The following is a 144,179-nucleotide window of genomic DNA, read 5'->3' as shown; positions in this document are numbered from 1 at the left end:
GGGGCAACATTCCAGCCCTGTGTCATCTCTGAAGAGCACTGAGGTCCTCAGAGCTTCAAATAGAATGAAACCCCATCGATCTCTGTGGTGAAACCCCCTCAAGCACAACTCATCCAACTGATTACAGAAATACTTTTAACACTGACCGTCCGACCGCAAAGACTGTTAAAGAAATGTCGATAAACAACAGTGACAATGGAAAAGGGAAAGTAAAACTCTATAGATAATGCTTTTGACCTGTTTTTTTTTCTTGCTATCATCACACAATCATGCTTAAAAAAATAGAAAGTAAAACGTTTTAAGGCGTATTTAATGAAGCCTTAATCAGCAGTATTATTGTGTTGTGGTTTCTATGGAGACCTTTGTCTGTAAAGGCTTTTGGGGTTGGTGATGCTATTGAGTAGATCTTACCTGAGCTGTAAAATAGGATCATGAAGGGATGTAATCTGCTCTGAAGAGGCTGGGGACTTTAGTGTTACACTGCCTTCATCTCTCTTCTGCCTGAACTCACCTTGCAGGATTCAGTAGGCTGGAAGATCCTTGTGTAAACTGTCTAAAAAAAAGTGCTGTTCACCAACAAGGATGAATTATGACGTAACAAACTTTCTGATATGGAAGTTTGTCAACACGTCACCTTAAAACAAGCGATTAGTATATAAGTGAGCAAAATGTTCTGCAAAAACAATTATTCATATACAAAAAAAAATAACTTTAAACCAATTCTGTTCTTCTAAGCTTGGCTAAAGATATAACATTTTATCCAAAATAATTAATGTTACCCAATGGTAAAGAGAGACAGGATATTTACCCAACAGAGAGCATTCCATGTTAGAATATCGTGCTGGGAAACATTTCCTCTGCCATAAAGCTGCCATATAAGGATTATTAGACAGCAGAATACTCTGGATTCAATTCTGCATCCTCAGAATAATCTTTATCCGGTTATTCTTGTATTTATTAATAGCTAAAAACAAACTAGCCCTTTGAACTGTTTACAAGGCAAGGATATTCCCCCAATACAAACACAATATTGTGTTTCTACTCCAAAACCTATAAGAATACATTTCTAGGTTCAGACATATAATGTGCGTAGCGCAAGAGCACAAACAGTTAAAACATAAGATTCAGGTGTAGTTGTGTGTACATGTGTGTGTTGATGTGGGGACCGCTCCATGCTCCATGCCATGATGAGGGCATTAGAGACTGGCAACACCATACACTTCAGAAGAAAACTAGGTGGACCCAGAGGGCTGGGGCCTGACCTTTCCCTGTCTCTGTGGAGGTTTACAGCTGACCCTGGCCGGTCCTTGTTGTCAGCCGGCTCACAGAACAACATGTCTACGGTCTCACAACAGCAGGAGAGCGTGGTGCTCTGTTTCGCTAGCTCACTAGCTTCACTTGCAAGGTCTCTTTTAAAAAAAAAAGAATCTCTCAATCTCTCTCTCTCTCTCGCTCTCAATTCAATTCAAGGGGCTTTATTGGCATGGGAAACAAATGTTTACATTGCCAACGCAAGTGAAATTGATAAACAGAAGTGAAATAAACAATAAAAATTCAACAGTAAATATTGCACTCACAAGTTCCAAGATAGAGACATTTCAAATGTCATATTATTGAGGAGCACTGCCTAACACATTTCATTGAACCTTTATTTGAGACACGGAGTCATACTGAGACCAAGGTCTCTTTCACATATGAGCCCTGCATAAACATTAATACACAACACACATCAATATTCACATCAATACACAAAAAGCAAAACACAATCATAGAAAACAAAACTTTTTTTTCACTATAAAGGTCATCAATCAGCCTTTTGAATTGCCTGGAGGAACCAATTCATCCAATTTTAGAGAGCCTTGGAGATTATTCCACAAGTAAGGTGCAGAAAAACTAAAATCAGATTTACCTAACTCAGTGGAGATGGAAGGGATCTCCAGAGTTAGCCGTCCCTGAGACCGGGTCTGGTTTCTGCTAAGTCTGTAGGTTAACAATCAACATTCAACATTCAGGTTGAGTGGCAAAATAAAGAAGTCAACAACAGGTTGTAAGTTTACATGTTTTATTTTAGTCAAAACCTCAGACTTCTGTCATAAGCCTGGTCAAAGGACATGGAGCACACAGGAGAACACAATGAGATATACATACAAACAAACACAGGTTCTGGTGCACGGTCCAGGGAAGCACTATCTAAACATTAATTCAACTTCAAATCAAGGTAAATCAAATATATTCTCTCAACTTAGTAAGACAGTCACTGTCCTGCACCTTCCCCATGTCAACTTCCCTGCACCTTCCCCCATGTCAACTTCCCTGCACCTTCCCCATGTCAACTTCCCTGCACCTTCCCTATGACAACTTCCCTGCACCTTCCCCATAACAACTTCCCTGCACCTTCCCCCATGTCAACTTCCCTGTACCTTCCCCCATGTCAACTTCCCTGCACCTTCCCCATGACAACTTCCCTGCACCTTCCCCATGTCAACTTCCCTGCACCTTCCCCATGTCAACTTCCCTGCACCTTCCCCATGACAACTTCCCTGCACCTTCCCCATGTCAACTTCCCTGCACCTTCCCCATGTCAACTTCCCTGTACCTTCCCCCATGTCAACTTCCCTGCACCTTCCCCATGTCAACTTCCCTGCACCTTCCCCATGTCAACTTCCCTGCACCTTCCCCATGACAACTTCCCTGCACCTTCCCCATGACAACTTCCCTGCACCTTCCCCATAACAACTTCCCTGCACCTTCCCCATAACAACTTCCCTGCACCTTCCCCATGACAACTTCCCTGCACCTTCCCCATGACAACTTCCCTGCACCTTCCCCATAACAACTTCCCTGCACCTTCCCCATGACAACTTCCCTGCACCTTCCCCATAACAACTTCCCTGCACCTTCCCCCATGTCAACTTCCCTGCACCTTCCCCATAACAACTTCCCTGCACCTTCCCCCATGTCAACTTCCCTGTACCTTCCCCCATGTCAACTTCCCTGTACCTTCCCCCATGTCAACTTCCCTGCACCTTCCCCATGACAACTTCCCTGCACCTTCCCCATGTCAACTTCCCTGCACCTTCCCCCATGTCAACTTCCCTGCACCTTCCCCCATGTCAACTTCCCTGCACCTTCCCCATGACAACTTCCCTGCACCTTCCCCCATGTCAACTTCCCTGCACCTTCCCCATGACAACTTCCCTGCACCTTCCCCATAACAACTTCCCTGCACCTTCCCCATGACAACTTCCCTGCACCTTCCCCATAACAACTTCCCTGCACCTTCCCCCATGTCAACTTCCCTGTACCTTCCCCCATGTCAACTTCCCTGCACCTTCCCCCATGACAACTTCCCTGCACCTTCCCCATGACAACTTCCCTGCACCTTCCCCATGTCAACTTCCCTGCACCTTCCCCATGTCAACTTCCCTGCACCTTCCCCATGACAACTTCCCTGCACCTTCCCCATGACAACTTCCCTGCACCTTCCCCATGTCAACTTCCCTGTACCTTCCCCCATGTCAACTTCCCTGCACCTTCCCCATGACAACTTCCCTGCACCTTCCCCATGTCAACTTCCCTGCACCTTCCCCATGTCAACTTCCCTGCACCTTCCCCATGACAACTTCCCTGCACCTTCCCCATGTCAACTTCCCTGCACCTTCCCCATGTCAACTTCCCTGCACCTTCCCCATGACAACTTCCCTGCACCTTCCCCATGACAACTTCCCTGCACCTTCCCCATGTCAACTTCCCTGTACCTTCCCCCATGTCAACTTCCCTGCACCTTCCCCATGACAACTTCCCTGCACCTTCCCCATGTCAACTTCCCTGCACCTTCCCCATGGCAACTTCCATGCACCTTCCTCCATGGCAACTTCCCAGCCACACCTCAAACTAAAAACAGAGACAGGATTTAAAGCAAGTCAGCCAATGAAATTACAGAATCAAACATTCAATTAGCAAGGCAGAAACATGCATGATAAGCAACGGAGGCTCATTGTCACACCTTTTACATTTATTCAGAGCACTTGAATACCAATCTGAGATAAGAGGTTGTTTCGAAAGCATTGAACAACCCATTCATCAGCAGCCTGTGCTCAGGTCTGATGTCCCATAGTTAATAACCAGGCTCATTACTCATTTCAAGAACCAGTACTGGCCATCAGTACAAAGAGATAAAGGGAGTGACCTGGTGGATGAATTCATTGTTTGCTGTCAAAATGCCCTATATACGCTCATGGAAAATCTGCCACTTAAAAAATAAACATAATTTTTAAACCGTTCTGTCTGGTTGTGTGGGCAGGCATCGGATTCTACACCCACACGCAATTCATTTGATCTCATCTGCTGTCAGTTATACTGTATTTCATCCTGCATCTCTGTTTTAATGAAAGCACATGCAGCATCCAAGGCTTAGTTGAATGATGAACACGAAAAGATGATTGAGCATATCTAACAGGGTAAATCATTTTGATATCTGACGAAAATATATATTCATGCCAGAACAAACTCTGGAGATTGTGTTGATTTATGCACATCCTGTTCACTGCTCAGTTGTTTGGAACAAGCCTGGACCGTTTATGAAATATGTATAACTTGTGATGATTGATTGTTGATTGGAACTGTATCTTATTTCCTTATTCACAGCTTATGGATTTGTGTGCAGAACATGGACTCTGTGGAAATACCATACATTCTGTGTTGCCATGACACCTGGCTCTGTCTGTCTGTCTGTTGGTGAGAAACTTTCCCAGCCAGCTGATGCAAAACTTTCACTCCCAAAAAAGGCTTCCAGCCCTTGAAGAAATAAATCCTCAGTGAAATCTGTCTTTTTCCTCTCTGAGATGTGGTAATGTATGTTGAGAGGCAAAAGACTAGGACAAACTACATGACCAGAATTGAACAGAACAGTGTGATCTCTGAAATAACTACCCTCCCAGCCCTATACCCAGCCCCATACCCCTCCCAGCCCCAGTCTCTGTTCCCCAGCCCCATATCCAGCCCCATACCCCACCCCAGTCTCTGTGCCCCAGCCCTATACCCAGCCCCATACCCCTCCCAGCCCCAGTCTCTGGTCCCCAGCCCCATATCCAGCCCCATACCCCGCCCCAGTCTCTGTGCCCCAGCCCTACACCCAGCCCCATACCCCTCCCAGCCCCAGTCTCTGTTCCCCAGCCCCATATCCAGCCCCATACCCCGCCCCAGTCTCTGTGCCCCAGCCCTATACCCAGCCCCAGCCCAATACCCAGCCCCATACCCCACCTCAGTCACTGTGCCTCAGACTAAGCCCCAGTCACTGTGCCCCAGCCCCAGGCTATGTGCCCCAGCCCCATACCCAGCCCTAAGCCACAGTATCTGTAAGAGTAAGGGTTGATCTGTCCGAGTAAGTCCCTGAAGATGTTTCTTCCTTTGCTTTCAGGGTGGATCCCCCAGGCCCTGAGGGTCATCCATTGGCCAGTCTCCCCCCCAAGGGTATGATTTGAATGAGGTAAGTAGCCTATCCTGGTCATTTCTGCCTCCCAGGGTGGACCTGCTGCGTCAGACAGACACAGGGACAGATGAGATGTGCGTCAGAGTGAAATGTGTCTCTCTCTACTTCAGCCTAAGGCAGCCAGCCATCAGTCTAGCCATCAGTCCATGTTGGGGCTGTGTTAATTGAAGTGGACGTGGTGGTGACCATGCAGCAGCAGTCTACACTATGATATTAACTTATACTGACGTGGCTGATGGATGAAGAACTGTATGTGGCTGATGAACGAAGAACTGTCAGTTATTGATACTGCAAACTCCAGTGTAGATTTTAGCATGTAAATGTTGGTGGGTCAAAAAAATATATATATTTTTAGTTGCATGGCAGCAAAGCCACTACAAAACACAACACAACACTAAGCAATACCTTAATTGCACTATAACTGTGACAAACGATGCCCGCAAACTGTTAGGGCCTACATAAAGCTGTCCCAACAGCAGAGCTTTCATTTCAGCACCATGGAGGGAATCCTTACCACTGCTACACCTGGCTATCAGCAGAGCCTTGTCTGTCAACGAAACAGTTCATTCAGCCTCATTTACTGCCTTTAAAAAAACAGACAATGAAAGCGCCTACAATATTAAATGATGATGTTTCTCTAAAACATGCAATAGGCTACATGTACACCACGAACAGTAGGCTAAATTATTATGGGGAAAGGGACCAAATTATTAGGGTGAGGCACATGGTCTACCAACCGCTTAATACACAACATACACTTAGTATTACTTTCTTAGCTACAGTATACATATCTCCTTGGCATATTACATGACGTCAATGATCTTCAGGTTGGAGCTCTAGAAAGAGGCCTGAGTTCCTGACTTACGAGTTGGATGACCGTTCAAAAAGTATTTTCCCAGTCGGAGCTCATTTTCTTCAGAGTTCCCAGTTGTCTTGAACTCACTTCAGTCTGACATTTCCCAGTTCCGAGTTTCCAGTGGTTTGGACGCGGCAGAAGTCATGCTGGATTTACAGTATTGCCAATGTTGAATGTTAATCATTTTTAAGCCTGGAAAAGAGACCCTTAAACCAAGACTTGGACCACACACCTATTCCACTGAATAGCAGGCTACTGATTGCTTTGCAATGCTTGCAGTTAGCCACTGATTCCTTCCAAACCACTCATTGTTGAATATGCAATTTCCAACTTGTTGTGTAATATTTATGCCCATCGGCTGATGAGCACCGATACATTTTATCTATCATAATTTATCTTCATTTGACAAGGCTTGAAAAGGATTTGCCAGTAGATTGTCGACTTGATTCATGATGATGACTGCTAGTTTTCTAGCAAAGATTTTGAAAGTAACATGTTGACATGATCAGTCCATTCAAAGCTACGGTAGATATAACATTCACATTTACATTTACGTCATTTAGCAGACGCTCTTATCCAGAGCGACTTACAAATTGGTGCATTCACCTTAAGATATCCAATGGAACAACCACTTTACAATAGTACATCTATATCTTTTTTTTGGGGGGGGGGGGTTAGAAGGATTACTTTATCGTATCCCAGGTAATCCTTAAAGAGGTGGGGTTTCAGGTGTCTCCGAAAGGTGGTGATTGACTCCGCTGTCCTGGCGTCGTGAGGGAGCTAGTTCCACCATTGGGGTGCCAGAGCAGTGAACCATTTTGACTGGGCTGAGCGGGAACTGTGCTTCCGCAGAGGTAGGGGGGGCCAGCAGGCCAGAGGTGGATGAACGCAGTGCCCTTGTTTGGGTGTAGGGACTGATCAGAGCCCGAAGGTACGGAGGTGCCGTTCCCCTCACAGCTCCGTAGGCAAGCACCATGGTCTTGTAGCAGATGCGAGCTTAAACTGGAAGCCAGTGGAGTGTGCGGAGGAGCGGGGTGACGTGAGAGAACTTGGGAAGGTTGATCACCAGACGCTGCGGCGTTCTGGATGAGTTAATGGCACAGGCAGGGAGCCCCGCCAACAGCGAGTTGCAGTAATCCAGACGGGAGATGACAAGTGGCTGGATTAGGACCTGCGCCGCTTCCTGTGTAAGGCAGGGTCGTTCTCTGCGAATGTTGTAGAGCATGAACCTACAGGATCGGGTCACCACCTTCATGTTAGCGGAGAACGACAGGGTGTTGTCCAGGGTCACGCCAAGGCTCTTAGCACTCTGGGAGGAGGACACAATGGAGTTGTCAACCGTGATGGCGAGATCGTGGAACGGGCAGTCCTTCCCCGGGAGGAAGAGCAGCTTCGTCTTGCCGAGGTTCAGCTTGAGGTGGTGATCCGTCATCCACACTGATATGTCTGCCAGACATGCAGAGATGCGATTCGCCACCTGGTTATCAGAAATGAGAAAGGAGAAGATTGATTGTGTGTCGTCTGCGTAGCAATGATAGGAGAGACCACGTGAGGATATGACAGAGCCAAGTGACTTGGTGTATAGCGAGAATAGGAGAGGGCCTAGAACTGAGCCCTGGGGGACACCAGTGGTGAGAGCACGTGGTGCGGAGACGGATTCTCGCCACGCCACCTGGTAGGAGCGACCTGTCAGGTAGGACGCAATCCAAGAGTGAGCCGCGCCGGAGATGCCCAACTCGGAGAGGGTGGAGAGGAGGATCTGATGGTTCACAGTATCAAAGGCAGCAGATAGGTCTAGAAGGATGAGAGCAGAGGAGAGAGAGTTAGCTTTAGCAGTGCGGAGAGCCTCCATGACACAGAGAAGAGCAGTCTCAGTTGAATGACCAGTCTTGAAACCTGACTGATTTGGATCAAGAAGGTAATTCTGAGAGAGATAGCAAGAGAGCTGGCCAAGGACGGCACGCTCAAGAGTTTTGGAGAGAAAAGAAAGAAGGGATACTGGTCTGTAGTTGTTGACATCGGAGGGATCGAGTGTAGGTTTTTTGAGAAGGGGTGCAACTCTCGCTCTCTTGAAGACAGAAGGGACGTAGCCAGCAGTCAAGGATAAGTTGATGAGCGAGGTGAGGTAAGGGAGAAGGTCTCCGGAAATGGTCTGGAGAAGAGAGGAGCGGATGGGGTCAAGCGGGCAGGTTGTTGGGCAGCCGGCCGTCACAAGTCACAAGATTTCATCTGGAGAGAGAGGGGAAAAAGAGGTCAAAGCATAGGGTAGGGCAATGTGAGCAGGACCAGCGTTGTCGTTTGACTTAACAAACGAGGATCGGATGTCGTCGACCTTCTTTTCAAAATGGTTGACGAAGTCATCTGCAGAGAGGGGGGGGGGGAGGATTCAGGAGGGAGGAGAAGGTGGCAAAGAGCTTCCTAGGGTTAGAGGCAGATGCTTGGAATTTAGAGTTGTAGAAAGTGGCTTAAGCAGCAGAAACAGAGGAAGATGTGCCTTATAACGTGATTTGATGTCATTTTATCTGTGGCCATTGACCTTGAGCCTTCTTGGATGGGCACTTCTAATGTAAATGTATGGCAGCACCCAAAGGGCTTATTATGTGTGTAGACTGATAAGGACTTTGTTTTTATTTAATCCATTTTAGAATAAGGCTGTAACGTAACAAAATGTGGAAAGAGTCATGGGGTCTGAATACTTTCCAAAGTCACTGTGTATATGTTATTTTGCTAAACAGGTGGGGTTCTGCCCCACCTGCCCTGAATGATGAGTCGCCACTGGCCAACTTAAGTTCTCCTCCTCCTCCTGGCTTTGGCTGTGTAGTGGACAATGAGCTGGATGGTTCAATGCTGTAGGAGTACAAGCTAGAGCTCTGTGTGAGACCACTGTGTAATTCAGAAGTCCACACAGTATTTCCAGTATTTGAATGTGAAATGTAAGGCTGAACAGACATCACCATCCGCTTTTTTTATAAAAAAATTATTTTACCTTTATTTAATAACTAGGCAAGTCAGTTAAGAACAAATTCTTATTTACAATGACGGCCTAGAAACAGTGTGTTAACTGCCTTGTTCAGAGGCAGAACGACAGGTTTTTACCTTGTCAGCTCTTTCACTCAACGTGGACTCAAACTAGCTCACAACAGGAAATGATTTCATGATCTGTACTAAAGCAAAGCAAGGGGGAAAAATAGTTTTCAAGGACAAATGCATTTCTTGATGTGAAGATCAGCAACATGACATGGGAAAACATTGTACAGAGTTAATGACCTGTGAAAGTATGGCCGCAATAGGTCCCCCTGCAGTAATTCACCCAGTCCAACATAATGCCTCACAGGCTAGCATCAGTCCCCTGATGACATTAGCATCCAGCATTTCCCAATTCTTACGTCAGATAGCACGTCGATTCGGCCTGCACTGATCTGTCTTATATATTGCAAAGGGTAATGGGATAGCTTGAAAGTATACTGAACAAAAATATTAACGCAACACGCAACAATTTTAATGATTTTACTGAGTTACGGTTCATTTAAGGAAATCAGTCAGTTGAAATTAAATTCATTAGGCCCTAATCTATGGATTTCACATGACTTGGCAGGGGCACAGCCATTGTTCCAGCCAATCAGAATGAGTTTTTCCCCAAAAAAGGGCTTTATTACAGACAGAAATACTTTCATCATCTGTCTGGGTGGCCGGTCTCAGATGATCCCGCAGGTGAAGAAGCCGGATGTGGAGGTCATGGGCTGGCGTGTTTGCACGTGGTCTGCGGTTGTGACGCACATTTGTGCACAACATTTGAGCGAAATAAACTTTTTGAGCATATGGAACATTTCTGGGGTCTTTTATTTTAGCTCATGAAATGTGGGACCAACACTTTACATGTTGCGTTCATATTTTTGTTCAGTATAGTTCAGCTACAATGTAGTCTTTTGTCCAAGACACTTGGCTGTCCTCCATTGCCCTTTCCTTTGCTTTGCTCCACAGAAACACCACTTTGTATACAGTAGGTGCGCTCCTCCTGTGCTGAGAACAACAACTAAATGTGAGAGCTCCTGTATGGTCCATGGTTCAGCGATGAGCTGGGGCAAACGCTCTCTGAAGGTTTACATATATTACACCTGGCTTTACAGGAAAATAGGGATGTGATGCAAAAACTTATTCGCTTCCTGACCACCAGATTTGACTTATTAACTTCTAAACACTCATTAACTTCTTGGTCTCTCTTCCTAGTCTCTCCCAGTCCAATATGTCTAGTGTCTTAGCATGGCTCCTGACTCACTTGGAGAGACTTATTGGACAGAGGTGGTACCCCACTGGGCAAAAACTGGTTGAATCAATGTTGTCTCCAAATAATTTGAACCCCAAAATTCAATGCGATAACGTTGAGTCAATGTGGATAACTGATTGGATTTGAAAAAAATTATGAACGTAAGGGAAATTTGTATTTCTTTCACCAAACGTTCTACCTAAATCCAAAGAAATGTTTTGGTTTATTTCACATTGATTTCACGTTAGTTGACAACTCAACCAAATGTAAATCAAAACTAGATGTTGAACTGACGTCTGTGCCCACTGGGACCTCTTTTACGATTATATACTATGTTCCATGAATGCTGTGCTCATCAGTATACAGTAGTCTTAGGCTGGCATTCAAATAAACCCCAACGCACCCAGATCACACTGAACTTGACTTTCAAAGGCAATGTATATTTGAGCTGACATCCACAGCATTTATGCAGGTTGGCATTTATTGGAATGAGTCTTGAACTGGAGGCAGCTCAGCCACAAAGTCATAAAATCTGATTTTAAACCTTACCCTGACCGTAACTACACTGCTAACCCTAACCTTAAAATGAAGACAAAAAAATATAATTATTTTAATGAATTTTTACGATGTAGGCAATTTTGGCTTTGCAGCTGGCTCATCTAGATGAAACCGTTCAATTCTGCCTCCAGGGCCAGACTTAAGACAATCAACCTGCAGCCTTTACTGCGAACGCGATTTTCACGATCGTCAAAGTAACTTCCTTTAAAAGTAGCTGCCTTTAAAAGTAGTGCATAGCGGTTTGTTTGAATCATGGTCCTAGACAACTTAAGGTGTCATTTTATATTTTCATAAATAATGGCTAAAGTTGGATAACTTTATTCAGGTAGTAGTAGTTTTGCAAAGTCCACAAAATAACTTCTGCGGTTTTTGTTATGCACTCCGTATGCTGCACCTTCGGTTCCAGGAATACATAATTAAAGTTCCTCCCTAATTGCCTATTGCCATTGCTTTATGTCAGAGCTGCATGCATTTAGTGCTAACCAAATGATTAATGTGGCCAGTTTATTGCTAACACCAAACTGTGCAATGTTTTAAAATAAATCTAGAACACCCCACGATAGGAATTAATCTCAGGTTAAATTCCATCACACTCTGCCTGCTACCTGGAGATTGTTGTGACAACACAGAGATGTTGGTCATCATTGTGTTGTTATCGTTCTATTCTTTTTCTATTTTTCTCTCTGCATTGTTGGGAAGTAAGCATTTCACTGTTAGTATACACCTGTTGTTTATGAAGCATGCAACAAATACAATCTGATTTGATTAGCCCTGGGCTATAGAAAATCTACCCTTATTATCAAGGCCCTGGGCTATAGAAAATCTACCGTTATTATCAAGGCCCTGGGCTATAGAAAATATAGCCTCATTATCAAGGCCCTGGGCTATAGAAAATATAGCCTGAATATCTAGTGGAGAGGTGGCCAGTGGGGCGAAACATTCAAACACAGTGAATGGAATTCAAGTTATACATTGAAAACGTATTAGAAAATCATTAATCAATGTTGTTGAATAGCACATTTGGATTAATTTCAACCAAGCCCAGAGAGGACATGGAGGAGTGGAGTTAATGATTAGCATGCTAAACTGCAATGAAAAGCCAAAGAAATGCTTGTTTAGTGGCTGGCATTTAAACCGTCTCTTCCAATCCCATTAACACTGTTGCTATTTCAGTCTGTGTAAAGGTCTGAGACATGAGTGGGATGGAACAGCCCTGCCAAGTTCTCCCCAACCAACCGCCACTGCCATATTGTTCTCCGAGCAATCACATTATGTTTTTCTTTCTACCGCTCTGCAGGATGTCATGTACATTAATGAGAGCTGCTAGTCAGAATCACAGACAGTATTATGTCTGTCTTTTTCTGCTCTATTATAACACAATGTTTCGTATTTTAGATGTATGTGTGTGTTTCAACTTACAAGTTTCTTCTCAACAACAACAATAATAAATAATACAATATAGGAATAGGAACTTAAAGTAAATGGCTCAATAGTATAGAATAAACATTTTAGCATAAGTATAATACAGGAAGGCAGACTTTACACATGTTTAAGAGAAAGGGGGGATTGGGGGGCGAGTGTTTAAATTGAGCAGTTTTTGCAATAGTAAATACGTGTCTGGTAGCAGCAGTTGTGATGCACAGCATGTGTAGCATTAATGTGTGTGTGTGTGTGTGTGTGTGTGTGTGTGTGTGTGTGTGTGTGCGTGTGTGTGCGTGTATATCAGTGTGGGTGTGTGAGTGAGTGTATGTGTGTTAAGGTCAGGAGAGTCAGTGCAGGTGGTCAGTCCAGTTCAAGTATTCAGCAGTCTGATGGCTTGTAGATAGAAACTGCCTCTGAGCCTGTTGGTATCAGACCTCATGCTCCAATACCAGACCTGTGTGTGTGTGTGTGTGTGTGTGTGTGTGTGTGTGTGTGTGTGTGTGTGTGTGTGTGTGTGTGTGTGTGTGTGTGTGTGTGTGTGTGTGTGTGTGTCTGAGATTGCCTAAATTTGTCAGAATTTCAATCCTATTTGAAAAACAAATAGTTCAACAACAATCATTCCTAAGAAGTCAGATTGTAGTCTAGAGCAGGACTTTGATGTTAGAGCAGGACTCTGATGTCATGCTGTCTCTCTTCAGACTCCCCTACAATCTTCTCTAAGTGTGGTCCTCTGACGAAGAGGGGTCTGAGAATCTCTCTCTGGTAAATGTCACATCTGAGTACCGGGCTGCCTGACAGAGCTCATCTCCTCTAGATGAAGCAGATGGATCCACACTCTCAAGCAGAAAAGCTGAGGAGGAATTGAGTCGGGGCTGGAGAGAGAGAGAGAGAATACTGGGGGACTTTGAGCGGTTCTGGACCGGTTCCGACTGACATTTTGGTGTGCAAAGCGCTCCGTGAATGTTGTAGGGTCCAGTATCTTATAATACCAGAAAGCCCCATCTGCCTGCTCTCTGCTACTACTCTCTCAGTGGAGCTGACTTGAAGTGTCCGGTTTCACACCTTACATTTACATAGGGAGTGACGTGCCACATTTTCTGGCCTATCCAGACAAAGAATCGATTTTCTCTTCATTTGAGCGAGTGAGCGCAGCTTGGGATATGGCATCTAAAAGATGACAGTCAAGTCGGATCCAGCCATTGTGGTTTCTGTCTCTGTGATATTCTCAGCTGGATTTAGAGCTCTCAACATGAAAAAATACTAAATAATTTCATAGAATTGAAAGACCCCTTCGTGCTTAAATCTGAAGTTGCAACGAGTCTGCACACATTTGAATAGTGTCTCTGCGACGCTTAGTGAAATCTTATAGTAAGTAATTTATCATTTGATTGTTCCTATATTTAGAAAGCATTTCAGTCATTTCAAGCCATATTTCCCCACTTTTGTTGAATAGGAAAAAATCTTATACTGTATGATTTTTCATATTTTGTAAATATTTGTACAATGTACTTGAGTTTGTGTCCTCAAAAGTGAGTACACTTCAGCAATTTATAACAATTTTTTATCAGAAAGGTGATTTCCAGACCTTGCAACATTACAAGTTATTGTTTATGCCCATCTCATGAACAATATTTTGTTTGGGTATGTCTATTTAGGAGAAAATCTAAATGTTGCCCTATTATTCAAGAGGTTTTAATGTCTCTGGTTATGAGATTTCTACTATCATGTTCCTGTTATATAGCCTGACGACTCTAAATTCTGACGACACTAAATTCACACTAAATTCCTCCGCTGCACTGTCCTTTTCCTATCTACTTTAGTCGGAGACTGCAATCATTGAAGTTGTTTGTTGTGACGAAGGGGCAAAAGAGCGTTGTACAAAACAAAGTCATCATTGATTGGATCATCGCTAACCAATCAAAGTATCAAAGCCAATGACACATTTTCAAACCGCCGCTTTTCCCACCTGTGTTCTGGCTCTGACCCAACCCATTGGTTTCTGGAACAATCTGATGGCCCCGAATGTGTTTGCATTCGTTGAATGGTCAGGGAGGTACTCAGATCCATACTAACGTCCGTGGGCATTGCCGGATCAAGGAGTCTGGGTAGCCAGGCAACCTGTCATAATGAATTACCCAATAACCAATGGCTCTTCACAGTAGTGTAGATCTAGAATGTGGTTGACATTGACATTCACTAATGGACTGGCATCATACCAGGCTTTCTGGGGAGAGCAAGCATTTTCACCTTTCTCTTTTCACATTGACTAAACTACAACATGCAGACATTTGATGCTGACTGGCATGTACATATAGTAACCCTATATCAGTGACATTTGGCTGAATAAACTAGGTATGGAAATACCTTGTGGGCCCATATAATACTTTATGGTTTACATTTGGGCCAGGCAGTCAGCGGTAGAGGCTGTGGTATAATGGTAGTCCTGGTGGGGATGTGATCAGTACTCAGGGGCTGAGCTGGGCTCCCACCTATGTTGTGGTTGCTGTTTCCCCTGGAGAAAGGCGCTGTACCTAGTACGCTTCTGTGAAACTGGACATGCATTTGCAAGGGAGTTGAATATGGGAAAAGAAGTCACCCTGAAATAAATCAACACAGGCTGAATACATGACAGCACTGCATTCAAAATAAATCTTACCTAGATACTTGCTGACCTTAACCTAAAAAAGGCTTGAAACAATTCAGAATATCTTAAAACAATAAAAAGTTATCTGGATGCATTTTCTTGGTAAGCTAAATCAACTCACAACAAGTTCATGCATTTTCTTGGTGAGCGGGATTAACTCAAAACAAGTCATTTTAACTTCATTATGTCAATACAATACAACAAAATCTAGGTAACATTTACATTGTTTGCAGTGATAATTTGACTCATTTGTCTCTATGGTCCCTCATGGTGTCCAGAAAACTTGTGATTTCCCTTAAATGTAGCATTTACACTCTTTTGATAAATAAAGTATAATTCACTTGTTTTGATGTGTTTCAAAGTGCTGATGCCAGGCTCATAAAAATGGAAAGTGAGGGAGGAGGAATCAGGAAGGATTGATGAGGAAGCAACACTGCTCTGAGTCACCAATGTTCTCAATCATCTTTCTCGAAATGGAAAAGTTATAAATGTCACATTTCAAATTTATTATCCAACCACTTACACTGCACATATGGCATTTACAAAGAATTCAAGGGTAGAAAATAAGTTATCAAAATGTTTTATGAAAATGATAACTTCAGCAGTGTAACAAGAGAAACCAGATTTGAAAGACTACTATACTGTAACAATACATTAAATTGAATGGAACTCTATTCTGCCAATACTCAGTAAACTGTCTCAGGTGCATGTCAACTTCTGGTCCATGTCAAACTCCAATATTTTCCTCCTGCAGTTCATAGAAAATGATTGCCTCTAAGTACGAAAATATTTGTATAACTGGAAAACCTAAAGAAAAGCAAAAGTGAGGCGTGTAATGTTTGTAACCCAATCCACTTGAAATGGTGGTGGTCAAAATTGCATGGAGGAGTTTAAAGAAAGTAATGGCAGAGTAAGAAAAGGAGCCTTTGTACATTGAAGTTAATGGAAAGATTTGTTGGTCATTTAATGAGCAGCATCCACATTCCAAACAACGTTAAGGGCTGTTTCCTACATTAGGGCACGGAGCATTAGGATAAGTGTGGGTGGACAGAGTTGACAGGTAGATTATTGAATGAGTAACGGGGAAAATACACCTCTGGGCCTGATACAGTATGTCTGGGAGTCATGTATTCTGCTCTCTCTTCACGCCGAGGCACAGAGTGGTATCTATCATCAGAAGAAGACAAATTGGGTCGTTTTCAGACAACCTGATTCCTTATGCCTGAGCTGAAATCAATCGTCGGACACTGTTGACATAAGTAGCAGCCCGCAGTCCTTTAAAAACCCTTCTCCCACCGTCGTAGACACTTTGTCAAAACAACTAAATAGATCAATTCCTGTTTTAAGTAACTATTAGTCCTTTCTCATTTTCTGCAAGGTTGCAGTGGGTCAATAGGATCCTGGGCTCAGGCCTGTTGTCTGGGCTGCAGGAGCTTGGGAGCTTGGGCCCGGTGTCTGAGCTGCCCTCCCTCCCTCCCTGCCTGCATGATGCCTCTCCTCCCCTGCAGTTTAAAGGTGGTAAAGCCTGATCACTCCTGCATGTCAGCCTGTTTACAGCTGGTCTGGAGAACCCCGCTCCGCACTAGAGACTCAACACAGTATAACAACAAATATATTGATGCTGCTCCTTTACAAACATACAGTAGAATGCATACAGTGGAATAGAAAAACTCATTAAGAGGCTATGGCATAAAGGTCAATGCACTTCATTGATTGGACAATTGTTCACATTTGCCATTAGTTCTTTTATTCATTTTTGGACTCAAAATATAGTGAAGTTTAATCATCCCCTAAGGCAACTTTGTAACCTTTGACGAAACCAGTTTTGGGTTAGTTATGCCATTAACTGTGTGGCAGTGAGCCGTAGTACAATTCAATATCCAACCCGGGCATATCTCCCTACAGGGATGGGAGGAATATACTATGGAGCTGGACATAGTTCATACAATGGGAACATGTTAGACAAGAGTCATACATTAGCTTTACTGATAATTCTCCAATAAATAATGATGTGTAAATAGGAACCTGTTTAGCTCCAGGAACAGGAGTGGTAGAGGTCACATTAGTGATCTCATAGAGAATCTACTATGTAACACTACCACTTCCTGTTCAACAAGTGATATCATAGCGAATCCACTATGTAACACTACCACTTCCTGTTCAACAAGTGATCTCATAGCGAATCCACTATGTAACACTACCACGTCCTGTTCAACAAGTGATCTCATAGCGAATCCACTATGTAACACTACCACTTCCTGTTCAACAAGTGATCTCATAGCGAATACACTATGTAACTCTACCACTTCCTATCCAACAACAAAAGAAGCATCCTTTTCTTTTTCATATTTGTGAATGACTAGACTAGACATTATGCGTTTTGGTTAAAGGCACAATGCAGCCATTTTTATATCAATATCAAATCATTTCTGGGTAACAATTAAAACCTCTCTGGGACATCTGGGACGCTAGCGTCCCACCCGCGGTACACATTATCAACAGCCAGTGAAATAGCAGGGCGGCAAATTCAAAACAACAAAAATCTCATAATTCAAATTTCTCAAACATACGGGTATTATACACCATTTTAAAGATAAGATTATCCTTAACCTTTTGGGGATAGGGGGCAGTATTTGGCAGTATAAAAAACGTACCCAATTTAATCTGGTTACTACTCCTGCCCAGTAACTAGAATATGCATATAATTGTTTGATTTGGATAGAAAACACCCTAAAGTTTCTAAAACTGTTTGAATGGTGTCTGTGAGTATATAACAGAACTCATTTGGCAGGCCAAAACCTGAGAAGATTCCAAACAGGAAGCGCTCTCTCTGACCATTTCATGGCCTTCTTGATCATCTCTAACCAAAACAGGGGATCTCTGGCATAACGTGACATTTTCTAACGCTCCCATAGGCTCTCAGAAGGCGCCAGAACGATGAATGGTGGCTTTGCAGGCCATGGCTGAAAAACAGCGCATTTGGATAATGGTCGATCAGAGGACAATGAGACTGGAGGCGCGTGCCACACCATGTTTACTTTCTCTCTCTTTGAACGAAAACAACGACTCCCGGTCGGAATATTATCGCTTTTTTACGAGAAAAATAGCATAAAAATGGATTTTAAACAGCGTTTGACATGCTTCGAAGTACGGTAATGGAATATTTTGAATTTTTTTGTCACGAAACGCGTTGGGCGCGTCACCCTTCTTTACCCTTCAGATAGTGTCTTGAACGTACGAACAAAACGCCGCTATTTGGATATAACTATGGATTATTTGGAACCAAACCAACATTTGTTATTGAAATAGAAGTCCTGGGAGTGCATTCTGACGAAGAACAGCAAAGGTAATCAAACTTTTGTAAGGGTAAATCGGAGTTTGGTGAGTACCACACTTGGTTGGTGTCAAAATAGCTAGCCTGTGATGGCCGGGCTATCTACTCAGAATATTGCAAAATGTGCTTTCACCGAAAAGCTATTTTAAAATCGGACATAGCGAGTGCATAAAGGAGTTCTGTATCTATAATTCTTTAAATAATTGTTATGTTTTTTGTGAACGTTTATCGTGAGTAATTTAGTAAATTCACCGGAAGTGTTCGGTGGGAATGCTAGTCACATGCTAGTCACATGCTAATGTAAAAAGCTGGTTTTTGATATAAATATGAACTTGATTGAACAAAACATGCATGTATTGTATAACATAATGTCCTAGGATTGTCATCTGATGAAGATCATCAAAGGTTAGTGCTGCATTTAGCTGTGGTTTGGGTTTATGTGACATTATATGCTAGCTTGAAAAATGGGTGTCTGATTATTTCTGGCTGGGTACTCTGCTGACATAATCTAATGTTTTGCTTTCGTTGTAAAGCCTTTTTGAAATCGGACAGTGTGGTTAGATTAACGAGAGTCTTGTCTTTAAAATGGTGTAAAATAGTCATATGTTTGAGAAATTGAAGTAATAGCATTTCTAAGGTATTTGAATATCGCGCCACGGAATTACACTGGCTGTTGAGTAGGGTGCCACTGGCCCAGAGAGGTTAATCCAACCACAGTGTCCGATTTCAAAAAGGCTTTACGGCGAAAGCATAACATTAGATTATGTTAGGACACCGCCTAAACAAGAAAAACCACACAGACATTTTCCAAGCAAGGAGAGACGTCACAAAAACCAGAACTACAGCTAAAATGAATCACTAACCTTTGATGATCTTCATCAGATGACACTCCCAGGACTCAATATAACACAATACATGTATGTTTTGTTCGATAAAGTTCATATTTATATCCATAAACCCCATTTTACATTGGCGCATTATGTTCAGAAAATGTATTCCCTCCAAAACCTCTGGAGAATGAGCACATCAGTTTACAAGAATACTCATCATAAACGTTGCTAAAATTTACAACAGTTATTGAAAGAATTATAGTTACACTTCTCCTTAATGCAACAGCTGTGTCAGATTTTAAAATAGCTTTACAGTGAAAGCACATTTTTCAATATTCTGAGTACAGAGCTCAGCCATCAAAGCAAGCTATACAGTTACCCGCCAAGTTCTGGAGTCAACTAAACTCAGAATTAGTACTATAAATCTTCACTTACCTTTGCTGATCCTCGTCGGAAGGCACTCACAGGACTCCCACTTCCACAAGAAATGTTCGTTTTGTTCGATAAACTCCATATTTATGTCCAAATACCTCCGTTTTGTTTGCGCGTTCCGATCACTAATCCAAAGGCATAATGCGCGAGCGAAAAATCAGAGACGAAAAGTCAAATAGTTCCATTACCGTTAGTAGAAACATGTCAAACAATGTTTACAATCAATCCTTAGGGTATTTTTAACATAACTCTTCGATAATATTCCAACCGGACAATGGCGTATTCATTACAGAGGAAAAAGAAGGAAGGGCGCGCCTGCGTGAGTGCGCAGTAAAAAACTTGTTGGTCTCAGGCTTGAGTCAGCTCCTATTCTCTGCCCAGTAACAGTAGAAGCATAAAACAAAGTTCTAAAGACTGTTGACATCTAGTGGAAGCCTTAGGAAGTGTAAAATGACCCCACAGACACTGTAGTTTGAATAGGGATTAGATAGAAAAACTACAAGTCACTTCCTGGTTGGATTTTTTATCAGGTTTTTGCCTGCCATATGAGTTCTGTTATACTCACAGATATCATTCAAACAGTTTTAGAAACTTCAGAGTGTTTTCTATCCAAATCTACTAATAATATGCATATCCTTCCTTCTGGGCCCGAGTAGCAGTAAGTTTAATTTGGGCATGTTATTCATCTGAATTTCTGAATACTGCCCCCTGTCACCAATAAGTTTTAAGTACCCTACTGTAATAGGGAAACTACATTTTTTTCTGCACTGGGCCTTTAAATAAATGGAGAAAGAAAATCTCCATCCTCTCTTGCTCCTTTTTTTCTTGAACAATCTAAGACTGAGACTTCTTAGCACACTGCCAAAGTCCAGAAGTATCCAATCTCAAACATTCGAAGACTTTTCAATATTTACCAAGGTCATTAATAACAACTCCAGCAAGTATTTGTGCTGCATACATAGCCCCACTCTGCTTCATCGAAATGGAGTCAAATATAATTTATTGACACACAAAGGCACATAGCCCATTGGCCAGCTGGTATTGTCCTTCATTCAGGCATCCTCCAGGTTGTTCCAGGTGATGAATCAGTGTACTACAGTTATGTGACTTCACTAAATCAATTGTGTCTGACAGACAGAGGAGCAGTAAGAGAGCATTGATTTACTAGTGGTCTAACATTGTCCTATTATTATTATATAAAGTGTTCTCATGAACCCTCCTGTAACGCTGGTGTCTATTCACTACCTTTTCTTGTATGTTTTCTCTGTGGCAGCAATTTTATTTGATTTATTTAAAAGCACATGAAGTCCTCTGGTACTGTGAGTCTAGTGTATTGAAGTTGAGAGGGTGCAATTAGGATCCAGTGCATCGCCTGATTCTGTTGTGTCACATCGTTATTTATCACCACCCACGGCTGAACAATGACACTATGTTAACTGTTAGCCCTCCTGCAAGGTTAGTCATGCCATAAAGTTTCACTTCATTAATCTACAGCGCATTCAGAAAGTATTTTTCCACATTTTGTTAAGTTACAGCTGTATTTTTTTATTTTTTTCCTCATCAATCTACACACAATACCCCATAATGACAAAGTAAAAAACGTTAATAAAAAATGTTTTGCTAATGTATTACAAATAAATAACTAAAATATCACATTTGCATAAGTATTCAGACCTTTTGCTATGAGACTCGAAATTGAGCTAAGGTGCATCCTGTTTCCATTGCTCATCCTTAAGATGTTTCTACAACTTGATTGGAGTCCACCTGTGGTAAATTCAGTAACGCTACAATTGTCCTTACTGAGATGGGATTGCTTGTTCTCTTATTCATCATCCTAGATTTTATAATACAGTGCACTCCGCTTGAACGCAGTTATAATAAGTAACAAATTAGAGTGAGCCAATCTCCCTGTGATCAATATAGGAAGACTGATCTGTAGTTGGGGTTGGAGACATTCAGTAACTATGCTCATACAATGCAATGCATAGGTTTCATAATGAATGTTCTGCATGACAATTAGCAGAACTACCAGAGAATACAAGAGTTGTTTCTATTTTCGAATCAACAAACAAACGGAGCAAATGGAAAGGCCAGTCTTTCTCAAATCTCAGTCATTTCAGCAGTGGCGTGTATTGATGGTGCCAAGGGAAGCCATGAACAAAAAACACACAAAAACAAGATAAAATAATGTGTTTCAAAATTTTCCAAGAGGCTGAATGTGCACTACAAAAGTATGTGGACACCCCTTCAAATTAGTGGATTTGGCTATTTTAGCCACACCCATTGCTGACAGGTGTATAAAATTGAGCACACAGCCATGCAATCTTCATAGACAAACATTGGCAGTAGAATGGCCTTACTGAAGAACTCAGTGACTTTCAACGTTGCACCGTCATAGGATTCCACCTTTCCAACAAGTCAGTTAGTCAAATTTCTGCCCTGCTAAAGCTTCCCCGGTCAACTGTAGTGTTGCTATTGTAAAGTGAAAACGTCTAGGAGCAACAATGGCTCAGCCGCGAAGTGGTAAACCATATAAGCTCACAGAATGGGACCGCCGAGTGCTGCAGCCCACAAAAATCGCCTGTCCTCGGGTGCAACACTCACTACCGAGTTCCAAACTGCCTCTGGAAGCAACGTCAGCACAATAACTGTTCGTCGGGAGCTTCATGAAATGGGTTTGCAGGGCTGAGCAGCTGCGCACAAGCCTATGATGACCATGCGCAATGCCAAGATTCAGCTGGAAGGCTGTAAAGTTCAATGCCATTGGACTCTGGAGCAGTTCTCTGTAGTGATGAATCACGCTTCACCATCTGGCAGTCCAACGGACTAATCTGGGTTTAGCGGATGCTAGGAGAACGCTACCTGCCCCAATGCATAGTGCCAACTGTAAATTTTGGTGGAGGATGAATAATGGTATGGGGCTGTTTTTCATGGTTCGGGCTAGGCCCCTCAGTTTCATTGAAGGGAAATCTTAATGCTACTGCATACAATGACAATGATTCTGTGCTTCCAACTTTGTGTAAACAGTTTGGGGAAGGCCCTTTACTGTTTTAGCATGACAATGCCCCCGTGCACAAAGCGAGATCCATACAGAAATGGTTTGTCGAGATTGGTGTGGAAAAGCTTGACGACTGGCCTTCAAAGAGCCCTGACCTCAACCCCATCAAACACCTTTGGGATGAATTGGAACGCCGAATGCGAGCCAGGCCTAATTGCCCAACATCAATGCCTGACCTCACTAATGCTCTTGTGGCTGAATGGAAGCAAGTTCCCGCAGCAACGTCCCAACATCTAGTGGAAAACCTTCCCAGAAGAGTGGAGGCAGTTATAGCAGCAAAGGGGGGACCAACTCCATATTAATGCCAATGATATTGGAATGAGATGTTCGATGAGTAGGCGTCCACATACTTTTATTCATGTAGTGTATCTCACTGGAGAAAGTATCCGAGCGAGCAAAACTTCACCCCTCTGTCTCTGTATGTGTAGCCCATCTATCTGAGGCTGTCTGGTCAAAATGAGTGTGATATCGCCCGTAACATGAATGTTAGGGAAGCCAGCGAGCATTTGGCCTCCCTTGATAAAAGAAAAAAGTACAATAATATCCAATCAGCGTTGAGCTAAACTGAGCGAACTCAGCTTTGAATGGTCCTGGTGCACCAAAAAATATGTTAAGGGGAGCCAGTTTGGATTTAGCTTCACACCAATCACATCACATCGAGAGCAATACATCATTGACAGATACAACAAAAGTTGTATCTTGTTGTGTTGTTGTCCTGTGGTGGCTAGCTAGCGAGCTAAAATTAATACATTGTGCCCCTGGCCCGAGAGGATGGAAGTTCAGTATGTAGCTAGATGTAGAAGGCTAATGTTAACTAGCTAACTTTGCCCATGACATGAAGTTAGGCTAGCGAGCAAGCATTTTAGCCAAGTAGCCTTGGAAAACAAAAAATAAAAGCTTGTACTGTATGACAGAGTTATTTCGTCAACATGAGAGAGAGGAGGATGGCATTGGCGTTTCTCTACAAGTAGGGTGAGTCAACATGTATTTTCTACTTACGCATACACACACACACACACACACACACACACAAACACACATAAATCAGAACCATGGACAGCCACATGATATTCAGCTTACGTTGATTGGACTAAATTGTTTTTGGTATCTTTTAGTTGTCCCGTATTAGACTTAGCTTAGGTGATTTGACGATGTTGAAATGATGAAGTTTAAATGGTGCTGGAATAGTGGAAGCAGCTCCTGTTTTCATTGCGACTTGGGTAACAGTCCAGTGTTCTAAATCAATAGTTGTTTAGTAGTCCGAAGATGTAGGAAACATTAACTTGCTTGATCGTGCAGTAGGTCATGTAACTGTTTGTTACATGCAATATGCTTTGTGGACTTTACTGGACAGATGTTGCTCTCCGGTTTTGTGATGAAACAAAGGTTTGGTTGAATTTATTCTGCCACTGTGTCTTCTTACTGTCTCGGCCTGAGGCCTATATATCACAGTGTCAAGGCATATGATCTAACAGGTTATAGAGCAAACAACACAATTATCACAACATATAGGTTGCAATATGGCTTTTTTTTCTGGTTTGGCTTCCCCGGTGATTTTACTCACGCAAGGCTACTGCTTTTCAGTACAGAGAATCAGATTAAGGAGCTGTCCATCATTGCGTCGACTAGATGTGTCAGCAGAATGGGTTTTTAGAGAAGCTTACACGAGCACTGTGACTGTGGATATTGAGACAGGACATTGTGTTCCACACAGAGTCAGTATACAGCAACAAAGGTGAAGGTGCATAAAAATGGCGTCCCACATTTACTTACCACAAATTCCTTGTTTGTTTAGTTTGCCGTATTGTATGTTGCTCTCCGTTACTCTTTTTTGAGAGTATACTGACCCCAATTCCAGCTCCAAGACAGTGGGAATTTAAAAAAATGAAACCGTATATGGTGCTCATTTACTGGCACATTGGACCATGTTGCGTGGCGTAGTTAAAGAACTCTGTAGGTAGTGCTAAAAACAATGACCTCATATCTAAATTCATCCATCTGCCTGCACGTTCACCATGATCTACTCTGATAAGACAACACAGATTTTTTTGAGAATGATAAAAGGTTATTGTTATTTTTTTATAACTTACTGGAAGTATTTTTTCACAGGTATGACCTAGTGTATCTGATAGATGAAGGTACAGAAATCATAAGCTACAGTAATAATTACAGGTCTAGGCCTAATCAGCCATATTGTATTTGGTTAAGTAATTCATGGTAGGATTGTTAAGAATATTAACTGACATGCTGTAATTGTAAATATGACGACACAAGGTTTACTTCCCAGGGAGCCTCCACCAGCTGCAGATGTTGAACATTGAGCGCTTCCATTCAGTCTATTTCTATGTGCATAATCATATTTATCACCCTGCTATGTTAAAGTGGAACTGACAGCGTTTTGACTACTGCAGATATGAAACAGACAATCATAATATCAGTCAAAAATATCAAATTCCCAGTTTATGCTACAGAACCAACTTTACAAGAGGTTTTTAAAACTGTTTCTATTTGACTCAACATTCCCTGACGTTCACGAAGGCATTGTTGGCAGAATAGATGAATGCAGTTCAATGCATGACTAATATAACTCACCAATGCATTTCTTGGTAGTCCAAAAAATATTGCTATCAGGTTGCAAATCACAGCCGGCCTGGTACATGGTTTGCTGCCTCCATTTGGGATGCACTGTTTCAGTTTCAATGACTCAATATTTTGGACAAAAATGGATGAATGTAACTAAGGCTGGGAATGTCAATACAATCAAACTAGCAAGGGCAATGATCACAAGTCAGTCATAATGTGGCTAATAGGCTAGCATATTTATTTATGTAGCAAGCTAAAAGCACGGAGCCTAACAAGTAATAGTTTGTCACGGACGCTCTATATAACATGTAAACAGCCTAACCAGCTCTGCTACGGCAAGTAAAATGGTCAGAGTGAGGTGTTCTCTCATTTGTTTCTGGAAGTAGCTAGCTAGCAAGCTAGCCAACTTTAGGGTGCTTGGTTGGGACAAGCATGTATCGGCAGACAAGCTGCAGAAAGACGAGTAGGCTACAATTGGCCATCATTATCATTGTAATTTTGATGGCCAACTAGCTGAAACAGTTTGAGAGGTTTTATCCAATGTTCCTTCTTTAGATTTTAGCTCATCTTGCTCTGGCTAGCATTAGTTGTTGATCTTGTGTATCTAATGTTTCTTCTTTAGATTTTAGCTCATCTGGCTCTGGCTAGCATTAATTGTTGATCTTGTGTATCTAATGTTCCTTCGTTAGATTTTAGCTCATCTTGCTCTGGCTAGCATTAGTTGTTGATCTTGTGTATCTAATGTTCCTTTGTTAGATTTTAGCTCATCTTACTCTGGCTAGCATTAGTTGTTGATCTTGTTGTTGTTTATGTGCATAACTGAGGGAGAGAGCGCCTACCTTTTCATGGTTCAATCAAATCAATCACATTTATTTATAAAGCACTTTTTACATCAGCAGATTTCCCAAAGTGGTATACAGAAACCCAGCCTAAAACCCCAAAGAGCAAGCAATGCAGATGTACTGTAGAAGCACGGTTGTTTGATCAATAGGACTGTACAGTTCCCAAACGTAAGAGGACTCCCGTGGTATTTACATATTTTCAGAAATCCATTTAGGTGTATTTTGTGGCTTTTGGGGAATGCATTCAAATGATCTAAAGTTGTGCTGTTGCAACTGCCTGTAAACACACAGTCCAGTTCAAATTGAATGATGGCAGGCCCGTGTGGCAAATGGTTTGTTTGTATAAAGGCCTAATGTAGCTCTGATTGGCTATAGTGCACCGGTCTGCGTAGACTCCAGTCTTGGACAAGAAAATATGTTTTTATTAGGTTTTATTTACTGCAGTGTCTATTAATTGTCCAAATGCACGGCCAATTTCCCACTCTATATTGCTATAGAATTTTCACAAATGCCTTAGTATACGTAATTCCCAAACAATAATTTATGAAAATGTGAAAATGACCATATCTAAGTGCTCGCTTGTCAGAAAATGTTTAAATAAGTGTCATATTCTTCCTGGGAGTGTATATGAACAGATTTTGATAAGATTTCATGTTGCTAAAACGCTGTCAGTTCCACTTTAATGTCAGGTATTTTAGTCACTGCCCTGGTTGAATATAAATCAGCCCTCTTCATCAGCTGAAAAAGCTGTCTTCACTCTGTTCTTTTCTGTCTTTGTGTCTCTTGGTTTAAAATGTAAACTGAGTTTAGTCACACGAGACAAAGAACTGGTAAAATTAATTTTCCACTCTACCTTGACATTGATTCATTTAATATTGCTGTAGAAATAGTCAGGAAAATTATTATAATAGTCAGGGATATGCTGCTGGTTCAATCTTCACTCTGTGCCACAGCAGAGTGAGGAAGCAGAAACCAGGGACACATAGGTGGGAAGTTTTCTAAGTTTTTAGGGTTTTATTTAGCTGGGGGGCATAGTTGGGTGAAGAGTTTCTTACTAGGTCCTAAGATTGTTGAGCAAGGAGCATGCTTCCAAATTGTATATGGGCCACTCTAAAGTTAACCTTTTTTGCAATTCTATTTACTTTGATCTAAAGTAAACTATTGGTATTTGTCATTGTACTGATGTTTTTCAGTTAGTTTTAATGTGTTGAGATGAGTTGGCGTAGTATGAGGGGTACAGCACCATGGCCATCATGCCAGACAGAGAGAGGGAGAGAGAGAGAGAGCAGGTGGGCCTCAGAACAGACAATCTAACTGTCTCGTCTTCCAGCACACAAATCGAAAGTCATAATCACAGTTAATACGATACCACTTCCACAGTATGTTAGATAAGCCTAAACAGACAGCTAGAATTAGCAAGGTTGTTTTGTTGAGGAAGATATTTAGTAAAGAAAATACTATAATGATGTTTATAGATATGCTTTATGTGCCAATCAATGTTCAGAGAAGTATAGATGTCAGGTACCTTTCTAGTCTTCAGAATCTGATCTGTTGTTTTTTTGTTGGGTCTAATTGTTGCCGAAATGTGGAATCCATGCAGTCACATATCTGAAAAGTAATCACAATTTGACAGAAGCAAAAAGTGAGGCTTTCCATTTGGTACAGCTAAATGTTTGCTGCCCAGCTGCTAAAACTGCCTCTCTATGTAAATGCATTGTTGCATAATTCACGTGTTGCATTTGATTTGGCTGTGATAGAATAGGACCTGATTACTGTACTCCTCTGAATGTGGCGATGCACATTCTCATCCTCCTCTGTCGAATTCTATTACATTACAAAAAGGAAGGAGGAAGTCTCCTCACAAGTCTCCTCTCCTTAGGTTTACATACAGTAGAATCAACTGCTTCCTTGAACCATACCATTCAATCTTATGAGTTATGAGTTAAAAATGTAAGAGGATAACATTTTATGCTGTACTCTCTTAGCCTAACAATTGACAAAGTACTTGATGGAGTATAATATTTATCACTAAGTGTGGTACAATCAAAAAAGTGTAATGTTAATTCCTCAAATTTTCTCCACTAAGTGCATTCAGTAGGACTAACAATCAATTTGAAGGAAGAAAAGTGTCAGTTGGTATCAGTTACAAATGGTCCATTGAGTAACAGCACATTCATGTTGTGGCATGTTTGTGGTTGACTTTGTAATGTTTATGTAAAATATTTGTTACCTCCTTCGCTTAACTATTAATGAGGCTACAAATAGGAGTGTTGAGTTCTTGAACACACCTCTGAGGAAGACAGATACCAGTGCTACTGTCTCCTAGATGTTTATTGGACCCTTACTTAACCAACAACGGCCCTAAATTAAAAGAAGCACAAAACACTAAGTTCTCTGTTGGCGTTACAGCCTACAGTATATCAATATAGTACAGCTAGGTTATCCTTAGCCGAAACCTCTCCTACGGTTCAGCAAGAACCACATGGCACTCTCACTGCTGCCTACCTTATATTTTTCACATTGAGTGCACTTCTGCCAGGTGTGGATAATAAAGAGACTCTCGCTCCACTCGATGGCCTGGAAAGAGTGGAGGAAAGTGTGTGTTCCAGCCAGCCAGGCCTGACAGACCGGTTCTGTACTGCAGCCTGAAAATGTCCCTCTCCTCAGCCTTACTGCCAGGGCTCGGACTGCAGACAGGGGAACTTTCCTCATTTTCAGGCATGAGAGTATGTCCACTCAGAGAGCTTGGAGATAAGGCTCTCCATCCTCTAGCTACCATATACTGTAGGACTGTACGCAGGCCTCTGTCAGTCTACTGGGGGGAGGGGGGGGAGAATACAGGCCCCTGTCAGTCTACTATAGGGGGTATACAGGCCTCTGTCAGTCTACTGGGCAAAGGGGGGGGGGATACAGGCCTCTGTCAGTCTATTATGGGGAGTATACAGGCCTCTGTCAGTCTACTGGGGGATATACAGGCCTTTATCAGTCTACTGGGGGATATATAGGCCTCTGTCAGTCTACTGGGGGATATACAGGCCTCTGTCAGTCTACTGGGGGATATACAGGCCTCTGTCAGTCTACTGCGGGTTATACAGGCCTTTATCAGTCTATTGGGGGATATATAGGCCTCTGTCAGTCTACTATGGGGGATATATAGGCCTCTGTCAGTGTACTATGGGGGATATATAGGCCTCTGTCAGTCTACTGGGGGATATACAGGCCTTTATCAGTCTACTGGGGGTTATGCAGGCCTTTATCAGTCTACTGGGGGATATACAAGCCTTTATCAGTCTACTGGGGGATATATAGGACTCTGTCAGTCTACTATGGGGGATATATAGGCCTCTGTCAGTCTACTGGGGGATATACAGGCCTTTATCAGTCTACTGGGGGATATATAGTCCTCTGTCAGTCTACTGGGGAATATACAAGCCTCTGTCAGTCTACTGGGGAGTATACAGGCCTCTGTCAGTCTACAGGGGGGTATACAGGCCTCTGTTAGTCTACTGGGGGGTATACAGGCCTCTGTCAGTCTACAGGGGGGTATACAGGCCTCTGTTAGTCTACTGGGGGGGGTATACAGGCATCTATCAGTCTACTGGGGGGAGGGAAAGTACAGTACTGTTCCAATCCGCCTTTTTTGTTTACTTAGTAAGAAGCACTTTCCAATTTGCACAGAGGCTGGAGATGTTACGTTAGAAACAGAACAGTGGTCTTTTTACGTACTGCGCTGGAATCTGAACAGTGACTGACTTCTGAGACTGACTGGCAGTTATTTGTCACGCTGGTATAAAGGATTTTTGGAGACAGGCGCAGGAATACACAATAGGTGTTTTTAATACACCCAAAACAAACACGTTTACAAAAACAAAAGAGCGAGGGTAAACCTTGTTGAATGCCACAGGACGATACCCGTAATACACAATATATATAGCACGCAGCATAACAGCTGCACCAACGCATAGGTACTCACACCACCAACAGACATGGGAACAGTAACTGACAAAGACAGAGGGAACAGAGGGCACATATATACAGTGGGGGAAAAAAGTATTTGATCCCCGGCTGATTTTGTACGTTTGCCCACTGATAAATAAAGGATCAGTCTATAATTTTAATGGTAGGTTTATTTGAACAGTGAAAGACAGAATAACAACAAAAATATCCAGAAAAACGCATGTCAAAAATGTTATAAATTGATTTGCATTTTAATGAGGGAAATAAGTATTTGACCACCTCTCAATCAGAAAGATTTCTGGCTCCCAGGTGTCTTTTATACAGGTAACGAGCTGAGATTAGGAGCACACTCTTAAAGGGAGTGCTTCTAACTGCAGCTTGTTACCTGTAAAAAAGACACATGTCCACAGAAGCAATCAATCAATCAGATTCCAAACTCTCCACCATGGCCAAGACCAAAGAGCTCTCCAAGGATGTCAGGGACAAGATTGTAGACCTACACAAGGCTGGAATGGGCTACAAGACCATCGCCAAGCAGCTTGGTGAGAAGGTGACAACATTTGGTGCGATTATTTGCAAATGGAAGAAACACAAAAGAACTGTCAATATCCCTCGGCCTGGGGCTCCATGCAAGATCTCACCTCGTGGGGTTGCAATGATCATGAGAACGGTGAGGAATCAGCCCAGAACTACACGGGAGGATCTTGTCAATGATCTCAAGGCAGCTGGGACCATTGTCACCAAGAAAACAATTGGTAACACACTACGCCGTGAAGGACTGAAATCCTGCAGCGCCCGCAAGGTCCCCCTGCTCAAGAATACATATACATGCCCGTCTGAAGTTCGCCAATGAACATCTGAATGATTCAGAGGACAACTGGGTGAAAGTGTTGTGGTTAGATGAGACCAAAATGGAGCTCTTTGGCATCAACTCAACTCGCCGTGTTTGGAGGAGGAGGAATGCTGCCTATGACCCCAAGAAAAACCATCTCCACCGTCAAACATGGAGGTGGAAACATTATGCTTTGGGGGTGTTTTTCTGCTAAGGGGACAGGCCAACTTCACCGCATCATTTGACGGGGCCATGTACTGTCAAATCTTGGATGAGAACCTCCTTCCCTCAGCCAGGGCATTGAAAATGGGTCGTGGATGGGTATTCCAGCATGACAATGACCCAAAACACATGGCCAAAGCAACAAAGGATTAGCTCAAGAAGAAGCACATTAAGGTCCTGGAGTGGCCTAGCCAGTCTCCAGACCTTAATCCCATAGAAAATCTGTGGAGGGAGCTGAAGGTTCGAGTTGCCAAACGTCAGCCTCGAAACCTTAATGACTTGGAGAAGATCTGCAAAGAGGAGTGAGACAAAATCCCTCCTGAGATGTGTGCAAACCTGGTGGCCAACTACAAGAAACGTCTGACCTCTGTGATTGCCAACAAGGGTTTTGCCACCAAGTACTAAGTCATGTTTTGCAGAAGGGTCAAATACTTATTTCCCTCATTAAAATGGAAATAATTGTATAACATTTTTGACATGCGTTTTTCTGGATTTTTTTGTTGTTATTCTGTCTCTCACTGTTCATATAAACCTACCATTAAAATTATAGACTGATCATTTCTTTGTAAGTGGGCAAACGTACAAAATCAGCTTGGGATCAAATACTTTTTTCCCCCACTGTAACATACTAATCAGGGGAAATTGGAACCAGGTGTGTGTAATCAGTTAAGACAGTCTGGGGTTGATGATAATGAATCCCGTTCAGTGAAGCCTAGAAAGCCGGTGATGTAGACCTCCGGAACTGGTGAACAGAATGAGCAGCAGTACCGGAGGGATCCGTGACATTATGAGGCAAAAACAAGACCTCTCATCTCTGCAGGTGCGGAAATCCCGGGGGGGACGGGGGGGACACGACCCCCCCCATCCTGGGAAAAATATGATTTGTCCCCCCCAATATATCACTGAAACATAACTATGTAATTTAAATAATATTAATAATACGCAATGAAAGCAATTGTGCTGATTATAGACACTTAATAGCGCGTTTTTAAGTTTCAAAAGATTGCAACCCCCCCACCCTTTGTCTCACAATGGTTTGATCCACTGCCAGTTCCTTAGCTTGCTACGTAACTGACGTGAGGTTAATCCAGTCAATCGCGCACACACACTAGCTGAATATGCAGAGCTAGCGAACAAATATGAACTATTAAGCTAGCTAGTACCTATTCCATTTATGTGGCGTTGTCAAAGATGGAATCAGCATGCAGATGATGTAAATTAGTGCTTCAAAGTCCCTGTGATAAGGTTAGCGATAAACTGAAATCCAAACTGAACAGAACTACACTCTCTTCTACCATTGTCTTAAATATATTTAATGGTCTCGTTGCAAAAGCTAAATTGTCGCAAGTGAACTTTTATTTATTTATTTTATTTCACCTTTATTTAACCCGGGTAGCAAAGATTATAGCAAACACCACTGAAACTGAATTGGTGCTCGCTAGCTTTGCAAATTCAGCTATTGTTGGAAGCCAGCCAATATGAAACAAACTATTAAAATTACAAAAGGTTGCAGCATATGTTGTGTAAATGGTGAACTCATACAGCTGTCAACTCTTGTCATTTTAATCCGTTTCACATTTGCTAGCTACCTTTTAGATCGAAGCTCAAATAAAATGATTGAAGATGATAGAAGCCCATCTCCTACTGTAAATAACCTACACACTGTGTGTGTGTGTAGCCAGCCAGCCAGCCAGCCAGGTAGAAAAATGGCAGAAAAATAAAAGACGGACATCAGAGTATTTTTCAATACACCAAAATGCATAGTAAGAACCCTAGTAGCCTAATATCTCAAAGACTAGTTGATAAAATGTTCATAAGAAAGAAATGAAAGTCTAATGGAAATGTTTCACAATGATGTCATTAGGCAGAGCAGGCAACAGATGGCACACAGACAGCAGAGTTGGGGACAGATATGCAGGGACAGACTGGCAGAGACAGGGAGTCTCAGGTAAGTTTGTTGAGTCTTTGTTTGGCAACATTATGAAAGGTTCTCCATTTTTTTTACTTGTAAATAGGAACATAATTGGAAAATGCCATGGATACCCCCACTCTCAACTTAAACTGGTGACTGAACTAAGATTTGTTAAAGGCAATGGTATTGCTGTTGTGATTAGTTGTGTAGTTTTGGGTACCGGTAGTTAGGAGTACGGCAAACACATTATTTCTTTGGTTCCTCAATATACATTTACCATATTACAATGTAGGCTATGTGTTACAGCACTACTTTTGGTGTCCCCCTCAGGAATTGCTCTTGAGAAAATGTAATGTAATTGTCCCCTCCAAAGTTGATATCAGATTTTCGCCAATGCATCTCTGAGACTGCCAGCTGAGTTCACCTCCATGTCAATATATTGTTAGTGGAGAGGGAGGACAAATCAAGGGGATTATATAAAATGATTAGGCAGTGAACAAAAAACACTATGTGGCTGCTTGATGGCCTCCATAGTTACCTCTCTGTGGGTACGTCCGGAGTGGCACCCTATATAGTGGACCCTGGTCAAAAGTAACGCACACTATAGGGAATCAGGTGCTATTTAATTGGTACGCAGCATGTGTGTGTTATCCTGAAACAGAATATGCAGGGAGAACTTGGCTTCCTGTGATCTGGTTTCTCCTCAATGGCCACGTCAGCAGGAGGATAGCAGTTTACATGCTGACGGCCCTCTCCATCATTTACATCATTCTAAATAGTCTCTAACTGGGTAATCGGGAACTGTGTCTGTATGATAATTGTAAGAGTCATGATATATGTTTTTAACACATCAAGAAGATGTGTGTATGATTTCACAATTACTAAAGTAGTAATTATTTCACTTAGATGAGTATGGTTTTATTACTTGTGCAATTTGACCTAGAAAGATTGTGTGTATGTATTGATATGTAGGCTACATGTGACATTTTTTTATTGATGTAGTTCTGTCCTTGTTTATTAATGTTCTGTATTACGTCATGTTTCATGTTTTGTGTGGACCCCAGGAAGAGTAGCTGCTGCTTTCACAACAGCTAATGGGGATCCTAATAAAATACCTAAATACCTAAATGTATGTTAAGTTGTACATTATACAAGTTAATGACTAAGCTTCTGTAATTAGGCTACTGGTTGAAGACTCATTTTAGCTTCCACTGATCACAGCATGACATCTCACATTGTCTGAAGATTTTGTAATGTAGATCCATACATGTAACACTAATTAATAATGTTTACTTTGAATTATTGGTAGCCAGGTTTTTCAGTCATGATGAGTCGAAGTGTAAACAAGGAAACAAAATTACAGTACCAGTCAAAAGACTGGACACACCTACACATTCAAGTGTTTTTCTTTATTTTCACAACTTTCTACACTGTGGAATAATAGTGAAGACATCGAAAATATGAAATAACACATATGGAATCACGTCGCAACCAAAAACGTGTTAAACAATTCAAGATATATTTTAGATGCTTCAAAGTAGCCACTCTTTGCCTTGATGACAGCTTTGCACACTCTTGGCATTCTCTCAACCAGCTTCATAAGGAACGCTTTTCCAACAGTCTTGAAGGAGTTCCCACATATGCTGAGCACTTTTTGGCTGCTTTTCCTTCACTCTGCGGTCAGGTCGGGTGATTGTGGAGGCCATGTTATCGGATGTAGTACTCCATCACTCTCCTTCTTGGTCAAATAGCCCTTACACAGCCTGGAGGTGTGTTGGGTCATTGTCCTGTTGAAAACAAATGATAGTCCCATCAGCGCAAATCAGATGGGATGGCATATTACTGCAGAATGCTCTGGTAGCCATGCTGGTTAAGTGTGCCTTGAATTCTAAATAAATAACTGACAGTGTCACCAGCAAAACACCCCCACACCATCACACCTCCTCCTCCATGCTTCATGGTGGGAACCACAAATGCGGAGATCATCCGTTCACCAATTCTGTGTCTCACAAAGACACGGCGGTTGGAACCAAAAATCGCAAATTTCAACTCATCAGACCATAGGACAGATTTCCACCAGTCTAATGTCCATTGCTAGCGTTTCTTGGACCAAGCAAATCTCTTCTTCTTATTGGTGTCCTTTAGTAGTGGTTTCTTTGCAGCAATTTGACCATGAAGGCCTGATTCACGCAGTCTCCTCTGAACAGTTAATGTTGAGATGTGTCTGCTACTTAAACTCTGTAAAGCATTTATTTGGGCTGAAATTTCTGAGGCTGGTAACTCTAATGAACTTATCTGCAGCAGATGTAACTCTGGGTCTTCCTTTCCTGTGGCGGTCCTCATGAGAGCTAGTTCCATCATATCACTTTATGGTTTTTGCAACTGCACTAGAAAACTTTTTAAAAGTTATTGAAATGTTCCGGATTAACGGACCTTCATGTCTTAAAATAATGATTGACTGTCGTTTCTCTTTGCTTATATGAGCCATAATACGGACTTGGTCTTTTACCAAATATGGCTATCTTCTGTATACCACCCCTATCTTGTCACAACACAACTGATTGGCTCAAACGCATGAAGAAGGAAAGAAATTCTACAAATTCACTTTTAACAAGGCACACCTGTTAATTGAAATGTATTCCAGGTGACTACCTCATGAAGCTGGATGAGAGACTGCCAAGATTGTCAAAGTTGTCATCAAGGCAAATAGTGGCTACTTTGAAGAATCTCAAATATAACATATATTTTGATTTGTTTTAACACTTTTTTGGTTACTACATGATTCCATATGTGTTATTCCATAGTTTTGATGTCTTCACTGTTATTCTACAATGTAAGAATTAGGAAGAAATCTGGAATGAGTAGGTGTGTCCAAACTTTTGACTGGTACTGTTTATAAACAATATCTTGCCAAAGGCTGTTCTATTTTGAGAATACATCATATTCTTAGTTAAATCTTACACAAGGGTTGCTTTTCCAACAGTCCATATCACTGTGATTAATGGTAGGCCCAACCTATTTTAATTGAAAATTAAAAGATACAAAATCATTAGAAAAAAGTGATATGACAGAGCAATTTACTGGGGGAATCTGCCTTGCAAATCCACATGTTCAAGCAATTCACTTTTACAATGAATGTCATTCACCACCATTTATCGCCTGCCATACCTCAGCAAACAAATTTAAACCGAGCCGATTTTACCTCCTCAATAAAGACCAAGCGAAAGAGGAGGGACTTAAAGGTGCAATTTGCTGGGAATACGGAGGTCTCGCTTTCCAAGCATTACATCCACAGAACAGCGCGAGGTGCCCCACGCGTACGAAACCGTCCAGCCGTTCACATTTGCGCTCATACTTCCGACTGCGCTCAGGATACATGGACAACTTTTTCGCTTTGTGAATGTCAGCAGGGAACATCTCTGAAATTGTAGTCACAAAAAAACCGCTTCACTTCTTAACTGTGTTTTTATACAAGTCGAAAATGTGATTTCTCTCATGGGGATATAGCGTCGTACCATGGTTTTGGAACCCGGCGTCTCCACCAGGACATGGTAAGTGTACTGTACGCTTATAATTGTACGTTATTAGTTACCCCTTTATGTGGAAATGTCATATTTGTATTGTATAAAGTGTGTATCATTGACGCCTATATATACATTATTATGAAAGTTCATTCTAGGAAGGAGGACAGGACAGCCACTATTTGCTGTTGTCCCCAACTTTTACACTCTAATTATGAAATTGCCATTCTCCTAAAGTTGTAAATCAATTTATTGATTTGTTTAGGAATCATGCTGTGGTATTGCCCCAGCTTTTCATACATGTGTTGTGAGAGCTACTGTATATTGGAGATGGCCCCCAGCACTGTCATAAGGTGTTGTAGTGTAGATAGCACAAATATGGATGGATTTTGGACTGCTGTTACATATGACCATCACCGTATCATAGTTATTAAAACTCAGACCAAATGTATACAAGGAGTATTGGAAACTATCTATATTGAAAAAGTTGAAACAGCACTGCATGCCTATAGCTACTTAAAATCAACCATTAGAATAGTCACATTAGATGGTTTCAAAGTAGCAAAACCCTCTTAATTTAACTACACACATTTTGTCCACATGTTGCCTACAGTACTATGTAATAACTAATTGTTATTAGTGTGTTTTGTATGTATTTATATGAACACTGCAGCAACATTACATCTGACACTTACATTGACTCGTTTTTATTTATTTTTTATTTCACCTTTATTTAACTATGTACACTGACACATTATGCTAGAGCAATCAAGGTTAACCAATGTACCTTGATCAAAGGTTCTCCAGACATGCCTCTCTTCACCTGGCTCTGATAATATCTTGATTATCATTCAACTGTTTCCATACACCCTGTTACGTTTAGTTCCGCATTTATCTGTAATGCAGGCCTTTAACATCCTTCACTTTCAGTCAGTTTTTCCGTTGACTGACAGTCATATACTACACTGGGCAGTAATTCCACTCTCTGACGCATCAAATCAAATGTATTACGCCTAAAAGCTTCACAAGAGTACACCTCTGATAAACCACAATTAATCTTTGGGCACTGTTTATGAATTCTTACGGACACTGTTTATGAATTGGTATCAGAATCTACAGCAGCCATGCTTCTGTTGATGCTGGGGTTCTAGATCACATGTGGTAATGTGTGTTTGGCTGATTCTCCGAGACAGACATCGATCTGAGACTGAGACTGAGACTGAGAGCCAGGGGTCAAGGCAAGGCGAGTGTGTTCTGATGATTAGCTGGGACGACTAGAAGGGTGTTAATCTCTGCTCCATTGTGAGCTTTCCGTCTGTCCGCCCGCCCGCCCGCCCCCGCCCGTTTGTTTGTCTGTCTATCTGTCTGTCTGTTTGTCTGTCTATCTGCCCGCCTGTCTACCTTACTGCTTATCTTTCTGTCTGTCTAGCTGCCTGTCTGCCTGGTCAAAGTGAGCTTACGCAACAATCCAGGGGCCAGTCAATAAGGTGGTGGCGGTGCCATGCGATGGGCATGGTAGATACTAGTGAGAGGATGTGTCCTGATTAATGGCACGGAATGGAGAGGGCCTTGTTGGAGGGTCAATAGTCTCCACTTTCACATCACATTAGAACTCTGTGGAGCTGAAGGTTAGACATAAAAACAAACTCTCTTACAGCTTCCATTCGTATGTGCACTTTACTCCCAGTCCCAGAACTTCCTGAGAAGTTCTATATAATCTGAAGCTCTCTGTCTGGCTCATGGCCCGTACACAGCCAAGACTCACAACGTCCTGTCCTGTCCCATGAGTTGAGCTGAGGAGAAAGGGAGATTTCTCGCTGTTCGATTACAGGACTCAGTGTAGACATATCAAACTTTATCAAATGTATTTTTGATAGGTAGAGGACTACTCCACATGTTCACTTTGTAGAAATGAGTTCATGGATTTGGGCAGAGGAAGTACAGCATGGGATTCCTGTCCTTATACTCAGTTCGTAATAAGAATGACTTGTTTGATGACTTTCTGCATTGCCATTTCTTCCACAATTACTCTAGGGCTCCTGAATACCGTTATCAGTGTGAAGAGCCAATTACTCTAGGGCTCCTGAATACCGTTATCAGTGTGAAGAGCCAATTACTCTAGGGCTCCTGAATATTGTTATCAGTGTGAAGAGCCAATTACTCTAGGGCTCCTGAATACCGTTATCAATGTGAAGAGCCAATTACTCTAGGGATCCTGAATACCGTTATCAGTGTGAAGAGCCAATTACTCTAGGGATCCTGAATACCGTTATCAGTTTGAAGAGCCAATTACTCTAGGGCTCCTGAATACCGTTATCAGTGTGAAGAGCCAATTACTCTAGGGCTCCTGAATATCGTTATCAGTGTGAAGAGCCAATTACTCTAGGGCTCCTGAATACCGTTATCAGTGTGAAGAGCCAATTACTCTAGGGCTCCTGAATACCGTTATCAATGTGAAGAGCCAATTACTCTAGGGCTCCTGAATACCGTTATCAGTGTGAAGAGATAATTACTCTAGGGCTCCTGAATACCGTTATGAGTGTGAAGAGATAATTACTCTAGGGCTCCTGAATACCGTTAACAGTGTGAAGAGATAATTACTCTAAGGCTCCTGAATATCGTTATCAGTGTGAAGAGACAATTATTCTAGGGCTCCTGAATACCGTTATCAGTGTGAAGAGACAATTAATCTAGGGCTCCTGAATACCGTTATCAGTGTGAAGAGCGGAACATGAAAGCTGAATATGAGACTTTGTTTCACCCCAGTTGCTCATTCTAGACAATTTGCGCTGACCCCAGAAATGAACAGTGAGAGAACAGTTAGACATGTTCCTGTCTCTGCGGTTTCTCACCATTTCTCCTGTTGGTCCAACCTCAGTACTGTAGACAGATTTGCTGGGTAATTAAAAAAAATATATTGTTTAACCTTTATTTAACTAGGTAAGTCGGTTATTAAGAACAAATTCTTATTTACAAGGTGCTGCTATGAATTGTTTATTGCAAGTGTTCCTACTATTGGTTATAATTACTGAACTTAGACTCTGCTGACTGTGTGAATGAAACTATTATCATAAGATTACTGAGAGACTGGAAAACATTTCAAAAAGAAAACTAGTTTTCATAAAGCATTTCAAATAGTCCATAAAGCTTGTGAAAACAGCTTTAAAATAACTTGTTAGTTGTGGGTCATTTATGAGAAAGAGAATGTCCTGACTGAGACCCAATCACATTTTGTAGGAAAACCACAAGAGGGGAAAATAGCTATTCAGCTAGCATACTGTAACAGTCCCTTTTGTTAATCCTCAGTAAACATATTCAGTAATTGATTAAGTTATATCAGTTATATCATTTGCATCCCTGTGGAACAAATGTTTCAAAATCAGGCATAGAGGTAAAAACAGACAATGATCTTTTTTTCATTCCATTATGGCAGTGCTGTACTATCCCTGAGTGCTTCCCTTTTTTGATTCCATCTCTTGTATTTGCCCTGGGTGGAGAGAAAGATTTTTTTTGTGAGGATTTCTAAAACTCAGACAAGCAAGTAAGTAGTGGATCACCACAGGCACTGTCCTCATTATGAAAATCCTATTTTTAGAGATGTTTTCACAAAACCGATATGCTGGCACACACACACACACACACACACACACACACACACACACACACACACACACACACACACACACACACACACACACACACACACACTGAATTAACATAATATTTATATTTACATATAAATAAATGATATGCTATGATAGAGAGTTGAGTTCCACTCTAAATGTTATGAATGAAAATAATGAATTTGGGCCCTTGTTGACATGAAACAAGTCCTGTATGACACCTCTAAGTAATGCTTATCACACATAAATATAATGATGTCACTTAACCATCACAGTACACCTGAGTGAGCAGGAGGTGTAGACTGTAATGAGGGTAATACTTCCTTGTGTTTTTGTCATTAGAACCTTCTCAGAGTTCCAAAAGAATATGTTACTGTAAATAACATGTTACTGTAAATAATATGTTACTGTTAATAATATGTTACTGCAAGTAATATGTTACTGTAAATAATATGTTACTGTAAATAAAATGTTACTGTTAATAATATGTTACTGCAAATAATATGTTACTGTAAGTAATATGTTACTGCAAATAATGTATTTTTTCTAGACGTTTGGGGTTGGAATGGTGGACATATTTGTCAGCCTCAAACAAACTGTCAGCCTCAGACACACAGTAGATAGAAAACAAACGGTCAGCCTCAGATACCCAGTAGATAGAAAACAAACTGTCAGCCTCAGACACCCAGTAGATAGAAAACAAACTGTCAGCCTCAGACACCCAGTAGATAGAAAACAAACTGTCAGCCTCAGACACCCAGTAGATAGAAAACAAACTGTCAGCCTCAGATACCCAGTAGATAGAAAACAAACTGTCAGCCTCAGACACCCAGTAGATAGAAAACAAACTGTCAGCCTCAGACACCCAGTAGATAGAAAACAAACTGTCAGCCTCAGACACCCAGTAGATAGAAAACAAACTGTCAGCCTCAGACACTCAGGAACCAAGTACTTGTACTTCCGCATGTATTCCCCAGAGCCAGGCCTTGAATAGACTCACAGAACCCTGCGTAAACACCCAGAGCCTGGCCCAGTATAGACTCCCAGAGCCTGGCCCAGTATAGACTCCCAGAGCCTGGCCCAGCATAGACTCCCAGAGCCTGGCCCAGCATAGACTCCCAGAGCCTGGCACTGAATAGACTCACAAAGCCTGGCCCTGAATAGACTCCCAGAGCCAGGGCCTGAATAGACTCCCAGAGCCAGGCCCTGAATAGACTCCCAGAGCCTGGCCCAGCATAGAGTCCCAGAGCCTGGCCCTGAATAGACTCCCAGAGCCTGGCCCTGCATAGACTCCCAGAGCCTGGGCCTGCATAGACTCCCAGAGCCTGGGCCTGCATAGACTCACAGAGCCTGGCCCTGCATAGACTCCCAGAGCCTGGCCCATAGACTCTCAGTGCCTTGCCCATAGACTCCCAGAGCCTGGCCCTGCATAGACTCCCAGAGCCTGGCCCTGCATAGACTCCCAGAGCCTGGCCCATAGACTCTCAGTGCCTTGCCCATAGACTCTCAGTGCCTTGCCCATAGACTCACTGAGCCTGGCCCTGCATAGACTCCCCGAGCCTGGCCCATATACTCTCAGTGCCTTGCCCATAGACTCACAGAGCCTGGCCCTGCATAGACTCCCAGAGCCTGGCCCTGCATAGACTCCCAGAACCTGGCCCATAGACTCTCAGTGCCTTGCCCATAGACTCCCAGAGCCTGGCCCTGCATAGACTCCATAAGCCTGGCCCATAGACTCTCAGTGCCTTGCCCATAGACTCTTAGAGCCTGGCCCATAGACTCCCAGAGCCTGGCCCATAGACTCCCAGAGCCTGGCCCAAAGACTTCCAGAGCCTGGCCCTGCATAGACTCTTAGAGCCTGGCCCATAGACTCCCAGAGCCTGGCCCATAGACTCCCAGAGCCTGGCCCATAGACTTCCAGAGCCTGGCCCATAGACTCCCAGAGCCTGGCCCATAGACTCCCAGAGCCTGGCCCATAGACTTCCAGAGCCTGGCCCATAGACTCCCAGAGCCTGGCCCATAGACTCCCAGAGCCTGGCCAATAGACTCCCAGAGCCTGGCCCATAGACTCTCAGAGCCTGGCCCATAGTCTCTCAGAGCCTTGCCCATAGACTCCTAGAGCCTGGCCCATAGACACCCAGAGCCTGGCCCATAGACTCCCAGAGCCTGGCCCAAAGACTTCCAGAGCCTGGCCCTGCATAGACTCCACGATTCTGGCCCATAGACTCCCAGAGCCTGGCCCATAGACTCCCAGAGCCTGGCCCATAGACTTCCAGAGCCTGGCCAATAGACTCCCAGAGCCTGGCCAATAGACTCCCAGAGCCTGGCCCATAGACTCTCAGAGCCTGGCCCATAGACTCTCAGAGCCTGGCCAATAGACTCCCAGAGCCTGGCCAATAGACTCCCAGTGCCTGGCCCATAGACTCTCAGAGCCTGGCCCATAGACTCTCAGAGCCTGGTTCTGCATAAACTTGGGTGACTCGCTCTCTTCTCTTGAGATCTATTGTGCTCTGTTTGAGCGAGACTTGACTGAACAAATCTCCAGTTTATAGGTTTGTCTGAAATGTTAAAGCGTTCCTTATGTTATGTGCCAGATCAATTTGTCCACTGTTCCGAAATGAAAATGTACATTTGGTGAAATTCATAAGAGAGAGAGAGATATACGTGCCAATGGGAGCACTAGAGCTGGAGCTAAATACACGGGATAGAATTCCACTGGATATCATGCCACAGGGTTAGCATGCAACAGGGATAACATGCCACGGGAACAGCATGCCACGGAGATAGCATGCCACTGGATAGCATGCAACGGGGATAGCATTCCATGGGAACAGCATGCCACAGGAACAGCATGCCACGAAGATAGCATGCCACGGGATAACATGCCGCGGCGATAGCATGCCACAGGATAGCATGCCACAGGAACAGCATGCCACGGGATAGCATTTTTTTTGTTGTACAGCACCTGCTCTTATACTGACATCAAGCAATGGCAACATAAACTTAGCCAGTGATGTATTCACCCAAACAAATGGCTCTTATCTTTTCCCCTGTCTTCAGTTTATTTGAGTTGAAGAAAGTTGCTCTACATTAAGCAAACACATTATTTATTCACTGTAGAACATCAGCAATTGAACAGTATTGACAATCCTTCAATGAAAAGTTGTACCAGAGCATAAACAGATATTTTTATACTTCAGAAGCTTGTTGTTAGGAGACCAGTCATACATTAGTTTTAATACCCATTTTTTACACTCAGTGTAGTTAATGCTATGTGTAATAGCATTAACTACACTGAGTGTAAAAACATTTTGCATGGCGAAATATGAGCTGAAGTTTTCAAGGAAATGTCTGGCACAAAGCTGTAGCAACAGCAGCTGCTCTCACTCTCTCTCTCTCTCTCTCTCTCTCTCTCTCTCTCTCTCTCTCTCTCTCTCTCTCTCTCTCTCTCTCTCTCTCCCCACCACTGACACTTCCCATCTCTCTCTCTCTGTCTCTCTCAATCTGTCTCTCTCTCTCTCTCTCTCATCTCTCTCTCCCCTCTCTCTCTCGCTCTCAATCTTTCCGTCTCTCTCTCGCTCACTCTCTCTCTCTGTCTCTCTCACGCTCTCTCTCTGTCTCTCTCTTGCTCTCTCTCGCTCTTTCTCTTCCTCTCTCTCTCTATATATATATATTTCCCCCTCCCTCCCTCTCCGGACCAGACTCCAAACCATTCATTTACTCTACCCCCTGACTGGCCAGGACAAGTCTCCCAAGTTTTCTTAGAACCCGGATGGAAGAGACAGGGCTTCATACACAGCAGACAGAGGCAGAGTACCTCTTTCTATAATCCATCACAACCTTCTCCTCTCTACTCTGCTCAGTGGGATGGTTTGTATAAATTTGCACAGGAGGCGTGGAGCAGAGTAGAGCGGAGGCAGAATTCCTTGGCCTTGCAACATCAGATTTGACAGAAGTCCATGACACCCAGACAGCAAACTGTGAGCTGTGTTTACCCTTAATGCAAAGCAAGTGAGAAATCATTCTAGTTTATTACCCCAGGATGAGATGCCTGCCATTCTGTCCTCAACCCCATGACCTCTGAACTATGCTATAAACACACATAGCTCTGTCCTCCCTGGACTCTTCAACTGAATTTCACACCTCAGCATTCTCCCCTGTGAGTTGCATCAGTAATATCACAAATCAGTAATAGCACCCTAGCTTACTGTACAAAGGTTATGGGACTTTATTTTGAGATCAAATTTCCACTCTAGTCTGATTCAGGATGACATATGTCCAATTTCAGTTCCCATCAAGAGTTTAGTGGAGTCTAGTGTTATTTACAGTTACAGTGCATAAGGAAAGTATTCAGACCCTTTGACTTTTTCAACATTTTGTTACGTTACAACCTTGTTCAAAAATGTATTTTCCTCATCAATCTACACACAATACCCCATAATGACAAAGCAAAAACAGGACTTTAGATTTTTTGGCAAATTAATACAAATTTAAAACTGAAATATCATATTTACATAAGTATTCAGACCCTTTACTTAGTACTTTGTTGAAGAACCTTTGGCAGTGATTACAGCCTCGATTCTTCTTGGGTATGACGCTACAAGCTTGACACACCTGTATTTGGGGAGTTTCTCCCATTTTTCTCTGCAGTGCCTCTCAAGCTCTGTCAGGTTGAATGGGGAGCGTCGCTGCACAGCTATTTTCAGGTCTCTCCAGAGATGTTCAAGTCCGGGCTCTGACTGGGCCACTCAAGGACATTCAGAGACCTATCGCGTATCCACTCATGCGTTGTCTTGGCTGTGTGCTTACGGTCGTTGTTCTGTTGGAAGGTGAACCTTTGCCCCAGTCTGAGGTCCTGAGCACTCTGGAGCAGGTTTTTATCAAGGATCCCTCTGTAATTTGCTCCGTTCATCTTTGCCTCGATCCTGACTACTCTCTCAGTCCCTGACGCTGAAGAACATCCCCACAGCATGATGCTACCACCACCATGGTTGACTGTAGGGATGATGCCAGGTTTCCTCCAGACATGACGCTTGGCATTCAGGCCAAAGAGTTCAATCTTGGTTACATCAGACCAGAGAATCTTGTTTTTCATGGTCTGAGAGTCTTTAGGTACCTTTTGGCAAACTCCAGGCGGGCTGTCATGTGCCTTTTACTGAAGAGTGGATTCCGTCTGGCCACTCTACCATAAAAGCCTGATTGGTGGAGTGCTGCAGAGATGGTTGTCCTTCTGGAAGATTCTCCCATCTACACAGAGGAACTCTAGAGTTCTGTCAGAGTGACCATTGGGTTCTTGGTCACCTCCCTGACCAAGGCCCTTCTTTCCCAATTGCTCAGTTTGGCCAGGCGGTCAGCTCTAGGAAGTCTTAGTGATTCCAAACTTCTTCCATTTAAGAATGATGGAGGCCACTGTGTTCTTGGGGACCTTCAATGCTGCAAACATTTTGCCTCGACACAATCTTGCCTCGGAGCTCTACGGACATATCCTTCGATCTCATGGCTTGATTTTTGCTCTAACATGCACTGTCAACTGTTGGACCTTATATAGACGGGCGTGCCTTTCCATATCATGTCCAATCAATTGAATTTACCACAGGTGAACTCCAATCAAGTTGTAGTAACATCTCAAGTATGATCAATGGAAACAGGATGCACCTGAGCTCAATTTGGAGTCTCATAGCAAAGGGTCAGAATTTTTATGTAAATAAGGTATTTCAGTTCTTTACTGAAATACATTTGCAAAAATGTCTATAAACCTGTTTTTGCTTTGTCATTATGAGGTATTGTGTGTAGATTGATGAGGAAAATATATTTTTGAACAAGGCTGTAACGCAACAAAATGTTGAAAAAGTCAAGGGGCCTGAATACTTTCCTAATGCACTGTATTTAATAACTATCAACAGTTAAAGTTAAAGATGCACACAGCCACACAGTTTTGAAAGTGGGTCCCTGTTTTTTGAGTACTACGCCATCCATTTTGTGTGATATGTTACCTATTTTGCAATTTGTGTGATATGGTACAAATCCAATGTGTGCAATAAGTTCTGAATTTGTTTTGCTTAAGATCCCAGAGTGTTGTCTTTAAACGTAGGATATAATGTTGATACAGGCCAGCGCTTTATTTTGGTCAGTTCTGCGGGAATTCCTGTCATGTTACTGTGTTTCTTGGGGAAATCTTTCATTTATTCGTATTATTTTTAATATTGGGAAGAATGTTGCTTGTTTTCAAAGTGATCCATGCAACAGAGTTGTCTGGACAGCTCCTGACTGCACCTAGATGGTGGTGGATCCATCCTACATCCGGACACATAAAACATGTTAAATAGCGAAAGCTCCCAATATCTTTATCATGTGCTCATGTTCTTTTTAAGAATTATGGTTTGCCCATGAGAAAGGTTTGCAGTATGTATGATTCATTTTTCTGTTCTATTTTAGATGAGCATAAAAAAGGTTAAGGAGAAAGAGAAAACATTCTATTAGAGGAAGTGTCTAAAGTTCAAATCAATAGCAAACTTGTTTCATTTTATGAAGCTCAACGAGCCTCAGCATGCTACCAATGGGAATGACACTGATGCCAGCTGCTATTATTGATTTGTTTAAGCCACTGTTTTTAGAGGCTTTGGTGTGAATGGTGACGCTGCTTGACATTGGCTGAGTCATACAATTCACAATTCAGACCACCTGTGTCTGTGTTTGAAAGGCTCGGATCCTCCGGTTGAGCTTTCCCTGCCCTTTAGTCAGTTTTATGGTCAAATACTGCACATTTTTGACAGACATAGACCAGAAACCATATTTTCCATAAATGTTCTATTAATCAATTTTAAATGTTGTCCATAAAGGTTCACATTCACCCCCAGTATATAGCCAGGAAAATGTATACTAACATATTTGTTTATAGGTTAATATTTAATTTTAACCGAACAGGAACTGAATGGTAGTCGAGGTAATTGAGAAAGTCTGTACATGTAGGTAGAGTTAAAGTGACTATGCATAGATAATAAACTCTGAGTAGCAGCAGTGTAAAGGGGGGGGGGGGGGGGGGGGGGTGGCAATGCAAATAGTCTGGGTAGCCATTTGATTAGCTGTTCAGGAGTCTTACTGCTTGAGGGTAGAAGCTCTTAAGAAGCCTTTTGGACCTAGATTTGGATCTCCGGTATGCCGTGCAGTAGCAGAGAGAACAGTCTATGACTAGGGTGGCTGGAGTCTGACAATTTTTAGGGTCTTCCTCTGACACTGCCTGGTATAGAGGTCGGAGGCTGAGCAGTTGCCATACCAGGAAGTGATGCAACCAGTCAGGATGCTCTCGATGGTGCAGCTGTAGAACTTTTTGAGGATCTGAGGACCCATGCCAAATCGTTTCAGTCTCCTGAGGGGGAATAGGCTTTGTCGTGCCCTCTTCACGACTAGGGATGGGTATTGTTGAGATTTTAATGGCATTACTACTCTTACTGATACTGCTTATTGATCCAGTACTTTAACAGTATTCCTATCGGTTCTTTTTGATATTTATCACAAAAAAAAAAAAAAAAATTAAGAACAGAATTAACATTGCTTTATTTTCTGAAATGTAAAATAAATAAAATAAACAATTATTTACATCAAAAGAAACAGCAATGTTTTGAACAAATCACTATTATAGACTCTAATGTTGTGATGATGGAAATGTAAAACAAATGAAATAAGCAATATTTTCCTGCAAAAGAACGTAATGCACAGTCGAAAACTGTGCATTTCTCTGCCTGTACATGATGCACTTTCCATAGATGTTTGGACAGATTGCTCGTGTTTCCGCCCTTACAAGCAAAAGTCGTGTTGCACTTGTGGCAACGAGCGCTGTCAGCATCGACTCTGGTGAAGCGTAACCACACTTTTGAACGTTTAGCTCTCTCCGCCATCGTCACTAAACCTCGAGACTTCCTTACTATTATATTTTGTGCACAAGCTGTTGTTTACAAATACACATAGACCGTCACCCCTTGCCTTTCCAGAGGCTGCTGTTCTATCTTGCCGATACAGTGTAATGCCCACCAGCTGTATGTTATTCATGTCGTCGTTCAGCCACGACTCGGTTAAAAATAAGATATTACAGTTTTAATGTCCCGTTGGTAGGATGTACGTGATTGTAGTTCGTCTATTTTATTATCCAATGATTGTATGTTGGCTAATAGGACCGATGGTAAAGGAAGATTACCCACTCGCCAGCGGATCCTTACAAGGCACCCCGACCTACAGTACGTCCCCGATATCTCCGTCTCTTTCTCCTGCTAATGATGGGGATGAGGGCCTTGGTGGGTGTCTGAAGTAAATCCTTTGCGTCCGGCTCGTTAAAGAAAAAGTTATCTTCCAGTCCGAGGTGGGTAATCGCTGTCCTGATATCTAGAAACGTTTCCAGTTCCTGCTTCTCCATGTTAAACCGGCTGGCACAGACCAACGGGCCAGAGCCTCATTGGTTCATTGTTCCAAGTTTCCAACACTTTCCAAAGGAGGTATTTATAGTCTTGGGATTATTAGTGCATTCATAACTGCACACTACATGACATTTGGACAGACAGTGACATGAATCTCCCGTTTTAGTCATTTGTTTTTAATCAGGTTTATAAGCCAGCCACACAGTCATGCAACACTATTGCTTGCATAATGTCACCAGGATTATGGCACCAATAAACTGACTCGTTCATCTTTGCCCCCAATTTCTTTGTTATATGGCTTTGTACTATATACAGTTAGGTTAGAAATACACATTTATTTGACTGTTAGTGTAGCCTACATAACTGTTTGTGTCACAGGATCAAGGGATTTCACATACTTGTCAACATGTCTACGTCAAACTGGCAACCCAACGACTAGTGTATATGAACATGAATTGTATGACGTTGCTGTTACCCTCTTCCCTTCTATTTGGAGCCGTTTAAATCAAGGACCGTGTAATTGTCAAGTAATAGACCCTAAAACTCTTATTTGTTAGTTTTTTGTTACTCTAATCAGTGTAATGGTTGTCATTACACTTGTGAATATGGCCCAGTAATATCATATCAGGCACTGTAGGGGCTACCTTTATATTTGTCAATATTGAATGATTTTTACTGATGTAATGGGCCATAAAGTATAATGGGATAAACACAGTAGTATCGTTCCCATTTCAGGATGCCAGGTTAGGCTTTTAGTAATCCTATACTCGATAAAGCCTTTTTATACCTTTAATGTGCAGGCTCTTAAGATGCTCTGACAGCATACATCATTATTAAATATGCTTAACCCTTGAGGGAAGCTGATCGTTTTTTGTTGTTGACTATGCCTCGGATAGCTTTATTCTTAACAGTCAGGGACAACAATAATGATTTGCTCGCTTTGAAATAATTATAATATTGTCAATTTATGGCCTACAGGACTGAATAGGAAATGATGGACATTCTGGGAGACTTTGGACTTTGCTCAGAGGTCTTGAATACAGAGGAGGGAACCCAGACTGTTTCTTAGTGAATCGTAAAATTGTAGGGCGTGTTAGGTTGTAAAAATATGTAAACCATTCAAATCAGTGTGAGATAGGAGGTTGTATTGTTCTGAGGTGAACTAGTCAGCTTGTGGTTAAATATACGCTCCTTTACAAGGCATTCTCCCTCCCATGTATTGGTGAGCAGGTCTGTGAAGTTGCCACTGTACTCTTTTTAACGTGTTACTGTAAGACCACCTCGATCAGCAGCACATTATAATGATATCGTATGCCATATTAGTAAAAGTTCTTGGATATACACCCTTTTATGGTCTTTGTGAAAGTACAAGTCAACACCACTCAAACAGTTATACAGGAATCCCATCTACTCTACTGGGAACGTTACTGAGGTTATTACTGTTTATGTCTGTGGAGGTGTAAAAAACGTAGACATGAGAGGGACCTATAGGGATTTTAGAATTACCCATAAAGATACTGCATTCCAGATGGGAGGCCCAATGCAAACCCTAACGATATGTAACTTTAGCACTACCTCGTTGTTCTGAAAACCACTAGAGCCAATGTCTGTGACCCCGAGGAAATGGAATTAGCATAATACAGCAATACCCATCAAAATCCATCTGTTTAAGCTAGAGATCTGTTTTTTTTCTTCAGTCCACCGCATCCGCCCATGTCGGCCTTCTGTATCTGCGGTGGAAGGTGGTAGAGCTACCGTGCTGTTTATTAGACCTGGAGACATCCCCAAAAATTGATCTTCTCATGAAAACGTCTGTAGTGTCCAAATGGTATGGAAAGGCTATGGAAAGATGGTTCTCTCACGAACACCATGGTGTTCTCCGTTTCGCTCTACAACCCCCACAAGTGTCACAGGACTGGTCTGAGGCAGAAGAGGCTGCTGAGGGGAGAACGGCTCATAATAATGGCTGGAACGGAGCAAATGGAATTGTATCAAACACCTGGGATACCATTCCACCTATTCCGCTCCAGCCATTACCATGAGCCTGTTCTCCCCAATTAAGGTGTCACCAACCTCCTGTAGTCTGAAGGTAATCTGGTACCAGACTGAAAAATGAATGGAAGTGATAAGGGCATTTCCACGTAAAAGGTATATGGGTAATTCCACAATATTTTCTTTTTTTCTAGCTTTCTTATATCTCTCAGATATAATGCAGACACTTCAAAACGTACTTCCTTTTTGATTTATTTTTGGACTCTGTTTTTCATTATGTGAGTCTGTTATTCAATGTGTTTCTATGGGCTAATAGCAGCAAGGTTACATCAATCATTTTTTATATATATTTTTTTATATCTACAGGGGTCCTAAAATGTACCATCTTAAAACAATTCCATATGTTAGCTTAGTTGAAACCCATCCCGGGTCCTTAGGTCTTCATTTGTTTTTACTTCGTTTTTTTTATGTATTTGTGTTTTTTATGTAACTTTTCTTTGGATTTCGTCCACTTTGACATGCAGACAATAAATGGGCCTATATACAGTATACTGTGTTACTATAGTGGTGAGGGTGCTTCACTTTGAAGTGTGTGTGTGTATCAATTATACTTCTGTATTGAATGTGTGGCTTTTCAGTAGTCATGGCAATGAGCATACCTTAGGAGATGGAATGAGAGGGTACTAAGTACTGAATGGGACCGCTTTAGTTGTTACATCCCTCCAACAATAGCCACATTTCCAACACCACTCTAAGGTGTCTTCAGCCAGGTTATCACAATCTGCCCCTGCCTTCAAGCCAATAGGTGCAGTTTGACTTTTATATCTTTGGCCATAGAATTTTAAAAGGCTCTGAGTCAGAATATTGAGGCCTACAATGAATTTATTCCTCTCAAGGCACTTCTGGAAAGTCCAGTGTTTTTATTGGTCCTACTCCTGCAGCTGGTATTCTATCAACAGAAGAGTCATTCTCTAATATTAGCAGCTCTAAGTAATACTGTTGAAACACACTGCTACAGTTTATTGCTATTTTGAACATTTGGCGATCACTTCAATCTAAGTGTTTGCTTTAGTGAATGGTTTGACAATCACCTCAGGTGTTGTATTTATACCTGCTGAAGCATTTTCAAACACCAAGTTCAGCTTCTTTCTGTTTCATAAAATCTCCTGAACTCTTTTTGGTGCTCTGAACCGTTCTGTCATTTACATTCGGGGGGGGGGGGGGAGTCTATGAAATATCATCGAATGACTTCTATTATAATGAATCAATATCATGCTGATAAACAACCTGAGAGGGGTTTTAGATAGTCAGTCAAAGCAGAAACTTCTCTCTGTAATCTCTCCCAATGACATCAGTGGATTGTTAGTTAGGCTACTGACTCCATAATCAGTCATTAAACTCCTAATTCATTTGAAATAGTTGTTCTATACTTATAGGAAGTAATGTATCTTTTGGGAGATAAAGAGATACTCTGGAGGCATGGCTGCACACTGTATCCACATGATGTGCATTATTAATGGTTTGGCAAATTGCTATTTTAATACTCAGCTGCATCCACATGCCCAGAGCAGAGCTGAGAGCGTTGGTGCCGAGCAGGAGAACTCAGTAAATATGATGTCAGGAGGAGCACAAGTAAGAGCATTAGGAGCCCCAAAACCATCATTAAACCCAAATTAGCATTTAAATTAAATTGGAAATCCATCAGGGAGAGTGTGTGTAGTATTCAGTATAATGAGAAAGTTTCCTTGAGGCTGATGCTGCTTTTGTGGCATGCGGCATCCCCCACCCCCAACAGTAACAGGCTGGCTTCTACCTGACACATATGGTTCCCTCGGTGCATTAGTCCACAGTTAAATTAGGGAAAAGTTGAAAGGAAAATGTCTTCAATTTGTTGAACAGTAATATATCAAATATCATTATATCATGGTAAGTGAAAAGTATAAAACATATATCAGAAAATTGTTAATAGTGATTGAATGAATACACTGTCTGGGTCAAACCTTAGTTCAGGAACAGGAAGCAGCCAATGATTTGGAAATATGTGGCAAATGTGAGTCTGGTAAGACGTCAGAGGTCAGACGTCATGTTCCTTGATTAGGATGGGGGATTAATGAGCTTTGGACCAACAGGGGAAACCTGAGCCAGATGGCAGGGTGTCCCTCCACAACACAACGCTGGACCACCGTCAGTCAGACTCTTAGCTCTCACACATGACAAACATCGGCTGCAGTCTGGAAACTCAGTAATGATGATCTTGTTTCCAGCATCAACTCACAGAGGTCGGAGTTGCACTCAGATGAGACGACAGAGACACATCCTTACTTATTAGATTTCACTATTGGCAAGAAAACGTTAACAAATTACAAGCACAATATTTACAGTGCATTCGGACCCCTAGAATTTTTCTACATTTTGTTACGTTACAACCTTATTCTAAAATGAATTAAGTTATTATAAAAACCTTATTTACAAAACTATTCAGACCCTTTGCTATGCGACTTGAAATTGAGCTCAGGTGCATCCTGTTTCCATTGATCATCCTTGATGAGGTCCACCTGTGGTAAATTCAATTGATTGGACATGATTTGGAAAGGCACACACCTGTCTATATAAGGTCTCACAGTTGACAGTGCATGTCAGAGCAAAAACCAAGCCATGAGGTCGAAATAATTGTCTGTAGAGCTCTGGGACAGGATTGTGTCGAGACACAGATCTGGGGAAGGGTACCCAAAATTTGTGCAGCATTGAATGTCCCCAAGAACACAGTGGCCTACATCATTCTTAAATGGAAGAAGTTTGGGTCCACCAAGACTCTTCCTAGAGCTAACTGCCCGGCCAAACTAAGCAATCGGGGGAGAAGGGCCTTGGTCAGGGAGGTGACCAAGAACCCGATGGCCACTCTGACAGAACTCCAGAGTTCCACTCCTCAGTAAAAGGCACATGATAGCCTGATTGGAAGTTGCCAAAAGGCACCTAATTGACTCTCAGACCATGAGAAACAGGATTCTCTGGTCTGATGAAACCAAGATTGAACTCTTTGGCCTGAATGCCAAGTGTCACGTCTGGAGGAAACCTCGCCCCACCCCTACAGTGAAGCATTGTGGTGGCAGGGACTGGGAGACTAGTCAGGATTGGAGGTAAAGATTATCAAAGCAAAGTACAGAGGGATCCTTGATGGAAACCTGCTCCAGAGTGCTCAGGACCTCAGACTGGGGTAAAGGTTCACCTTCCAACAGGATAATGACCTAAGCACACAGCCAAGACAATGCAGGAGTGGCTTCGGGACAAGTCTCTGAATGTCCTTGAGTAGCCCAGCCAGAGCCCGGACTTGAACCTGATCAAACATCTCTGGAGAGACCTGAAAGTAGCAGTGCACCGATTCTCCCTATCCAACCTGACAGAGCTTGAGAGGATCTGCAGAGAAGAATGCGAGAAATTCCCCAAATAAAGGTGTGCCAAGCTTGTAGTGTCATACCCAAGAAGACTCAAGGCTGTAATCACTGCCAAAGGTGCTTCAACAAAGTACTGAGTAAAGGGTCTGAATACTTATGTAAATGTTATATTTCCATTTTCTAAAATTTCTAAAGACCTGTTTTTGCTTTGTCATTATGGGTTATTGTGTGTAGATTGATGAGGGAAAAAAACGATTTCATCCATTTTACAATAAGGCTGTAACATAAACAAAATGTGGAAAAGGTCTGAATACTTTCTGAATGCACTGTAAGTTAGTGTGGAACGTTTCAAAGACTGAAGATATGGTGAGATGGAAGAGCAGATGAGACAGACATTATCTACAAAACACATTAGAGTTTGAACTGTGTAATTGTTAAAGAGAATGGGTGATTTAGATAAAAGGGTGTTAGTATTTAATTGGTCTTCATCTTAAAATGAAAGACATTTCTCTCTGTTCCTCAAAAGGTTTTTGATATCTGGTTACGGCATATTATACGATAAGTAATTAAGCAGTTTGACATCTCACCACTCAGAAGATCCAATTATACCTATGGTATCATGTATAAAATTGGTATACATAATTTCAGTTCTTAAATGATTAATGTGAGCAGAGAAACAAAGCTTGGGCACACTGTGTTAGCAACCACATTTGACAGCTATTCAGACAGACTGGTAATGAAGTCAAGGAATGCTGCAAGGCTCCCTGTGTCAGATGTGTTTTAATGAAGAAAAGGGAAGAACACATTAAAACATCACAGGATCTCAAAGCACGTCAAATATACCAGGCTCATAGGGAATGTTTTTCACTTATTAAAATAGAAGAGAGATAAATACATTCCGTAAATGGTCTTGAAAGTGACAAAATATGTGTTTAATGAAAACAAGGGCAGAATGTTCTATGACGCAACTGTAGACAATATCCTGTCTGGTGTACCTTTTCTTTCCCAAATTGATACAGTCCATACTCCATGCAGCCAGTCCAGACTCCATGCAGCCAGTCCAGACTCCATGCAGCCAGTCCAGACTCCATGCAGCCAGTCCAGACTCCATGCAGCCAGCCCAAACTCCATGCAGCCAGTCCAGACTTCATGCAGACAGTCAAGACTCCATGCAGACAGTCCGGACTCCATGCAGCCAGCCCAAACTCCATGCAGCCAGTCAAGACTTCATGCAGACAGTTCAGACTCCATGCAGACAGTCAAGACGTCATGCAGACAGTCAAGACTTCATGCAGACAGTCCAGACTCCAGGCAGACAGTCTAGACTCCAGGCAGACAGTCCAGACTCTAGGCAGACAGTCCAGACTCCATGCAGCCAGTCCAGACTCCATGCAGCCAGTCCAGACTCCATGCAGCCAGTCCAGACTCCATGCAGCCAATCCAGACTCCATGCAGCCAGTTCAGACTCCATGCAGCCAGTCCAGACTCCATGCAGCCAGTCCAGACTCCATGCAGCCAGTTCAGACTCCATGCAGCCAGTTCAGACTCCATGCAGACAGTCCAGACTCCATGCAGCCAGTACAGAATCCATGCAGCCAATCCAGACTCCATGCAGCCAGTCCAGACTCCAGGCAGTAGTCCAGACTCCATGCAGACAGTCCAGACTCCATGCAGCCAGTCCAGACTCCAGGCAGACAGTCCAGACTCCATGCAGCCAGTCCAGACTCCATGCAGCCAGTCCAGACTCCATGCAGACAGTCAGGATTCCATGCAGCCAGTTCAGACCCCATGCAGACAGTTCAGACTCCATGCAGACTGTCCAGAATCCATGCAGACAGTCTAGACTTCATGCAGCCAGTCCAGACTCCAGGCAGACAGTCCAGACTCCAGGCAGACAGTCCAGACTCCATGCAGCCAGTCCCTACTCCATGCAGCCAGTCCAGACTCCATGCAGCCAATCCAGACTCCATGCAGCCAGTTCAGACTCCATGCAGCCAGTTCAGACTCCATGCAGCCAGTTCAGACTCCATGCAGACAGTCCAGACTCCATGCAGCCAGTTCAGACTCCATGCAGTCAGTCCAGACTCCATGCAGCCAGTTCAGACTCCATGCAGACAGTCCAGACTCCATGCAGCCAGTCCAGACTCCAGGCAGACAGTCCAGACTCCATGCAGCCTGTCCAGACTCCATGTAGCCAGTCCAGACTCCAGGCAGACAGTCCAGACTCCATGCAGACAGTCAGCCAAACTTGCAGCAGTTAGTGTTGGTATCTTTCTGCTGGTTTAACAGTGCTGCTGACACAGTTTCAGTGTGCTGACTGTTGTTTATCCATGTGTATTGAGCTAGTTCTGTGGCAGGTATTTTCTTGTGAATGGAGCACACGTGTGGTGTGTCTGTGTGTGTGTGTGTGTGATTGTGTGTACATGTGCAACATTTGTGTGCGCAGCGTGTGTGTGTTTGTAACATATATGTGTGTGTAGTGTGTCTGTCTGTGTCCTCCATATGTCTGGAGAGAGACCACCTGTGACCACTCTGTCTGGATGATATGGAGTCAGGGACCCCCGCTGCACAGTCTCTCCACCTAGAGGGTTGAATGACGCTATACCTGCCCATGCCGTCCCTTTGAGAAAGCCATTAGCCTCAGTATCTCTACTTACACATCATCATCTGCACATCTATCACTCCAGTGTTAATGCTAAATTGTAATTATTTCGCCTCTAGTGCCTATTTATTGCCTTACCTCCCTACTCTTCTACACTTGCACACACTGTACATAGATTTTTCTATTGTGTTATTGACTGTACGTTTGTTTATGTTTAACTGTGTTGTTGTTTTTGTCGCACTGCTTTGCTTGTCTTGGCCAGGTCGCAGTTGTAAATGAGAACTTGTTCTCAACTGGCCTACCTGGTTAAATAAAGGTGAAATAAAATAAAATCAATTAAAATGTATTTCCTTGTAAATATCGCCTTTCCCAGGTGTGTATATAAGCACATCAGAGATGTCAATTTTCATGCTGAAAGACAAAGGCCCAGTGATGCTAACTGATGTGTGTGGAGCCAGGTGTTTATTGCTGACTGCTACAAATCACTTAATTCTCAACCAAATAACACACATCAAAGACCTGCCTGCTGCCTCGGGGCTCAGAGGAGAATCAATGAGATCAGCTCTCAAGGGTGTAAAGGTGTCATTGGTTGTCAGTTGTAATCAAACCTTACGTCCGTGCTTCATTCATAAACAACTGTAACAATTGTTTCCGTATGAATGAGAAGGGGTCATCTTAACATCACAGGATCAGTTTTATTGTCAACAGTATAATGTAAACAGTATTACAAAGTTATTCACCTGTACTTTGTTTACAGTGAGCCAGCAACAAACAATTGACATTTTTTAGGCTTTATCATAGTAAGGCAAAAACAGTGACAGAATGAGAGACAAATGGACTATACCACAGATGAAGCAGATTACTATGGACCTTGGACATTTAATCTCATGTATTTGTGTAGATAATTAGAATGAGTTGCACAAACCATAGCATTATTATTATTATCCCACTGATTTCCTCAGTCCAATGTCCAGTTGGCTGGGGTGCATCATCATTCTGTTCAGAATCATTTCAAATGCCTGTGATGATGTTCATGAAAAGAGTTTATTATATTTCTTGTACAGTTGAAGTCGGAAGTTTACATACACTTAGGTTGAAGTCATTAAAACTAGTTTTTCAACCACTCCACACATTTCTTGGTAACAAACTATAGTTTTGGCAAGTCCGTTAGGACATCTACTTTGTGCATGACACAAGTCATTTTTCCGACAATTGTTTACAGACAGATTATTTCACTTAAAATTCACTGTATCACAATTCCAGTGGGTCAGAAGTTTACATACACTAAGTTGACTGTGCCTTTAAACAGCTTGGAAAATTCCAGAAAATGATGTCATGGCTTTAGAAGCATCTGATATGCTAATTGACATCATTTGAGTCAATTGGAGGTGTACCTGTGGATGTAGTTCAAGGCCTACCTTCAAACTCAGTGCCTCTTTGCTTGACATCATGGGAAAATCAAAAGAAATCAGCCAAGACTTCAGAAAAAAATGTGTAGACCTCCACAAGTCTGGTTCATCCTTGGGAGCAATTTCCAAATGCCTGAAGGTACCATGTTCATCTGTACAAACAATAGTACACAAGTATAAATATCATGGGGCCACGCAGCCGTCATACCGCTCAGGAAGGAGACACATTCTGTCTCCTAGAGATGAACGTACTTTGGTGCGGAAAGTGCAAATCAATCCCAGAACAACAGCGAAGGACCTTGTGAAGATGCTGGAGGAAACAGGTACAAAAGTATCTATATCCACAGTAAAATGAGTCCTATATCGACATAACCTGAAAGACCGCTCAGCAAGGAAGAAGCCACTGCTCCAAAACCGCCATAAAAAAGCCAGACTACGGTTTACAACTGCACATGGGGACAAAGAACGTACTTTCTGGAGAAATGTCCTCTGGTCTGATGAAACAAAAATATAACTGTTTGGCCATAATGACATACATTTACATTTTAGCAGATGCTCTTATCCAGAGTGACTTACAGTAGTGAAGGCATACATTTCATAAACATTTTTTTTCTGTACTGGTCCCCCGTGGGAATCGAACCCACAACCCTGGCGTTGCAAACACCATGCTCTACCAACTGAGCCACACCCTCCCCCCAGATGCAGTCACGGTCAATGCACATGTGCATGTCCTTGTCCATCGTTATGTTTGGAGGAAAAGGTGGACGCTTGCAAGCCAAAGAACACCATCCCAACCGTGAAGCACAGAGGTGGCAGCATCATGTTGTGGGGGTGCTTTGTTGCAGGAGGGACTGGTGCACTTCACAAAATAGATGGCATCATGAGGAGAGAAAATGATGTGGATATATTGAAGCAACATCTCAAGACATCAGGAAGTTAAAGGATGGTAGCAAATGGGTCTTCCAAATGGACAATGACCCCAAGCATATGTCCAAAGTTGTGGCAAAATGGCTTAAGGACAACAAAGTCAAGGTATTGGAGTGGCCATCATAAAGTTCTGACCTCAATTCTATAGAAAATGTGTGTGCAGAACTGAAAAAGCGTGTGCGAGCAAGGAGGCCTACAAACCTGATTCAGTTACACCAGCTCTGTCAGGAGGAATGGGCCTAAATTCACCTAACTTATTGTGGGAAGCTTGTGGAAGGCTACCCGAAACATATGACCCAAGTTAAACAATTTAAAAGCAATGCTACCAAATACTAATTGAGTGTATGTAAACTTCTGACCCACTGGGAATGTGATGAAAGAAATAAAAGCTGAAATAAATCATTCTCGCTACTATTATTCTGACATTTCACATTCTTAAATTTAAGTGGTGATCCTAACTGACCTAAGACATGGAATTTTTACTGGGATAAAATGTCAGGAATTGTGAAAAACGGAGTTTAAATGTATTTGGCTAAGGTGTATGTAAACTTCCGACTTCAACTGTATGTACAGTAGAACTGCAATAGCGCCAATCAACCACAATGTGAACTATGTCATTTTTACATTACTGTTTAGTCATTTAGCAGACAGTCAGTAGTGAGAACGTACATTTTCGTACTAGTCCCCCGTGGGAATCAAACCCACATCTCTGGCCTTGCAAATGAGCTACACGGGACCTTGTATAAATTATATTGGAATAATGTTTTTAGAAATCAAACTGACACGATCACATGACATTGAGAGAAATTACACACACATATATTATTACTCTAGAGGTAATCCTTCTGACGACATATTATGGAAATACTCTGTATAATAAAAATATTCATATTTTGTAAATGTATTCATTGGGATATATTTGCACACTTTACAGGGCAAGACCCAAATGACCAGATGCAGTCATGGTCAATGCACATGTGCATGTCCTTGTCCATTTTCCAAAAGGGAATTCCTGATATTTTAATACATGGAGAACATATCAGTGATGGTACAGATATACATTTGGGTGAAAAAACAGAAGTGAAGTGTCTTCTCTGCATTTTTAACAACTACCTCCTGCTGTTGCTTGTGTTGCAGGACTGCTGCATAGCCCCTGTGGCAGCCTATTGTATTCATGCATCCCAAAAGGAGACATGAATGCAATGAATTTCTTGAACAAAATGGCATTATGTGACCCAACCAGTAATACAACCAATAGCTCATATGACCATGGCAAGTGAAAACATAATTCAATATCTGCTACACTATTCTTGCATGCATTTAAACAATGAAGGGCAATCATTTATCATTGGCTCACATGAAGTGTCATATTCATTTTAATCCCAGTCAGTAAATTCAAGTCTGTTCTGCCTGTAATGTTGTTGCATGTATTAATTTAATCCGCACGCTGTTAGTGGATATGTTATTGTAGAGTAATTAGAGGCATATTTTCATTTAGATTTTTTGTTAAATAGTTAAAGAACACTATTTTATTTTCCTTTGTCTCCTAAATCATCTAAATCATAGGTTCAAAATCTGGGCAGTTGTCAAACAATAAATTGCTGTTGACAGCCTTACAAAATGTGGTATAGTGAGTAATTTCCGGGGCATATCTGTAAGGTCATAATGAATCCTAACTGCCTGAGTAACCTCTATTTCTCCTTGTTTCGTAGGGAGTTTCGGCATTGATGGGTACATGAATCTAAGTTCTGGGGGCCCGATGCCTGTGATGGAGGAAGTAAATATCAGCAACAGTGAGAGGTAAGGACAGTACACGCCATCCATGAATACATGACTCTTAAATGAATAGGTACATGAATCATTCTTTCATTCATTCAAGTGTTGGCACACATACAGGAGAGATTAGGTGTCATACACACGTAAGGTAGCGTGAGGGATGGTGGTGCTATGGGTAGTCTAAGCCTGCGTCCAAAATGACTTCCTATTCACTACATCAGTGGTTCTCCAACCCCTACCCAGACATTTCATCATGTTGTTCTACAGTAGCGCTGAACTAGCTCACCTGATTCGCCTAGTCAAGCACTTGATGATTAGTTGACAAGTTGAATCAGGTGTGCTAGCTCTGGAAAAATTCAAATACATGGAATGGATGGAGGTCCCAGAGGAGAGAACCACTGACCTACACAATGTGCTGCTTTTGACCAGGGCCTATAGGGCTCTGTGCACTATGTAGTGAAAAGAGTGCCATTTGGGACGCAGACTACAGTGCTTGGGGAAGGACATGCACTGTGGTCAGCTCTGCAGGAACCAGAGGTTTCCTCCTTGGGAATCATCTTTCCCTGCTTTTGCATCTGCTTGCCTTCTCAATGTACTCATGTGGTATCCTGTGACAGGCTTCCTATTAGGAGGAAAGGTTTCTATAAAAAAAATTGCATTATACAGAACATAAATCTTAAATGGCAAGAGCACTTGGGCACTTACAAATGGACCCATTGTCCTCTAGACCTGGTCATCTTTTTTGACTGCATGACATAAATAATTGTATTCATGGCTGGTATTAGAAATAGTTGGTATCATAAATATGCTCTTGCAATGGCTTTCCAGAATCATGTGTACAGTAGAAAACATGTGGCAGGGCTTGCAAATTATCACAGTGACACAAGCCTACCAGAAGAGCTAAATAACTTCAATGCCTGCTTATAGGCTAGCAACACTGAACTATGCATGAGAACACCAGCTGTTCTGGACGACTATGTAATCCTCCTCTCCGTAGCCGATGTGAGTAAAACCTTCAAACAGGTTAACATTAACAAGGCCGCAGGGCCAGACAGATTACCAGAACGCGTACTCAGAGCATGCACTGACCAGTTGGTAATTGTCTTCACTGACATTTTCAACCTCTCCCTGACCCAGTCTGTAATAGCTACATGTTTCAAGCAGACCATCATAGTCCCTGTGCCCAAGAACACCAACGTCACCTGCCTAAATTACTATTGCCTGTTAGCACACACATCTGTAGCCATGAAATGCTTTGATAGGCTGCTCATGGCTCAACACCACCAATCCAGACACCCTGGACTCACTCCAATTCGCATAACAGCCCAACAGATTGACAGATGATGCAATCTCTATTGCACTTCACACTGCGCTTTCCCACCTGGACAAAAGGAATACCTATGTGAGAATGCTGTTCATTGACTACAGTTAAGCGTTCAACACCATAGTGCCCTCCAAGCTCATCACTAAGTTAAGGACCCTGGGATGAAATATCTACCTCTGCAACTGGATCCTGGACCTCCTGACGGGCCACCCTCAGGTGGTGAGGTTAGGCAACAACACATCCGACATGCTGACCCTCAACAGGGGGGCCCCTCAGGAGTGCGTGCTTAGTCCCCTCTGGTACTCCCTGTTCACCCACATCTGAGTGGCCAAGCACGACTCCAACACCATCATTAAGTTTACTGACGACACGACGGCGATAGGCCTGATCACCGATGGCAATGAGACAGCCTACAAGGAGCAGGTCAGAGACCTGGCAGTGTGGTGCCAGAACAACAACCTCTCCCTCAATGTCAGCAAGACAAAGGAGCTGATCGTGGACCACAGGTCGAGATCTTCAAGTTCCTCGGTGTCCACATCACTAAGGAGCTATCATGGTCCACACACATCAACACAGTCTTGAAGAGGCCACGACAACACCTCTTCCCCATCATTATCAGCATGGGCCCTCAGATCCTGAAAAAGTTATACAGCTGCACCATTGAGAGCATCTTGATTGGCTGCATCACCGCTTGGTATGGCAACTGCTTGGCATCCAACCACAAGGCGCTGCAGAGGGTAGTGCGTACGGCCCAGTACATCACTGGGGCCAATCTTCCTGCCATCCAGGACCTATATAATAGGCAATGTCAGAGGAAGGCCGTAAAAAGACTTCAGCCACCCAAGTCATAGACTGTTCTCTCATTGTGTATTTATTCCTCGTGTTTTTATTTTTCTACTATTTCTCTTTATTTGTTTCTCTGCATTGTTGGGAAGGACCCGGAAGTAAGCATTTCACTGTTAGTCTACACCTTTTGTTTACGAAGCATGTAACATAAAACAATTTGATTTGATTTGAAACGTGTGTAGGAAACATTCTCTAGACAGTGTGTTCATTCAGCTCATGTTGATGTGGTCCTGATAAGCTGAAACCTATTGAAGAATGTACAAGAGACAACAACAACACCATGTGGTGCTGAATCGCTATAGTAATGTGCCTAACAAATCTGCCAAAATATCCATTGATAAACGCATGTCCCCTGGGGCTCGGCTAGCAAATTATTATCAGCTCAAGCAGTGGTGAGAAGACTGTTCCATTAGACATTGTTTAGGACACATTTGTATGAACGTCTCATGGCATCTCATGGCATCTGTCAGTGATATCAGAGTACACCACATGTACAGTATCTTCATTCCTTTTCTACTCACTTTTTCGGGAAATGGTTTAGCAATGAAAAATGCACCCATCTAAGACATTTGGCAGTACAAGAAGCTGGTGTTGTGAGAAAGTTTGAACATCATCTTTCCTGTTCAGATCAATTACATATATAGGATCTTCATTTGAGCCAGTTTGCTACAGCAGGAAAATAATCCTGCAGCAAAAGGAAATCTTAATAATGATGTTATAAGGGGTTTATGGGAAAAATTAAGTCTGACATTTTAAAGTGGAAATTATAAACTGTAGAAGCCTTTTTAAACCTTGCATACACTACAAGTATGCATTTCAATAAGAAAAGAGTGATCAGATTAAGATCCTACCTCTGTGACTAAGGTGTTGGTGACAAGTGAAGTTAAGCCACGGTCTGCTGCATGTTTTTTTCCCAGATGTATTTGATACAGTCTCTCAGGACTGCAACTGTATTATAAAGTCTTACTGTATTATTAAGTGAATGTTAATGATCTTGCAGATAGAAACACATGCTTGTGCCTGTCTAACCACTGTGATTAACTGGTTGGTTTGCCGCACCTGGAAGGGGGATTATTAGTGAGTTAATCAGAGTAAAAGACTAGAGGTAGATAATAGTACACTAATACAGTAACTCTATCTCCTGGCAGTAACTCTAGCTCCTGGCAATATGTGCGGCTCATACTATTACAGTAACTTTATTTCCTGGCAGTATGTGCTGCTCATACTATTACAGTGACTATCTCCTGACAGTATGTGGTGCTCATACTATTACAGTAACTATATATTCTGGCAGTATGTGCTGCTCATACTAACTGACTTGGTGATTTCTGGAGGCCACAATGTTTGCTTTGTCAGCTTTTTCATAATTGACACTAACATTATGGATAATGGAAAATGGCGCCGGAGGAGATGGGCCAGACGGATTAACAAGGCCACAGGGTCAGACGGATTACCAGGACGTGAACTCCAAGCATGCGCTGACCAACTGGAAAGTGTCTTCACTGATATTTTCAACCTCTCCCTGACTGAGTCTGTAATACCAACATGTTTCAAGCAGACCACCATAGTCCCTGTGCCCAAGAACACTAAGGTAACCTGCCTAAATGACTACCGACCCGTAGCACTCACAACTGTAGCCATGAAGTGCTTTAAAAGGCTGGTCATGACTCACATCAACACCATTATCCCAGAAACCCTAGACCCACTCCAATTTGTATACCACCCCAACAGATCCACAGATGATGCAATCTCTATTGCACTCCACACTTCCCTTTCCCACCTGGACAAAAGGAACACCTATGTGAGAATGCTATTCATTGACTACAGCTCAGCGTTCAACACCATAGTGCCCTCAAAGCTCATCACTAAGCTAAGGACCCTGCGACTAAACACATCCCTCTGAGACTGGATCCTGGACTTCCTGACAGGCCGCCCCCAGGTGGTATGGTTAGGTAACAACAGGTCTGCCATGCTGATCCTCAACACGGGGGCCCCTCAGGGGTGCATGCTCAGTCCCCTCCTGTACTCCCGGTTCACTAATGACTGCATGGCCAGGCACGACTCCCTGTCAATGATGAAACAGCCTGGCCGTGTTGTGTCGTCAGCAAACGTGATCAAGACAAAGGAGATGATTGTGGACTATAGGAAAAGGAGGACCGAGCACGCCCCCATTCTCACTGACGGGGCTGTAGTGGAGCAGGTTGAGAGCTTCAAGCACATCACTGGGGCCAAGCTTCCTTCCATCCAGGACCTCTATACCAAGCGGTGTCAGAGGAAGGCCCTAAAAATTGTCAAAGACTCCAGCCACCTTAGTCATAGACTGTTCTCTCTGCTACTGCACGGCAAGCGGTACCGGAGCGCCAAATCTAGGTCCAAAAGGCTTCTTAACAGCTTCTACCCCCAAGCCATAAGACTCCTGAACAGCGAATCAAATGGCTACACAGACTATTTGCATTGTCCCTCTCCCCCCTCTTTTACGCTGCTGCTTCTCTCTCTCTTTGTTATCAATACATAGTCACTTTAACTCTACCTACATGTACATATTACCTCAATTACCTTGACTAACCGGTGCCCCTGCACATTGACTCTGTACCAAGCCCCCTGTATATAGCCTCACTACTGTTATTTTACTGCAGCTCTTTAATTATTTGTTATTTATTTTTTACTTAACACTTATTTTTCTTAAAACTGCATTGTTGGTTACAGGCTTGTATGTCAGGGATTTCGTCGTCATCAGACGATATGGCGAAATCATCGTCGGAAAAGGAGGACCAATATGCAGCAGAATTATGAATGTTCATCTTGAAGTTTTATTAACTTAAAAATGAACACAAAATAATAAACAACATACTCACGATCTACTAGACAGTCCTCTTAGGCTCACACACGCTAAACAAGAAACAATCTCCCACAAATGACAAACACAAACACACCCTAATATATGGGACTCTCAATCAAAGGCAAAAAGAAAACACCTGCCTTCAATTGAGAGTCCCAACCCCAATTAATCAACCATAGAAACACACTCACTAGACTACACATAGAAATACATAAACATAGACCATAAACCAAAAACCCGGAAATACTAAATCAAACGCCCTTTTACCAAAACACCACCCCCCGAACCACATAAAACAAATACCCTCTGCCACGTCCTGACCAAACTACAATGACAATTAACCCTTATTCTGGCCAGGACGTGACAGTACCCCCCCCCTAAAGGTCCCCCCCTAAAGGTGCTAACCCCGGAAGCACCTCAAGAAAAACAAAAAACCCCAAACAACAACAAAAATCCTCCTAAACTAAAGGGAGGGAAGGGAGGGTGGCTGCCGTCACCGACGGCACTTGTGCTACACCCCCCCTCCCCAACCCACCTATGCAGGTGGTGGTTCAGGCTCCGGCCTATTGTCCTCCAGAGTGCCGACCCCGATCAGCCTCGGACCGTAGGCAGACTCCCCTTGCTCTGGATCCTGGGCAGACCTCCTCCTCTCCACCCTGTATACAGACTCATTAATTGAACAGTTAATAATTTTAAGTTCTGGATTGTCAGGCTTACTCAGTTCAGGGTTGCTGCTCGACTCCCTTGGTTCTTCGTAATCGGCAGACTCTGGGCCGATGGGCCACTCTGGCTGATCCTGGCCGATTGGCCACTCTGGCAGCTCCGGGCAGTCTGGCCACTCTGGCAGCTCCGGGCAGTCTGGCCACTCTGGCAGCTCCGGGCAGTCTGGCCACTCTGGCAGCTCCGGGCAGTCTGGCCACTCTGGCGGCTCCTGACTAGTGGGTGGCTCTGGCGGCTCCTGACTGACGGGCGGCTCTGGCGACTCTTGACTGACGGGCGGCTCTGGCGACTCTTGACTGACGGGCGGCTCTGGCGACTCTTGACTGACGGGTGGCTCTGGCGACTCTTGACTGACGGGCGGCTCTGGCGACTTGACTGACGGGCGGCTCTGGCGACTTGACTGACGGGCGGCTCTGGCGACTCTTGACTGACGGGCGGCTCTGGCGACTCTTGACTGACGGGCGGCTCTGGCGACTCTTGACTGACGGGCGGCTCTGGCGACTCTTGACTGACGGGCGGCTCTGGCGACTCTTGACTGATGGGCGGCTCTGGCGACTCTTGACTGACGGGCAGCTCTAGCGACGTCGGACTGGGATGACGCACTTGAAGCCTGGTGCGTGGTGCTGGTACTGGACGTACCAGACTGGGAACACGCACCTCCAGGCTAGTGCGGGGAGCGGGAACAGGACGAGTCGGACTGGGCTGACGCACTTCCGGGTCCGCACGAGAGACAGGAACTGGAAACACCGGGCTATGGAGGCGCACAGGCGGTCTTGATCTTACCTCCTGCACAACCCGTCCTGGCTGGATGGAACTAGTAGCCCTGTACGAGCGGGGTGCTCGTACAGGGTGGACTGGGCTGTGCAGGGGCCTGATGGTTGCCATGCGTAGAGCGGGAGTTGGGTAGCCTGGTCCTAGGAGGCGTACCGGCGACCAGATGCGCTGCGCAGGCATCCTCCTACCAGGCTGGATGCCCACTCTAGCACGGCACCTGCGAGGGGCTGGAATAACGCGCACCGGACTGTGCGTGCGTATGGGTGAGATAGTGCGCTCTTCAGCGAAACATGGCGCCCTCCACCTCATACGCTCCTCCATATAACCACGGGTAGCTAGCTTCTGGCTCTTCCTAGGCCTAGCCAAACTACCCGTGTGTCCCCCCAAAAAAAATTCTTGGGGGTGCCTCTCGTGCTTCAACGCCAGTCGTGTTCCTTGGAAACGTTCCCGGTCCTTACCAGCCATTCTCCATGGGCCCTCTCCGGCCATAACTTGCTCCCATGTCCATTTCTCCTTTTTGCTCAACTCATATTCCCTCTGTTCCTTACAGTCCACATGTCGCTCCCTCCTCTGCTGCTTGGTCCTTTGGTGGTGGGAGATTCTGTCAGGGATTTCGTCGTCATCAGACGATATGGCGAAATCATCGTCGGAAAAGGAGGACCAATATGCAGCAGAATTATGAATGTTCATCTTGAAGTTTTATTAACTCAAAAGTGAACACAAAATAATAAACAACGTACTCACGATCTACTAGACAGTCCTGTTAGGCTCACACACGCTAAACAAGAAACAATCTCCCACAAATGACAAACACACCCTAATATATGGGACTCTCAATCAAAGGCAAAGAGAAAACACCTGCCTTCAATTGAGAGTCCCAACCCCAATTAATCAACCATAGAAACACACTCACTAGACTACACATAGAAATACATAAACATAGACCATAAACCAAAAACCCGGAAATACTAAATCAAACGCCCTTTTACCAAAACACCACCCCGAACCACATAAAACAAATACCCTCTGCCACGTCCTGACCAAACTACAATGACAATTAACCCTTATTCTGGCCAGGACGTGACATTGTAAGTAAGTATTTCACTGTAAGGTCTACACCTGTTGTATTCGGCGCATGTGACAAATACATTGTATTGTATTTGATTTGTATTTGTATTTGATTTGATTACCGTAATTTCCGGACTATTGAGCGCACCTGAATATAAGCCGCACCCACTGAATTTTTTTACAATTATTATTTTGAACATAAATAAGCCGCACATGTCTATAAGCCGCAGGTGCCTACCGGTACATTGAAACAAATGAACTTTACACAGGCTTTAACGAAACACGGCTTGTAACAAAAATAAATAGGCTTTTAAAGAAACACAGCTTGTAACAAAAATAAATAGGCTTTAACGAAACACGGCTTATAACAAAAAATTTAAAATTAGCAGTAAGCTTTAGTTGTCTTTTTGCACAGTCAATTCCTCACGCTGCTGTTTCCAATGTCTTATCATCGACTCATTAAGACCAAGCTCCCGTGCAGCAGCTCTATTTCCTTTTCCAACAGCCAGATCAATCGCCTTCAACTTGAAAGCTGCATCATATGCATTTCTCTGTGTCTTTGCCATAATGAGGGTGACAAAATGACTACCGTAATCAGAATGATGGGAAGTTTGAGAGCGCTCGATTTAATCTAAACAGTAAACAAAAAAGTTGTTTGACCTTAACCCGTTCGGCAATTTCACTGGTCTAATGAAAGCTTCATGCCGCCAAAACACTGAGCACGTCACAGAATGTGTTTTTTTGGAGAAAAAAATTGAAAGCGGGAAAAATCCATATATTAGCCGCGTCATTGTTTAAGCCGCGAGGTTCAAAGCGTGGGGAAAAAGTTGCGGCTTATAGTCCGGAAATTACAAAACATGTACCTCAAAATCTGAATCAAAATACTATTGTCTTCATTTAAAATAAAGTTAAATCATTAGGTCAAACCTATGTTGATTTGTCCATATCCATAGTACAACTCATGCTGTTTCCCAGTAATTATATACTGTAGGTAGCCTATTTGTTCTGGTGTTACTTTTCTTGTTCATTCATTTCCTCAACAACGATGAAACAGTCTATATTCTATGCTTATTTAATCTCATCCTGAAATATCATATTTTATTACCAAGATCCAGTTAATGGATTGAATGAGCAGTTGAATACAGTGAGCTTGCTCTGTCTCCTTCCTCTACGGACATTGCAGTGGGAGTTCATGTGTGGGTCATTGGAATGACAGTGTGTAGAGGTCCAACACAACTCTATGTAAACAGAGCCCTATTTCGAAGTCAATAACTCCTGCAATGTGACAGGGAGAGAGAGTTTCTCATGTGTTAGAATGATAGGACAAAAGAAGAGTATCATCAAAGGCTTGCATTGAATTGAACCTTTAAGTTTATATTATGCAAAGGTCTGTTTGTTGAATAATGATACATGTTTTTCTTGGGGGGGGGGGAATTGCTGTTTAGTCATTTATTACATTATTATCCCTATAGACAACAGAGTCATTTCTTCAAAAGGGTTATACCTGGAACCATAAAGGATTTTACCTTGAACCAAAAAGGGTTCTCCTTTGGGGACAGCCGAAGAACCCTTTTGAAACCCTTTTTCTCTAAGAGTGTAGCACTTCCGGTGAAAAAGTCAGAGTTCCATAGCCGCAAGTAGAACAGGAGAAACTGCATCAGCAGCACTACCAGATGGACTGGGGATGGGGACAACCAGGAGTCAGGCTAGGTAGTCCTGAGGCATGGTCCTAGGGCTCAGGTCCTCTGGAAGGGGGGGGGGGGAGAGAAGATAGAGGGAGCACACAGTTGAAGTTGGAAGTTTACATACACCTTAGTCAAATACATTTAAACTCAGTTTTTCACAATTCCTGACATTTAATCCTAGTAAAAATTCCCTGTCTTAGGTCAGTTAGGATCACCACTTTATTTTAAGAATGTGAAATTTCAGAATAATAGTAGAGAGAATTATTTATTTCAGCTTTTATTTCTTTCATCATATTCCCAGTGGGTCAGAAGTTTACATACACTCAATTAGTATTTGTGTGCATTGCTTTTAAATTGTTTAACTTGGGTCAAATGTTTCGGGTAGCCTTCCACAAGCTTCCCACAATAAGTTGGGTGAATTTTGGCCCATTCCTCCTGACAGAGCTGGTGTAAGTGAGTCAGGTTTGTAGGCCTCCTTGCTTGCACACGCTTTTTCAGTTCTGCTCACAACTTTTCTATAGGATTGAGGTCAGGGCTTTGTGATGGCCACTCCAATACCTTGACTTTGTTGTCCTTAAGCCATTTTGCCACAACTTTGGACGTATGCTTGGGGTCATTGTCCATTTGGAAGACCCATTTGCGACCAAGCTTTAACTTCCTGGCTGATGTCTTGAGATGTTGCTTCAATATATCCACATCATTTTCGCTCCTCATGATGCCATCTATTTTGTGAAGTGCACCAGTCCCTCCTGCAGCAAAGCACCCCCACAACATGATGCTGCCACCCCCGTGCTTCACGGTTGGGATGGTGTTCTTTGGCTTGCAAGCATCCCCCTTTTTCCTCCAAACATAACGATGGTCATTATGGCCAAACAGTTATATTTTTGTTTCATCAGAGGACATTTCTCCAAAAAGTACGATCTTTGTCCCCATGTGCAGTTGCAAACTGTAGTCTGTCTTTTTTATGGCGGTTTTGGAGCAGTGGCTTCTTCCTTGCTGAGCGGCCTTTCAGGTTGTGTCGATATAGGACTCGTTTTACTGTGGATATAGATACTTTTGTACCTGTTCCCTCCAGCATCTTCACAAGGTCCTTCGCTGTTGTTCTGGGATTGATTTGCACTTTTCAGACCAAAGTACGTTCATCTCTAGGAGACAGAACGCATCTCTTTCCTGAGCGGTATAACGGCCTGCGTGGTCCCATGGTGTTTATACTTGCGTACTATTGTTTGTACAGATGAACGTGGTACCTTCAGGCATTTGGAAATTGCTCCCAAGGATGAACCAGACTTGTGGAGGTCTACAATTTTTTTCTGAGGTCTTGGATGATTTTTTTCCCCCCATGATGTCAAGCAGAGGCACTGAGTTTGAAGGTATGCCTTGAAATACATCCACAGGTACACCTCCAATTGACTCAAATGATGTCAATTAGCCTATCAGAAGCTTCTAAAGCCATGACACAATTTTCTTTTAAATATTCTAAGCTGTTTAAAGGCACAGTCAACTTAGTGTATGTAAACTTCTGACCCACTGGAATTGTCATACAGTGAATGATAAGTGAAATAATCTGTCCGTAAACAATTGTTGGAAAATTACTTGTGTCATGCACAAAGTAGATGTCCTAGCCGACCTGCCAAAACTATAGTTTGTTAACAAGAAATGTGTGGAGTGGTTGAAAAACGAGTTTTAATGACTCCAACATAAGTGTATGTAAACTTCCGACTTCAAGTGTACCTAAAATCACTCAGGACACCAGATAAGACAGGAGAACTACACCAGATAGGACAGACCTTAGCCCTCCGGCATATAGACTATTGCAGCATAGACCTGGAGGCTGAGACGGGGGACAACCAGGCAGGATATAACCCCACCCACTTTGCCTAAGCACAGCCCCCACACCGCCAAAGGGATATAAACAGACCACAAACTTTCTACCCTGAGACAAGGCCAAGTATAGCCCAGAAAGATCTCCCAAACTGCATGAGCCCGAGGGGACAGGAAGATCAGCCTGACTCAACCCACTCAAGTCGAGTATTGCGAAAAAAGCCTGGCATGATGTAATGCAAGCCAGCGACTCAGCCCCCGTAATAGGGTCAGAGGCAGAGAATCCTAGTGGTGGATCCCCTGCAACTGTTACCCTCTCCACTTGTTTTTACCCCCATTTGAGGTTTTCAGATGTCAACTACAGATTTCAATCTACGGTATAGTTCAGGCAGAGACAGCAAGGGTTGTTCGTCACTCTAGTGTCTTACCGTTCATCTTAACACCCCTGGGCCAGACTATACTTAATCATAGGACCTACTGAAGAGATGAGTCTTCAGTAAAAACAAAGGCTGAGACCGAGTCTGCGTCTCTCACATGGATAGGCAGACCATTATTTAAAAATTGAGCTCTATAATAAGAAAGTCCTTCCTCCAGCTGTTTGATTTGAAATTCTAGGGACAATAATGAAGCCTGAGTCTTTTGTCTATAGCGTTTGTGTAGGTATGTACGGCAGGACCAAATCTGAGAGATAAGTAGGAGCAAGTCCTTGTAATGCTTTATAGGTTAATAATTAGCAGGATGGTGAAAAACTAAGACACAGTGCTTCTATTGGCAGATAACTGCTCAGTCTCTTAGTAGAATATGGAAAGTTGTTAGAGGCCAGTACAGTCTAGGACAGGTCAGTGAGAACAACACACCCAGTTCAGTTTTAATTCGACTATATGCTTGAACTTTCCGATCGAGAAAAGCACTAAGAACATTATCCAATTTTAATAGGACAAATGGAAAGTGCTGGTTTAACTCTGCCTTTTACCAATGTGAAGACGTATCCAAGCAACAGAAAGGTAGCCCTTGTCTTATCTGGCCATTCTCTTGGAGAATATGACTCATTAGCTGTAATCCCTCACAGAAAAAACATGATTTCACATGTGTTCACTTCACATGTGAAATGCATGTGTTTTTTTCCCGTAAGGGATGTGACTGCTCGGTGCCTAACATTCAGCACACACAGATTTCTGAGTTTAGTGTCATTATTTTGATCATGATGTCCTTCCACACAGGGAGAGCAGAAGCGGTTTCCTTGATCTCTCCTCCTATCATTGGCTCGAGCTGTTCTTCCCACCCAGGAGTCTTGTATGATCTGGAGCCTGGCATGGGGCATTGTTTTTTGTAAAACCATCTACATGTAATGCATAACAATGATACCATGTTGTCCAGTATTCGTTGTGATGACTTTCTGGATGGGCTTTATGGCAGGAGATCTTCTTCATGTGTGTCTAGTTCATGATGTTGAGCTGCAGACTGGCTACCAGATAGCGATAGAATGGCAAGGAATAGAGGTAGAATGTGTATGGATAGTCCCTGTAGACAGACTGCGTACCATATAGGCCAGGAATAGAGGCAGAATGTGTATGGATAGTCCCTGTAGACAGACTGCGTACCATATAGGCCAGGAATAGAGGTAGAATGTGTATGGATAGTCCCTGTAGACAGACTGCGTACCATATAGGCCAGGAATAGAGGCAGAATGTGTATGGATAGTCCCTATAGACAGACTGCGTACCATATAGGCCAGGAATAGAGGCAGAATGTGTATGGATAGTCCCTGTAGACAGACTGTGTACCATATAGGCCAGGAATAGAGGCAGAATGTGTATGGATAGTCCCTGTAGACAGACTGCGTACCATATAGGCCAGGAATAGAGGCAGAATGTGTATGGATAGTCCCTGTACACAGACTGCGTACCATATAGGCCAGGAATAGAGGGAGAATGTGTATGGATAGTCCCTGTAGACAGACTGCGTACCATATAGGCCAGGAATAGAGGCAGAATGTGTATGGATAGTCCCTGTAGACAGACTGCGTACCATATAGGCCAGGAATAGAGGCAGAATGTGTATGGATAGTCCCTGTAGACAGACTGCGTACCATATAGGCCAGGAATAGAGGCAGAATGTGTATGGATAGTCCCTGTAGACAGACTGCGTACCATATAGGCCAGGAATAGAGGCAGAATGTGTATGGATAGTCCCTGTAGACAGACTGCGTACCATATAGGCCAGGAATACAGGCAGAATGTGTATGGATAGTCCCTATAGACAGACTGCGTACCATATAGGCCAGGAATAGAGGTAGAATGTGTATGGATAGTCCCTGTAGACATTCTGCGTACCATATAGGCCAGGAATAGAGGCAGAATGTGTATGGATAGTCCTTGTGGACAGACTGCGTACCATATAGGCCAGGAATAGAGGCAGAATGTGTATGGATAGTCCCTGTGGACAGACTGCGTACCATATAGGCCAGGAATAGAGGCAGAATGTGTATGGATAGTCCCTGTAGACAGACTTGTGGCACACTGTTGGAAGGGTGAGGTCTTTCTTGCATTGTATGGGTTGTAAAGTACAGAAGGTGGTACTTAGAACCACAAAGGGTTATTCAATTGTCCCCATAGCAGAACCATCTGAATATAAAAAAGGTTTGTTCCAAGTGAAACCCTTTCACCACTTAAAGGTTCTAAGTAGAAGCTTTTTCACCACCAAAGGGTTCTACCTGGAACCAGAAAGGGTTCTCCTATGGGTGACAAACGAAGAACCCTTATTTTCTAAGAGTGTAGCCTTGCGATTCACAATGTCGAACATGCAATGTTGCTAGGCAACTCATACTGGTTTATGATTATGGTCAACATAGATGTGATGTCACAAGAATGTCAAGCATTGAAGTGACAAAATAATGTATCACTGACACTGTATACAAACTGCCATATCCTGCTATCCAGTATGATCTTGTAAAGCCCTACTCCGCTGCATGCTGCTGCTTTCACTGCTGCTACTGACACTGGATGACATCGCTGAGGAATGGTGATCATCATCATTGTCAATCATAATCATCACCATCATCATTATTATCATTTATAATGATTACAGCGGAGGCGGTAATGTGGATTCTGACACATTGCTGAAATGTTTGGCAAAACCTCAATGTGAAGCATGCACATTTATTTCACACAGAAATGTGAACAAATTGACTGTGTGCAGTGACTATACTGTTGGTGTGTAATGGAATAACATGGTATCGTAGGCTTGGCTATGTCTGAATACAGGACAGAGAATGGAAGGCTTAAAATAAGAAATAATTCCATTTAAAAGTCTGTCAATCGTCTTTTCAGCATCAGCGCTAATTTAGTTCCACCCTAAAGGACCTTTTGTCCATTGGGACTGAAGGAAGTCACATTCATAGATAGTTGAAATGAGGAGCAATGAAATCCCATCCCAGGTGCAAGCCATTTACAGATGTATTTTCCATTACATGCTACGCTGCAAACAGGAGGCAAATAAATGGTTGATAATTGCAAAGAAATAAATGTATTCCTAAGAATCCGTCGTATATGATTGGTGGAGTTCAGCTCAATTGACCTAGTTCAATTGACCTATATTTAGTTTCACTAAATGCTGGAAGTTTTACTCATGAGAGTATTTTCTTATAAATCATGTGCCTGAAATTATTATGTTCCTTGAATTATGCCCAACATTTAAATGTCAGTCTTTCAAAAGCATTTGCAGTATTTGTTATTTGCATTATAAAGTGAAATACTGATTTGAACTTATTTAGACAGAATTGTCAAAGTGCTCTCATCACAACACGTATCTTACTGCAGTCAGTCAGTCACGTTCTCTTCACAGAAGTAGAGATCGGATGTAGCTTATCTACCAGTCTGTCTGTGAGATGGCTAGCCAGTTTTAGTGTCTGGCATGATGAAGTACAAGAGGTTGATTATCTCAGTCACAGTTCATTAGTTTTAACCAGCATGCCTGACACACTTTGCAGAGAGGAAGACAGCCTTGTCACATAGCCTCTGCTATGCCATTTCATGTGGCGGTTTGGGGGCCAGATCCCTGTGACTTGAATAGGCTCTTTGTCAACTGTCTTTACAGAAAAGAGGACTAGCACAAGTTAACAGAATGGAACATTATGGAATGCCTATGGTCTTGTCCTGTGTCCTTTTGGTGGGTCTGTACTGGGAAATATGAATAAAATTGGCATGCATCCCAAATGGCACCCTATTCCAGTGCACAATTTTTGACCAAAGCCCATGCCCTGGTCAAAGGTACTGTAGTGCACTACATAGGGAATAGGGTCCTATCCAGGACATCCATTTAAATATCCATTAAAACAAAGACTCGTCATTGATACATTTTGGACAAGGTGATGGATTACTTTTAGTAACTGATGCAAGATGTCAAAATCTAACTTTTAACTTTGAGGGCTAATTTCAGGTATGTCAAGTCATATTATATTTCAGAAGATTGCTTTTGGCTGCCAGGGCTTGAAAGCTGAATTCACCAATAAAACTGGTCCACATGGAAAACTTAAGGCATAGAAACCGCAAATAACTTGGTAACAGGAAATACATGTATTTCCATGACATAATTAAAAAGCAATTTTGGACTGACCAATGTAGATATTTTCCAACACATGAACTTAAAAGTTAGATGTCATGACATTTTGATTTGATATATTTTAGACATCAGAGCAACCTTAGGGGAATCTTATTTCAGTCAGGAAAAATATTTTCATATGATAGGGAAGATATACAAAACCTTGCCGAGAGCATATCCAACTGACAATCTTTTAGAAAAAAATATATAAACTATTGGAAACTGAAAGAACTCCATCTTGTCACAAGATGGAGGGAATGTTGGAACATAACTAACAAAGTTACAGTTAACAAAAACGTATGCTTAATCCAGTATAAACTAATGTATAGAATGTATTATACAAATTCTACAGCACAACAGCAGAGTCATGTCTTAAGTGTAAAACTAATAATGACTCAATAATTCATGCTTCTGGGAATGTTATGAAGTCCAAAAGTTATGGGTGGACCTAGAAAGTTGTCTTTCAGAAGTATTCCAATGTAAACTTACATTTAATCTGCATATTTCAAGACATGTCATATGGGGGTGTAGTGAGATACCAATGGGCTGGACGATTCTCTTCTCATCACTCATCTTAAAAAACATATAGTAAATACTAGGAAATGAATCTGCCATCATGTCACGTCCTGAACATAGAGTGGTCTTATTTTCTATGGTAGAGATGGACGTGACTAGGGGGTTTATCTAGTTTTTTTTCTATGTTATGTTCTAGTTCCTTTTTTCTATGTTGGGGTTTTGGTATGATTCCCAATTAGAGGCAGCTGGTCATCGTTGTCTCTAATTGGGGATCATATTTAAGGAGTTGTTTTTCCCACCTGTGTTTGTGGGAAATTATTTTTGAGTTAGTGCATTTAGCTCCTCTTTGTCATGGTTTGTTGTTTTGTTTATGGTTTATTGTATGTCTTGCATAGTTTCACATAAAAATACAAATATGTGGAATGATACCCACGCTGTGCTCTGGTCCGGTCCTACACACACTCGTGACACATCATTAACACAATGAAAAAAAAGAAGATTTATTTATTATTGAGATATTGAAATAGCATGAGTGACTGAGAAAAACTAATTTGTACAATTTAAGGCCATGTGGCAAACAATGATGCAGCACAAGGGATGGGCACAGGAGATGTAGTTGTTGTAGTTGTTGTTTGTGGATGTCTGTAAGTTTTTGTTCGTGTGTGTATGTTTATATCTGGTGTGGAAAAGAAATATTATATAATAATCAAAGTGTCTCTTTCAAACTTGACATTTGCAATCATAACACTAAGCAAATAGACACTAAGTTTGACTGAATCTCTCATTTAAGTTTGATGTTAAAATACCTATTTACTCTGTTCCATCGGACTACACAATCCACTGTCTTATCAGCCCAGGCAGGGAAGTTGTAAACTTGATCTCCACTATAAAAAGCATCTAGACATTATCTCACATTTCTTTTAGACTAACATTTTGTTTTCAATAGCAGAGATTTGTGCGGAGATAAAACAAAACACAGCTAATTTACAGTCTTTCCAGTTTCAGTTTGAAGTGATTGTGTAGCTGTGTTGTTGGCTAGCTTCTCTGAACAACAGTGTCCAGACGAGTGAGCACATTTTCTATGCCAGGGGATATTGTGCCTCATTAGCTCATTGTAAAGGATGTATCCAAATAAATGTCACTAGAAAACAGCTTAAACAAATGCAATAGCAGCTACTTTGCTGTTATTCTGGCTGCTTTTTTGACGTGACTGTAAATTAGCCGTAGTTGACTAGCTAGCAAGCAGGGATAAAAACGTAGCCAGCCAGCATGGCAATGGAACATTTATAACGAACGACTGGGTCGCGTCTATAGACAAGAACAAAAAGACTGAACAACGGGGTCGCGTCTCGAGCAACCCTAGATTTGTGTCGGCACTATATCTTGTGGAGGGATAAAATAGTAAGAATAAATGAATCAAAATAAAGTTATTAATGAAAATATGTCAATCATTATTTGAATATGTTGGTAACCCGTTGTATAAAAGTGATAATGCCTTCGAAGCCGGTGTCTGGAGGATATATTGGCACGGTTTTCCATCATGACAACATAACAATGCCAATAACGTGCCCATATATCCTCCAGACACGGGCTTCTCAGGCATTATCACTTAACTAGAAAACTGCTTAGCAATATACCTCTCCAAAGTCCGAACCATGCATTTTGATACATTTTCTCTGGTGTGCTTGACATTTAAAATGTTTCTACCAAATTGTATTTCATGCATTCATTTATTTCGCCCCTCCTAAAGAATTTTTGCTTGAAAACTTGGTTTTCACGAGAGGTAAAGTTAACAGTAGGAAATTAGAATAACACTTGTCTGAAGCATTCTCCATCACTTAAATGTGTGAACATAAATGTGCCACAAGAGGCAAATGTAAGCAGAAAGGGGTCTCACAGAAAGGCTATGTCTTTGAAAAGAAAACAATCATTGGGACTAAATTAACATAGGTTGCTGCCTGGGGCCACTTAACTTCAAATCACAGCCTGGGTGCACTTTCAACAAATTGTTTACAAAAAATTACGTGTTACAAAAATGAAGGATTAAGTCAAACTATGTCTGACTATAGCTATAAATAACACGACTCTATTGTAAATGCAAGATTACCCTTCTTGTGTTTTTGTCTGTCAATGTCTGTGACCACCCAGATTGATGTTTCTCATAAACATATTCATGAAAATATTGAGTTGTATATATTGAGTTGTGCAGATAGCAACACTCCTGAAAGTAGACAAAACATTATTTGGTCTGTTTTAGAGGAATATAGTTGGGTTTATATTATATTATATTATTTTATCACCCTAGCTAGCATTGACATAAATTGTTCCTGACAGGTTGTGAGAAATCTCTCTGTATGAGTAAACAGGGTAGTGATTCCGTCTGATAGTTTGTCTAACAGTTTCTATGGTTGGTTCATGTTGAAACAAGGACTTAGCCTTTGATTCAATGACTTCAGTTATATTTCAGTTATTTCTCTGTCAAACTACACAACTCTGCTTAAATTCACTTTTACTTCACAGCTTTTAAGCTTAAAGGTCCAGTGCTGTCAAAAACCATTTTTTTCCTGTGTTTTATATATATTTCCACACTATAAGGTTGGAATAATACCGTGAAATTGTGATATTGGTGATAATGCCCTTCTAGTGTAAGAGCTGTTTGAAAAGACCAGCCTGTTTTGGTGGGATAGAGTTTTGGCCTGCCTGGTGACATCACCAATTAAGAAAGAAAGCTCCAAACCTATCTGCTAGTTTTCAGTTTTTCCACTCAGACCACTCCCAGACAGTCCTAGCAACATTCTTGCTTTAGAGATTGCTCTTTGCTAAAAAGCTATCTTTGTTTCTTTTTGACCATTTTAATTAAAAACAATCACAGTAAGGTACGTAATTGTTACCCAGAAATGATTTGATATTGAGATAAAAACAGCTGCATTGGACTTTTAATTAAGGAGAACGTACTGCCCTCAATTTCTCCACGTCACACCAGTAGAACATTAGCATGGTCAGTTTGTGTGGCTCTGACCACATTTTGCCGCGGTTGATTGCAGTAGTGAGTGAGTGAATATTTGGAGCAGACAGACCGATAGACAGACACTTTGCCCTGCAGTAGAGGTCTACATAGTAGGTCGCTAGGACACTCCCGCTGAAAGGAAGCACTAATTCAATTTTCAAGCCCCGACAGCTTTTGTTTATAATGAACCATTTGCATCAACGACATCAGCAGGGCCAAGGGGCTATTTGTGGTTTGATAATATAAACCAAATAATTTCCCCATGAATTTTTATAACGCCTCTGGCTTAGGTGTGATAATAAGAAAGAAATATGCCAAGTACCATATTGCGGTTGATTGTGACAGGGTACCCACCTGCACTTGTCCGTAGTCTGAGAACAGTATGTGGGTTAACAAGTCATTCAGTTAGATTCTGGTTTTAAAACGAGAGCTTTTGAGATTCTTTTAGATTTCAAGACCACCATGCTGAACACCCAATCACCCGAGCATGTCTGCCTTTAAGCTTTTACATAAATCAAAGAACACTTAATATATATATATATATATCTGGAGAGTGCCGTCATGTGACATTTCTAGTCTTGTGGCAGTTTAAACTACTGTGCTGGTGTGTTCATTGAGCCTTAGGTCCTCTGCCCTGGAGTTGGAACTTTGATTGTGCCTGTTGCTGACTGATTGCCTGTTACGTATAGCTCAATTGTAGGGTTGAGGGTCAACTGTTTCAGGTGTCTTCATCACACACGTGTAGCTGCATCACGGTAAGAAGGCTTGATATTCACAGGCTTCAACCTCAGTTCATCTGAGGGGGTTTGGCTAGGACCTTTTTACTATAGGACTTCCTTCATGCACTCGTAAATAAAAAAGGTGCTATCTAGAACCTAAAAGGGTTATTCGGCTGACCCCATAGGAGAACCCTTTACAGAATCCTTTTTTGGTTCCACGTAGAACTCTTTTGGGTTCCATGTAGAACACTTTTCACAGAGGGTTCTACATGGAAGCCAAAATGGTTCTACCTGGAACCCATAACAGTTCTCCATTGGGGACAGCCGAAGAACCCTTTTGGAACCCTTTTTTTCTAAGAGTGTGGCGTCATATTAGTTGCGGTTCGAATATGACAACTACATTTAAAATGGAAATCAAACACTTACTAAACAATATTGGATTTGTTAGAGGATAGATGAAAAAGCTATCAAGAAAGGCAGTATAATTTGTCTGCTTTCATAGTCAACTAGACGTTAGAAAAATAATGCGATAATGTACGTGAAAGTAAATTGTCGTCAGGAAGAGGTGGAAGACATTTTGACAACAAATCCTAGATGAAGTTTGTTTCATGTTGAGTTGACATCTTTCGCCACCTCTAGGCCTGAATGTTGTTGTAATGCTAGAGGAACTGGATTCACAAGGTTTCTGATTAAAACATACTTGTATAAGCTGACGTCAAAGGGATGCTACATCTCAGAGAAATTATATTGAACAAAAAATACAAACGCAACATGTGACAATTTCAACGATTTCAAGGAGTTACAGTTCATATAAGGAAATCAGTCAATTGAAATAAATGAATTAGGCCCTAATCTAGGAGGACAGAAATACTCCTCAGTTTCATCAGCTGTCCGGGTGGCTGGTCTCAGATGGTCCCACAGGTGAAGAAGCTGGATGTGGAGGTCCTGGGCTGGCGTGGTTACATGTGGTCTGTGAGGCCGGTTGGACGTTCTGCCGAATTCTCTAAAACAACGTTGGAGGTGGCTTATGGTATAGAAATTAACAACCTCTCTGGCAACAGCTCTGGTAGACATTCCTGCAGCCAGCATGCCATTTGCATGCTCACTCAAAACTTGAGACATCGGTGGTATTGTGTTGTGTGACAAAACTGCACATTTTAGAGTGGCCTTTTATTGTGCCCAGCACAAGCTGCACCTGTGCAATGATCATACTTTTTAATCAGCTTCTCGATACGCCACACCTGTCAGGTGGATGGATTATCCTGGCAAAGGAGAAATACTTTTACTAACAGGAATATAAACAAACTTGTGCACAATTTTTTGGGAGAAATAAGCTTTTTTGTGCCTATGGAACATTTCTGGGATCTTATATTTCAGCTCATGAAACATTGAACCAACACTTTACATGTTGCCTTTATAGTTTTGTTCAGTAATACATTTCTTTCAAAACATTTTGTAATGCTGTGGGCATTCCTATTTGGCAAATAAGATTGATCTGAAACTGATACCTGAACCATTTTTAAATACTGTACTGCTGGGTTGATACATGTATTCTACTATTTTCTGTATAAACTACCAGGAGTGACTACTGTAAGGAGTGACGTCTTGTGTGAATACTGTAGATTGTAAAACCTCGAGTGTGAAAACCTCAAACGTCAAGGGATTACAGTAATGTATTACAATTGTCAAACATTCACAAGCATAAAAATCATTTTGAGGGCTTTAAATCATTATCGTGACAGCTACTTACCTTGTATTACATACATGACAAATTAGCCTGGATTCTGGCAGAGTTTTCTGGACAATGCCTGCCCACACTGTCATGTTACCATGGGGACAAAGGTGACATAACCAGTTGTATTTTTTTGCCCAAGCACTACACAGCTGATTCAAATAACCAACTCATCATCACGCTTGGATTATTTCAATTATCTGTGTAGTGCTAGGACAATACCCAAAACGTGCACCCAGGGGGGGGGGGGGGGGACTGAGTTTGGAAACCGCTGATTTACAGTACACTCTGCAATTCTGAACAAATACGTAACTTCAACTCACTATAAATTACAGTTTCAAAACAAACGTTTAATTGTAACAGGTATCATGATGTTCCAATTTGTCTGGTTGACATTTACGTATATATTCAGAAATGCAAGGTTATGTATTCCACATTTAAATAACTTTCCAATCACTTATTAATCTTGGCTTGTTTTTTATATATTCACTGACTGGTTGTCCCCTCTCCTGTCGTAACCACAGCAACAGCATGCCGAAGAGCATTGCTCTCATCTGCTTCCTGTCCCTGGTGATGCTCATGAGTGTCCTGGGGAACCTCCTGGTCATGACGGCTGTCTGCAAGGACCGCCAGCTCAGGTTAGTCTCTCCCTACGATCTGCTCCCTCCCTCCCTCCGTCCGTCCGTCCGTCCGTCTGTCCGTCCGTCCGTCTGTCTGCAGCTCAGGTTAGTACAGCTATTTCTTTTATATATTTTTATCTGTCTCTCTTTCTTCACTAAAGCTCTCTTTCCCTCTCTCCCTCTCTGTCTGTCTGCCTGTGAACAGAACAGTGTGGTCTCTGAATTTACTAACTTTCTCTCCTCTCCCGCTCTCCCTCTCTGTCTCTGTCTCTCTTTCTTCACTAGAACTGTCTTTCTCCCTCTCTGTCTCGCTCTCTGTCTCTCTCGGTGTGTGTTTGTGAACAGAAAAGGACAGTGTGGTTAACTATCTCTCTCTCCTCTCCCTCTCTCTCATGCTGCTCTAGCCAAAGCAAATAATGTTCTTTCTTCTGCTTAGCACCTTATCACCTAGTTGCACTAGACTAAATAAGTCAGCCCCAATTTGAATAATCCTGCTCTGAGAGTATTATAGAGTAATTGTTTTCTCATTAAAAGAGTGCCTCCTACTGAGTGGTCGATTGTGACCCCAGTCCCTTGGTGGTTGAGCAGCATGGCATGCAGTCACTATGGAATAACAACACACTCTGATGCTGAACTACTGTTCAGTCTGTCTGATAACCTGGGGAAAGTATCATCCCTCAGCACTCCTGTGCTTTGCAACTTTCACTTCAGACCAGAATATATCTACTGTATAATTGACTGTCAACCACCAAGCCAGAGTCAATACATAAAGAGCTGTGTGGGCTAAACTCTTAAACGTGAGACACTTTTGCTATTTCATTCTCCCTCTACTTTTTGAAGGATACTTACTGTAGGAATATGTGAGCTTTTTTTATGGTTGTGTTGACATGTAGAGTTAGAGAGAGTGACAGTATTCCATAGTGAGACATGTACAGTTAGAGAAAGTGACAGTATTCCATATTGAGACATGTAGAGTAAGAGAGAGTGACAGTTTTCCATAGGGAGACATGTATAGTGAGAGAGAGTGACAGTATTCTTTAGGGAGATATGTATAGTTAGAGAGAGTGACAGTATTCCATAGGGAGACATGTATAGTTAGAGAGAGTGACAGTATTCCATAGGGAGACATGTAGAGTTAGAGAGAGTGACTTTATTCCATATTGAGACATGTAGAGTTAGAGAGAGTGACAATATTCCATAGGGAGACATGTAGAGTTAGAGAGAGTGACAGTATTCCATAGGAGACATGTAGAGTTAGAGAGAGTGACAATATTCCATAGGGAGACATGTAGAGTTAGAGAGAGTGACAGTATTCCATAGGAGACATGTAGAGTTAGAGAGAGTGACAATATTCCATATTGAGACATGTATAGTCAGAGAGAGTGACAGTATTCCATATTGAGACATTTAGAGTTAGAGAGAGTGACAGTATTCCATATTGAGACATGTAGAGTTAGAGAAAGTGACAGTATTCCATAGGGGAGACATGTAGAGTTAGAGAGAGTGGCAGTATTCCATATTGAGACATGTAGAGTTAGAGAGAGTGACATTATTCCATATTGAGACATGTAGAGTTAGAGAGAGTGACAGTATTCCATAGGGAGACATGTAGAGTTAGAGAGAGTGACAGTATTCCATAGGGAGACATGTAGAGTTAGAGAGAGTGACAGTATTCCATATTGAGACATGTAGAGTTAGAGAGAGTGACAGTATTCCATATTGAGACATGTAGAGTTAGAGAAAGTGACAGTATTCCATAGGGAGACATGTAGAGTTAGAGAGAGTGACAGTATTCCATAGGGAGACATGTAGAGTTAGAGAAAGTGACAGTATTCCATAGGGAGACATGTAGAGTTAGAGAGAGTGACAGTATTCCATATTGAGACATGTAGAGTTAGAGAAAGTGACAGTATTCCATAGGGAGACATGTAGAGTTAGAGAGAGTGACAGTATTCCATATTGAGACATGTAGAGTTAGAGAGAGTGACAGTATTCCATATTGAGACATGTATAGTTAGAGAAAGTGACAGTATTCCATAGGGAGACATGTAGAGTTAGAGAGAGTGACAGTATTCCATATTGAGACATGTAGAGTTAGAGAGAGTGACAGTATTCCATAGGGAGACATGTAGAGTTAGAGAGAGTGGCAGTATTCCATAGGGAGACATGATGAGTAAGAGAGAGTGACAGTTTTCCATAGGGAGACATGTAGAGTTAGAGAGAGTGACAGTATTCCACAGGAAGAAATGTATTGTTAGAGGGAGTGACAGAATTCCATAGGGAGACATGTAGAGTTTTTGAGAGTGACAGTATTCTACATTTGAGACATGTAGAGTTAGCGAGAATGACAGTATTCCATAGGGAGACATGTAGAGTTAGAGAGAGTGACAGTTTTCCATAGTGAGACATGTAGAGTTAGAGAGAGTGACAGTATTCCATATTGAGACATGTAGAGTTAGAGAGAGTGACAGTATTCTACATTTGAGACATGTAGAGTTAGAGAAAGTGACAGTATTCCATAGGGAGACATGTAGAGTTTTAGAGAGTGACAGTTTTCCACATTTGAGACATGCAGAGTTAGAGAGAGTGACTGTATTCCATAGGGAGACATGTAGAGTTAGAGAGAGTGACTGTATTCCACAGGGAGACATGTATTGTTAGAGAGAGTGACAGTATTCCATATTGAGACATGTAGAGTTAGAGAGAGTGACTGTATTCCATAGGGAGACATGTAGTTAGAGAGAGTGACAGTATTCCATAGGGAGACATGTAGAGTTAGAGAGAGTGACAGTATTCCATAGGGAGACATGTAGAGTTAGAGAGAGTGACTGTATTCCACAGGGAGACATGTATTGTTAGAGAGAGTGACAGTATTCCATATTGAGACTTGTAGAGAGAGATTGACAGTATTCCATAGGGAGACATGTAGAGTTAGAGAGAGTGACAGTTTTCCATAGGGAGACATGTAGAGTTAGAGAGAGTGACAGTATTCCATAGGGAGACATGTAGAGTTAGAGAGAGTGACAGTATTCCACAGGAAGACATGTATTGTTAGAAGGAGTGACAGAATTCCATAGAGAGACATGTAGAGTTAGAGAGAGTGACATTATTCCATATTGAGACATGTATTGTTAGAGAGAGTGACAGTATTCCATATTGAGACATGTATTGTTAGAGAGAGTGACAATTTTCCATAGGGAGACATGTAGAGTTAGAGAGAGTGACTGTATTCAATAGTGTTACATTTATAGTTAGAGAGAGTGACAGTTCTCCATATTTAGACATGTAGAGTTAGAGAGAGTGACAGTATTCAATTGCGAGACATGTAGAGTTGGATAGAGTGACAGTTTTTCAGCCTCAGATTTTAAGTAATTTTGACATTTAGAGTTTAACCCAGACACGCATGCACACACACGACACACGCACACACACACACACACACACACACACACACACACACACACACACACACACACACACACACACACACACACACACACACACACACACACACACACACATGCACACGCTCAGGAAATGACAGCACCAGGTAATGTTAACCTCAAATCCCCATTCATTAAAATGTTCAGCTCCCAAAAGATCTCACGTCTGTTCTGTTGATATGATCTCTGATAATGAAATGCTACTGTACCACACAAATCACACACATCACACCCCCGTTTGCCAATACACTGCCCACCAAGACTTCCCAGCAGCTCAGAATAACAGTGACGTGAAGCAGTACCTCCACCACCCTGGGGAATTCATCAGCACTTTCAATAGCACCCCTGTTACAACCATCTGTAAAATCAGAGTTAAGACTGCTTAGCCATAATTGAAGACATTGCGCAGCTGGAGGCAGAGCCACAGAGCCAGGCCTATATTTGGACAACCTCTGTGACTTCCTTTGATTACCAAACTGGAAAAATGGAAATGGCCTTATTGACATTATATCATCATGCCACACTATCAATCTAGATCTGTTTTTGCCATGTTCTCTCTCTCTCTCTCTCTCTCTCTCTCTCTCTCTCTCTCTCTCTCTCTCTCTCTCTCTCTCCTCATCCTTATCATGTCACTGGTCCAACAGACATTTTGCCTAATTAATAAAAAAGCATCTAATCACCAATGTCATTATTTTAAATTAACTCTGCAACTTTTCCAAATATTTACTTTTTTTACAACTGCCATCAGTTTAAATCCAAAACACTGACAACAAAGACATATTGACATAGCTGTTCTAATCTGAAGTACTTACAAGCGCCACGAGATGTATTGTGATAGATTACATAAAGTCCTTGAAAGATACCAACATTCTGGTAGTTTACTGGTAAACCTTCAACGTTTCCAGTAATTTACCCTCCCTTTGACAAGATGATATAGCTTTTTATGTTTCAAATTTCAGATTTATTTCATTCCTTCGCGTCAATGCAAACATGATCTTCCATTCATTCGATAGTCCATCCAGTTTTGAGTCAAAGCCAGTGGAGTCATGTTTTATATGTTCTGATCAACATGAAAGCATGTTGTTAACAGACAGCTGTTAAACAACTTTTATTGCATGTTTTCATGAAATGACAACGTGATTTGATTCGACAGCCGTTAGCTGTTCTCAGTCAGTTATTTTTAGCTGAGTGGGCTCTGAGCGGTTGCCTCACCCAGAGTTGTATTAGTCATTAACGGCCCATGGCTCTGGTCTATATCAAATAGACTGAGAGGGGGGACGCCGCCACACCACCGGCTCACCCGGTGGCTCTACATCAATGATTCTCTCATTCTCGTTCTCTCGTTCTCTCGCTCGCTCTCTCTCTCTCTCTCTGATTCTCTCCCCCTCCCTCCCTCCCTCCCTCCCTCCCTCCCTCCCTCCCTCCCTCCCTCCCTCCCTCCCTCCCTCCCTCCCTCTTCGCTCTCTCTTTTCTCTCCTTCTCACCTATTCTTATTTCATATATTTCGCTCCCTGAGTCTCTCTCTATCTGTCCTTATGCCTTTTCCTCAGTCTCATACAGTTATCACAAATATTTACTGCAAGGTGGCGATTTAAAGTCTTTACAGTGAATGCTTATACAGTACTGTTCCATTAGCTAAATATGGTGAATATGTCGTCATGGGTAACAGGTCCTTCAGAAATGGTTGTTGTTTAGTACATACCACAGTACAGACTCTGACATGCCTATAAAATGGTATGTTTATGTGCATTTACCACTAGTCGACAGTATGCTCTCTTCAGTGTGTTCTGAATTATTTCTTTTTTTTTTCACAGTATGCCTCTAACATACTGTCACCATCTCATCTCCAAAACAGAAACTTTTCAGGAAATAGATAAAAAGGCCAAATTTTTCCATTAATGAACATACAATTACGAAACTTCAAAAGCTACAGTATTTTGAATAAACGTTTCTGGTCCTATAGTCATGAAATGTTCAGAGTACATTGAGGTGTTACTGCTTTCATATAGCCTACGTCTGTATTTTTGGCAAAAGTAGAGTTAGGAGGTTTACATTCAACAGCGACGATACATTCTACCACATGATACACCTATGATTCAAGTGAACAATCATATTTAGATATATAGTCAATAAGATACTTCTCATTATACACCTATGATTCAAGTGAACAATCATATTTAGATATATAGTCAATAAGATACTTCTCATTATACACCTATGATTCAAGTGAACAATCATATTTAGATATATAGTCAATAAGATACTTCTCATTATACACCTATGATTCAAGTGAACAATCATATTTAGATATATAGTCAATAAGATACTTCTCATGATACACCTATGATTGAAGTGAACAATCATATTTAGATATATAGTCAATAAGATACTTCTCATTATACACCTATGATTCAAGTGAACAATCATATTTAGATATATAGTCAATAAGATATTTCTCATTATACACCTATGATTCAAGTGAACAATCATATTTAGATATATAGTCAATAAGATACTTCTCATGATACACCTATGATTCAAGTGAACAATCATATTTAGATATATAGTCAATAAGATACTTCTCATTCCACTTTTCCCCCAGAAAAATCAAGACCAATTACTTCATAGTATCGCTGGCCTTTGCAGACCTGATGGTGTCGGTGCTGGTGATGCCGTTTGGTGCCATCGAGCTGATCCACCAGAACTGGATTTATGGAGAAACCTTCTGCCTGGTCCGGACATCTCTAGATGTACTGTTGACAACAGCCTCCATATTACACCTGTGTTGCATAGCCTTGGACAGGTAAGCACCACTGCTGAAAAACCTGGCTTGGAAAGATACTTCCAGTCAACATTTAGTCAGTAGATATAGTATTCAATATCATACTAACACTCTCAACCTATCAACACATTTTAACATGCTATTTAATTAACTGATTTATGATGGCACTTGTATGAGACCAGCTTTATGATAACATAATACGTCTGCTGGGCTCATATACGAACACCTCCCTACATGTTCCAGTTTCCCAATGCCTCAGCTCTCCCACCAGACCAGTGTGTTCTTGGTCTTGTCTTGCTGCAAAAGACAAAATTGTAGTTTTATTCAATGATGTGGATGGAGAGCAAAACTTGTGCAGAGTGTGTAAGTAGCACTAGTAACTGACTGGCTGTAGTGTGGAGAGACACAATGTGCCCGCCATAAATTATTTAGATGTCAAATCCTCTGTAGTGAAGACCCTCTTTAATTATCATCCTTATTGACCACATTAAAATGATGAATGAGTCTGATGAAGAAAACGAATGGGAAACGAAGAGAGAATGCTTTTAAAGAATTACAGGAATAATATGCATTATTATATTAATCAATGCATAAATATGTGTTGTAAAAAGCTGCTGGGAAAATCATGGCTTTACGTCGAATGGTGGATAACATGTCAGCGTAATAACTGCATGGTCAATCTGACGTCTGCGTTGGCCGTGCAGCATTTACAGTGATACGTCTTTGCAGAAGTCAGGGCATTCATACTTCTTGTGCTTCAAGGAGCAGTGCACAGCTGTTGAGCAGAGTTGTTGTGAAGTAAGTTGTCAAGGAATTTGTCAAGGAAGTGAGTTTGTGTTTATTCAGGACATCCCGCCCCCACCTACTTTCAACCAATCATGTCAATGCGAAGCCATACAGAGCCCTCCACATTGTTACAACATTTGTGTGGACGCTACAATGTAGTACAGAGCTCAATTTGGCCTCTGCATGCCTCCGGAGGCTCCACAATTGGTCACACCCTCCATATGGAGCCTCTGACTACACCCCCGGATCAAGTATAAATTGGCTTTTCAGGATTCTAACCATACACAACTATAGGATGCATGACTTCCACTGCATTGCAGAGTAGCTAGTTTGTTCAAAGTGCTTTCCATGCTGAGCTAAGTATTAGTGAATTCTATCAACAGAGGGGGCCGGATTACGACAGCTGAGCTCTGAGTGCAGCGATAGATAGGATTGCGTCATACTGTCCCCTGCAGTTATTATTATGAAAGCAATGTTACAATATGAATGGTTCTTACCGGGGTGATAGGGTCAGACAGTAGGATGGAGAGAGAAGAGAGAAAGAAAAGAGAGGATTTAGCCTTTTCCTCTGTCTCTCTCCCTCTCTTATTTTTGTCTCTCCACCTCTCCCCTTAGCCCAGAGAAGAGAAGTGTTTTAAGTTTAAACCACTGACAGCTCTTCAATTAATTGTTCGTTTAAACCACTGATAACTCTTCATTAATGTTAATGGAAGATGGAATTTTGCCGTCCCATTCTACATATTTTTGGGAGAGCCACACCAATCCCTAGAGACAACACCATTCCCTAGAGATAGGAGTGTATATGAAAAAGTATTGTGTTTAAGGTGAAAATTGGATTTTATTATTTACGAATGAATGCTGAGATGTTCCATTTATTCATTGTTTCGTTCCTCAATGCCCAGTGAAGGGAAGTACGTTTTTCTGTACGTTACACAACTCCAGTGTGTGGATTAATAGTTGCGTGCGTCAGGCACTAGAAATTCCAGTGAGCTACAACCGCTAGCAGACAGTTATTACAATCATGAATCTTGCAGGAGGCTCATTTTTGGCTATTTCACAACCCATTTACCATTGCAAGTGTTTACAATGAGGAAGAAACATGCAACAGAAATGGTCTCTCGCCTGCCAGTCCTTTGGGCAGTCACTTAGTAAGTGCATAAAACAATTTTAGCTATGTCAATGGTGTAAAACATGGACTGCCCTGAATCCAAATGGCTCTGTCATCTCATGTTTCCAATCTGCCCCTCAAACTTTAAATGTTCAAATTCTATTTATCGGTGTTTTAGAAAGTGTGGTGTGTTTACTGTAGGTTGGAGTCATTGTGTTGTTCTCCAAATGGTCTTCTTGTCCTTCTTGTTGTGTTTTTTTGTATAGGAATTTCAGTGAGCCACCAAATGATTTGGGGTCTTGCAGTTGAATAGTCGATGACTGTTATCAGTTCACACATCCCTGCTCTCTGTGCTTCACTGTATACTATTAGTCTCGCGTTTTTGCACAGGCAGCCATACTCTTTCTAGAACAATGGCGATCGTGCATAAAGATGGCAAAATTCAGATATGAGGTCATTGTTTTACCGCTACCCACTGACGGCGTGCAACATGCTTCAATGTGCCAGTAAATCAGCACAAGCTACTTTTACATTTTTTCAAATTGCCAGCTTCTTGGAGCTAGAATTGGATCATGTATACTGTGCTAATGCCAATAATGCCAAAAGAGTAACGGAGAGCAATGTATAATACAGCAAACTTAGCAAAACCAGGAATTTGTGGTAAGTACATGGGGGCTGCCATCGTAATGCATCTTTGACAAGATGAAGAATCAGTCATTTTTCAGAGATTGGCTGTGTAGCATTACTTTTTGAACAGGCAAATTGTATTGTTCCTCCTAAAAACAAATATACATTGTACTTTATTATCGATACCTAGTCTTTCTGGTACCACATAGTACTGTGACAGTAAGGCCTTGACATTGGCCAAGAGAAGAAAGAGAAAAGCTTCAAGACATACAGCCGTTCATTTGTCTGTGAGGGAATACCAACTAAAAGGATTCAAAATAGCTACAGTGAGTGCTACACTCCTAGAAAAAAGGGTACCAAAAGGGTTCTTCGGCTGTCCCCATAGGGGAACCCTTTTTGGTTCCAGGTAGAACCCTTTTTTTTCTAGATAGCACCTTTTTATCTAAGAGTGTAGAAAGACTAATGTGCGTTCTTAATGGAGCGGTCTTCCAGTAAATACTGTATCTCTGTACCAGATCAATAGAAAGGCAAGATGAGCAGTACTGTTTTTCTAAGAGTGGTGTATTTAAAAAGGGAAAGAATGCACAGTGACCCTGAATGGACAATCTGTTTCTCATAGAAGAGGGTTGAAAGAAAGTGTTCGTAGTTAACGTTTTGGTCTTTGCTCTTACAGCACAGATGTCTGCTTTTCATTTGCCTTCAGGTTAATTTCTCTATAATGTACATTTGTGCGGTGCCAGCAAAGCTTGGAATTGAGTTTTACACAAGTTCCTATAATGCCCCCCCACTGGGCACAGACGTCAGTTCAACTTCTAGTTTTGATTTACATTTGGTTGAGTTGTGAATTCAATGTAAAATGTGAATTCAATGTAAATTCAACAAATCATTTCACCGTCATTGGATTTAGGTTAAAAGTTGGGTGAAAAAAATACTAAATGCCTTACATTGATGACTTTTTGCAAATCCATTCAGTTAATTCAACATCATCACATAGATTTTGATGGGTTGAAATTACGTCTAAGTAACGTTGATTCAACCAGTTTCTGTCCAGTGGGCCTTTTCCAGCGTAAGACCAGAAGGAACATTTCAAATGAATGATGGATTGTTAAAACTCTTAAATCCGATTTACTAACAGCAGAATTCTGGATCACATGGAATTGAAGTTTAAGTGCCTGGTTTGTTGATCCATCTGTTTTCCATTGAGGCTCTGCTGTACGTTCTTTAAGTAGCTATTGGTGGCCAAAGTTAGCTTAATAAGCCAGGTGAACAGATGTAGAAGGTTGGCCTGGTGTCAACAAACCACACGGCTGCTGTGCTTCTGGCCTTCTGACAGACAGGCTCGGTTTTGGCTAGGTGAGACAAGAAGCGGCACAGTACACGTACACAACCATACTCCATCTAACCTAGACTCACAAACATGTTATTAATGAAGTCATGCTGTTTCAGAGCCATAATACACTCATTACTCAAGCGATACAGGGCAGGCTCACAAGACATCCTCGTCTTCTGAAGGAAGACTGATGGAAGATGCCTCTCTGAACTTGGTAAACTGGCCTGTGACTATTTTCTTTCTGATGTGTCAGCTTTGTGCAGCAGTCCGACCGATCAGGTAGTCTTCTTATTTATTGATGTTGTTAACAGTTGGTGGCTCCATTTCAGTTGACCTGCAATGAAATATGAAATGCCCTCACTAACATGTCTCTGAGTCATGAAGGGTGACAGAGAGAGTAAGCATAGTGCCTTGAAGACATGGTGGGCTGTGGTGCTGTGGCATAGTGATACAGGGTGCAATTGGCTGTGGTACAGTGATACAGATTGCAATGGGCTGTGGTACAGTGATACAGGGTGCAATGGGCTGTGGTACAGTGATACAGATTGCAATGGGCTGTGGTACAGTGATACAGGGTGCAATGGGCTGTGGTACAGTGATACAGGGTGCAATGGGCTGTGGTACAGTGATACAGGGTGCAATGGGCTGTGGTACAGTGATACAGACTGCAATGGGCTGTGGTACAGTGATACAGGGTGCAATGGGCTGTGGTACAGTGATACAGGGTGCAATGGGCTGTGGTACAGTGATACAGATTGCAATGGGCTGTGGTACAGTGATACAGACTGTAATGGGCTGTGGTACAGTGATACAGGGTGCAATGGGCTGTGGTACAGTGATACAGACTGTAATGGGCTGTGGTACAGTGATACAGGGTGCAATGGGCTGTGGTACAGTGATACAGACTGTAATGGGCTGTGGTACAGTGATACAGGGTGCAATGGGCTGTGGCATAGTGATACAGACTGCAATGGGCTTTGGTACAGTGATACAGATTGCAATGGGCTGTGGTACAGTGATACAGGGTGCAATGGGCTGTGGTACAGTGATACAGATTGCAATGGGCTGTGGTACAGTGATACAGACTGCAATGGGCTGTGGTACAGTGATACAGATTGCAATGGGCTGTGGTACAGTGATACAGGGTGCAATGGGCTGTGGTACAGTGATACAGGGTGCAATGGGCTGTGGTACAGTGATACAGGGTGCAATGGGCTGTGGTACAGTGATACAGGGTGCAATGGGCTGTGGTACAGTGATACAGGGTGCAATGGGCTGTGGTACAGTGATACAGGGTGCAATGGGCTGTGGTACAGTGATACAGGGTGCAATGGGCTGTGGTACAGTGATACAGGGTGCAATGGGCTGTGGTACAGTGATACAGACTGCAATGGGCTGTGGTACAGTGATACAGACTGTAATGGGCTGTGGTACAGTGATACAGGGTGCAATTGGCTGTGGTACAGTGATACAGATTGCAATGGGCTGTGGTACAGTGATACAGGGTGCAATGGGCTGTGGTACAGTGATACAGACTGCAATGGGCTGTGGTACAGTGATACAGGGTGCAATGGGCTGTGGTACAGTGATACAGGGTGCAATGGGCTGTGGTACAGTGATACAGGGTGCAATGGGCTGTGGTACAGTGATACAGGCTGCAATGTGCGGCAATGGGCTGTGGCACAATGATACAGGCTGAAATGGGCTGCAGTGGGCAGTGCTGAGGCACAGTGATACAGGCTGAAATGGACTGCAGTGATGTGGCACAGTGTTACAGGCTGAAATGGACTGCAGTGGGCAGTGGTGTGGCACAGTGATACAGGCTGAAATGGGCTACAGCAGGCAGCCCCAGTCTTGCTATGAGAAATCACGGTGTGATGAACCCATTCCAGGAATGTAACACCGAGGCCAGGGGCAAGCGACTACATTGGTGAGGTCCGTTCTGGAAGAGAGGGAAAGTAGTCTTCTCCCTTTGACAACGATCTTAGGAGTTGGCAAGACAGAACAGAGCTGAGACCAGGCTATGCAGAGAGGGAGAGGTTTACAACTTTATAACCATTGTGTATCAAAGCTGACATGACAAACCTGGGGCCCAATACCCACCACCGGGCAGCCACCGCTGTAATCCTGTTGACTATTCATGTGATGTTTCAGCTAATCCCCATCCATTGTGGAGGATTGCCTGTGTCATTTTACACAGTGAAATGGTGTCGACGTACGCAAGAAATGATCGATATCAAGGTTTTTTTGTTTAGTGGAATAGGAATTAATTGAACTGTCAAACGTCAACGATCAGTTAAATACCACTCAGAAAGCAATCCCGTCGACAATGAGAGCTTCGACCTGGTTGCTGTGTGTTCACGTTGCCATAGTAACCTGAAGTCCCTGAAAGAGGAAGAGCAAGTCAAGTGTGGCCTCTGGGACATTAACCTCTCAAGCTCCACAGACAGAGGGTTCAGCCAAGTCAAGTAGCAATTTGTGACTGACGCCATTTCAGGGATTCTTTTGCCCATTGTAAATAATTGAATGATCATGAAAAGTACACTCTAATATCACTTTCCCGGAAAAGAGGTAGAGATGTGTGATGTCGAAAATGTCCAAGATTAAGCAAATCTCTCAGCTACGCTCTGAACATGATAAACACAGCTTTAAAAAGATCTCAGATAGCAACATCAAACCCTTTGAGATCACAAATATACCTTTTATCTGTGTTTCTGACAAGGATCATGTGGTTTTAACAAGGTGTCAATTTCACGTGCAAGATACACTTGTTGACCCGGATTTTGTCCACTGAAAGAAAAGCTTGCATTAAATATAATCATATCTATTTCCTCTATGGAATCTTCCTTAGAAGTGTATCCTCTTCTTCTCTAGGTACTATGCCATCTGCTGCCAGCCGCTCGTCTACAGGAAGAAGATGACATCACTGAGAGTGGCTCTAATGTTAGGAGGATGCTGGGTAATCCCCACCTTTATATCCTTCCTACCCATTATGCAAGGCTGGAACAGTATTGGAATAGACCATTTGGTGAGTTAAAACTATTTTCTGTTTTTATGTCTGTATACACTGCGAATATTTGACAAACCATGCAGTAAAACAAGGTCAAATTAAACGTGTTGTTTTGACTGTGCTACCTATATTGTAACTAATTCCATATGATGTCAATGACACCTTCACACAACCAAAAGGGTTTAAGTGTAGATCTGTTCCATGTGCTATAGGGCACATGCTACCTGTTTCAGAGGATCACCTCCCAGCAGACTGAGATTGAATCTGTGTCTAGGATATGATACTGAAGCAGTAAGGCCCACCTCCGGCTGCTGCTCATATGAAAACTATGGTTGAAGCAGTAAAGCCCACCTCCCGCTGCTGCTCATATGAAAACAATGGTTGAAGCAGTAAAGCCCACCTCCCGCTGCTGCTCATATGAAAACAATGGTTGAAGCAGTAAAGCCCACCTCCAACTGCTGCTCATATGAAAACAATGGTTGAAGCAGTAAAGCCCACCTCCAACTGCTGCTCATATGAAAACAATGGTTGAAGCAGTAAAGCCCACCTCCAACTGCTGCTCATATGAAAACAATGGTTAAAGCAGTAAAGCCCACCTCCAACTGCTGCTCATATGAAAACAATGGTTGAAGCAGTAAAGCCCACCTCCAACTGCTGCTCATATGAAAACAATGGTTGAAGCAGTAAAGCCCACCCCCCAACGCTGCTCATATGAAAACAATGGCTAGAAGTGAAAGCTCAATGAAAGGCATTGGCTGACTGATACTGTGTGATGATGATGCTCAAATGAAACAACAGGGAGTCTGCATCGAAATGTCAGACCCAATTCTACTATGTACCAACCCAAAACCAATGGACTGGGGGAGAGGGTGATGTAATGAAAAGTATTGGTAGAGATGGGGTAACCCTGTCTATGTCTATCATAATCATGAACTAGGGAATGGGATGAATATATTTAAAAACAGAACAACACAGACCCTGAAAAACGGGTTTTGTTAGATTTGTTTAAATGGAGGACATAGTATCTCTCTTTCTAATAATACTTTTCAGGTATGAACTGTGATTTGACTCCAGAAGATAGGAGGTTATGTCATATTTTATTTATTTTATTTTATTTAATAATCATATTATTTTGTCCATTGTTGAGTGTTTATATCAGGGATTGGCATCCTACCCCCTTTTGAAGACCCTCGGATCACCCCCCCAAAAAATAATTACTCGCTGCACCTGCTGTAACATCTGCTAATGTTCGTGCGACCAATAAACTTTGATTCAAATTTTTGAATACAGCACATCTCTGATCTTGTCAATATCAAAGGATTTTATTTAATCATAATAGTACATTACAGTATATATCGTACTTTATATGTTTCTACTTTACAGACATACATTTTCATTATGTAGTTCTCAAAATCTGTAGTAGATATACCAATATGCATCTATAATTGGTCGGATTTAAATGACGAGCAGATTATAAAGGCTTTATAAAGCGTTCATAAAGCCTTCATAGACAATACATAAATGTGTTACAAATGATCTGTAACCATATGACATGCTTTATAAAGGGTTCATAAAGATTTTCCATGTTCACAACAATACTTAAACCACATCAGGGGACGACTTTTGATGTCTGTTCAGTGTAGTTGCTGTTTAATTCAGTGCACATGCCCTCAATGTTGTTTGGTTAGAGATTTTTCTGTAGCACAGTAAGAGGACATGTGGTGATTATTGTATTCCATATACCATGATTTGAATTTGAGTGTAAGTCCAGCAACACTCCATATTATTCAGAGCCCCATGAAATGACACCATATATACATTCTACAGACCCTACTGAGTATTCCCTATAATAGTTTTATTGCGGCACCCAGAATAGTTTTTGCTCTATAAGCCAATATGTATTCCAAATACAGTAATTCGCATTGGGGCATTTATATGACCTTGGAACATGCTTTAACCCCTAATTTTAAGGTCACTTAAATATGAACAAATATGAATTGTTAATATTTAGAGAATTATTTTTCATTTATCATACAGGTTGTTGACACTTTTCTACTATTGCGTGGGGGACTTTTATTTCGAAAGTTTCCGAAATTCCGCGACCCAGAAGTACTTTTTTTGTGTTGCTGATGAGACGCTGATCATGTGATGCGTTCGCAAATCAAATGGCCAATTGTGGTGCCAACCGGACAGCGAAAAACAAATAAGTTAACCTTTATTTGTGGTAATTGAAATCTGTTTGTTGTAAAGTGTTGACTTAGATTAAGCAACCTCAGTCGTTATTTCAAATAATTTCGGTGACTTCACAGCAATTGCTAGCTATCTGAAATGTAGCTAGCTAGCAGACTCAGCTAAATACAAATCAATTTAGATGCATCCACGTATCATAGTCATTTCATGAGATTTTTAAATGAAAGAGGAATATAATAATACAAATCAAATAGAGTTTCCCATCTCCCCATTTAGAGTTTCTGGCACAGCACAGAAATGCCCTTATCCAGATGGTGTGACAAAGGCATTTCCTAACAGACCTGCTAACTTTCTTTGTTGTTACTTTTAAGGTTAGAACCAACCAAAACAGACAAGAACCATTCGTCCGCCAGCTCAGGGACAAGCTACACGATTCACAGTCCTGTGTAATGTTCAATGTAATTGCATTGCTGGACTTTTTTAAAGTTAATGTATAGTAAAAATAAAATTAAAAAAAAAAAGGAAATGTATGGTTTAAACATGTCTTTAATGTTTATTTGTTTTAGCTGTTTTAGTGTTAATACATTTGTGTTTACATCATTAATCCTTTATGTATGTGTTATGAATGACCAAAGGTGTCTGACCTTATAGTAATTACACTGTCATATGTGACTCATTTCAGGAAACTAGGAGTATAATGCGGGTCACTACTTTACAGGAGATCCCTTTGAACTTAATTTTTTTTATTATTATTATTAAAATACGTTTTTGGGCAGAAATGCCTTCTGGAACATATGAACTTTCATGTGCCTTAATAACAAACTTGTATGCCATCTGTAAATACAAATAAAATGGTTAAATTACGAGCCTAGTTGGTTTAGCCACAGAAAAACCTTTCCGCTACCCATGATTGGCTAAGATAATGAATGTGCTGGACATGCCGAGAGATGAGTTCGGATTGGTCTGCGGTATAGCACGCTTCTGTCTATTTAAGCTGGTCAGTATGTATTGGTAATACTTTCTAACGCAGCTTTTTTTAAATATACATTGCGTTGTAGATCTAGATAACGTTAGCTGGCTGGCTCGCCAGCTAATGTTACATGTATGATCTTATTATTCGTATCTCAAAGCCATTTGCTTTGCTAGCTAACATTGAACATGGTTGGTTAGCTACCTGCAGATTCATGCAGGGTAGTAACGTCATGAGTTGGGATTATGGTTCATTGTTTAGCTAGCTAGCTACATGTCTTAACAAAAGACTCCACTATTCAAGTAACCATTTCAATAGAATGTCACTGCGACAACTGTTGGTAGACGTACTGTAGCTGGTAAATTTGCTCTAGCTATCTACTCCGATTTCAGAGCACTCTCATCTGAGTGTGCCAGAGTGCAGAATTACAGACAAATTTATGAACGCTCAACACGCGTTGGATATGCCCGGTGTCAGTAAATGTTGGCAAAAAATAGCAAATTGTTGCCAGCAGCACAGTTAGTCACCAACGCTCTAGATAACATAAAAACAGCCTAACCAGCTCTGCTAGGGCGAGGAAAATGGTCAGTGAGCTGTTTGTTCATTTGTGTCTGGAAGTAGCTAGCAAGCTAGCCAACTTTAGCCACTTAGCTTGGGTGATTGAGTACTGTTGTTAGGGCAGAATGCTAGGCTCAAACCTTAAAGACATGGGTGGGGCTAAATCTTAAGAGGGGGTTGAATGATGCTGAATGGGTGTAGACAAAGAAGAGCTCTCCAGTAGGCACCAAACAGGTGAAGGCCATTTTCTCAAAAGTGAGGTTACTAGTTCATCAACTTTCAAAGTGTAATTACTTTCCCATTGTTCCTCAAATGCAGTGTATGTTATACTATTTTGTAGCTCTGTGTCTCTGCTTTTATCCAATGTAAAAAACACAATTTCAAATTGTACTTTATCAAGGCAGTTGGTCACATCCATAAAGACATTTTTGGATGTGTTATAAATGACCGAAGGCGTCTCACTTTAAATTAAGTATTACAGGACACAATAGTAAAATGTATTTTTAAACCTCTAAAATGTAACTACATGTAATCTAAAATGTAATCTATGCAATCGTCAAAAGTAATTATTTATCATGAGCGGGCCATAAACAATAACTAGGAATGATACATACTCAAAGAAAGGTTAACATCTCACCTTTCTGGTAAAAATAGTTAAACATTGCTGAGGTGTAGTCACTTTTGAGGACACAAGCTCAAGTACACAGTACAATTATGATACAAATATTTTTTATTTTACAAAACCGTATGAATATGGCTTGAAATTTCTTAAATTCTTTCTAAATACACTACCAGTCAAAAGTTTTAGTACACCTACTCATTCAAGGGTTTTTATTTCTTTTTACAATTTTCTACATTGTAGATTAATAGTGAAGACATCTGTAACGGCTGTCGTATAGAGGGGACCAAGGCGCAGCATGTTGAGTGCTCATAATTACTGTTTATTAAACTCAGAACACTAAAGAAAATAACAAAGAGAAAACGATCAGCTAACAGTTCTGTCAGGTACTGAAGACTACACAGAACACAACTAAACAGAATACAACTGCCCACAAACTCACTAGAAATAAAAAAACTTAAATATGATCTCCAATTAGAGACAACGCGAACCAGCTGCCTCTAATTGGAGATCATTCCAAAAAACTCCAACATAGAAATAGAAAACTAGAACTAAACATAGAAATAGAAAACATAGAAAACCACCCAAAACACCCCCTGTCACGCCCTGACCTACTCTACTATAGAAAATGACATCTTACTAGGGTCAGGACGTGACAGTACCCCCCCCAAAGGTACAGACTCCGAATGCAACTAAAAACAACAAAAGAAACCACAAAACAAAATGGAGGGTAGGGAGGGTGACAATTGTCTATGGCGGCTCTAGTGCAGTACCCAGAACCTTACTATCCAGCAGATCCTCCAGCAGAGGAGGCGGCTCCGGTTCGGGGCGTAACCCCCGCTCCGCCCGCAGATCCCTCTGCTTCTGTACCACCGGACCGTGGATCGTCGTCGGAGGAACCGGACTGTAGATCCTCACCGGAGGCTCTGGGCTGCAGGCTGCCGCCGGAAGACTCTGAGCTGCAGGCCGCCGCCGGAAGACTCTGAGCTGCAGGCCGCCGCCGGAAGACTCTGGGCTGCAGGCCGTCGCCAAAGACTCTGGACTGGGGAACTTCTCAAGAGGTTCCGGACTGGGGAACTTCTCAGGAGGTTCCGGACTGTAGGCCATCTCAGAAGATTCCGGACTGTAGGCCATCTCAGAAGGTTTCGGACTGTAGGCCGTCTCAGGGGGTTCCGGACTGTAGGCCGTCTCAGGGGGTTCCGGACTGTGGACTGTCACTGCAGGCTCCGTGCCGTGGATCGTCACTGCAGGCTCTGTGCCGTGGACCGTCACTGCAGACTCTGTGCCGTGGACCGTCACTGCAGGCTCTGTGCCGTGGACCGTCACTGCAGGCTCTGTGCCGTGGACCGTCACTGCAGGCTCCGTGCCGTGGATCATCACTACAGGTTCCACGCCATGGATCATCACTGGAGGCTTCGTGCCATGGATCATCCCTACAGGCTCCGGACCATGGATCATCCCTACAGGCTTCTTGCCAGGGATTATCCCTACAGGCTTCTTGCCATGGATTATCCCTACAGGTTCCGCGCCATGGATCATCTCCACAGGCTTCGGACCATAGATCATCACTGGAGGCTTCTTTCGTGGAGCTGGAACAGGTCTCACCGGACTGGGGAGACGCACTGTAGACCGGGTGCGCAGAACTGGCACAGGGTATACTGGGCCGTGGAGGCGCACTGGAGGGAGAGTGCGAAGAGCAGGCACAGGGTATACTGGGCCGTGGAGGCGCACTGGAGGGAGAGTGCGAAGAGCAGGCACAGGACATACTGGGCTGTGGAGGCTCACTGGAGGGAGAGTGCGAAGAGCAGGCATAGGACGTGCTGGGCAATGGAGGCGCACTGGAGGGAGAGTGCGAGAGGCAGGCACATGCTCACCACGATAAGCACGGGGAGATGGCTCAGGTCTCACCCCTGACCCCGCCAAACTACCCGTGTGCCCCCCCCAAAATAATTTTGGTGCTGCCTCTCGTTCTTCCCCGGCAGGCTTTGATATCTGTCCAATACCTGGCCCCAAGTCCAGTTTATCCTTTCTCGCCACTCCTCTATAGACCAGGTATCCATCTCCTCTCGGGAACGCTGCTTGATCCAATTGTGGTGGGCAGTTCTGTAATGGCTGTCGTATAGAGGGGACCAAGGCGCAGCGTGTTGAGTGCTCATAATTACTGTTGATTAAACTCAGAACACTAAAGAAAATAACAAAGAGAAAACGATCAGCTAACAGTTCTGTCAGGTACTGAAGACTGCACAGAACACAACTAAACAGAATACAACTGCCCACAAACTCACTAGAAAAAAAAAAACTTAAATATGATCTCCAATTAGAGACAACGCGAACCAGCTGCCTCTAATTGGAGATCATTCCAAAAAACTCCAACATAGAAATAGAAAACTAGAACTAAACATAGAAATAGAAAACATAGAAAACCACCCAAAACACCCCCTGTCACACCCTGACCTACTCTACTATAGAAAATTACATCTTACTAGGGTCAAGACGTGACAACATCAAAACTACAGTAAGGGAAAAAAGTATTTGATCCCCTGCTGATTTTGTACGTTTGCCAACTGACAAAGAAATAATCAGTCTATCATTTTAATTGTAGGTTTATTTGAACAGTGAGAGACAGAATAACAACAAAAAAATCCATAAAAACGCATGTCAAAAATGTTATAAATTAATTTGCATTTTAATGAGGGATCCCCTAAACAAGGGACTTTACATCTAAGAGATTGAAAACAAAAGAGAAGAGAATCATATCTAAGTATTGTGAGCATTGCATTGTAAAAGGCAATTACTTTATATGAACATGTATTGCAATGTGAAATATGTATTTCCAGATGAAACACTGATTCATCTTGGTGAAGAAGTGATTTTGTATGATTTTGTGTTGTACCTTTACGCTGCTGCTACTCTGTTTATTATCTATGCATAGTCACTTTACCCCTGTCTACATGTACATATTACCTCAATTACTTTGACCAACTGTACCCCTGTACATTGACTCGGTACTGGAACCCCTTGTATATAGCCTTAGTTATTGTTATTTTATTGTGTAACTCATTTGACATTTTTTATTTAGTAAATCTTTTTTTAACTCTTATTTTTCTTAAAACTGCATTGTTGATTAACCTCTCTGGGGTATGTGGGAAAATGTGGGAACATTTCTCAAACACACAACTATTATATCCCATTTTAAAGATACACTTCTCGTTAATCCAACCACAGTCTCCGATTTCAAAAAGGCTGTACAGCCTAGACAAGAATAAACCTTCATCAGATGGCACTCATAGGACTTCATGTTACGCAATACATGTATGTTTTGCTCGATAAAGTTCATGTTTATATATCAAAAAAAACATTTTACATTGGCGTGTAATGTTCAGAAATGTTTTGCCTCCCAAAACTTCCGGTGAATGAGCACATCAATTTACAGAAATACTCATCATAAACATTGATAAAATATACAACTGTTATTCAAAGAATTATACATACACTTCTCCTTAATGCAACCGCTGTGTCAGATTTCAAAAAAGTTTTACGGCGAAAGCAAACTTTGCAATAATCTGAGTACAGCGCTCAGACACCAAAAGAAGCCATACAGATACCCGCCATTTTGGAGTCAACAGAAGTCACAAATAACGTTATAAATATTCACTTACCTTTGATGATCTTCATCGGAATGCACTCCCAGAAATCCCAGTTCCACAATAAATGTTTGCTTTGTTTCGATAAAGTCCATATTTATGTCGAAATACCTCCTTTTTGTTTGCGCGTTCAGTCCAGCATTCCAAATGCACTGTGCTCGCGCAGTCAGTTCAGACGGAAAGTCAAAAAAGTTATATTACAGTTCGTAGAAACATGTCAAACGATGTATAGCATCAATCTTTAGGATGTTTTTATCATAAATCTTCGATAATATTCCAACCGGACAATTGCATTGTCTTCAGAAATGAAAAGGAACACACCTAACGTGCGCCTATCTGAGCTCATGTCATTTTCTCAGTCATCTGATTCCAATGGCTCTTATTCTCTCTCCATTCACAGTAGAAGCATGAAACAACGTTCTAAAGACTGTGACATCTAGTGGAAGACTTAGGAAGTGCAAAATGACCCCACAGACACTGTGTATTAGATAGTCAATCACTTGAAAAACTACAAACCTCAGATTTCCCGACTTCCTGGTTGGATTTTTTCTCAGGTTTTTGCCTGCCATATGAGTTATGTTATACTCACAGACATCATTCAAACAGTTTTAGAAACTTCAGAGTGTTTTCTATCCAGATCTACTAATAATATGCATATCCTATCTTCTGGGCCTGAGTAGCAGGCAGTTTACTACGGGCACGCTTTGATGAAGTTAAAGGCTTGTAAGTAAGCACTTCACTGTAAGTTCTACACCTGTTGTATTTGGCGCATGTGCCAAATAAAATTGGATTTGATGTGCTTAGAGTTTTTACAACAGCCCCTTGGATGATCTGTTTTGAGTTGTGCACTAAGAGTTGTTCAAATGTACCACATAGTTGTGAACATGTACCACATAGTTGTGAACATGTACAACATGGTTGTGAACATGTACCACATGGTTGTGAACATGTACCACATAGTTGTGAACATGTACCACACAGTTGTGAACATGTACCACATAGTTGTGAAAATGTACCACATAGTTGTGAACATATATTTCTGAACATGTACCAAACAGTTGTGAACATGTACCACATAGTTGTGAACATGTACCCCACAGTTGTGAACATGTACCACGCAGTTGTGAACATGTACCACATAGTTGTGAACATGTACCACATAGTTGTGAACATGTACCACACAGTTGTGAACATGTACCACACAGTTGTGAACATCTACCACACAGTTGTGAACATGTACCACATAGTTGTGAACATGTACCACATAGTTGTGAACATGTACCACACAGTTGTGAACATGTACCACATAGTTGTGAACATGTACCACATGGTTGTGAACATGTACCACATGGTTGTGAACATGCACCACATAGTTGTGAACATGTACCACACAGTTGTGAACATGTACCACACAGTTGTGAACATGTACCACACAGTTGTGAACATGTACCACATAGTTGTGAACATGTACCACATAGTTGTGAACATATATTTGTGAACATGTACCACACAGTTGTGAACATGTACCACATAGTTGTGAACATGTACCCCACAGTTGTGAACATGTACCACACAGTTGTGAACATGTACCACGCAGTTGTGAACATGTACCACATAGTTGTGAACATGTACCACACAGTTGTGAACATGTACCACATAGTTGTGAACATGTACCACACATTTGTGAACATCTACCACATAGTTGTGAACATGTACCACATAGTTGTGAACATGTACCACATAGTTGTGAACATGTACCACACAGTTGTGAACATGTACCACATAGTTGTGAACAAGTACCACACAGTTGTGAACATCTACCACATAGTTGTGAACATGTACTACACAGTTGTGAACATTGCACCAAAGTGATAAAAAAACTGTAGCATGCAATAATGTAGCCTAAATCAAGTGTATTTATTTGCTCTTGACTCAAGTAGTAGTCTTAAATACTCTATTCACCATCGAGCTGAGGGCGTGTCCTGTTTTATCTGTCTTAACATAACTTAGCCTAATTCAATATAATCAATCAATCGTTCATTCATGTCATACGAGTCATTCATGCCTTTGAAAGAGGGACTCGGTGAAATTACGTTGCCACGAGCAGCACCGCAGATATTGAGATGCGTGAGATGCAAGACTTCGCTCTCACACAGTCACACACAGTATCAGCGCATGTGCACGAGCCAGGGAACCAAAACAGCAGAGGAGTTGAGCCTCATGCTTCAACGCTCTTAGTTGTTGTAGAATTTGACCCACTATGATGTTAACTTTCTGCATCTACATCATATTGCTGAGTATTCCTTTAAATACAAACAAGCATTTTATTTTGAATTGAAATAACAAAGGGAGCCTTAAAGAATTAGATAAAGAATTAAATAAAGAATTAGATTTTCTGCCAAACACCTATTTGAATAATCGTTCAAAAGCCCGGTGATTTGAATACATGTTTGATTAGAGAAACATTTGGATCAGTTATGGGTCTACTTTCGATAGTTTACAAGATCCAGCAAGGCACATTAGCACGGCAGTCATACGCAGTGCGTACTGTATATATGCAGTGCTCATACCTTATCAATAGTAGAGTAGAGTAATTTATTTTCTCCAGAGTAGAGACAGGTATGACCTGAGGTGGCCAGAGGTTCTGGCAGTGTGCCGGTGGAGGACAGTGATTAATGATCTGTTTCAAAGCCCTCATCTTCCCCACTCTGGACCTAGTCGCTACTTTCAGGAAATAGCATTGATGGAAGTTTGGTTTGTGCACCATTCATCATTGCTCTCCTAGATACGTTTAAGGGTTTAGAAAATCCACTTGATGAACAGAAGCCTACAGGACTCCATTGTAAATGGTAGAAAACCCTGACAAGCTCAGTCCTCTCACCATAGACATAATTCATTGACAACATTTTTCACTGAACTGTATTGACCTGATTCATATCAACTTGCCATGTCATATACTTATTCTCTGAATGATTACTGTTCTGTGTCCGTGAAACTAATGTTTCATGAACTGACACATTAACCATATGTTTTTTTTCTTCTGTGATGTGTTTCTGTGCGTGTGTGTGTGTCTGTGTGCCTCTGTGTGTGTCTGTGTGTCTCTGTGGTTGTGGTGGTGGTGTTACCACATCTCAACCCCTTGGTAGATAGAGGCACGGAAGTTCAGCGGTGACGTGGCCAACTCGACGGCGTGTGTCTTCATGGTCAACAAGCCGTACGCTCTGACGTGTTCCGTGGTGGCCTTCTACATTCCACTGGGGTTGATGGTGCTGGCCTACCAGCGCATCTATGTGACTGCACGGGAGCACGCACGCCAAATCAGTATGCTGCAACGGGCGGGGGCCGCCTCGGCAGACAGCGCCGACCACCAGCGCAACCACCGCATGCGTACCGAGACCAAGGCGGCCAAGACTCTGTGCATCATCATGGGCTGTTTCTGCCTGTGCTGGGCCCCTTTTTTCATCACCAACGTGGTGGACCCCTTTATAAACTACACAGTGCCGGACCAGCTGTGGGCAGCATGCCTGTGGCTGGGCTACATTAACTCCATGCTCAATCCCATTCTCTATGCCTTCCTGAACAAGTCCTTCCGCCGTGCCTTCCTCATCATCCTCTGCTGTGGGAGAAAGCGTTACAGCGCCAGGCGGCCATCCATACTGGGGCCGGGGCCCCCCTGCTCAGCCACACAGATCAACGGCTCCACCCATGTGCTCAAGTAAGTGTCTACTCCCTCCTCACCTACCTGAGAGCCCTTCACTAACTCTCTACAGCCCACAGATACTCTTCAGATGGTGTTGGCAGCAACTTGAGATTTTATTATTATTATATTGAATGGGTTCTTAGGCAGGGGAGACATGGATCAAGTCCATGTGGATGAACTGTAGCCTACATGACCAGCATGCAGCTGCCATAACATTTCCACCATGTTCCTGGATCTGAGGACTGATGAGACATATTAGATTACACATGTGACTATCGACACAGATGACCATCTACAAAAGGCTGTTTGCTTTGCTGTGAGACTTGGTGAGCTAGAGACTTGCAGTAGTACATCAAGCAGCCGGCTTATTACATTTCAGCCACCCACCCAACTGTCCAATTTTAGAATTCTCAGACTATAATGGAATAAAACTGTATTGCTCTGTCCACTCGATGCATAATTAATGTATCCCCTTGGCTGTTCTAGAGGAGAGATCTGATGTATGTTACATGGCTATTATAGGGTCACTAGAGGTTGGACCTGATGTATGTTACATGGCTATTATAGGGTCACTAGAGGTTGGACCTGATGTATGTTACATGGCTATTATAGGGTCACTAGAGGAGAGACCTGATGTATGTTACATGGCTATTATAGGGTCACTAGAGGAGAGACCTGATGTATGTTACATGGCTATTATAGGGTCACTAGAGGTTGGACCTGATGTATGTTACATGGCTATTATAGGGTCACTAGAGGAGAGACCTGATGTATGTTACATGGCTATTATAGGGTCACTAGAGGTTGGACCTGATGTATGTTACATGGCTATTATAGGGTCACTAGAGGTTGGACCTGATGTATGTTACATGGCTATTATAGGGTCACTAGAGGAGAGACCTGATGTATGTTACATGGCTATTATAGGGTCACTAGAGGAGAGACCTGATGTATGTTACATGGCTATTATAGGGTCACTAGAGGTTGGACCTGATGTATGTTACATGGCTATTATAGGGTCACTAGAGGAGAGACCTGATGTATGTTACATGGCTATTATAGGGTCACTAGAGGTTAGACCTGATGTATGTTACATGCCTATTATAGGGTCACTAGAGGAGAGACCTGATGTATGTTACATGGCTATTATAGGGTCACTAGAGGTTAGACCTGATGTATGTTACATGGCTATTATAGGGTCACTAGACATTGGACCTGATGTACAGTACCAGTCAAAAGTTTGGACACACCTACTCATTCAAAGGTTTCTCTTTATTTGTACTATTTTGTACATTGTAGAATAATAGTGAAGACATCACAACTATAAAATAACACATATGGAATCAAGTAGTAACAACAAAATATATATATATATTTATATTATATTTGAGATTCTTCAAAGTAGCCACCCTTTGCCTTGATGACAGTTTTAGCACACTCTTGGCATTCTCTCAACCAGCTTCAACTGGACTGCTTTTCCAACATTCTTGAAGGAGTTCCCACATATGCTGAGCACTTGTTGGCTGCTTTTCCTTCACTATGTGGTTCAACTCATCCCAAACCATCTCAATTGGGTTGAGGTCGGGTGATTGTTGAGGCCAGGTCATCTGATGCAGCACTCCATCACTCTCCTTCTTTGTCAAATAGCTCTTAAACAACCTGGGAGGTATTTTGTCTCATTGTCCTGTTGAAAAACAAATGATAGTCCCACTAAGTGCAAACCAGATGGGATGTCAGTGTCACCAGCACCAGCGGTTTCGTACTGACACCTGGAGGGGTCAGCATGGATGAGACCAAAGTCACCGCCGTCAGTAACGGGCACAAACCCACCACCGTTAAGGAACGTTTCATTGGGTTCTCCAACTACTATCGCCGGTACATTCGGAACTTCAATTCTACTATTCTAATTCCCTCACTGCCCTTACCAGCCAAAAGACCCGGACCCTTCAATGGACTGATACCACCCTGACTGCTTTCAACAACTTGAAAACGCCTCTTCACCTCAGCTCCTGTCCTTCGCCAACCTGATGCGACCCTTCCTTTCACCCTGGAGGTGGATGCCTCCGAAGTAGGAGTAGGAGCCATAGTCTCTCAGCGGGTGGGAACACCCCAAATCACATCCCTGTGCCTTCTTCTCCAGGAAGTTATCCTCCGCTGAGAGGAATTACGATGTGGGGAACAGAACTCCTGGTTATTAAGCTGGCCATTGAGGAGTGGCGCCACTTGTTGGAGGGCGCACAACATCCCTTTCTCGTCCTAACAGATCATCGTAATCTGGAATATATCAGAGGGGCCAAGAGGTTAAACTCGAGACAAGCCTGCTGGGCTGTCTTCTTCACACACTTCCATTTTCATGTTACTTACATCCTTGGAAAGAAAAACGTACAATCTGATGCTCTCTACCACCAGTTTGACCTTCCGACCAGTAACTCAGACCCTACACCCATTCTTCCTTCCTCTTGCATTATGGGACTGGTACAGTGGGAGGTTCACTCTGCCATACAAGAAGCCCTAACCTCAGACCCGGCTCCTCCTGAGACCCAAGCTGGGAGGAGTTACGTACCAGCAGCTGTTAGACCCCAACTGATGCAATGGTGTCACACGTCCTTGGGGTCAGGACATCCAGGCATTACACAAACCACCGAACTTCTAGCCTGTAAGTTCTGGTGGTCCTCACTGGCATCTGACGTTAGGGGATTATGTACTCTCCTGTCCAGTCTGCGCCCAAACCAAAAGCCCTTGTCATCTCCCTTCCGGTAAGCTTCAACCTTGGCCAATCCCTCACAGACCCTGGTCCCACATAGCTGTTGATTTCATCACAGACCTTCTTGAATCCTCTGGTAACACCACCATCCTTGTCATAGTAGACCATTTTCAACAATGTGTCTGGTTCTTCTTCCTCATTTACCTAACGCCATGGAATTGGCTGAGTGTACGTTCCAGCAGGTGTTCTGTCTTTCTGGGATTCCGGAGAACATAAACTGGGGCCCACGGTCAGAGACTATCTTCCTGGTGTGGCAAGCCTTCTGTGACCGACTGGGGGTCGCCCTCAGCCTCTCCACTGGGTGCCATCCCCAGACCAACAGGCAGACGGAATGCCTGAACCAAGAAATAGGGAAGTACCTTCGCCAACAATGTTCTGAGTCAGAACTCACTCATGCATTCATCCCTCCACCCTACTCCGTTTCAGTGTGTACTTGGTTACCAACCCCCCCCATGTTTCCCTGGGACACGGAGCCTAGTACTGTCCCAGCTGTTGACGACTGGTTTCGGCGTAGTGAGCGGGTATGGGAGACCACTCATCAGCATCTGCAGGAAGCCTCTAATACCCAGAAACGCTTTGCTGACAGACACCGCCAACCTACGCCACTCTTTCACCCTGTACAGCATGTGTGGCTCTCTACCAGAGACATCCGCCTCCCCTGCATGAGTTCTACCTGGAACCAAAAAGGGTTCTCCTATGGGGACAGCAAAATAATGCTTTTGGAACCCTTTTTTCTAAAAGTGTAGTCATTATTTAGTTCATAACTGTTTTTCCCTGACTGAAATATTACAACACAAGAGACTTCTTATTGCACAATGTACGAATGCAGATATTACTGCAGACAAACTGAAACTTGATTTGTTTGCTTTGTTGCTACGGCGACATGAATGTTATTACCATTAATCAACAGGAAAAAGACAGAGTTGATATGTTAACTGACATAATGACTTTAAACTTTCTTTAATATTTGTAATTATATTGTCATGGGACTAAATTAAATAATATAGCTCTTGCTCGTTGTACAAACTCCTCAAGCAAATCACAATTATGTTGAATATTTGGAGGATTTTCTTTATTTTATTATTCATAGTGGCAGCTAGCTAGTGGCAGGATTTGATAATGCTGGGATTTATGCATGGTTTGTTAGTGACATTAAGCTGTGTTTCCATTTGGAGAATGGAGAGATCAGGAGATACCGAGGCAGAGTTCAAATGATGTCGTCAACTTGCACCATCCTCTGTCTCTCAGGCAAGTGGACCTCTGATGTGGTCAGTTAACAATTCACTCTTTCTCTTCTGTTCCTGTTGTAAAATACAGTTTACACTGGAATCTAGACAAAACACACCAAGTCTTGTTCGACAGAAAAAGAAGGAAACTTCAAGTGTGCGTGTTTGAAAAACATTCACTACTGACAACCCTTTTGTTGCCATAGAAATAAGAAGTGTTCAGAAACAGACCATAGGACTGGGCCCTGTGACACCACTCTTTGAACTGGTAAAAGGGCTGAACATGAACGCATAAGAAAACATAAATATGTGACTTATATTTAGTCAAGTGTGTAAGATTGTGTTTTTGTATGAAGTTATTTCAGAAAACTCAGGTGTGGGTACATTCAAGTATATATTGCATTTCTAAGTTAAGTGGTTAATGTTTTATAATACTAAATATATTTTAAGAACTTCGGGGTCACAGCTAAGGGTTGAGAGACCGATTGTGCTAACAACCTTAATTGAAAGCATATACGTTTGTAGTTTAACAATGTTCTCCTCCGCCCTGGGAGTCTGCTCTATAAACAGAACATGTTGAGAATATATCCAGATTGAAAAGTATAAATGACCATGAAAGACTCTCCACAATGTCCCCGCAAAAAATCGTTGTTTTCTGCTGCGGCACTTGGAAACTCTGGGAGAACATAAATCCCCGGAACAGTTTCCAAATGGTGGAGCTGTCAGCATGTTACTCGGGCTGATAAACAGAGAAGTGAAGTATGCTGGGATGTCTGTCGGTCGGAGCAGCTGTGGAGAGGCGCAAGGCGGCGGGCCCCGGCCTCCGGCCCCCTGTTGAGAGGTAACCACACTATAGACCTGAGAGAATGAGTTGTGGAAGGAACCCATGTAAAATGTAATGATCAGTGATTACTGAGCACAGCAGAGTGTGATTAAGATACAGGCCCTACTAAGAATCTCCTTCTGACTTCATTCTTCACTCAGTGGGGCCCTGCTCCCAGTTAGACAGACTATATTCATCTGTGGCTAGAGTGAAGGATGCATTGATCCATCTCAGCAGCCAGGTGTGGATACATTGCACTGTAAAAGTATATTATTACCCCGGCTAGGAGCAGCTGATTCCTGATCACACCCCAAACCCCACCTTTACCGAGACAGTTTTTAACCCAGATGAGTAATAATGTCAACGTCGTGCTTGTGAGTGATCAAATGCTGTCTAGGTGCCAAGACCAGGCTATATAGGTGTACTGGGCAGGATGCCAGGTAGAGATACTGTAGGAAAACTGAACGTTGTGCACAAATTACTCAAATTGGTGTAATTTGCTGCTGGCCACCACAGCTTCTTTAATAACACTAATTACCACAGTGAATGGGGAGAAAGGTCATATTGTTGATCAAGTTTGATCTTTGGTTCTAGATGATTATCTCTGCTGTAAAATGGGAAAGAATAGCATGAGAGAGCACCACACAGTCTGAAGTTGGTCACATTTTTCACAACCTGTTCAAGAATCAGTAGTTTCTCTCCTCTGGGACACATGGAGTTAAATACTGGTTGGTGTGACGCTCACAGGGGCTGACATGTACCCAGATGCAAGGGTCAGATTCTTATCTACCACATGAATGAATGGGGCACATTTCACCTCCTAGTAGTTCTTTCTCTCTTGGCATGCTCCAACCTCATCTAACTCTAACCACACGATCCACATGATCACACAGCTTCCCTTCATTCTATTTCTATGGTTACGCCTGCTGCAGTTCCAGTCAGTTGTATGTCAACAAATAAGGATATGCAGGGATGTGAAGCCTTGACCTTCTGAGTAGTGGAGTCACGCGTATGCCTTTTTGACTCCTGAGTAAAAGCAGATGAAATTGCCACCCACCCACACGGCTATTCAGTTGACCCCTTAAGTTAATCTTAAATCTACAGCATCATTACAAACATATTGAATTTCAGGCCATTAAATCATATATCCATATTATAAAATGCGTTGTATGCATTGCAAGAAAACAACTGTCCAGAATAAATGCTGAAGTCTGCAATCTGATCATGTACAATGTATGTGAAAGCATTCATTTTTTACCCTTATTTAACTAGGCAAGTCAGTTAAGAACACATTTTTATTTTCAATGACAGCCTAGGAACAGTATTCTACCCCTTGTTCAGGGGTAGAATGACAGATTTTTACTTGGTCAGCTCTGGGATTTGATCTTGCAGCCTTTATGGTTCCAAGTCCAATGCTCTAACCACTAGGCTACCTGCCGCCCCAAAAGCTTGTTGGAGCATAATAGCCTGTTATGGTTTAAATGGCAAAATATAGAACCCTGAGGCCGTTGATACTATCAGACTGTTGAAGTTGATATATTGGCCATTTTATACTTGCCAAAAACAACTAATAACATTCATAACAATTTCTCCAGAGTTTACTAAGCCTTTAATGTACTACCTCATCACCTTGTGGGTCTAGTGGTTGTAGGTCTAGTGGTCTAGTGGTTAGTAGGTCTAGTGGTTAGTAGATCTAGTGGTTGTAGGTCTAGTGGTTAGTAGGTCTAGTGGTTGTAGGTCTAGTGGTGGTAGGTCTAGTGGTGGTAGGTCTAGTGGTGTTAGGTCTAGTGGTGGTAGGTCTAGTGGCTGTAGGTCTAGTGGTGGTATATATAGTGGTGGTATATATAGTGGTGGTATGTCTAGTGGTGGTAGGTCTAGCGGTGGTATGTCTAGTGGTGGTATGTCTAGTGGTGGTAGGTCTAGTGGTGGTATGTCTAGTGGTGGTAGGTCTAGTGGTTGTAGGTCTAGTGGTGGTATATTTAGTGGTGGTATGTCTAGTGGTGGTAGGTCTAGCGGTGGTATGTCTAGTGGTGGTAGGTCTAGTGGTCTAGTGGTTGTAGGTCTAGTGGTCTAGTGGTGGCAGGTCTAGTGGTGGTAGGTGTAGTGGTGGTAGGTGTAGTGGTGGTAGGTCTAGTGGTGGTAGGTCTAGTGTTTGTAGGTCTAGTGTTTGTAGGTCTAGTGGTGGTAGGTCTAGTAGTGGTAGGTCTAGTGGTGTTAGGTCTAGGGGTTGTAGGTCTAGTGGTGTTAAGTCTAGTGGTTGTAGGTCTAGTGGTGGTAGGTCTAGCCATTGTAGGTCTAGTGGTGGTTGGTCTAGTGGTGGTAGGTCTAGTGGTGGTAGGTCTGGTGCTGTTAGGTCTAGAGGTTGTTGGTCTAGTGGTGTTAGGTCCAGTGGTTGTAGGTCTAGTGGTTGTAGGTCTAGTGGTGTTAGGTCTATTTGTTGTTGGTCTAGTGGTGGTAGGTCTAGCCATTGTAGGTCTAGTGGTGGTTGGTCTAGTGGTGGTAGGTCTAGTGGTGGTAGGTCTAGTTGTTGTAGGTCTAGTGATGGTAGGTCTAACCGTTGTAGGTCTATTGGTTGTTGGTCTAGTTATGGTATTAGAGGTCTGCCGATTAATCGGAATGGCCTATTAATTAGGGCCGAGTTCACGTTTTCATAACAATCGGTAATCGGTATTTTTGGCCACCGATTTGCCGATTTTTTAAATATAAAAAAAATAAAAAATAAATGTAGATAATATTTTTTAACTATGCAAGTCAGTTAAGAACACATTCTTATTTTCAATGATGGCCTAGGAACGGTGGGTTAACTGCCTTGTTCAGGGGCAGAACGACAGATTTTTACCTTGTCAGCTTGGGGATTCAATCTTGCAACCTTACGGTTAACTAGTCCAACGCTCTAACCACCTGCTTTACATTGCACTCCACGAGGAGCCTGCCTGTTACGCGAATGCAGTAAGAAGCCAAGGTAAGTTGCTAGCTATCATTGAACTTATCTTATGAAAAACAATCAATCAATCAATCATAATCACTAGTTAACTACACATGGTTGATGATATTACTAGTTTATCTAGCCTGTCCTGCATTGCATATAATCGATGCTGTGCGCATTCGCGAAAAAGGACTGTCGTTGCTCCAACGTGTACCTAACCATTAACATCAATGTCTTTCTTAAAATCAATACACAAGTATACATTTTTAAACCTGTATATCTAGTTAATATTGCCTGCTAACATGAATTTATTTTAACTAGGGAAAATGTGTCACCTCTGCAACAGAGTCAGGGTATATGTAGCAGTTTGGTCCGCCTGGCTCGTTGCGAACTGTGTGAATACTATTTCTTCCTAACAAAGACAGCCAACTTCACCAAACGGGGGATGATTTAGCAAAAGCGCATTTGCGAAAAAAGCACAATCGTTGCACGACTGTACCTAACTGTCACGTCCTGACCAGTAGAGGGTGTAGTTGGGTCAGGACGTGGCAGAAGAGTCTGTGTGTTTGTGTTGTTTCATTAATTTTGGCCGTGTGACTTCCAATCAGGCACAGCTGTAGAGGGTTGTGGCTGATTGGGAGTCACACATAAGTGGCCTACTTTGCCTTTTGGGGTTGTGGGGAATTGTTGTGTGCACTGCGTTTGGACGAGCCTGCCACACTGTTGCTGTTGTGAGTATTGTTTTGTTTGTTTGTTTGTTTGTTTCAAGTGGATGCTCTACTCCTTTTTTTGAACATTAAAAATATGAGTATCCACACTTCCGCTGCGCTTTGGTCCTCTTTCACTGAAGACAATCGTGACAGAATTCCCCACCAACACACGACCAAGCAGCGGAAGAAGGCTGGCGAGGTAAGGGAGACCGAGAGGCACCCCCAAGAATTTTTTAGGGGGGGGCACAAGGGGAGTGTTGCGGGGCAAGAATGGAGCCCCAGGCCAGCTCCCCGCAGTAGCATGGAGGTGCGTGGTCACAATCGGGTACGCCCAGTACCAGCACCACGCACCAGGCTTCAAGTGCGTGAACCCAGCCTCGCCAGTCAACAGTCGTCAGTGCGGCCCGCCAGTCAACAGTCGTCAGAGCTGCCCGCCAGTCAACAGTCGTCAGAGCTGCCCGCCAGTCAACAGTCGTCAGAGCTGCCCGCCAGTCAACAGTCGTCAGAGCTGCCCGCCAGTCAACAGTCGTCAGAGCTGCCCGCCAGTCAACCATTACCAGAGCTGCCCGCCAGTCAACCGTCGTCAGAGCTGCCCGCCAGTCAACAGTCGTCAGAGCTGCCCGCCAGTCAACCATTACCAGAGCTGCCCGCCAGTCAACCGTCGTCAGAGCTGCCCGCCAGTCAACCGTCGTCAGAGCTGCCCGCCAGTCAACAGTCGTCAGAGCTGCCCGCCAGTCAACAGTCGTCAGAGCTGCCCGCCAGTCAACAGTCGTCAGAGCTGCCCGTCAGTCAACAGTCGCCAGAGAGGTCAGACTGCGCTGAACTGCCGGAGTGGCCAGACTGCGCTGAACTGCCGGAGTGGCCAGACTGCGCTGAACTGCCGGAGTGGCCAGACTGCCCTGAACTGCCGGAGTGGCCAGACTGCCCTGAACTGCCGGAGTGGCCAGACTGCCCTGAACTGCCGGAGTGGCCAGACTGCCCTGAACTGCCGGAGTGGCCAGACTGCCCTGAACTGCCCGAGCTGCCAGACTGCCCAGACTGTCCCGAGCTGCCAGACTGCCCAGACTGTCCCGAGCTGCCAGACTGCCCAGACTGTCCCGAGCTGCCAGACTGCCCAGACTTTCCCGAGCTGCCAGACTGCCCAGACTTTCCCGAGCTGCCAGACTGCCCAGACTGCCCCGAGTTGCCAGACTGCCCCGAACTGCCAGAGTGGCCCGACTGCCGGGAAAGGCCAGAACCGGAGCCACCTCCTGATATAGGTGGGTTGGGGAGGGGGGGTGTAGCACAGTGCCGTCGTTGACGGCAGCCACCCTCCCTTCCCTCCCTTTAGTAGAGGGGAATTTTTGTTTTGTTGTTTGGGGTTGTTTTTCTTTTGGGGTTTTTGTTTTACAGGTGCTTCCGGGGTTAGCACCTTTAAGGGGGGGGTACTGTCACGTCCTGACCAGTAGAGGGTGTAGTTGGGTCAGGACGTGGCAGAAGAGTCTGTGTGTTTGTGTTGTTTCATTAATTTTGGCCGTGTGACTTCCAATCAGGCACAGTTGTAGAGGGTTGTGGCTGATTGGGAGTCACACATAAGTGGCCTACTTTGCCTTTTGGGGTTGTGGGGAATTGTTGTGTGCACTGCGTTTGGACGAGCCTGCCACACTGTTGCTGTTGTGAGTATTGTTTTGTTTGTTTGTTTGTTTCAAGTGGATGCTCTACTCCTTTTTTTGAACATTAAAAATATGAGTATCCACACTTCCGCTGCGCTTTGGTCCTCTTTCACTGAAGACAATCGTGACACTAACCATAAACATCAATGCCTTTCTTAAAATCAATACACAGAAGTATATATTTTTAAACCTGCATATTTACCTAAAAGAAATCCAGGTTAGCAGGCAATATTAACCAGGTGAAATTGTGTCAATTATCTTGCGTTCATTGCACGCAGAGTCAGGGTATATGCAACAGTTTGGGCCGCCTGGCTCATTGCGAACTAATTTGCCAGAATTGTATGTAATTATGACATAACATTGAAGGTTGTGCAATGTAACAGGAATATTTAGCCTTAGGGATGCCACCCGTTAGATAAAATACGGAATGGTTCCATATTTCACTGAAAAAATAAACGTTTTGTTTTCGAGATGATAGTTTCCGGATTCGACCATATTAATGACCTAAGGCTCGTATTTCTGTGTGTTTATTATATTATAATTAAGTCTATGATTTGATATTTGATAGAGCAGTCTGACTGAGCGGTGGTAGGCACCAGCAGGCTCGTAAGCATTCATTCAAACTTCTCCTTCGTGCGTTTTGCCAGCAGCCCTTCACAATTCTTCAAGCATTGCGCTGTTTATGACTTCAAGCCTATCAACTCCCAAGATTAGGCTGGTGTAACCGATGTGAAATGGCTAGCTAATTAGCCGGGTGCGCGCTAATAGCATTTCAAACGTCACTCGCTCTGAGACTTGGAGTAGTTGTTCCCCTTGCTCTGCATGGGTAACGCTGCTTCGAGGGTGGCTGTTGTCGATGTGTTCCTGGTTTAAGCCCAGGTAGGAGCGAGGAGAGGGACGGAAGCTATACTGTTACAGTGGCAATACTAAAGTGCCTATAAGAACATCCAATAGTCAAAGGTATATGAAATACAAATCGTATAGAGAGAAATAGTCCTATAATTCCTATAATAACTACAACCTAAAACTTCTTACCTGGGAATATTGAAGACTCATGTTAAAAGGAACCACCAGCTTTCATATGTTCTCATGTTCTGAGCAAGGAACTTAAACGTTAGCTTTTTTACATGGCACATATTGCACTTTTACTTTCTTCTCCAACACTTTGTTTTTGCATTATTTAAACCAAATTGAACATGTTTCATTATTTATTTGAGGCTAAATTGATAGTATTTATGTATTATATTAAGTTAAAATAAGTGTTCATTCAGTATTGTTGTAATTGTCATTATTACAAATAAATAAAAAAATCGGCTGATTAATCGGTATCGGCTTTTTTTGGTCCTCCAATAATTGGTATCGGCGTTGAAAAATCATAATCGGTCGACCTCTAGATGGTATGTCTAGTGGTTGTAGTTCTGGTGGTTGTCGGTCTGGTGGTGGTAGATCTAGTGGGGTTAGGTCTATTTGTTGTAGGTCTAGTGGTGGAAGGTCTAGCCGTTGTAGGTCTAGTGGTTGTGTTATTCTCCCAGGAGCCATATTTCTAAGCCATGTTAAGTGAGCGTAGAGAGAAAGGCCAGGCCAGACGATTGTCATGTCTGAGGCGCTAGAAGCCACTGTTTGTGTTGGTTCGCACTCCCTGGCTCCCTTCTGTGTGCCATAAATTACATTTATTCTGATTTATATTTTAAATTCAAGCTGAATTATTTTATGACGTTTTGCTACTAACAATTTTCCCTGTTACTATATTACAAAATCCACTTCTAAAGAGAGTTGTAGGAGGGATTTTGTGGTTATGTAAACATATTAGACGTTCATCACAGGGACAGCTCTGAGAGATGAACGTTTGACCTTTTTCCACACTTTAATATAATGTATTTTTCAAAGACATGCTGCCATACTGTCAGTTGCTCTTGCCCCTCAGTGTTGACCCCTACATATGCTTCAAAGCTTCACTAGAAATATTGAATAGTATTTGAAGGACTAGGTGGAAAGAGCATTCAGCTATAGATCAACAGCTCTTAAGACATAGGTATATTATCTTTTTTTTCATCTGACCACATTTATTATGAATATATAAAACTGAAAGGGTTGCTGATTTTCAGACTTGGAACGGTTGTGTTGCATTATTCAGTCTACTCTTCCACAAGGTGTCTTACCTTGAACAAGAATGCCTCCTCTTTGACCTTCTCCTTTATTTATGCATGAGTAGAAGAGCTGTTATTGCGTGATTGTTGTATAAACTAATCCTTGGCCAATGTGTGTGTAGGGGAGATAAACCACATGGCACTATCATGAACCAACAGCAGTGTTCTGCATCAACTCCAGCGTTAATAGGGATTATACACTACATGACCAAAAGTTTGTGGATAGCTGCTCATCAAACATCTCATTCCAAAATCATAGGCGTTAATTTGGAGTTGGTCCCCCTTTTGCTGCTATAACAGCCTCCACTCTTCTGGGAAGGCTTTCCACTAGATGTTGGAACATTTTTGCACGGACTTGCTTCCATTCAACAACAAGAGCATTAGTGAGGTCAGGCACTGATGTTGGGCGATTGGGCCTGGCTCATAGTCGGCGTTCCAGTTCATCCCAAAGGTGTTTGATGGGGTTAAGGTCAGGGCTCTGTGCAGGCCAGTCAAGTTCGTTCACACCGATCTTGACAAATCATTTCTGTACGGAACTTGCTTTGTGCAAAGGAGCGTTGTCATGCTGAAACAGGAAATGGCCTTCCCCAAACTGTTGCCACAAAGTTGGAAGCACAGAATCCACGAGAATGTCATTATATATTGTAGCATTAAGGGCCATAGCCCAAACCATGAAAAACAGCCCCAGACCATTATTCCTCCTCCACCAAACTACAGTTGGCAGTATGCATTCAGGCAGGTAGCATTCTCCTGGCATCTGCCAAACCCAGATTTGTCCGTCGAACTGCCATATGGTGAAGTGTGATTCATTACTCCAGAGAGCGCGTTTCCTCTGCTCCAGAGTCCAATGGCGGCGAGCTTTACACCACTCCAGCCGACGCTTGGAATTGTGCACGGTGATCTTATGCTTGTGTGAGGCTGCTCAGCCATTGAATCCCATTTCATGAATCTCCTGACAAACAGTTATTGTGCTGACATCGCTTCCAGAGGCAGTTTGGAACTCAGTAGTGAGTGTTGCAACCGAGGACAGACGATTTTTACGCACTACACGCTTCAGCGGTCCTGTTCTGTGAGCTTGTGTGGCCTACCACTTTGTGGCTAAGCCATTGTTGCCCCTAGACGTGTCCACTTCACAATAACAGCACTTACAGTTGACCGGAGCAGCTCTAGCAGGGCAGAAATTTGACAAACTGACTTGTTGGAAAGGTGGCACCCTATGATGGTGCCACATTGAAAGTCGCTGGGTTCTTCAGTAAGGCCATTCTACTGCCAATGTTTGTCTATGGAGATCGCATGGCTGTGTGCTAAATTTTATACAACTGTCAGCAATGGGTGTGGCTGAAATTGCCAAATCCACTCATTTGAAGGGGTGTCCACATACTTTTATATTTATTTTTAACTAGCCAAGTCAGTAAAGAACACATTCTTATTTACAATGACGGCCTAGGAACAGTGGGTTAACTGCCTTGTTCAGGGGTAGAACAACAGATTTTTACCTTGGGGATTCAATCTAGCAACCTTTTGGTTACTGGCCCAACGCTCTAACCACTAGGCTACCTGCCGCCCCTGTATATATAGTGTATATAGAGAAATAACAGAGAGCAGAGCCAGCAAAACCCAGTCCTACATTTGGTTTTCTCCCAGTTGACACTGCCACAGCGATGACAGCTCACCCCTGAGCTTAACATTATTCTGGCAGGGGAGTGTGTAGCGATGCAAAGATAACATGTACAGACTCACAGACGCGGGGGCTGCTTGTGAGCACCGGCTGGCATGGCATTGCAGATGAGTTTCACTGTGGTGGGCACCGACTGGGCACGTTTGAAACCCTCTCAATTCAGGATGATCAAATGCCCTTGGACTCCATCCCTCATTATGAATACAGAGCTATCAAATAACATAGACATATTTTAAACAGATATTTGCTCTACTGTGGTCCCCGTCTTATAGGCTACGATGTACTGGATATGTAATGGAGTATCTCTGGGTTAGCAGTCAGAAGTCTTCACCAGATGCAGTGTGTCCCTCTGGGGTATTTGACCTCATTTTCACAGATTGCTTACCGGTTCCATCAGGCAGCATGTACAACACTGAGCAGCACACTGTATGCTATCTGTAATAGACTTCCTGTACTCACTCAGTCTGGACCTGGATGTTTGGTTCTGGTAGAATGGCTTTGAAACAATGCCACACATATGTGTGTATGTGTCAGATCTGGACCAGACAATGTCTGGACAGCGTGGGGAGTCTGGGTTGTTTTGTCTGCTGGCAGAAAATAAACACAAAGAAACAGGAAGTTGCCAAAGCAGTGGTAAATATATTGACAGGAGTATGACATTGTCACCTGGCACCAAAACCGCATTGTGCCTAAGAGCAGCCCTTAGCCGTGTATTATTCACGATAATCAGTGGGTTCTCATGGCCTATTGCTTAATTATTACAATGTGATCACAAACTGAACTACATGTTTTCAGATCTTGTAAATGTATTTATAGGCTAAATGCAATGTTTAGAGCATCTTGATTTCTCAGTGTGATTTGTGCTATATTTCTGTTTTAATAACCCTTTTTCCTCCTTACCATAACATCAATCAATAGCTATATAAATTTGCCCGAGGACCTTCATCAATTACCATATCATGATTGAGGAACATCAATCATTGTATGTACTGTAGGTTTATCTGGGGACTCAGTAACATGTTATTGACTGGGGAAGGCTGCTATAGAAAGTGGTCAGGCTCACTCTATTCATTAGACCTCTAGAGCAATTCAATACACCCTCCTCTGTCAACAACAACAACCCAACTCTCACTGTTGGGTAAAGACAAGAAATTATGTTGAACCAACGTAGAATAGATGTTGACTTTAGCCCAGAAATGAACACTGAGCCGGTCTGACTGATTTCATGGTCCCTGTTATCTCTTCTTCTATGTCATTAGCTACTGTACATATTTTTCTATACGTACTGTTTCAACCTCTTCTTTCATTCACTTTAATGATGGTGCGTTGCAATTTCTCTGTTTGTCCTTTAATTAATCTAACTGCTTGAATAAAGCACCGTAATGAAACCAACATGATTAATGCTCTGACGAAAGGTCTTCCTAATTAGAGGAGAGCTGCCTCATACAGTACCTGGCTGCACGTACGCTAGCTGTGGGTTAGTAACTGCTGAATGAGTCACTTGGGTGTTGATTAACCAGATTTTTCCCCGCTCTCTTTCTCTCTCCCTCTCACCTCTTCTCCTCTGCCTTTGCCAACTTCTTCCTTTTATGTTATTTTCCTTCACTCCCTCCCTCTGCTCTCTCTTCCTCTGTCTGGACCTCTGCTCTTGCTACCCTGTGCTGCCTCTTCCTTTCCCCTCCTTCTCCGCCTCCGCCTCCCCCACCAGTGGCTGCTCCTCTCTCTCCAAACTCCTGCTCTGGTTCTGCAACACTAGGCCTGTTCCTGTCTAGTGCTGCTTGACAACCTCTCAAGTGAGTCTATTTCACACAAACCTTACCCCCTCAACCTGTTCTGTGTCCACTGTCTGAAGTGAGTCTATTTCACACAAACCTTACGCTCCCAACCTGCTCTGTGTCCACTGTCTGAAGTGAGTCTATTTCACAGAACCCCCCCCCCCCCCCCAACCTGCTCTGTGTCCACTGTCTGAAGTGAGTCTATTTGGAAATCTCTCTTGCATGTTAGTTCAGATTACATGCATGACTTGCAGGGCCCTGTATTTTGGACAATCATGCTTGGATTTGAACATTTACTGAAAACTTTTTCATCAAACTGTCCTCTTTCTTTTTATGTCAGATGGTCCAGCACCATCCTCAGACAATGCCTTTTATTTTTTGTGTATTTCTCATTTCTGGATAAGTCTTAAAATACAGGATAAAATTGTTCTCTGTCACATGATTGTGCAAAACATAGGGCCCTTATGATGTGTGATTTAGGGGGCCGTTAGCATAGCGGTTAAGAGTGTTGGGCCAGTAACCAAAACGTTTTTGGTTTGAATCCCCAAGCCAACCAGTTGAAAAATCTGAATGTAAGTCTTTCTGGAAAAGAGTGTCAGCTAAATGATTAAAAGAGGATGTGCATCGATTTAATGGTCAATTGCCTGTTTTTATGTCCAATTGCACAATTACATTATCATTATCTGTATTTCAAGAAGGATGTTGATCATGTGTATGGCATCCGTTCTGTGTGTGCTTGCGTGCCCACCTCTCCATATCTTGATAGAGTTTTTAATTACCGGCCAGTCAGCCAGATTGCCCGTTGAGCCTGTTGAGCAGCTGAATAGGCCTGACTGATCACTTGTTGTTAATCTGATTCTGGCCCCTGATACAGTATAATCCAATGGGAGCTATCTGCTCCTTAATACACAGGTGTTTGATTAGATTGTAATATAAACTCTATATCAATGGAGTCCCTCAGTGCAAGATACAGTATTATGCATTCATTTTTACTGTTCATGTTTACAAGTGATGTTTATTGTGAATTAGGCTCAGGGTGGCAGGTAGTCTTGTGGTTAGAGCGGTGGACCAGTATCCCCAAGCCAACAATGTGAAAATCTGTTGATGTACCCTTGAGCAAGGCACTTAACCATACTGTAATTTACTCCAGGGATGCCATACTACTATGGCTGACCCTGTAAAACACATTTCACTGCACCTACCTGGTGTTTGTTATAATAAAACATGTTTATTTTTGCATGCAGTACTTCTTGTGCAGGTTGCTGGAAGAGAAGAGCCCTGCTGTACTGTAGTGTTGAAGCTTGGTGAGATACTGTATGTGGTTGTCCCACCTAGCTTTCTTAAGATGAATGCACTAACTGCAAGTTGCTCTGGATAAAGATGACTAAAATCTAAATGTATTATTGTGTCGAAGCTTAAAACTGTTTTTGCTTCTGGAATGATACAAAGAAACTCAATTCAAAATAATGTTATGAATAGCCAGGACAAGAATTATATCACTGCCTAACTCAACAGCAGTCCTTACAGTCTCAGAATAAGAGATGATTGCGATAATTAAAGTCTGCTCACAGAACGGTGGTGCACAATACTGTGTTTCTCACTATCATTTAAGAAACAGATCTCCAGAAGACAGAACACCAGCCTTGAATAGGACACGCTGGAACAGACATACGTCAACATAGAGCAGATCAGTTATTCCATTGTACGGGCAATTGTTCTTGTATTGTTTAGATAACCAGGTTTGGGTAGGTTACTTTTTAAATGTAAGCCATTACAGCTACCTGTCTAAAATTGTAATTTATTTATCTAGGCAAGTCAGTTAAGAACAAATTCTTATTTACTATGACGGCCTACTGGGGACTGTCACCTCCTGACCAGTAAAAGGGGTTATTTGTCATTATAGTTGGTCAGGGCGTGGCAGGGGGGTGTTTGTTTTGTGTGTTTGGGTATTTTGGGTTTAGGTTCTAGTTTTCCTATTTCTATGTTTAAATCTAGCTTTTCTATTTCTGTGAGTTTTGGCAATGACCTCCAATTAGAGGCAGCTGGTGTTTTTTTCTCTCTAATTGGATGCCATATTTAGTTGTGTTTGTTTTCACTTGTGTTTGTGGGTGGTTGTTTCTAGTATAGTCTGTGCACCTTACTGGACTGTTTTTGTCGTTTGTTTTGTTTAAGTGTTTTTTCCTTTAATAAAATAAGAAGATGAGCACTTTACCCGCTGCGTTTTGTTCCCCCTTCAACGACGTTTATGACAGGAACAGTGGGTTAACTGCCTTGTTCAGGGGCAGAACGACAAATTTTTACCTTGTCAGCTCGGGGATTCGATCCAGCAACCTTTTGGTTACTGACCGAACACTCTAACCACCTGCCGCCCACAGTAATTTACATTTTGTATTTTTTTACATTTTTATTTCACCTTTGTTTAACCAGGTAGGCCAGTTGAGAACAAGTTCTCATTTACAACTGCGACCTGGCCAAGATAAAGCTAAGCAGTGCGACACAAACAACACAGTTACACATGGGATAAACAAACGTACAGTCAATAACACAATAGAACAATCTATATACAGTGTGTGCACATGTAGTAATATTAGGGAGGTAAGGCAAAAAATAGGCCATAGTGGCAAAATAATTGCAATTCAGCAATTAATCACTGGAGTGACAGATGTGCAGAATATGAATGTGCAAGTAGAGATACTGGGGTGCAAAGGAGCAAAAAAATAAATAACAATATGGGGATGATGTAGTGGGCTATTTACAGATGGGCTATGTACATGTGCAATGATCGGTAAGCTGCTTTGACAGCTGATACTTAAAGTTATTAAGGGAGATATAAGACTCCAGCTTCAGTGATTTTTGCAATTCGTTCCAGTCATTGGCAGCAGAGAACTGGAAGGAAAGGCGGCCAAAGGGAGAGTTGGCTTTGGGGATGACCAGTGAAATATTCCTCCGCTGGAGCGTGTGCTACGGCTGGGTGCTGCTATTTTAACCAGTGAGCTGAGATAAGGTGGGGCTTTACCTAGCAAAGACTTATAGATGACCTGGAGCCAGTGGGTTTGGCGACTAATTACATTTTGGATTACCTTAACTAGTGATGTAATCTGATTACTTTCAGTTACTTCACCCGTAAAACAGGAGAAAAAAATTATTATTACCAATTTAACAACATTTATTGCAGAATGTTTGAGCCACTAAGCAGAGCCACACAAGAACACATCACAAAACATTGTGACAAAAAATGTATTTAAGCCCTGTATACCTGCCTCTAACATGCGTCCTTCATCCTTTGTCCATTTACACCTATAATATCTGATCACAGTCAGACCACAATGTGTCTTTTAATCATGTACACCTGTCTAAAAATGTGGACACAAACACAATGTGCAGAACAAAGGATAGATGTTAAAACCAGGTATAAGTAAGGGCTTAAGTAACACAGCAACATGGATGGCGCTAAACACTTATCCCACGGGACACCGGTACAAAAAAGTATGAAAATGTATGCACTCTGGATAAGAGCGTCTGCTAAATGACAAAAATTACAAAAATGAGAAATATGAAGACAACGTTTTTATTTACAACATGCACAGTGTAATCACACATTTAGTCCACCAGGTAGTTTTTCATTTTAAGCAAAAGAAGTACAGCTATGACATTGCAGTAGGCCTGTTCTGAAGCTAGCCTACTCGGATGATTGAAGGCAGAAATTGCTGTTGTATCGCAGCAAGAGGAAATGCTCTAGATGAGCATCAGACATCCTTTTTTGCTGAAGGTGCTCAACTGGGGCACTGGAGGGCAGTGTAGTCTTGAACTTCAGAAACAAGTTCCGGACTATGGGGAACAATTTTTCAAGGAGTCCAAAGACTTGTCTTTGTCTTCAAAGTACTTTCTCACCTCATCCTCTGCAGTGCCACAGGCCCTTTTTGCACCGCCGAACGCAAAAATATTGTCTTGACTCATCAGACTCGTTCTGTGCTCCCTCACCACCTCTTCAGAGTGTGTGTTCTCCATAGAAGCTGTTTCTTGAACTAATGTGCTCCGCATCTCCTCTCTTTCCATGGTTGAGCCAACACAGTCAAAACTTTGGCACAGTAGCAGTTGCCATTTTTGCTTCATGGATGCTTTGCATGGGTCCAAACCAGTGGTCTATAGCCTCAATGACTGCAGTGAGGATGTGTGCAGAGAATGTCGCAAAAGGTACAGTATTTTCTCTGAGAGCTTAGACTTCATGCTTAGGATTGTTGGGGAAAGCCAAGAAAACATTTCTTCTATCACTGAAGAAGATCAATAGAGAATGTGAGTGGCTGTAGGACTGCACTGTACTCCTTGAGAAAAGCAATCTCACAAGGATGTAGTTTGCTGCTCACACCCAGGTCTTCACAGATTTGCCCCAGCTGGTCATCTGTGAGGGCTATGAGTTTGGAGATGGCACGGTACTCTGAGCTCCATCTTGTCACACATGGCACAGTTACTTTCATGCTTGCAATGTCCTCTATTGCCTCTGAAGCTAATGTGGACCTGTGTGCTTTGTTCCAAATGCTGGAACATTTTGACATTGCACTTCTGTACAATTTTCATGATGGACCTTGGGATGCATATTTGTCCACCTCATTGGTGGAGATGAGGTTGAGGGTGTGTGCATCACAATGTTGAAGTGGAAGGAGAAAAAAGTTCCGTTTTTTCCTCTCAGTCTCGCACAAGCCAAAGCAGCTGACTTCCTCTCCAAGGTGTCCTTGGCTAGCTAGCTAGAAATCTGACTAACTAGCTAGCTAGTACTCTCTGAAATCTCCGACCTATGCTGGAACATTGGTGACATTGTGAAGACAACCTGTCTGTCTCCAGAGACTAGCTAACTAAGCAAGCTAACGCGCCACACCTGCCAATAGTCATCCTTGTTTCTTCAGGTTGGAAGTGGAGTCTCTGGATGTTAACAGCAGCTCGAAGTAGCACGTTTTCAGTTAATAACTGACGTTAATTTGAAAGTTAATTAAGAAAACATGCAATCGTTTCATAGACATTTTTTCTGCAAACATCCCTTCTAAATTTGAAAGTAATCCTAGAAGTAATTTACTACTTTTTCAAAAGTATCGGTGATCTGATTACAATATTTTTGCTGGTAACATAACAGATTATAGTTACAGTTTTTTTGTAATCCATTACATGTAACGGATTACATGTCATCCGTTACTCCCCAACACTGTGGATAACAAGCCGTGGGAGATGGAACACTAACGTCTTTTAAACCATAGAGATAGAATCCCCTTCTATGTTCTAAAACATCTGCTGGTAGCAGGTCAGATTGACAGAATAATGCACAATGTATAGGCTATCTGAAAACAATAGACATGTTCCATAAGACACTGGGACCCTCAAGGATAGACTCTACGTGTTGTCCCATATGGAGCAGAGAAACCTAGACATGTGACTGTGCATGGTGATTTTCCAGAACTATCTAACACAAAGGAGCTTTCCAGTAGAAAATTGGTCAAGTGACTTACACAACTTTCTTGAGAGCTTTCTTAACAATTGAGCCAAAGACATCACACACCAAAAGGTGAAAGTGAATACACAGCTAGGGTATTTAATGAATAGATTTGACTGAAGTGGGGACCGTTTACTCTGACAACACAGGGGTTCATCTGACACAATGGTCAATATAGCTCCCTGTAAGGACAGCTTAAGGGGATTAAAGTGTTAGCTCAGCCCGTTTCAGACTTTTTAAAAAAGTACAACCGGGAGGGACAGACCACAGAGTATCTAGAGACTTTTTCTACCAACCACTCAGCTGTTCTCTCATTCACTGGTTTCTTCTTCCTCTTCTTCCAAAGACAGATTGGCAGTGCAGAGTGAGTTAATCACAGAGATCCTCTACACAGTGAGCTCACCAGTTGTGTCGTCAAGTTGTCTGTTCCCATGGGAGAGATAGACATTTGTTTCAGAAATGAAGGAAACGTGTAATGTGTGAGCGGAAAGGGGGGTGCACAGATGGTTGAATTCATTAAGAGATGAAGACTGTATTCCTGTTTCAAAAGCACAACTGTTGAACATCCCAACTCTAATTAAATGCAAACAGACGCTGGCTACTGGCTTATAATACCTTTCACATTATGTCGTATTCTTCGTGTTAATTTGCTGCATCCAGACTTGACAAGAGTACTTTCAGACAACAGCGGTGTGATACTTGACAGATCATGATAATTGGATTGCTTAACCTTTTTTTGTGTTGCTTGACTGACTTTTGCCTGCCAGAAGACGCCCAGACACAGTGTGGTACAGATTGCAGCGCCATTTACAGAGCTATAAGCATGATGGTTGTCATAGCTCTTTGAATGGTACTGCCATATGTACTGAAATACCAGCTCTATCATCCACCAACGCAGGCAGGCGGACATCTGCAACTACAACTCTCAGTACTTGATGCGTATGTATAGAGTATGTGGAAATTTGTTTGTTTTTAGGTCATGGTGAATGGATGAATGATTAATTATGTTAATCTGTGAATCTGCTGTGCCCTTTTATGCCAAGTGTATCAATGTTCAGGAAAGTGATACACTTGCTTTTCACAAGAGGATTGTATCAGTAGTAGCATTGATAGGATCACATGTTACAAGTAGTCTGAAGTGTAAAGTCACACAGATACAAGGTCACTAACTACCGTTAACACACTGTTTACTCGCTATTATGCAGGATTACAGGATAGTTTACAAGATGTTGGTAATGTTGAAATCTGATATACAAAACAAACGTGTTTTACTAGTGGATTTATTAAGACGTGCATGTGCAACTTTACATATTCACCAGGTTTTAAAGTATGAAAACCGAAAGTGAAATCTATTATTAGCTTTAAGAGGAGTAAAGTTATCTGTGCTGCTGATCTTCAGCATCAAGTACCTTTAACATCATTTTTGCTCTGTCTGCCATTGTATGGGTTCTGGAGGACATGCCTGTCTTTGTGCTGGACTCTGAGTAGCACTTCTCAACTGTTAGTTGATCGTTGAATGAAATGACTGCATTCACTTGAACGTTCTCAACATGTGACGGCTCTTATGTTAACAGCAGTACTTTAGCCTACTTGTCATATTTGATAGACATTTCCACTTACACACTTACAAATTGTGAATTATGACAGCACATTTATTTGACAAAATGTAGAGAATATCACCCATCCTCCCACCTGTGGCAACTCTACCCACACGGACTATGACAAAAAAAACATGTAGGCAACATGAATGCACCTGTGAAATGTTTGAATTAAAAGTTGACATATAAGTTCACCTATGAATTGAAGAACACAAGTGCAAGGTTGACATTCAACACATGCTCCCCTAGTTCCAGAAAAGAGCACCAACCAATCAGTTCATAGCCTATCTGATGGAAACATTGTTGAGCCGTAGAGGACAAGCTCTACCACGTAATTCACAGGAAAGGAACCTCTCTCTCTGTGTGTGTTTCAACCTTAACAATGAGTTTCATTTTTTTTATTAACTCCGAACATATGATTCAAAGATGTTTGTTTTACACTGTCAGGGCATCACATAAATATGAGGATTTTTCCTCTTTAAATGGACTGTAGGAAGTGAATTTTTTTCTACATAGAAAATAAAGCACCCTGGGCTACATTGGACGCAGTCCAGCTGCAGGTTTCTTGCAGAGCCCTTAGATTTTTACAGTTACTGGGTTCTGCTCATTGTCATAGTAATGCATAATGTATAAATTATCACAAAAGGAAGTGTTTTATAGCTTGAAAAGTAACTTGTGTATGAAACACCCCACTTTGTTCTAACCATCTGAATCATAAACGCTAAGGCTCTTCTGTTAGCTATGAGCAGGTAAACAGCAGCTGGTTATTTACTATCTTGTGTTTGCTAACTTTTCCTATATGCAAATGCCTAAGTGGACAAAACATTAAGAACACCTTCCTAATATTGAGTTGCACCCCCTTTTGTCCTCAGAACAGCCTCAATTCATCTGGGCATGGACTCTATAAGGTGTTGAAAGCGTTCCACAGGGATGCCGGCCCCTGATGACTCCAATGCTTCCCACAATTGTGTCAAGGTTGCTGGATGTCCTTTGGGTGGTGGACCATTCTTGATACAAACGGGAAACTGTTGTGCATGAATAACCCAACAGCATGGCAGTTCTTGACACAAACCGGTGCACCTGGAACCTACTACCATACCCCGTTCAAAGGCACTTAAATATTTTGTCTTGCCCATTCACACTCTGAATGGCACACATACACAATCCATGTCTCAAGGCTTAAAAATCTCCTACCCTTCATCTACACTGATTGAAGTGGATTTAACAAGTGAGTCAACACTCTTCACCCTTCCCCTGGCTTTTCTGGCTCTGTGGCTCACAGTGATGAGGTAGATGTTCTTTTTCCCCTAGGGGATGAAAGGGAAGGGACTTCCTTTAGTGCTGTCCTCATGTAAACTTCAGGCGATGGGGCCGGCCTGTGAAAATTTATAGCAAGATTTGTATCTGGTTTATGTGAAAGCAAAAAGGAATCAGACTTGCACATTTACAGCACACTTCACTCCACAACATACTCTTATAATCATGTTCACACACAAAGGTGTACTCTAATGTCTTATTCTCATGCCTCAACACGCTCTCTCTCTCTCTCTCTCGGTCACACACACACACACACACACACACACACACACACACACACACACACACACACACACACACACACACACACAAACAGTCCATCTGAACTGAAGAGGTAAACACAGACTTCTCTCCCAAGGGACTTGTAGGTACTTTTCTTCTCTCTATGTTTGCTCTCTCCATGTCTGCTCCTCATTCCAGTCAAAGAAACAATCAGGTCAGGAATGCTGCACCACTGCAACTCAACCGTCACTCAGCTAAAAGTAATCAACCTTCTACCTTTGTTCCATTGAGAGATTCAGCATGTTCACCAACTTTCCTCCAACCACCACAGCTGTCTGCCCTGTGTGTTAGCTAGTCTGAACACCCACAGCTGTCTGCCCTGTGTGTTAGCTAGCCCGGACACTCACAACTGTCTGCCCTGTGTGTTAGCTAGCCTGGACACTCACAGCTGTCTCCCCTGTGTGTTAGCTAGCCTGGACACTCACAGCTGTCTCCCCTGTGTGTTAGCTAGCCTGTCTGGCCTGGCCCTGATTGTGTGCGTGCAAGTCCAGCCAGCGAGCTGTCCGTACCTTGGACCCTTCACTTAGAGATCAATCACACTGCTTAACTTATCCCCATAGCACTGCCAGGCTGGCACTGGGCCCTTTTTGGAGCTCCATGTCTATATCCAGACTAGCATATGGGCATTCTGTATGATGAAGCTCCATGTCTATATCCAGACTAGTATATGGGCATTCTGTATGATGAAGCTCCATGTCTATATCCAGACTAGTATATGGGCATTCTGTATGATGAAGCTCCATGTCTATATCCAGACTAGTATATGGGCATTCTGTATGATGGAACGTCTCATTTAAGTCTTTCTTCAAAAAGATTCCTATGTTAATTACCGCAGTCGGCTAAATCATACCCAATTTTGAGTTTCCATCCCAATATTATACTTTATATACACCACAGAAGACTGAAATATAACAAAACTGATTGATATTTCAGCAACAACAAAAACGGTGTATTAATTATGAAATTATTAAAAATATTAAGAGCATTTCACCCATGAAGCCACTAAGTAATTTGACTGCAGGAAAGGGCTACTGCGACTGCATACATAAATACTAGAAACAACAGTGGGTAGTGGCTGAGGCGGAGTATTAATAATTCAGCCTGCATCCCTAGAGAGACAATAGCTCACTTAATCAGGCTGGTATCATTCAAGTCAAATCTGGAGCCCCCTGCCCGTGACCCCCTGCCGCCCTGCCTGTCCCTCTTCTGGAGAATGACAAGTGGAATGTGAGCCCCAGTGAAATGAAGGGATGCTGTTCCTGCTGTGCCCTGATGCCCTCCCTGTGCCCTGGTGTGAACTAGAACATGTTGGAGTAGATTAGTATATAATAGATTTCCTCTCCCCCTGCAAAGGAAGCTTGGAATTGCAGGATTGCAGATCACCAAGAGGAGCAAGTTATCTGGGTTTTACTTTGCTAACTAATCCCATACAGCTCAGTGAAAAGGCTCCTGGTCCTGAACAGCAGGACAATCTGTAGCAGTGTTTTTATTCTTCACTCTGATGTTCCCCAGGTAACCAGAAAAACAAAATGGAAAACATGTATTGATCTAATCCTTTTTCTTTTTATTGTTGTTTAGTTAGTTTCCCAGTCCCCACTCTCTGAGTCATTTCATTTCACAGTTTATATTTTCAAACTGATGTCCAACTCTTTAGTCATTCTCCGAACAAAGGTGTTCAGCCAAAATTTGTCAGGATGGGCAGATTTATTCTATTGGGCCAAAGTTGAGAAGTTAAATCCCTCTTACAGTAAATAGAGTAGCTGCAATTGTATACAATAATTCCTAATAGAGTTGCCAGCCTTCTACTCTCAGTGTATGTGATTGGCAGTATTCTACAGTTCACAGTATGGAGTAGGTTGTGGTCCGTGTAGTGTGTGGGTCCCTGGGCAATAAGTGTCTATCCCACAGTGCAGCATCTGGCACAGATCAAACACTTGACTGCTGTGGTCAAATCTAAGTGGCTGCTATGCTGTAGTCAGTGGCAAAGAGCCATTATTACCAATAAGATGAGAGCTGAGTTGGATGTCTTTAACACATCTTTGATCATCCAGTGCTAGTTTGAATACAGAGCAGGTAAAATAAGGCAGGTATTTGTAAGCTTGGCCAAGTAACGTTATTGGATTCAGGAAGCCTGAGTATGTTTTAGATTGATCGCATTAAAATGTCAGTCTTTTCAAATGTATTTACAATACACACACTACTAGTGAAAGTACAGTAGGCTAAATATCTGATCTGAGCTCATTGATGTCATAGATTTTTTTGTTTGTGTAATTGTAATTGTGGAGATTGAGGCTACCATTTCAACATGATAGATCATGTGAGCATGCATACATGAGGACAAACTGAAGAGCATGAATAGATGAGATGTACTGTAGTCAGCCTTGGCTTGAAAGGCCAACATCCAGCCATATCGCAATGACTTGAAAAGAATGGTTGGTGAAAAGAGCGGTTAGGTGTTAGGTGTTAATGAAGTCAGGATGAGAGTCAGAGAGAGAGCAGTGGAGAGTGGGCAGCACAGACATCCCAGTCAAGCGGAAGGAAGGTCAGACAGTCAGTCAGTCAGTCAGACAGACAGACAGTCAGTCAGTCAGACAGACAGACAGACAGACAGACAGACAGACAGACAGACAGACAGACAGACAGACAGACACGGTGGGGGCTCTGGCCTATGGAAGTTTTTGTGTTGCTGTAGCCCCATCCTTGGTATATAGAGCTTAGGGCCTGGCCCGTATCCACAAAGCATCTCAGAGTAGGAGGGCTGATCTAGGATTTGTCCATACAATCATATTAATTTTGATCTAAAAGACAAAACTGATCCTAGATCAGCACTCCTACTCTGAGACACTTTGTGGAAACAGGCCCAGGAACTGAGGGGCTGATATAGGGACACAGAGAAAAAGAGGATCTGCCCCTCTAACACAGTCATATGTTTCCAGAGCATTTGATCCATTAGGAGCAGTGTCATCGTCTTCCGTTCAGTCTGTGGTCCTTTCTGTGGGTAGGTGGTAGCACTTGTTGGGTTAAACACTGCAATGTGGCAGCAATTTTGGTTTCTGCTGAATTCCGGAACATTAGAGAGGTCTGAGTTTTTTTGAAGGTACATTTCACGGCCAATTTCTAAGCAGGAATCACCTTTGGTTTGGTTGTTTATGAAAACATCTCCTAATGAGACAGTGATTCTACATTACAGTGAAATATTTAATTCACTCCTATGTAAGCAATTTACTCCAGAGAAATCACTCATTATATGGTTTCCAAATGGTCTTTCTTTATCATCCGTTTGATGAATTGCTGTTTTGCACGTTTAAAATGTAATTTAGTGAGCATGATTTTTAATGGAATGGTATCACCCACAATTCTGCCAATCCAGGATTTTGCTATATTCATTTATTGGAGTCAATTACCTTACCTTATTGAATATTACCTTACCAGTATATGAATATCATTCTGAAACCCTTGGTTGAAAATACAATCCAAGATGCCATTGGTTTAAACAAATGTGGTGTCTGTCTTGACCGATGCATCCGGCCTCATTAAAATTTTGCCCATGTTTAACAGGGAGCCCAAACCGGCTGCGAGCGTGTGCCATCGTGCATACATTTATTTTGTCCCCACACCAAACACGATCATGACACGCAGGTTAAAATATCAAAACAAACTGAACCAATTACATTAATTTGGAGACAGGTCGAAAAGCATGAAACATGTATGGCAATTTAGCTAGCTAGCTTGCACATGCTAGCTAATTTGTCCTATTTAGCTAGCCTGCTGTTGCTAGCTAATTTGTCCTGGGATATAAACATTGAGTTGTTATTTTACCTGAAATGCACAAGGTCCTCTACTCCGACAATTAATCCACACATAAAACAGTAACCAAATCATTTCTAGTCATCTCTCCTCCTTCCAGGCTTTTTCATCTTTGAACTTATATGGTGATTGGCATCTAAACTTTCATAGTATTACCATGACGACCGGCAAAACAGTTCGTCTTTCAATCACCCACGTGGGTATAACCAATGAGGAGATGGCACGTGAGTACCTGCTTCTATAAACCAATGAGGAGATGGGAGAGGCAGGACTTGCAGCGCAATCTGCGTCAGAAATAGGAATGACTTCTATTTTAGCCCTTGGCAACGCAGACGCACATTGGCGCGTGCGAGCAGTGTGGGTGCAATAATTGAATAACATGGATTTCTACATTTATTTTGCAACGCTCGCGCACGCGACGTGTCCGGTCTGGTCAGCATGTTAGACTTTAAAACCACAGGCTTTAATTGGTCTTTGGGTTAATAGGATTCAAATTCTACCTCTACAACCACCCCCATGACAACCCCAGTCATATGATTTCTCAAATATGAAGTGAAAGAGAGGTTGTTTTTGGACATGCCTTTCAATCATGCAGACATAGTCCTATAGCATGGTCATTTGACTACTTTTCCAAAGCCTTGGACGATGTCAAGAAATGTCTCAATTTTCCTCAATAGAATGTTATATGTGTCGAGTGAATGAATGATCACATTACAGTGAATGGGAGTTCATGCTAATTTCTGATTATATCTCCTTTGCGAGGAGATGATCCGTGCAAAACATCCCTGAAATTGAACTCCATATGAAACGGTTGATCATATTGCTTACTCATTTGAGAGTCACCGTGTCCGGAAAAATAGGATTAAGAAAACATCTGTGGCCCTAAACTTGTCAAAGTAAATTGATGGCATGACTAAAATGTGCAGCTCGATGGTTTTAAATCATCATTCTTTATCGTCTCGATTCATCAACATGACACTATTTCAGTCATCCATTAAAGTCAAAATGTCTGCCTATATGCCAATTTGGTGTATCTTCAAGTTCTCATGATGCCAGATGGTGAAAGGGAGTGTTGTCATCTCAAGTAGGAGTCTCGCTGTCTTGACTCAGCCTTACATCCCACTTGTTCATGTCACATCGTATAATTGGAGGGGTATAGTTGTATATTTGAACAGTGTATCTGAATATGGTCGTTATAAAGCACTCTGACTACTTTATAGCTTCCTCACTAATCCTGGTTGACCATGGCCTTTAGGGAACCAGTTAAGGTTTCACTGTAGTTCCACTCCTGTATTGCTGCCAACAACAACCTCAGAGAAGAGAAAGTATGGCTCACCTCCTCAGAGCCAAACCCAATGTATTGTCATCCCAGAGCTTCATGTTAACCAGACTGCTTGAACCTGGCAGAAGAGACGTGCTGCTCTCTTTATGTGGGATTTAAGTTACTCAACAATACCTCTCTCCGTTCCAGGGTTGGCTATAATTTCAACAAAACAGTGAATCCTAAATTAAATATATTGTTATGCACTTTCTGTAATCTGTGTGCTGTGTGTGTCTTTAGGAATGTTGATATATCTCAGAATATTGAAGCACATTGAATGATAACCCCATGTCACTTTGAAACTAATGTTACATTTCGTATCATTTCAGGTATGCTGCCCTGCACAATGGAAACCACATTGAACAGGAAAAGCAGTCGTTGCAAAGAGAGGACACAGAGTCGCAGGAGTCCTGCTTCTGACAACCACAGACAGACAGACAGACAGTCACTTCCCCATGTAGGCTGAGACAGGGACTGGGTCAGAACCAGCCCTAGAGGGGGTCATTTTAAAACAGCCTCTCCAACTGAGAGACAGCCAACTCAACAACATCTCCGGACTTCATTCTTAGTAGCAGGATTTGATTATGGACTGTGGAACACTAAAAGGTGAATAATGTTGCCAAAGCTATTTGATATGAACTTGGTTTTAAGATATGTCCTTCCATATTTCCTTATCTTAGAAAAGGAAGGAAAACACTCCAAATCTCTCTGATCCACTATAGCTCCGTTAGAAGGCGAATGTTCCAGTAAGGCTTAGTGTCACTTAGAATGAAGCATTAACTTGAAATGTTGTAATTTAAAAAATGTAAAGGTCTCTTATCTCTCCCTGTCATTGGTGCCCTGTACTCAATCACTAGCAGCCTACATCATCTGATTTATCTTGATGTTCTGCACAATCTTCAAAAGCCGAAAGGGATATAAAGTAATTGAACACACCTACGGTAAAGTATGAAGTAGTTCAGCTCTTGACCGACTCTTGATGAGTATTATTAGCTGCTAAAATATATAAAGGATCCATCCCTTCCCTGTCATGACTCATCTCTCAGATGTCTACAAGGAAGGACCATGCAATAAGATGGACATGTTTCGATGAAAGCTTTTAAAAGGTTATGGTTGCTGGAGTCATTTAATCTTGGTCACAGTATTTTGCCTCCTACTGCTGCTGTGTGGTAGTCTACTACCGTACTCTGTACAGTACGTGTGTGCATACTTGAGATCATGTCCTATGCTTTTTGAAGTGCCGCTCTCAACATCACGTGTGTTTAGTCCAGTACACAGTAACATCCAATGTCTTATACATGACTAACAGTAGCCTGAAAACATGTGCCAGAATGTACTCACATTTTCATTCATTTTATATTCATCAGCAATCAAAGGTATCCTTGAAATGTATACGCAGCACTTCAGCCAATTTTTACTTGCACCTGAAATGTAAACATTGGCTTTTTCACTTAGGTTATTTTCCTGTGCAATTTCAGAGCAAACCAATCCACTTGCTGAGTCCTTCAGTAGGCTACCAATGAGGTCTAGCTCATGTAAGGTATTCGCCACCAAAGCCAGCATTTAATTTTCTATGAGTCACCAAATAGAGGACCAGTGGTTCAGTTAATTATATGTTCTGTCCAAAGCACTGGGAATATTTACTTTCAGTAAGCAATGTAAAGAGATCAACCAACAGGATGAAGAGATTACCAACTGTATTTCCCCCCACACATCCATTCTGTTAAACACACATTCAATTTAAACTAAATGACCCTGTTGGTTGAACTTCCTGATGAAATGTCCAACCTTTGTAGATATCTGCTTTTGATGGGCTAACAGTACGGTCCTCATGTTTCTGTAATGCAGAGAATGTAGATGACCATTCAGATGTCTCAGAGTGGGGTGTTGACGGCAGGGTCAAGTGTGTTACACAGTGTCCAGAAGCATTAAGCCATTAATCATGACATTCATACCGTCTTCCTCAGAAAACTGAAACTTCAGTAACACACTCCTTCATCCTGTCCTTGGATTCAAACTTTCCCCTGGAGATTCATGAGAAGTAATAATAACGTTGAGTTTTATTTTAGGAATATTTATACTTTTCAGGGGAAGGTTTTTAGTGGCATTGACAGTTCTGCTATTCCAGAGGGTCTTGGTCGATACAAATGTTCTTGTTTTTTCCTGCAGTAACTGACAGCTAAATGTATTTAGAATATATAGGCAGAGCATTTACAGTGCTATACCCTCCCACTACAGACATCAAACCAATGTGTTTTTTGTTCGTTTTTTTTATTCTCCTTTTAAAAAACGATATCTTTCACTGTGACCTCTTCCTTAATTGAAGCACTAGCACTTTTGTAAAATATAGATGATAATGTAAAAAGATTATTCCATAGTCTTCTCATCAGTTGATTGTCCGAGACCAACATGATGTAAACCATGAATAGGTATTTTGATCACTTAAGTTATTAACTTTCCTTTTCATTCATCCTGAGGATTTAATTTAATTTTTTATTTTATTTTTGGTAATACATTCAGAAAATTCTGTTATGTCATTTTTAAAAAAGATGAATATAAAAGTAACTACAATGTGTATAATCCATTCTAATTATATAAACATCTTCTCAAATGATTCATTTTGTGAGTAAGACCGTGCACTTTGTACTAACAATGCAACATAATGTTTGTCCATGAACTATCTTAACCATTTGTATATTTTATTTTGTGTTTGTGTTTTTTAGGAAGTGAATTCAGCCAATGAAGCAGATTATGCATTGTTCTGTCAGCATAATGAAGGCTTCTGTTTCTGAGATTTTAAAGTTTAAATAGTGATGTATTTTTCTGCAAAGAGTGTAAAATGAGTCTGTCTGTTCAGTGGGCAATTATAATGACTTTATATTCTCCATTCCAGTAGCTCTGCTGGCCTATCCTTCCAGCACAGTATAATGGTAAAGGCTGAACATGTATGCTACCATATACTACGACTGATGCAGTCTCATACAGCTGTTGATTGAGCTTTCTTATGTTCAGGATGTTTATAAACCTTGTACATCACAACATTCTATTGCCAGTTTTCAGTGGACGTGGCCACCATAATAATTTCAGCCAAACTAAAAAGTGTGTCCGATCATGTTTTGTTTGTGATAATAGGTACAGGATTCTGCATACGCACTCCCCCGGGCCTGGCGGTTACCATGACACCTGGAATATAAAGCTCTGTGATCGACATGGTACATTATGTGTTGGTGGTTGAAAGTCCAGAATTAGAATACTGCCTGTAGAGATTTAAAAAGGACAACCTCCTGTGGTAATAACACACCTTTCATGTTTACTATAGTACTTTACATGCAAGAGGTAGATTTGAAAGGAGAACCATAAAATAGCGCATATTTGACAGCTGATAATGGGAAGTATGGTAATTCATTGTATCTTCTGCTTTGTCCAGTAGGAGCTCCTTTTTATCCTTTGTGGATAACATACACATACGTAAAAGGTCAAAGTGGTGATATATTCAATGATTCATCTGTTCATTAGTGATCAGAACCACAGGCATCTTCTTGTCCCTGTGGTGTATTCTAACACCCCCAGACTCTGCATACTCAGGACATCTGAAGCCCCATTTATACCTGCAGCTAACATGCATCCTTCATCCTGATCTTGTCCTGATCTTGTCCATTTACACTTATAAGATCTGATCAAAGTCTTTGAATCGTACACACATGTCTGGAAATGTGGGTACAATCAGAATGTGGACATGATCCGGACACAGGACGCATGTTCACACCTATAAATAGGTCTTGAGAGGCTGAGCTTTGAGGTCAGTTGTCAAGAGGCGAAAGGCAAGGGACTGCACCTCACATAGAGAGCTACAATGTAATAGGCAAATTAAGTCAATCGTACATAACTCATCTGGGGAGATATTGGACAATGAGGAAGAAAAAATGAAATATGCAGTTTCAACAAACCATTTTTGTTAAGCCAATTTAAAACATACACAAATGTTGGTACTTTTAAATCTCAACAAACCATTGCCTTTTAAAAGTTGATCTAGATGCAACCACGTCATAGAAAGAGTTGTATCTCAAAGCCATACATTCCCTTATGGTTTGGACATTTTGGTTCAATCCTTTTTCTGTTTTTGTCATGTTGTCCCCATGTCTTCACCCCAGGAACCCCCAACCTTCCACTCTCACTCTTAGGGTGCCGCCTCTGAAAGCTGCCCTGAAGGCAGAGCAAGCTCACAGCATGAATGTGCTCAACAGTAAATCTCCCAACAAGGTTGTTGAAGAATAAACTTTTGTAATAACACTCAGTATTTATTTTGATGGAAGAAAGATGGGTCACTATTTTCATGTCAGGGAGCTATAACGTGTATGACTTTTTCTGTTGCTATGTGACAGCTTTAATAAATGATAATGAATGATAATTGAAGACGGAGAGATGTTACTAATCCCTGGCTTCAGGTTTCCTTTTGGTGTCACCTGGCTCTGATAGAGAGCATGCTAGTAATTTACATTGCAGATAATAATGTCCTTCAAGCACTCCATAAACAATTACTGTTAGCTCCAAATGCTAAGCATTCAAAGTCTCTCCCTCTCTTTCCACAGAATCAATGAGGGAGGGATTGGAGTGTTCATTGGCTGCCTGGCTTGTTATATAATAGTGAATAGAGCAGGTAACATAGGTTGGGACCTTTTGCCCTTTTACCATAAGCAATGGCACTCAGTTCCAGTCCCTGGGGCACAGTTAGAATACAGTCTGTTGATTCAGAAAGCCAGAGCTCATTTCTCCTTCAGCCAATACAAGATAAATAGAATGCGTCACTTCCAACCTCTCAGTACACTGGGAATGCATCTGACTGAGAGTCCTTAGAAAAAGCATACCTCATGTACCAGGTAAAATCAAACTTACGTGTGTTCCTCTTATCATGTTCTACATTGGAGTCCCATGGGTCAATAATTATGCTAGTCATGTTAGCATAACGTCACATTAATGTCACCTTAGGTGTACAGTAATGTTAATGCTAACCCTATCACACACATAGGTCCTCAAACATGTAGGTTCTTGTACAAGCTGGGTTGCTGCTGTCATTCTGGTCCCAAAGCTGGTCACCATATGGCTCAGCTTGGTTACCAGCAGACCTTTGACAGACAAGTACCACACATCCTGGTTCCCAGACAGACCTACTGTACGTATGACAGACAGACGTGAGCCTCATCACACGACGGCCTGTTTAAATCAGATGGAAACCCTTACAGAATCACAATGCCTTGCAGCTGTCAAAGCAACAACGTTTTCCATAACTGGTTTAACAGATGGACTTGCCACCTTGGGGTTTTGTCTCCCCATTCTGGACTACAGTAGGCTATGTGCCTGACACACAAAGTAGTCTCCTTCTTTCTCGTCTGCTTCTTTGCTTTAAAATTAATTTACTGTGTATCCTGACACTCTATGCACAAGCTCACACACACACTCACACACTCACACTAAACTACAGTATGAGGCATCCCGCTGTAGATTAATTTTACAGTGCAATGACAGGTTGGACTATTGCACCACCATAGAAGAAACTGGTTGGCAGCTAGCACAGATATAACTGGTTCCGGGATATACAAAACGTTTCTCAATAAGCAATCACATTGGCAAAGTCATGAAGGTTTTTCCTTTCTGAAGCTCATTGGCCTTAGCATGCAGGGACTCATTTCCTGCTTATTGATTTGATCTACTTCCTCTTTATTTCTCATACCTGACATTCCGTCATTTATTTCTCAGTCTATTCAGTGTGAATATAATTTGGAGAGAGTTGTTCACTACTCAAACACTTGTTTTGAGATAAACTTCAGTTTAAATGTAAACAGTTATCTATTGATTTCCATTACCATGTTGAGGTTAACCGACATTGATGATACAAGCTTCATCAAGTATTTTCTACAAAATCGTTGAGCCAGTAGAACTTCAGCTCTAATCCCTGTGGCGTTCACAGTTTGGCCTGATTACAAAGAGAATTCTTGGTCCCTAACAGTTATCAAGCACCATGCGGAAGCCAACCGTATAATTATTGCGTGGAAACTGAACAATGTCTCTCCCTGATTGTCTCGTGGAGGAGTTTCAGAGCCCATTCATCATTCCCTCCCTCCCTGTGAGGATCAGGCCATGTTTCATTTAAAAAGAGAGTAGAAAAAGCAGCATTTTAACAAGCGAAAATGTCAGAGTACTAATGGACTTTTCACTTACTGACGTAGTGAGCCTCTCCTTGGGTTGTCACCAGTTACCACAGCCACGAAGTCTAAACCCCACCTATTTCTAACATTTCTCTTCTTAAAATCTGATTTTAAACCTAACCCTAACCTCAACCCTAACCTTAGCCACATTGCTAACCTTACACCTAACCTTAATCTTGAGGAGAGAGATCGTGACATCGCAATTAAGCTTGCCTAACATGGTAAAAATGCTCCATTCACCGATTTTTTTCCCGGGTCCTATTTCCCTTGGCACTCTCTCATAACTGTCTCAACTTGACCTTTAAACATACATTCTAGATTTTAATGACTTTGTAAGCTTTCTAATAATGCATCTAACCTTTAGAACAGGGATGCGCAACTCCAGTCCTCGGGGGCCAGAGATGTCAGACTATTCCCCCCATCCCTAGCAAACACAGATGATTAAACTAATTACATTCTAAGTCCTTAAGAGTCTAAGCCGGAGGGGGGGGGAGGTCAGACCAATGATTTAAGAAGGTCAGACCAATGATAATTTAATTTAGCCATT

General features: G+C 42.3%; 1 protein-coding gene across 2 annotated transcripts; it reads left to right on the top strand.

The window, feature by feature from the left end:
• The first annotated feature begins 36,541 nt into the window (after positions 1-36,541).
• htr4 (5-hydroxytryptamine receptor 4) lies at positions 36,542-141,842 on the top strand. 2 transcript variants are annotated; one of them, XM_029771406.1, is made up of 8 exons: positions 36,542-36,788; positions 60,249-60,383; positions 60,824-60,911; positions 83,062-83,175; positions 89,203-89,403; positions 96,108-96,261; positions 107,371-107,939; positions 137,759-141,842. In XM_029771406.1, the coding sequence occupies exons 2-8, from the start codon at positions 60,305-60,307 to the stop codon at positions 137,847-137,849; spliced, it is 1,296 nt and encodes a 431-aa protein (XP_029627266.1). In that variant the 5' UTR covers positions 36,542-36,788; positions 60,249-60,304; the 3' UTR covers positions 137,850-141,842. The 2 variants fall into 2 exon arrangements, with proteins under 2 accessions (XP_029627266.1, XP_029627267.1); XM_029771407.1 differs by lacking the exon at positions 60,249-60,383.
• Positions 141,843-144,179: the final 2,337 nt, after the last annotated feature.

Source organism: Salmo trutta, chromosome 13, assembly GCF_901001165.1.
Source record: "Salmo trutta chromosome 13, fSalTru1.1, whole genome shotgun sequence".
Taxonomy (NCBI): Eukaryota; Metazoa; Chordata; class Actinopteri; order Salmoniformes; family Salmonidae; genus Salmo; species Salmo trutta.
The sequence above is the reverse complement of the archived record's forward strand: the minus strand, read 5'-3'. Positions and strand labels throughout refer to the sequence as shown.

Bases quoted from the DNA above. Each gene is read 5' to 3' on its own strand.
- htr4 (XM_029771406.1), top strand. From the start codon at position 60,305: ATGAATGCAATGAATTTCTTGAACAAAATGGCATTATGTGACCCAACC. The intron at 60,384-60,823 runs GCAAGTGAAAAC...CTTGTTTCGTAG, and splicing joins CAATAGCTCATATGACCATG to GGAGTTTCGGCATTGATGGG. The intron at 83,176-89,202 runs GTTAGTCTCTCC...CTTTTCCCCCAG, and splicing joins TGCAAGGACCGCCAGCTCAG to AAAAATCAAGACCAATTACT.